The following is a 144,179-nucleotide window of genomic DNA, read 5'->3' as shown; positions in this document are numbered from 1 at the left end:
AGTGTTAGATGAATATTCAATGGGCTGTGATAGAAAGTTGTGCTATTTTTACCTGCAGGTTGTCGATATTCTGACCCAACTCTAATTTTATTCGAGCATAAACTGTCTCTGAAAACTAGTTACCTGTTTATGAGGATCTAACTCTAGCCTACACGAGTGCAAACGCTGTACAATCTGACAAAGATCCTTTTGAGACTACTAAACCAAGCTTAATTCAATTAATGCACTCACAGCTGTTTTAATTCTCCATCATCAACAAGGGACACAATTTTGCTGTCAAAATAACAATGAGAATAATGGCACTTATTGATATTAATGTGTAGATATTACAGGAGCTTAAAGCAAGGGTCAGATGTGCAGTTCACATAAATATACAAATGTTGCTGTCCAAGTCGTGCTGCTCTGCACCGCTCTGCTGTTAGCTTTGTGAAAATGGAATTGTGCTCCATCACTGAAATGTTGTGAGATTGTTGTATTTGTAAGCTAGATCTGACAGAGAGATAGGGGCTAGTAATTACAAGTGTAAGCAATTTTAATGATGTTAGCAATTGCCAATGAGCCACTGTGGTGCCAAAACTTAACTATTACAAGTGTGGAGCCTCATTCTTTCAGGTTCTAAAATTTTCAGGGTGAATTTTTAATTTATTTAAAAAGTTCTTCTTTCTGTCTCTTGTTTAATCCAATGGGGTGGCATGGTGGCACAGTGGTTAGTACTGCTGCCTCACAGCACAAGGGACCCGGGTTTGATTCCCGGCTTGTGTCACTGTCTGTGTGGAGTTTGTACGTTCTTCCTGTGTCTGCATGGGTTTCCTCCCGGTGCTCCGGTTTCCTCCCACATTCTGAAAGATGTGCTGGTTAGGTGTATTGACCCAAACAGGTGCTAGACTGTGATGACTAGGGGAATTTCATGATAACCTCATTGCAGTGTTAATGTAAGCCTTACTTGTGACTAATAAATAAACTTTACTTTTTGATTCCCAGCTTGGACGACTGTGTGGAGTTTGTATGTTCTCCCCGTGTCTGCAGGGTTTCCTTTGGATGCTCCGATTTCCTCCCATAGTCCAAAAGACATGCTGGCTAGGTGCATTTGCCATGCTAAATTCTTCCTCAGTGTACCTGAACAGGCACTGGAATGTGATGACTGGGGGATTTTCGCAGTAACTTCATTGCTATGTTAATGTAAGCCTACTTGTGATAATAAATAAACTTATAAACGTGCATTTCTTTCCCTCCTTTTATTTATTTTGATCTACCTCATTAAACATTGAATTTATCTCCTTTAATTCAGTCTCTTTCCCACCCCCCCCCCCGCCTTTAATCCTTCAATTGTTTGTTCTCCTATCTTTAAATCTCATTGATTAAGGAGATTGGCACTGTTCATTCGGATTTTATCAGTATATTTTTTGAACTGCTATGTGCAGAGAAGTCTAAATAATGGCAGATTATTATACATCCTCCTACAATGGACTTGGTTGTTCAAAATATTTTGAAGTCATTTTGTTTTATTATTAGCAGAAAATCACAATAAGGCAAAGTAACTGGCACAGGGAATCCAATAGTGAACAATTGCAATTCTTTAAAACTGATGAAAAAAAAAATAAATGAAATCCATTAGATTTTCTGTCCCAGAAACTGATTTTCAATTTAGGAGGACATCAGGCAGGATTATCTCTTTAGGGTCCCCGCGCCAGGCACCATTATATTGGGAATAAACAATATCCTCTAAGTCTTCTGATGTTACTGTTCTTGAATCGATCACTGGCAGACATGTGAAAGCGTCATAGAGTGACTCACCCTATAATTTTTTCTCCTTCTCTGTCAGAAACCCTTAGTCTCCACTCAGCATGTCCTCAGATAACACAGCTGACATCTGGTCTAATATTGCAATTCTGCCATTAACATTTTGACAAATTATAATATAAACGCATTACAAACTATTGACCTTTTGTACAATATATTAACTGATGCAATGCTCCTAACATGATTCAATCACTACTTTGCACATGGGTTGAGTAAAAGAACTGCAGTTACACATTTTTAGCTTCTAGCCATCAGTTCCAGTTTCCCCAGTAACCCGTAGCACAGGGCCAGACGTGTTAGATCAATGCCATATCCATCACTCAATCAGATCTGTGGACGTGACAGAGTTAATCTGAGCTGTTGAGTTAATGTATGCGTGTGTAACAACTTAAAAAATAATTAAATCCTCAGGAGGGATAAGGATGTAAATAAAAAAAGCAGTTGCTTCAAATTATTTCCACGCCAGTGGCTCCAATTTCTCTTTGATTGGTGAGTGAACTTTTGACTCTGCCCCATTGCTGTAACCATGGTGAAGCAGGGCCTCCATTTGTCCATTGGAATTTCAGAAATCAGGCATATAGTGTGGGTGGGCGCACATGCCAGTGTTGCTGCAGCTGGAACATTTTCTCAGCCAGGGCAGTGGAGCAGTAATTTGAGGTGGAGGGAAACCACTGGGTGTCCAATGCCAACAGGCTTATTGGAAGGTGGAGATGATGCGCAAGCATTGGCCAGAGTTACTTTCACCCTATTTAGTTCCAAATAACAACGTATTCCTATAGGGATCAGTTCTTACACCAGCTCCAGGATGGCATGCTGGCACAGTGGTTAACACTGCTGCCTCACCGCGCCAGGGACCTGGGTTCGATTCCCAGCTTGGGTAACTGTCTGTCTGCTGCATGTTCTCCCTATGTCTGTATGTGCTTCCTTTGGGTATTCAGGTTTCCTCTCACAATCTGAAAGATATGCTGGTTAGGTGCATTGACCATGCTAAATTCTCCCTGAACGGGTGCTGGAGTAAGGCAACTAGGGAATTTTCACAGTAACTTCATTGCAGTGTTAATGTAAGCCTACTTATGATGCTAATGATTAAACTTTTAAAAACATATATACCAGTGACCTCTCTCCTAGAAAGTCACAGCTAATGACTTGGCCCTGGCTTCCCAGGTTAAAGGAACTTCAGGACATTGAGAAAACAATCACCTAAGGTCAATGTTCTCCAGAAGCCTACTTCTAAAAATGGAGATTTCAACCAAACACTTGCAAAACTATTGTTTTAGACTTCCACTGAAAAACCTGAAAGCCAGAGAAGAACTTCATGTCCAATTCCGTGGCCAACCACTCACCTATGACCCAATAACAAAATATGTTGGCATCACTCTTGGCTTTACAAGGACCTACCAGCAGCACGTCCAAGCACACTCGAGCCAAGGTCAAGGCAAGTGTGAATCTGTTGGGTGCCACCTGGGACAACAAATCCAATTCCCTGTTTAATGCTTCACTCGCTCTGGTCGGTCCAACAGTAGAGTATTGCTGTTCAACCTGGCTCTGCAGCCACCACAGAAAAATGGTGGTTATCCACATCCAGAAAGTCATAACGAATATCTCTGGGAAGTTGAGGACAACACAGCTTGAGTGGCTTCCTGTGGTAGCACAAATGGAATCTTCTGAAAGACATGCCGGTTAGATGCATTGATCCAAACAGGCACCGAGCTGTGGCGACTAAGGGAATTTCACAGTAATTTCATTGCAGTGTTAATGTAGGCCTTACTTATGACTATTAAATATACTTTACTTTTACTTTATTACTGATGTCTACAGTGAAAGCAGTCCCCTCAAAGAATAGCAAGCCTCACAACTCCAGGTTAAAATCCAACAAGTTTATTTGGAATCATGAGCTTTCGGAGTGCTGCTTCTTCCTTGACTCACCTGAGGAAGCATTCCATTGAGATAGGACCTCAAAATAAAACCCATGCACTGGCCTCAAATCTGAAAGCTCCTACTGGAATGTACTGTCCACCCTACAAATTGATAACAGCCCCACCTCTTGTTGGCACATCTCCCTAATTGACTGCAAGCATCACTAATGGCAAACTGGTAAGTGACCCAAGAAGTGAAGTCCCAGGCTTCAATGTTCCCTGGAAAATTTGGACAACCTTGAAGTGTTTGAGGGGGAGCTCCACAAGTGGAGCATGAGAATGAGTTCAAATTGTGACTGTAGCCATCCAAGTCAAAGCATCACCCAAAATTCTGCTCTGAGAGATTCATTCCTGCTGGCGTTGAAAACATCCGACTGTCAGCTGAAGCATTGAATGGATTGTTAAGTTCAACATCAAAGTATAACTGCTTCCCCAGCCATAAAAATAGGGCTCGTTTGACAGCTGGATAGAACTATCAACTTTATTTGATTGACATATTTTAAGTGTTTATAAAAAGTTGGTCTTTCTTTGGTCTCTTTTGTCAATGTCTCAATATTTATTTGCACAAGTTTAAGAGGTGTAAGGTATTTGAAGCCTCTGTTATTGATGTTTTAATGATCTGTTTAACAAACACTCTAATGGGGTTGTAGTGGCAACAGTTTGTGTTTCAATGGAAGGTTTGTGAATTTTTTTTCTGAACAGTTCCATAGATACCATTTTTACTATAGGTGAATTGATGAAGTCTGTACAGTGTATACTGGGTGTATAGGCATGTAGCCTTTGAGTTGGCATGGTGGCTGTAAAAGTATTGAGGTGGGTGGGAGGGGGGCATGTGTTGGTATGAAAGCTATCAGGAGCTCTGGGTTTGGATGGAGGCTGTGAGTTAGCAAAGAGGGTATGAAGAACTGTGGCAAAGTCTGCAGTAGACTCCTCCACTCTTATCTCAGGAAAATGTTGTCTACAGTCAGACCCACAGCATAAAGAGATGAATTGACAGAGCTGCAATCCTGAAACCATCAGACACCGGAGGAAGTGTTCCCTACAAATCTTCCAGCTCTCTGTGGACCCTTAAAATCTTCAATCTGGAGGAAGCCAGCGACGTTCCAGTTTGCCACCTCTTTCTGAACTCTGTGGCTTGCTCAATAACTCTGGTGTATTTTTTTACACTGATATCTCTATTGCTGCCACTATTTTCTGAGATGATCCTTCTCATCTATAGACTCTAGGTACGTGGTTAGGAGAAAGACTGTAGAGATACACTGATATTTGTCTAACACTTTTTCATCAGCACTACTTCTAAGAAGATTACATTATTGACATGGGGAGGGGAATTTTCCTGCCCTATCCTCCATGGGGGATTGTAGTGAGTGGGGACAGACCATGCAAAGGTCTGTTGGACTCAGGCAGGATTTGCCAATTTTGGAATAAGGGTGGCCGAAAAATCCCACCCATGGTGTTTCAACCTCTCTCTTCCACTAACACATGACTGATTGATGCCAGTACAACATCATCATTTACACCATGCATTAGCACATCCCATCTGTTAACCCTTTATACGACATACTGGATGTGTAGACAGAGTCAATGGATGGGAAGTTGGTTTGCATGATGGACTGGGCTTCGTTCACAATCCTTTGTAGATTCTTGCAGTCTTGGACAGAGCAGGAACCATACCGAGCTGTGGTACAACCAGAAAGAATGCTTTCTCTATGGTACATCTGTAATAGTGAGCGTCATAGTGGACATGCCAAATTTCCTTAGCCTCCTGAGAAAGTCAAAGTGTTGGTGGGCTCTGTTAACTATGGTGTCAGTATGGGGTTACCGGGACAGGTTGTTAGTGATCTGGACATCTAGAAACCTGAAGCTCTTAATCATTGCCACTTCATCCCCATTGATGTAGACAGGGGCACATCCTCCAAAACGCTTCCTGAAGCCGATGACTATCTCTTTTTATTTTGTTGACATTGAGGGAGAGATTATTGTTGTCACACCAGTTCACCAGATTCTCTGTCTCTTTCCTGTCATCTGTCTCATTGTTTGAGATCCAACCCACGACAGTGGTGTCATCAGCAAACTTAAAGATTGAGTTGGAGGGGAATTTGGCTACACCGCCACAAGTGTATAAAAAATATAGTAGTGGGCTGAGAACATAGCCTTGTGGGGTACTGGTGTTGAGGATGATCATGGAGGAGGTGTTGTTGCCTATCCTTACTGATTGTTGTCTGTGTGTTAGGAAGTTCACGCGTCGCTGGATTCCGGGGAAGTGCCGGAAGATTGGAAAACGGCTAATGTTACGCCGTTGTTTAAGAAGGGTGGCAGGCAAAAGGCGGGGAATTATAGGCCTGTTAGTTTAACGTCTGTTGTAGGTAAAATGTTAGAATCCGTCATCAAGGAGAAAATAGCGAGGCATCTTGAAGGGAATTGCTTGATAGAGCAGACGCAGCACGGTTTCGTTAAAGGGAAGTCGTGTCTGACAAATTTACTGGAGTTCTATGAGGATGTGTCTAGGGCGGTGGATAGAGGAGAGCCGGTGGATGTGGTCTTTCTTGATTTTCAGAAGGCGTTTGACAAGGTACCTCACAAGAGGTTATTGCAGAAGGTAAGGGGGCATGGAGTTGGGGTAGGGTGTTAGCGTGGATAGAGAACTGGTTGTCAAATAGGAGGCAGAGAGTGGGGGTCAATGGGTGCTATTCGGATTGGCGGATGGTGACTAGTGGCGTGCCCCAGGGGTCGGTGCTGGGGCCTCAGCTATTTACCATTTATATAGATGATCTGGAGGAGGTAACCGAGTGTAGGCTGTCGAAATTTGCTGATGACACCAAAATTGGTGGAAAGGCAAATTGTGCGGAGGGTGGGGAGAGTCTACAGAAGGATCTAGATAGGCTGGGCGAATGGGCCAGGAAATGGCAAATGGAATTTAATGTTGGCAAGTGCGAGGTGGTCCACTTTGGTAGGAATAATGGTAGGAAGGATTATTACTTACGTGGAGAAAAACTGCAGCAGGTGATGGTGCAGAGGGACCTCGGGGTCCTTGTGCATGAATCGCAAAAACCCAGCTTGCAGGTGCAGCAGGTGGTCAGGAAGGCGAATGGGATGCTGGCCTTCATCGCGAGGGGGATTGAATATAAAAGTAGGGAGGTCTTGCTGTGGCTGTATAGGGCATTGGTGAGGCCGCAGCTGGAGTACTGTGCGCAGTTTTGGGCGCCGTACTTACGCAAGGATATTTTGGCCTTGGAGGGAGTGCAGAGGAGGTTTACTAGGCTGATGCTGGAGTTGAGGGGGTTGAGCTATGAGGAGAGGCTGAATAAATTAGGCTTGTACTCGTTAGAGTTTAGAAGAATGAGGGGAGATCTCATTGAGACGTATAAGATGATGAATGGGATGGATAGGATAGAGGTGGAGAGACTCTTCCCGCTCAGAAAGGATAGTAGGACTAGGGGGCACAGCCTCAAGATAAAGGGGGGGCGGTTTAGAACAGAGTTGAGGAGGAACTTCTTCACTCGAAGGGTGGTGAATCTCTGGAATTCTCTGCCCATTGAAGTGGTGGAGGCTACCTCGCTAAATATTTTTAAGACGCGGGTTGATGGGTTTTTGATAAGAGAGGGGATTAAGGGTTATGGGGGGAGGGCGGGAATGTGGAACTGAGCCAAGACAGATCAGCCATGATCTTATTGAATGGCGGGGCAGGCTCGAAGGGCTAGTTGGCCTACTCCTGCTCCTATTTCTTATGTTTTTATGTTCTTATGATCCAGTCACAAAGAGAGGAGCCGAACCCATGGCCATGGAGTTTGAAGATCATTTTCATAGGAATAATGATGTTGAAGGCTGAGCTATAATTAATAAATAAGAGTCTGACATTGGTGTCTTTGTTATCTAGGTGTTCCACGGTTGGGTGCAGGGCTAGGGTGATGGCGTCTACTGTGGACCTGTTGTGGAGTTAGGTAAACTGTAGTGGATCCAGGCAATCTGGGAGGCCAGAATTGATCCATGCCATTATTAAACTTTCGAAGCACTTCATAAAAATGGATGTCAGAGCCACCATACGATAGTCATTAAGGCATGCTACGTGGCTTTTCTTTGGTACTGGGATGATGGTCATCTTCTTGAAGCAGGTAGGGACCTCAGATTGGTGTAACGAGAGGTCGAAGATGTCTGTGAATACCCCCGCCAGTGGTCTGTGCAGGATCTGAGTGCTCATCCAGGCACCCCATCCGGGTCAATCGCTTTCTGTGGGTTGACTTTTGAGAAGGCAGCTCTGATGTCTACGATGGTGACCTCGGACACAGGAGTGAATATTGAAGATGGTGGATGGAGTGCCAATCAAGCAGTCTGCTTTATCCTGGATGGTGTCAAACTTCTTGACCATCAATGGAACGACATTCATTCAAGTGGAGAGTATTCCATCACAATCCTGACTTGTGCTTTCCAGTTGATGGACTGGCTGTGGAGAGTCAGGATGTTGATATAACTCTCTGCAGAATTCCCAGCCTCTGACCTGCTCTTGCAGCCACAATATTTATATGGTTAACCCAGTTCAGTTTTTCATCTCCAAATATTGGCACTAGACCCCAGATTTTAGTAAGGAGGACTTTGCAGAGTCAACAGGGCTGGGTGTGCAGTTGTCATTTCTGGTGCCTGGGTTGATGCTGTGTGGTCCGTCTGGATTTATTCCTTTTAGACTTTCTAGCAATTTGATACAACTCAGTGGCCTCCTAGGTATTTCAAAGGGCATTTAAGATTCAAAAATTATGGGTCAGGAGTCACATTCAGAATCACATTTCCTTCCCTCAAGGGCATTAGTGAACCAGCTAGGCTTTTATGATAACCAACAGAGATTTTGTAGTCGTCATTAAACTAGCCTCTAAACCGCGTTTATTAAGTGAATTTAAATTCCACCATCGGCTATGTGAACATGTGTTCCCTGAACATTACCCTGGGCTTTTGGATTACTCACCCAGTGACGTTACCACTTTGCCACCAACTCCTCATTACGGTTCAAAATGCAGTTGATGTTTCCTTTCTCAATGCAATTGGTAGTATTTTTTTCATTTGTAAATTGGTTATGTTTGGTTATAATATTTTGTGAAGTAACTTTATGTCAGAGGCTGGAATTATTATCTCTTTGTTAGTCCTGACTCTTAGAAAGGGATTCCTCCATTCTCTTTCATTTGGACAGCCAGAAATATGGATATCAGAAAGAATGGGAAATCATAGATTTCCTTGACAAATCAGGTTTTCCTCAAAGAAATATTCATGATTAAATTGCTCTAAAATAAAACAGTCTTTGACGCAATGACTAAAATTGCAATTAAGCAGAGATTTGTTATGCACACATTTAGTGGGAGCTGGAAAATGTTTGTGTTCAAATGGTATGAAAGATGATGAGAATATATATATATATGCATGAAAATATTGTTTATAAAGGCAATGTACAATAACTCAACAAAGCAAATTCAAATTTAAAAAGTGAACAGGGGCATTTAAAAAAAATTGTGATATTGGTCTCAACATTAACACTCTAACAGCAGGTGGGAGAGAGCCAGGTGGCGTGTGTGGGAAGTATAGTTAAATTGTCAAATCTATGAAATTCTAACCTGCTACGCAAACATCCATTGTTGTTTTATGTTGGCAAGTTTCATAACATTCAAGTGCTGGAGAAGCTGGATACATATTTAAATCCAACACCCACAGTTCAACTGGGAGTCTGATTTAAAGTTAACACTTGCTGCATAGATTCTCAGGGCTTGAGAAACTCTGCAGTGAAAGGTGTAACTGCAGGCTTGAGAAGATAAGTGCCTTCTTCAACACTTCTTGTGGGCTAGAAGGAGCAGGACTGCTCGCCACAGATCCGTCACTGAAGCCTTTGAGTCATCCTAGCCCAAACACCAATTTCCCCTCACCCTGATGTCCCCTCTTCCTCTCACCTGCCAGAAAGTTTGACCTTCTATAATCCCAACAGCTGGGCTCTGATTTCCTATTGTTGATTTTTTTCTCCCAGCCATTGGCCAACCTGACAACCAAGCCCACAGCCTTCTACGAAACAGATCCAGGAAGCGATCATGAGATCCTGCTGTTAAATTTGGCAAGACACCTGAATCCCCAACCTTGCTGAGCTCTTGTACCCTCTCCCTTTATAAATATTGGGGCTGCTATGACAGAACAAAGTGTCAATATAGTGGATGTTAAAAAGTAGACCATTGTACTTTCCAGCTATAGCTTGCATTGTACATCAGAGACATTAAACATTAAGAGCAGGAGTTACTTCATCCCCAATGTGAACAGCAATGTTGTTACACGAAAGAGGCAAAAGCTACTTTGGACTTGGGCTGGAAATGTAACACTGCCATCACATTTGCAAATGAAAAGGATGCACAAAACCCTGTACTAGTGGGCATTTGAACATTGAACATAGCAATTTCTGAAACAGTATATAGGCAAACAGCCACATGTACAGACTCAATGCATAGATAGGACTTCCTATGAATTCTTTCATGGGATGTGGACATCGCTGGCTGGACCAGCATTTATTGTCCATGCCTATTTGCCCTTGAACTGAATGATTTGTTAAAGGTACAAGAGTAGATATTCTGAGAATCTGGAGAACAGAACTCAGACATGATTCTGACAAGGGAACCGAGGAATCAATCATTTTAAGGAAATTGTGTACTGAGAGGAAACCCTGAGAGGAATCAAGACAAATTTAGAGTCAAATGTCTTCAGTTGGTCTGGATTTAGGTGCTGCTTTGAGTTCACCTGCTCAGGAGGGTATGTGCCTCAGTTGTGCTACTTACAAGCCTGGAGAAATACTTTGAATATTCAAATGACTTCATCCCCAGGATTTGGGACAGGATCAAACCTAGTTCTCTCAAAGAGCAGAACTCCCTCCTGCATTCTTCTGTTTCCTACAGAAACTCAGCACACATGGAGCAGTTGAACCAGGAGCACTCCTCGTCATAATGGATGTCTTGGCACTCTACACCAGCATCCCCCACGACGATGGCATTGCTGCAACTGCCTCAGTACTCAACGCCAACAACTGCTAGTTTCCAGATGCAATTTTATAACTCATCCGCTTCATCCTGGACCACAATGTCTTCACCTTCAACAACCAGTTCTTTATCCAGACACACAGAACAGCTATGCGGACCAAACAAGCATCTCAATATGTCAACATCTTCATGCACAGGCTTGAACAAGATGTCTTCACTGCACAGGACCTTCAACTGATGCTATACACTAGATACATCGATGTCATTTTCTTCCTTTGGACTCATGGGGAACAATCATTGAAACAACTATATGACGACATCAACAAGTTCCATCCCATCATCAGACTCACCATGGACTATTCCCCAGAATCAGTTGCATTCTTGGACACACGCATCTCCATTAAGGACGGTCACCTCAGCACCTCACTGTACCGCAAGCCCACAGACAATCTCACAATGCTCCACTTCTCCAACTTCCACCCTAAACACATTAAAGAAGCCATCCCCTATGGACAAGCCCATTGGGGAGACCATGCAGATGCTACGACAACAGATGAATGAACACTGTTCAACAATCACCAGGCAAGACTGTTCCATTCCTGTTGGCGAACACTTCAGTGGTCACGGGCATTCAGCCTCTGATCTTCGGACCTTCAAGCCCTCATATGAGGAGGATCGCAACAGACATCTCCAGATGCTGAAAGATGTCCTCATAAGAACAGGATATGGCGCTTGACTCATCAATCAACAATTCCGATGCGCCACAGCGAGAAACCACACCGACCTCCTCAGAAGACAAACACGGGACACTGTGTGCAGAGTACCCTTTGTCGTCCAGTAATTCCCTGGAGCGGAGACGCTATGACATCTTCTCCGGAGTCTCCAACATATCATTGATGAAGACGACCATCTTGCCAAGGCCATCCCCACACCCCCACTTCTTGCCTTCAAACAGCCACACAATCTCAAACAGACCGTTGTCCACAGCAAACTGCCCAGCCTTCAGGAGAACAGTGACCTCAACACCACACAACCCTGCCACAGCAATCTCTGCAAGACATGCCGGATCGTTGTCATGGATGCCATCATCTCACGTGATAACATCATCCACCAGCTACACAGCACATACTCTTGCAACTCGGCCAATATTTTCTACCTAATACGCTGAAGGAAAGGATGTCCCGAGGCATGGGACATTGGGGAGACCGTGCAGACGCTAAGACAATGGATGAATAAACACCACTCAACAATTACCAGGCAAGACTATTCCCTTCCTGTTGGCGAACACTTCAGTGGTCACGGACATTCGGCCTCTGATCTTTGGGCAAACGTTCTCCAAGGCGGCCTTCATGACACACGACAGCGCAGAGTCACTGAGCAGAAACTGATAGCCAAGTTCCACACACATGAGGACGGTCTCAACAGGGATCTTGGATTCATGTCACACTATCTGTAATCCCCATGACGTGCCTGGGCTTGTAATATCTCACTTACTGTCCTGTCTGGAGACAATACACATGTCTTTAACCTAGGCTTAATGCTATCCCCATTCACATTGTCTGCACCTTTAAGACTTGATTAGCTGTAAAGACTCACATTCTAATCAGTATTCTGTAAACTGTGTGCGCCTTTATATGCTCTGTTTGTGATCAAAACTCCCACTCACCTGACGAAGGGGCAGACCCTGAAAGCTAGTGGCGTTTACTACCAAATAAACCTGGTGGACTTTAACCTGGTGTTGTGAGACTTCTTACTGTTATAATATTGTCCCTGGGGAACACCATTTCTTTACAACCTTTCCCAGTCTGAGAAACAATCATTCACCACAACTCTGTTTCCTGTCATTCAGCCAACTTCATGCCCATGCTGCTACTTGAACTCTGCTAACACACCTACAATGTGATGCTTCAACATAGACCTTGTGGAAGTCCATTTACACCACATCAGCTGCAATATCCCTATTAACCCTTCCTGTTGCCTCATCAAAAACTCAGTCAAATTACTTAAACATAATTTTCCCTTGACAAATCCATGCTAGTTTTTCTTAATTAATCCATTTTTGTCCAGATGACCATAATTTTGTCCCAGATTATCATTTAAAAAAAATTCCACCACTGAATTTATGCTGATTTGCTTGTTGCTGGACTTACCCTTGCACCAGTTTGAACAAGAATGTAACATGTGCCATTTTCCAGGCCTCTGGCCATATACCTGTGCCACTGCAATTTCCACTCTTTCTTCCCTCAGTATTCTGCAATTCATTTGTCCTGCTGCTTTTAGCTGATCCACTGTTTCAAAATACTTCCCATTTCACTATAACTTTGGTACCATTTTCTTCCTTAGCAAACACAGATTCAAAGTATTAATTTCGTACCTTAGTCATGCCTTCTGCCTCATGCATTGATCTTGATTTTTGTCCCTAATTGGCCTCAGCTTTCCAATTACTAGCCTTTTACTAGGTATATATCTGCAGAATACTCTTGGATTCCTTTCTATGTTAGCTGCCAGGCTTTTCTCATACTCACCGTTTGCCACTTTGATTTTTTTAAAATTTCTCCTTTTAAACTTCTATATTCAACCTTTAATTACCAACCTGATATCTATCCTATATGATGTGCATTTAAGAGGGACCTGGATAAGCACAAGAGAGAGAAAGAAGTATGCTGATGGAGTTATATGGAGGGGTTTGGATTGAATATCCAATTGATTTGTTATAGGTTATCTGAGGGAAAAGAAAAATTTGTAACATGGCTTAATATGATGCGGCAGGAATGATTTGATCTTCCCTTTACTATCACCACGATGCGGAGACCAGTAGTAGTAAGCAGCCTCACCCTATCAAAGATCAGTAAAGACAACACAGATTGAGGAACAATCTAGATTGTTTTAACACTTTAAGGTTCAGCCAATGGGAGAACTGAATTGTTTAGGTCTGATTATGTTTATCTTATTTTTCTTAATATAAGAACATAAGAAATAGGAGCAGGAGTAGGCCATCTAGCCCTTCGAGCCTGCCCCGCCATTCAATAAGATCATGGCTGATCTGTCGTGGCTCAGTTCCACTTTCCCGCCCTCTCCCCATAACCCTTAATCCCCTCTCTTATCAAAAACCCATCAACCCGCGTCTTAAAAATATTTAGCGAGGCAGCCTCCACCACTTCAACGGGCAGAGAATTCCAGAGATTCACCACCCTTTGAGTGAAGAAGTTCCTCCTCAACTCCGTTCTAAACCGCCCCCCTTTTATCTTGAGGCTGTGCCCCCTAGTCCTATTGTCTTTTTTGAGCGGGAAGAGTCTCTCCACCTCTATCCTATCCATCCCATTCATCATCTTATACGTCTCAATGAGATCGCCCCTCATTCTTCTAAACTCTAACGAGTACAAGCCTAGTTTATTCAGCCTCTCCTCATAGCTCAACCCCCTCAACTCCGGTATCAGCCTAGTAAACCTCCTCTGCACTCCCTCCAAGGCCAAAATATCTTTGCGCAGGTGCGGCGCCCAAAAATGCACACAGTACTCCAGTTGCGGCCTCACCAATGCCCTATACAGCTGCAGCAAGACTTCCCTACTTTTATATTCAATCCCCCTCGCTATGAAGGCCAGCATCCCATTCACCTTCCTGACCACCTGCTGCACCTGCAGGCTGGGTTTTTGCGACTCATGCACAAGGACCCCAAGGTCCCTCTGCACCGTCGCCTGCTGCAGTTTTTCGCCCTGTAAGTAATAGTCCTTCCTACCATTCTTCCTACCAAAGTGGACCACCTCACACTTGCCAACATTAAATTCCATTTGCCATTTCCTGGCCCATTCGCCCAGCCTATCTAGATCCTTCTGCAGACTCTCCACACCCTCCGCACAATTTGCCGTTCCCCCAATCTTGGTGTCATCAGCAAATTTCGACACTCTACACTCGGTTCCCTCCTCCAGATCATCTATATAAATGGTAAAAAGCTGAGGCCCCAGCACCGACCCCTGGGGCACTCCGCTAGTCACCATCCGCCAATCCGAATAGCACCCGTTGACCCCCACTCTCTGCCTCCTATTTGACAACCAATCCTCTATCCACGCTAACACCCTACCCCCAACTCCATGTCCCTCGACCTTCTGCAATAACCTCTTGTGAGGCACTTTGTCAAACGCCTTCTGAAAATCTAGAAAGACCACATCCACCGGCTCTCCTCTATCCACCGCCCTAGACACATCCTCATAGAACTCCAGTAAATTTGTCAGACACGACTTCCCTTTAATGAAACCGTGCTGCGTCTGCTCTATCAAGCAATTCCCTTCAAGATGCCTCGCAATTCCTTGATCCTTCAGTTTTTGCTAAGTGGCAAGTACTTTGATTATAAAACAAAAACCTAACGCTGCAACTCAAATTAAAAACTGGCTGTTGTAATTACACTATCACACTCCTTCACACTCCTGACTTGTGCCTTGTAGATGGTGGACAGGCTTTTGCAGTGTCAGGTTTGAGTAAGTTGTCACAGAATCTCCAGCCTCTGATCTTTTCTTGTAGCTGTAGTATTTAGATGGCCAGTCCAGGTACATTTCTGATCAATAACAATCCCCAGAATGTTGATAGTGGGGAATTCAGCCTTAAATGTCAAGGAAAGATAGTTGGGTTCTCTCTTATTGAAAATGGTCACTGCCTGGCATTTATGTAGTATGACTGTTGCGTGTCACTTCTCACTTCTCAGCCTAAGCCTGAATGTTGTCCTTGTCTTGCTGCATTTGGACATATACTGCTTCGTATCTGAGGAGTTGTGAATGCTACTGACCATTGTGCAATCAGCAATGAACATCCTGACTTCTAATGCTGGGGAGATAATTGATGAAGCAGCTGAAGACAGTTGGGCCTAAGACAACCTCCTACAGCAATGTCTTGGGTGAAATGTTCAAGGATATCATATAAAAATGTTTCCTCAGATTTATTCAACCTCTAAATAAATTGAACATATGTCACTTTTTAAGCTTGAATTAGTTTATTGCATTAAGTTGTTTTGTTTGGTGTTCATTATAACAAATTCAATAATCAAATGCATTGGGCCATACTTTCTGGTCGCTGGATTGTCAGAGGCCTTCCCTCAGCCTAAGGCTCAAACCAATTATTCCAGGTAAAATCGTCCTTATCTTGTACTTTTCCAACTTGGTGCATTGTATTCGCAAAATGGAAACAGATTTGGTGATTGTTTTGTTGAACACCAAAATTCAGTCCACAGATGTAATCCACAGCTACCTGTATCTAGTCATTTTAATTTTTTGCCTCACTCCCACCCTAATCTCTCTACCCTGGAACTCTGACACTGTTCCAGTGAAGTTCAAAGTAATCCTCAAAACTCGAAACTGAGTTCAACAATTTCCAATCAGAACCTTTGCCTCCATTTCTATTCCTTTGGTTACTGAATGGCAGATGTTGATGATTCTGCTTTTTACCATTTACACCTGTTCTGGACCCATCTTCTGTTCCCTTACCTGAACCATTGCTGTCTCTATTTGCTTTGCACCTTCATCATTTTTGCCATTTACTCTTGGCTGCCACCTGCCCATCACAAGCCTTCTATTTTGTTCTCCCCATCCTTTTCTGCTTCTGCACTTGGATAAAAGCTGTTGCTTCTTGATCCTTTCTCCAGTTCTAACGAGAGGTCATTGAACTGGGTGGCATCTTTTATGTCCTTCAGCAGTGTTTAAAGGCTGGCCCAGACACTAAGTAGGGCATGGGCTGGTGGGCCCATGTGTTACTGTTCTGGGTGATCTTACCAGAAGCAGATGAATGGTACATGCAGCTACCCACTCAGTAATCAATCAAGGGTTTAATAACTGGGACAATGAGGATTCTGCTGACACTTTCCCGATATTGGAGTGCACTCTGGCTGAGTGCTGAGTCCAGCAGCTCTGCCCTCCTGGCAGCTGGCTGGGTGGTGACTGGGGCCAAAAGCACCATGTCCCAATAATGGGGAAAGGCCTTAAACAAACCCTTCAGAAGGGTTTCCTCTCTAAGCTTACTGGCTTTATCCCTCCTCATTTTTGAAATATTTTTTGAAAACAGTTCTGAAGCTGCCTTCATGTTAAAGCACCCTCACATTCTCTGTTCTGCCTGATGCGGAGTGCCCAGCTCTCCCAGTGAGGCTGTTAGCCTCCCAGAGTCTGCAGCCCTTCCAACTGGCCTCAGCCTCAGGAGCCAACCTTATCTGGGTGGTGGCATGGAGGTAATCGATTAGAAAACTACCTGTTAGAAGATCAGTCTGGAGGGGGCACTGTAGATATGTGCAGGATGGGGACCCAGATATGGTCCTGAATCCTAAAAAAAATGAACAATCACTGGAAGATTTCTCTCATAAACTCTGCCCCTCTGCACAGAGCAGTATTTCCTCCACTATTATTTTTATTTCAGATTCAGCAAGGGCTTGCTGACGCTGCTAGTTCCACACTAGGGGGCACTGGTGAGCACAGTTCCAATATAACCGCTGGGATAGTGTCCTGTGGATTTTGAAGACTAATTTTAATTCTTATTCAAATGTTTACCTCCAAAAATCAGCAGTGATACTTTTGTACAACATTGTGCTACGCTGCCAAAATTGAGCATATGCTTCTTTCCAAGAGCAGGTTCACTGTCTCCACTTACCTTCACTAAGTCCTGCAGATATTAATAACAACTTTATGTTAGTTGCTTGAAAAATAGGGCCTGTAGTTGACTAATAGTCCTGAAGTGAAAACTTCAATCTGCCCAAGAAAAGAAAATTCAGAGCCAAGGCAATGATTTTGCATTCTGTAAACCTCCTATGGTAACAGTTCATGTATACTCTGCTAATCTTTATCACACAGGAACTGAATTTGTGCATTTGCTTCACTGGATGGTACGGTGCTTTTTGAAATTAAATGCTGTTAATGCTAAGTTAAGCACTAGGTGGCGGTATATTTCAATATAACAAGTGTACATTATGTAAAACATTAGACAAGTTTGATTTAGTCAGGGGTGTTTTATTCTGTGGATAGATGCTTAGCAGATTAGGTGGGTTGGCATTCTGAGGTGCGACAGGAGGAACTAATCATTTAATGCGAGTGTTGGCTACCATTCTTTTTGCAAATTGAATATGGGGGAGAAATTGGTTAGCCCTGCTGTTTTAGGGATTACATTTGGTGAGCTGCTCACAACCATTTCAGATTGATATGGACAACACAGTGTTGGCCTGAGCAGTTTGCACATTTCTGAACGCTGCGTGTGCCACCAGTGCACTGCCTGCAGAGCACATGGAATTGCCAGCTTTCTCTCCTTAAAGAGCATCATCTGTATCCTGGAGGACATTGCACAGAAATATTGCTGCGATGTAAATGATTGCAAAATGAACATGAGTTGAAAGGGTTCCATAATAATGGACTTGGTACTGGAATTATCAGTGGTACAAATGGCCTGAAGGAGAAATACAAAGGATTTTGATTTGATTTAATTTGATTTGATTTATTATTGTCACATGTATTGGTATACAGTGAAAAGTCTTGTTTCTTGCACGCTGTACTGATAAAGCATACTGTTCATGGAGAAGTAAAGGAGAGAGTGCAGAATGTAGTGTTACAGTCATAGTTAGGGTGTGGAGAAAGATCTACATAATGCAAGGTAGGTCCATTCAGAAGTCTGATGGCAGCAGGGAAGAAGCTGATCTTGAGTTGGTTGGAATGTGACCTCAGACTTTTGTATCTTTTCCCCAATGGGAGAAGGTAGAAGAGAGAATGTCTGGGGTGCATAGGTTCATGTTAATGTTTTGTCTCTTTTAATCCACAGGTGTCGGTCCACCTTGTCAAATGAGGGGCATGCACACGGTGGGTCGTGCGTGGGCTGCTCTTGGAGGTTCCGGGAGTGGCCTAGTACTTCGTGTCGTTGTGTGTGCTTAATCCTGGACCAGCAGACGGGCACCACAACAGCTCAGTGACTATCACTGCTGGCTGTGCAGATACATGGATTTGGGCCTGTGCCTGTGGGAGTTTGTGCATTCTCCCTGTGGTTGCGTGGGTTTCCTCCGGGTGCTCCGGTTTCCTCCCACACCCCAAAGATGTGCTTTTAGGCTGATTGGTGTACCAAATTGACCCTACACTATTCTCCCCTGAATCTGGCTACAATAGGGGTACCATTCGCATACACACGGGGCAGGGTAGGTGTAGGAAAATGCTTTGTTGAAATGGCGGCGTGGGCTCTTTGGGCCGAAGGGCCTGTTTCCCGTGCTGGGTTGTTCTTTGTTCTTTGTTCCTCAATTATACTGGTTGCTTTACTGAGGCAGTGCGAAGTGTATACAGAGTCAATGGTTGGGAGGCTGCATTGTGCAATGGACTGGGCTATATTGACAACCCTTCGTAGTTTTTTTTGCAGTCTTGGGCAGAGCAGGAACCATACCCAGCTATGATACAACCAGGAAGAATGCTTTCTGTGGTGCATCTGTAAAAGTTGGTCAGAGTCATAGCTGACATGCCAAATTTCCTTAGCCTTCTGAGAAAGAGGCATTAGTGGGTTTTCTTAACTATAGTGTCGGCATGGGGGAACCAGGACAGGGACCTGGAGGCCCTAAAGGACCACCTTTTGAAGGGATTGGGATGAGGTGATCAGGAAGGTCGAACTACAGAGACAGGCTTTGAGGATCTGGTAGCAGTGTAACAAGAAGTCTAATAATCTCATGTGGATGGTGAATGGATCCTCGCATGACATGTCCTATCCACAACACCAGCTTCTTATGCTGCTTAATGCAACACACTCTCATCACTCACTGAACAGCAGCTCCCTGGAGCTCAGGGTTAACACCCAACATCCAGATGTTCCACCGCAGCCCCACAGACAATCCGATGACGCCAACCTCACAACCACCTCTTACTGCCTCCACATACCTCCAACTGTTCAACTATGGCAGGCACATCACCTGACATTCTCCCTCCTGTTTCGAAGGATATAGTTCTCTGTATAATGGGACTGGCTGTAATGCCACTGAGAACATTCAGAATAATATTATGTTCCTGCAGTCTGCGCCTTCTCAACTATCAGCTTATCCTTATCCTGCTGAGGGGCATAATGAGTAAGCTGCTGACGATGTGACCTTGGACTTCCTTCTTCCCACCCAAATCCTCTTTCCTCACACCAACAATTCCCTTCCTGATTTTCAGTCATCCAAGAACTGCCACCTGCTTCACAACAATGCCAGGAGGCGGAAAGAGAACAACAGCTCAGCACTGATCAAGTGGCCCCATCACTTGATATGACTGCTTGAAGCCAGCTCCACAAGTATTCAGGCAAAACTCCTGCAAAATCATCTGTGATGTTTTCTGAAGTGGTCCTTTTGTCTTGGATTTTAGGCTTGGGACAGACTGTCGGCAAACTCTAGTATCTGTTTATCACTTGTTCATTCGTACCAATTCTAAACATTTTACAGAGTAGGAATGTTGCTCCTAGGCATGGGTTCCAATCTCTCTCCCTCAAGACGAGGACATGAATGACTGATGTTAGTGATGCATCATCATCTGCATTAGCATATCCTATCCTGTTAACTTTTTACACTACTTGATAGATTGCACATGGGTAGGGCTGGCGAGGCAGCATCTCTCTCTCTCCCCCCACCCCCCCATTCCATCCCCCACCCCCTCACCCCCTGGCCCTGTTTTTTCAAGTGGCCCATGCTTCAGAGGATAATCTAAAGTTCTCCTTGGAGAATGGCAGCATTGACCTCAATAACTGGGAGGAGCTTCCTACCAATTGTTCAAAATGGTGACAAGTTGTCCATTAAACTGCATCATGCTTTGAGTCTTAACCGCCTTCATGACGAGTCAAAGCAGCAGAAGCAAAGGAACGAAAAGGAAGGAAATCCTGCACTCTGGATCCCACTGCTACCCCATGGGATTTCCTGCATCACTTGCCAAAAGATTTGTGGGTGGAGAATTGTTCTGTTCAGTCACGTGATCCATGGTAGAAATCTATGAGCCTGAGTTGATCGCATTTTTGAATTGAGGGACAGCCACCAATAACCTGATATGATACTTGCACTCATCAGTGTAGACACTGACATTACACTTAGCTTGGAGATCAGTGAAGAGATGGAATCACATGTAGCGAGTCATCTGAGTATGAGCGGGCTATAGCCACACCAAGCTGACTGGAGGATAGCAGACAGACACTACTGCAGAGGACTCAATGGATACTGGAGTGTATTGATGGCCATGCTTTCCCTATTGCTGGGCACATTGGCTGGCCTGTAATGCAACTTCCTGTCATCACTGGGGATCATGGAGAATACTATTTCAATTTGGCAAAGCAAATAATTCAGAGCTTGCCTTCTCCTTAGCCTCTGCTCCATCTCCCTGTCATACTACAGCACAATGCAATCGCAGCCTCATACCTTTTCCAGACTTTTTTATGAACAGGTCACTGACTGATTTGCAATTATCCCCTCCTGTTCATACTACCATAAAGATGTGACAATACTCTCTGGAAAATGCTGGAACTCCCCACAAAATCTCCAGAATATTCTAGTCACTTCACAACTGACCTTGTTCAAAATTTCATAGAATCCTATAGTGCAGAAGGAGGTCATTTGGCCCATCGAGTCTGCATTAATCACAATCCCACCCAGGCCCTATCCTCACAACCCCATGTGTTTACCCTAGTTCTCTAGCTAGCTCCCCTGACTCGAAGGGGCAAGTTAGCATGGCCAACCTACCTAACCCACACATCTTTGGAACATGGGAGGAAACTGGAGCACCCGGAGGAAACCCATGCAGATGTGGGGAGAATGTGCAAACTCCACACAGACAGTGACCCAAGCCAGTCACTTGTCTGCAATCACAGAACTTGACCCTTTTAATAAGATGATTAGGACCTATCTTGAAACTTCACTTTTTTTTTATTGTTGAGTAAATAATGCAGATGTAGTCTGTACATTCATTGCCCAGATTTGGCATCCTTGGCCAGGATTCTCCCAAAAAATTCCAAGTGTCAAATTTATGTAAAAACCTGAGTAAATCCCGCTGCTTTTTTCAGTGAATTTTCAAAATCAATCTCCCACACTGCTCTATAGAGCGCCTCAACATGAATCATGCTGAAAGGTGGTGGGCGGGCCTATTCCCACTAAAGAGGCTGAAATCAACCATGTATGTGCTGATCTCTGGGAGATCACTAAACAAATCCTCCCAGCATTGACATTGCTGGCTGCTCACTCCCCCACAGACATCGCTGGCCTTCCCATCTGCCACTTACCTGGACATCACTGGCCTCCTGGCTTCCCCATCCCCCACTTACCCGGACATCGCTGGCCTCCTCTCTTCCCCTTCACTGGCACCCCGCCACCACCTTCCCCTCTCCCCTTCACACACACAGTGCTGGCCTCACTGCTGCCTTTCACACACAGAGCGCTGTGCTGCCATGCACACCCCCTGCCTGGCAGCATTCCCCCTTGTTGAGTGAGAGCCTTGAGCATCCCGAACCTCCCCTCCCTGGGACTCAGTACCTTGTTGAGTTCACACTTTGGAGATGTCTCACCCACTATTGAAACCAGCTTGCCTGTACATTATTCACAATGAAATTTAACTAACGGGCCCATGAGTGGCCCAAACTGACTGCATCTGGACTCCCTTAACAATGATGTGGAAATGCCGGCATTGGACTGGGGTAAGCACAGTAAGAAGTCTCACAACACCAGGTTAAATTCCAACAGGTTTATTTGGTAGCAAAATCCACTAGCTTTCAGAATGCTGTTCCTTCATCAGGTAAGTGGGAGTTCTATTCAAAAACAGGGCATATAAAGACACAACCTCAACTTACAAAATAATGGTTGGAATGTGAATCTTTATAGGTAATCAAGTCTTAAAAGTATAGGCAATGTGAATGGAGAGAGCATTAAGCGCAAGTTAAAGATGAATGTATTGTCTCCAGATAAGACAGTTAGTGAGAGTTTGCAAGCCCAGGCAAGTCGGGGGGGGAAGGTTACAGATAATGTGACATGAACCCAGGATCCTGGTTGAGGCCATGGATCTTGAGGTCTTTGAACAAGATTTCTTCACTGTGCAGGACCTTCAACTGATGCTATACACTAGATACATCGATGACATTTTCTTCCTTTGGACTCATGGTGAACAATCACTGAAACAACTATACAATTTCCATCCCACCATCAGACTCACCATAGAGTATTCTTCAGAATCAATTGCATTCTTGGACACGCTCATCTCCATTAAGGATGGTCACCTCAGCACTTCACTGTACAGCAAGCCCACAGATAACCTCACGATGCCCCACTTCTCCAACTTCCACCATAAGCACGTGAAAGAAGCCATCCGCTATGGACAAGCCCTCACAGGATTTGCTCAGATGAGGAAGATCGTGACAGACACCTCCACACGCTGAAAGATGCCCTCATAAGAACAGGATATGGCACTCGACTCATCGATCGACAGTTCCAACGCACCACAACGAAAAACTGCACCAACCTCCTCAGAAGACAAACATGGGACATGGCAGACAGAGTACCCTTCATTGTCAGTACTTCCTCAGAGTGGAGAAGCTACGACATCTTCTCTGGAGCCTTCAACGCGTCATTGATGAAGACGAACATCTCACCAAGGCCATCCCCACACCCCCACTTCTTGCCTTCAAACAATCACGCAACCTCAAACAGACCATCGTTCGCAGCAAACTACCCAGCCTTCAGGAGAACAGTGACCACAATACCACACAGCCCTGCCACAGCAACCTCTTCAAGACATGCTGGATCATCAACATGGATGACATCATCTCACATGAGAACACCATCCACTAGGTACACAGTACATACTCTTGCAACTCGGCCAACGTTGTCTACCTGATACAAAGAACAAAGAACAAAGAACAACACAGCATGGGAAACAGGCCCTTCAGCCCAACGAGCCCGTGCCGTCATTTCAACATTGTGAGTCCCCTCTCCGCCCATGACCCTTGCCTATGCTTATGGCACTCCACATTGGAAACCAGATTGAGGGAAGATTAATTTAGGGACAATTTGTTACACCAATCAGCTTAAGAGCACATCTTTGAGGTTTGGGAGGAAACTGGAGCACCTGGAGAAAACCCACGCAAGCACAGGGAGAATGCACAAACTCCCACAGACACTGGCCCAAATCCATGATACGCTGCAGAACAGGATGCCTCGAGGTACAGTACCTTTGGGGGGGACCATGCAGAAGCTACGACAACGGATGAAGGAACACTGCTCGACAGTCACCAGGCAAGAGTGTTCCCTTCCTGTTGGGGAACACTTTAGCGATCACGGGCATTTGGCCTCTGATTTTTGTGTAAGTGTTCTCCAAGTGTTGTCCACGGCACGTGACAAAGTGGAGTTGCTGAGCAGAGACTGATAGCCAAGTTCCGCACACATGACGACAGCCTCAACAGGGATCTTGGATTCATGTCACACTATCTGTAACCCCCATGACTTGTCTGGGCTTGCAAAATCTCACTAACTGTCCTGGCTGGAGACAATACACATCTCTTTAACCTGTGCTTAACCCTCTCTCCACTCATAATGTCTGTACTTTTAAGCCTTGATTACCTGTAAAGATTCATATTCCAACCATTACTTTATAAACTGAGTTTGTGTCTTTATATGCCCTGTTTGTGAACAGAACTTCCACTTACCTGATGAAGGAGCAGTGCTCCGCAAGCTAGTGGATATTGCTACCAAATAAACCTGTTGGACTTTAACCTGGTGTTGTGAAACTTCTTACTGTGTTCTCCCTTAACAAGCCAGAGCAATATATAAGCTGTGAATGTGGACACATAGGCAGTCACATCAGGAAGATGGCAGCCATGAAAAGTGGTCCCAGATTAGGGTGAGTAGGCCTACCAGCTGGATGCAGTGGAAGGAAGGTGTGAGCTGCTCTTCTCCACTGAAGATCATCACCCAATGGGTCGTGCCGCTCATGCCATCTGGGAGGCTGTGGCTGCAGCTGTAAGTGCAGAAGAAAAAGATGAATGGCCTTCTTTGGGCAACAAAGGTGAGTCTTTATCCCATTCTGAAACCAGTACATGTGCTGCGCTTACTATGTGAAACCATCCCCTCAAGGGCAGCCACCAACCGACTTCCCCCAGCACTGCCTCCAACTCCCATGAGCAGCCCAAACTGACAGTACCTGGACTCCTTTTTTTGAGTTTTTATAATGGGGTAACCAAGAATGTAGATGAGGGCAGTGCAGTTGATGTTGTCAACATGGACTTTAGCAAGGCCTTTGACAAGGTACTGCATGATAGGTTGTTGCATAAAGTTAAACCTCACGGGATCCAGGATGAGGTAGGCAATTGGATACAAAATTAGCTTGATGACAGAAGGCAGAGGGTGGTTGTAGAAGGTTGTTTTCAGAAATGGAGGCCTGTGACCAGTGGTGTGCTCAGGGATTGGTGCTGGGTCCACTGTTAATTGTCATTTATATTAATGATTTGACTGAGAATCTGAAAGTGCAGAAGAGGTTTACCAGGATGCTGCCTAGTATGGAAGGACTGGGTTATGAGGAAAGATTGGGCAAATTGGGGCTGTTTTCCCTTGAAAGATGGCGACTGAGGGGAGATCTAATAGAGGTATATAAGATTATGAAGGGTATAGATCGAGTAAACAGTGGTAAGCTTTTTCCTAGATTGGAAACGCACATTACAAGGGGCCACGGGCTTGGGGGCGGGGGAGGTATCATTCAGATGTAAGAGGGAGGTTTTTCACACAGAGGGTAGTGGGGGTATGGAATGCTCTGCCAAGCAAAGTGGTGGAGGCAGGCACGCTAGAGTTGTTTAAGAATTACTTAGATAGGCACATGAGCGGGATGGAGATGGAGGGATATAGGAGACTGTTTTAAATAAGGGTCAGGAGCCTTGGGACGTCCCTGGGAATCAATTGATTCCTATGGACCTTCCAACATATTTTCTGGCTCACTTGTTTTACTTTTGAGCTTCTGGGGATTCCCTTAAATGTTTGTATAAGGATGTGCATGGTATTGATATTTTTGTTGTCCAACAAGGGGCATACACGCGATGGGTCATACGAGGGCTGCTCTTGGATGTTTCGAGAGTAGCCTAGTACTTCACGTCGTTAGTGTACGCTTAAACTGGACCAGATGCTGGGCAACACGACAGCTCAGTGACTATCACTGTTTGTTGTGCAGATACATGGATTTGGGCCAGTGTCTGCAGGAGTTTGCGCATTCTCCCCGTGCTTGCTTGGGTTTTCTCCGGGAGCTCCAGTTTCCTCCCACACCCCAAAGATGTGCTGTTAGGCTGATTGGTGTAACAAGTTGTCCCTAAATTAGTCTTCCCTCAATGTGGAATGCCATAAGCATAGACAAGGGTCATGGGTGGAGAGGGGACTCATAATGTTAAAATGGCGACTCAGGCTCGTAGGGCCAAAGGGCCTGTTTCCTGTGCTGTGTTGTTCTTTGTTCTTTGAGAATTCACAAGGCATGGTTAGTAAGTTTGCAGATTATACCAAGATCAGGGGCATAGTGGATAGTGAAGAAGGTTGTCTCGGATTGCAATGGGATCTTGGTCAATTGGGCCAGTGGGCTGATGAATGGGAGATGGAGTTTAATTTGGATAAATGCAAGGTGATGCATTTTGGTAGATCAAACTAAGGCAGGACTTATTCAGTTAATGGTTGGGCTCTGGGGAGAATTATAGAACTACCACACACTCACCATTTACCACGTGGAAGATGATACCAAGCCTTACCTTGAATCAGTCAGCCATCCATCACTGCGGATGACTCCCCTTTCCTGCAGGATTGAGCTGGAGCAGGGAATGTTCTCTGCTTGGGTTGCCTTGAGCCATGTTAGCAGAGCTTTTTCAACTTTGGAATAGTTGGCTGTTCTCATTCTCTTCCTTGCCAGAGATAATTCCTGCTTGCTGAAATATTCCAAGATGTATGCCTTGTGTTTCATGATGATGGACAAACTCAATAATGGAATCGTACATTCTTTCACAATGTCTGCTTTCCAGCATAGTTTTCCAGATTCTTTATCAACTTCACCTCCTCACTGATCGGCAATACTTGAATCTTCTCACAGATTTAGCCATACTTGCAGGCTTTATATGTTCTCTCACCAGGAGATCCCAATGTCAAATGATGGTGATTCCAGCAGTCCATGATTTCATGCTCTTATGTGATCTAATTCCTCTCTGGCTGGCACAGTCATATGACAAGTTTGGCTAATCTAGAGTTACCAGTATGGAATTTTGGCTTCTAAGGGCATAATTCTATGGGATTTACTATTCTGTCAGCAGGAATGGCTGATGACTTCAACATAGGAAATGAGAAGAATTTGTTTCTCTCAGAGGGTTGTGAGCCTTTGGAACTCTCTTCCCCAGAGAGTGATAGGGGCAGGGTCATTGAATATTTTGAAGACAGAGGAAGATAGATTCTTGACAGACAAGGGAGTCAAAGGTTATTGGGGGTAGGTGGAGTTGAGGCAACAATCAGATCAGCCACGACCCTATTAAATGGTGAAGCAATTGAGGGGCTGAATGGCCCACTCCTGCTCTGAATTCATATCTTCATATGTATAGCTGCACGTTTGTGTCATCTGATTCTGATTCATCATGGTTTTACAGTACCAAGTACTGGTTTGGTCAAACTCGAGTAGTGTGTTTAGTTTTGGACATCACACGTGAAGAAAGATATATTGGCTTTGGAGAGAGCACAGTGTAAATTTACTAGAATGATAAGTGGACTCCAAGGATTAAATTACATTAATTAAAGCTGCAATCCCTCAAACTTTGAAGCTGAAGGGGTGATTTGATCATAATTTTCGAGATATGAAGGAGAACTGCAAGGGTAAAGAGAGAAATGATTTTTGCTAGTTGATTAAGACTTAGGAACATAGCCTAAATATTAGATCCAGATCATTCAGCACTGAAACATTTCTAAACTCAGAGCAGGTGTTGGGAAGCCATCTCTCTAATTGACAGTTGATGCTGAGTTAATTGTTATTTTAAGCCTATGAGTTGTGGCTGAGTTGGGAGCACTCTTACCTCTGAGTCACTCATTTTCAGGTTAAAGTTCCACTCAAGGAGTTGAGTACACAATTCAAGACTGATACTCCAGTAGTGAAGAGTGCTTAACTGTGGAGGGGTCTTGATTTGGATGAGATCCCATTGAATCCCTATCTGCCTGTTTGAGTGGATGTAAAGGAGGCAGGCACTATTTGACAAAAAGCAGGGGAGTTATCCCTGGTCTCCTGGTCAATGTTTATCCTTAGGAATCATACAAAAGCAGACAATCTGGTCATTATCACATTGCTGCTTGTGGGAGTTTGCAGTTTGAAAATTGCCCGCTGCTATTCCTACAGTGATTGTGAACTGGATTTTATGTTGAGGGCAGGCTCTCTGAACCCTAGAATAAATTTTGGGTGTGAGCCATCCTTCGCTTACTGGGTTTGTCCCAACCTTTAATTTTTTGGGTGATGGCCCTTTAATTAGTCTGTGGTGAGACTTCCCTCTGTTCCAGCAAGAAGCCATGCCTCTCAGAACTACTAGTTCTGTACCCTTTGTGGTGCCAAGTTGGAGCAGTGATCACTCCTGGTGCTGTAGGTGGGGCAGGAAAAGGCATTCAATGATGGACCTGGGCATTGAGCTAAGTCCAAGATCTTCCCATAGGAAAAGAGACTGGTCTCAGCCATAGATAGTGGGGGCATGTTGGTCATGGAAAGTGGGGAGGGTGAATATAGAGAGGCAAACTTTGGGGATGGACTTCTGTTTGGCATAGCGGACCTGGGAAACAGGAACCTCGACTACCCCACTTTCACTGACCAGCAGCCCACTGGATAAAGCCTGCTGGGCTCAACATTGGGCCATGGCCTCTCCTGTTGCCCATTTTATTGAAGCAGCGGCAGAAGACAGGCCATAATTGGGATTTAATTAAGATCCTCAGTTAGGCTAGTGGTTGGCACCCCTGCCCCAGACCCCTCCCCCATATAATTGTGGTAGGGCGGGAGTAGATGGACAGGCAGTGGTTATGTTGCCAATGGCATGGCACCCTAACTTATGGAGACACCCATTGTGTTATATAATTGTAAGTCATTCTTTTTATTGACGTTTTTGTTAAGCAAAAGTAATAAGGATTAGGCAGCCAAGCCAGGTATATACTGTGGCCCAAAATTCACTGCCCAAAGTCTTTCATAACCTGCAGGCAGACACAGAATACTTTCACCTTTTCCAGGCTGCAGCATAGCCAGAGGACTGAGATAAAGGACAAAGTGATAAACTACTGCACCACTTTGTCCCATTGTGGAAACAAAACTAATGCTCACCGCTGAGATTGTCAGGTTATTCATGCTACAGTTAATTGTATGAGAATCAATATTAATCATAATTTCTTATGAAACAAGCAAACTGAAACATTTCTGAACATTTTAATAGTAATTACTTTATTATCTTAACACTGCCCATAAATAACAGAGGGAGAAGTCACTAAGATCTGAGAATGTGATGACATTAGATTAGGAAAGAACATTTCCAGCATTGGGTTGAGGTAAGATTTTCACTGATGTTAATGTGAATAATGCCATTCACCATTTGCTACATCATTGTGAAAAAGATCTTTAGGTTTAATCCACAATGCTTCACTCGATTGTTCAATAATCACACTGCATCATGCTACAGCCAACGCCACATTTGGTACAGTGTGAACTTTCCCAATGTTATAATTTAAACACAGGCTTGAATTGAATCTGTCCAAACATAGACCTTGATAGTGCAAAATCTTTTCATCTGTGCAGAGGCAGCTTTGGATAGGAAGTGTTGGAGCCACTTTGCCAGTGGTGGTGTAAGAATGACAACAGTTACCAACAGCAGAGAGTAGATAATCGCCAACACACATAGGGATAAATTTCCTCTGGGATCTCACTGGCAGCAGATGCCCTTCACACCATCACACCCCAACCCTGCCCCTGACTGAGGCTGAAGCCTGGCAGAAGGCGGGAGAACACCGCCCTGTGGCAGGCTGGAAGGCCAGTGGGGCTAAGTCTAATTCACTCACTTCAGCCTCCAGAACAGCAGTCTCCAAAGGACCACAACTACATCTACAGGCCATCCAGTGGAGCATCTACCATCCTGGCAGCCAAGGCTGCAGTTTACTTTGATCTTTTTTTCCAGTCTTCGGAGGGCACCCCCATCTTGTGATGCTCTCTTGATCTTCTAATCCCACACCTCCAGGGGCAGGGCTCACCTCTCCCTGTGGGGTTGCCAGCTGCACCCAGCCTTTGGTGCTCCATGTCAGCTTTTCACCTGCACAGTCTGTCAGCCACCCTTAACTGGCCAAGGTACCCAGGGGCAGCCAATAAAAAGGCCTCCTTGGGGAGGAATGCACAAGTGGGCATATCTTAGAAACAATTGTGGTTGGGCCTTGGAAGTGGCCCTGATGAAGGAAGAAGATCCAAGGCAGTAAGGTCCCATGCTGTGTCTTTTTAATGGAATGTGTATATTAGTAATATATTATCTTGACACCTCCATAGTTGTTTTTGTACAATTAGCACATTATCAAATGAAGAAAGTTACACTGCACTTGCCAATAGCATCAATGCTATCAAATAGGCCTTCAACCTATTGACCCCTTGGAAATCATTAACTAACTGGTGAATCAAAAACTGGGGAGCTCTTCTCTAATAGATCACTCAAACATCACACTCCCACCACCTGAATTTCAATGTATGAGCACTTGACAACACGAGTTCTCAACCAGAGGCAGATGACCCACTTGGGGTTCATGACAAGATTTTAAGAGGTTCACCAATGGCACCTCGTGGCTTCCCCCAATACCAGCAATCCAGCCCCCGGGTTTGGTCTAGTTCTTAGTAAGAAGTCTCACAACACCAGGTTAAAGTCCAACAGGTTTATTTCATAACAAACGACACTAACTTTCGGAGAGCTGCTCCTTCGTCAGGTGAGTGGGAGTTCTGATCACAAACAGAGCATATAAAGGCAAACACACAGCTTACAGAATACTGATTAGAATGCGAGTCTTTACAGCTAGTCAAGTCTATCTGTAAACTTGAGCTAGTTTACAGCTCAAGTAAACTAGAGCAGACAATGTGAGTGGAGATAGCACTAAGCATAGGTTAAAGAGATGTGCATTGTCTCCAGACAGGACAATCAGTGAGATGTTGCAAGCCCAGGCAACTCTTGGGGGTTACAAATAGTGTGACATGAATCCAAGATCCCGGTCGAGGCTATCCTCATGTGTGCGGAACTTGGCTATCAGTTTCTGCTCAGCGACTCTGCGCTGTTATGTGCTGTGAAGGCTGCCTTGGAGAATGGTTACCCGAAGATCAGAGGCCGAATGCCCGTGACCACTGAAATGTTCGCCAACAGGAGAAGAGTCTTGCCTGGTGATTGTTGAGCGGTGTTCATTCACCTGTTGTCATAAACTATGTTCATTCATCCGTTGTCGTAAATTGTGTTTACCCCAGTCCATTGCTGGCATCTCCACATCATGGTCTGCACATCATGGTCATCTTACCAACCACTGATCAACAGCCATCCCTGTCACACCATAACAGGCATGTGGCTCATCTGACCTTTCACATCTCTCTCTCCTGAACAAGCATTTTGTTTGCAAGGACAGCAGGAGCTCTGTCTGGGCATCGGAAGCAGCGAGGGCACTGTATGGGCATTGGAGAACACAGCACTGTTTCTTCTGCAGAGGAGAAATTGCTTGTCCCATTTAGCACAATCTATAAACGCAAAGCTGGATTTTCAGCAATGACATCAATGAAAACAATGTACCAAATCAGGATGAATGTTGGCCGTTAAGAAAAACAAAAATAATAAATACATATGCTTGTTTTTGTAACTAATTTTTGGGTTACCGACCTCGCCGCGGACCCCTGGCGCCCGTTTCGTAGCTCTCGTCGGCTCGGCGGCGTGAAGCGGTCGTGGTGCACTGAGGACAGTGCACCCTCGTCGACAATCACTCCGGGAGCTCGGTGAGCACGTCCCCCCGCCCGCGGACGGGCTCAGGGGGAAGGCGCGGCAGCGGGTGCTTTCCTCGGCCCCAGGAAGCGGCGAAGGCTCCTGCCGGGGGGCTGTAACACTCGACGCCGGAGCGACGAGCCACCTTCCCCTCGACCGTCCCAGCCGACCCAGAGCCGGTCGCGGCGCACCACCGGCGGAAGGAAATGCGCCCGGCCACAGCCGCGCCCGCGCGGGAGGCGGTCCCCACCGCTGGGGATCCGAACCAGCCCCGACGCGACCGACACGTGCGGCCGAGTTGAATCCCCCGGGCGGACTGCGCGGACCCCACCCGTTTACCACTTAACGGTTTCACGTCCTCTTGAACTCTCTCTTCAAAGTTCTTTTCAACTTTCCCTTACGGTACTTGTTGACTATCGGTCTCGTGCCAGTATTTAGCCTTAGATGGAGTTTACCACCCACTTTGGGCTGCATTCATAAAAACTACTTGTGTTGTGCATGGGGGGGGGGGGGGACATGGAATTTTTATATACGAGGGGGACTGAGAAGCAAAAATGGTTGTGAATTCCTGCTTTACGAGATCAAACAAACAACACTTTTCCCTGAACTATTCACAGCATGCAACATCACCAACTGCTGGTTGAGATACAACATTGTAAAATGCCTGTCTCAATCATGGAATGAGTGAGGAGTCGGGGTGGTGAGAGACACAAAATACATTTACTCCTGTTCAGGCTCCAGACTCCTTTCTCATTTGGGACTCTATGAACTCATTCCGTCTTAAAATGATCCTTAAAAAAAATCCTTGTTTTTAACATTGTTATACAAATTAAGCCAAGCTACAGTAAAATGCCAAAGTATAAACATTTCTTGGTAGATGTGTATTGAAGCTGTAGCAGTCGCTGCATATGTAACAAGGATAAATTTCAAGTGTGCCTATGCCACTGAGCATCTGGACAGCGAGTGAATTTTAGCAGAAGCCAGAGTGATATTATGAGTTTCTTCAAAGTCAGGATTCATTGAGTATCTGTGCTTAAACACACAGGGCTGGAACTCGCTGAAAAAGTAACAGTGAGAATGACACATAGTATCGTGATGTGTACACTTATCAGCAAGTTCAAAGATTAAGATGATGCTATGATATGTGAATCTCCAGAAGTCGCTGCTTGTTTTGTAGCTCTCTGCTGTTTGCTTTGTGCAAAATGACGTCTTGTCCTTAGCTTCCCATTATCTTTAAAATGTTCTGGGCTTTCAGATTAATTGCCCATTAAAGTTGATAATAAGACCTTATGTATCCTTTTAACAATGTGGTCATTGTTAATGATTACCAACAAGCCACTCTGGCCAAGAGAGTGAATAATTTAGTGTGGACTCTCATTCATTCAGATTGTGAATTATTATTGGAGATTTTATAAAGGTCAAATTTTCCTTCCTTTTTTTTCCCTCTTCCTCTTAATCCAAACTTCAATTCCCTTTTATATTCCTCTTTTTGTAACTGAATTGATTTGAAGTTATCCACTCTTCCTTCTCAGTTGTCCCACTGTTTATACTTCACTGCTTAAATCTCATTGGTTAAACAAAAACACTGTTGGTTCCATTTGTTCCCTCAGGTCTCAGAAGCCCTGTTGCCCTCACTATGTCTTTATCATCTCTCATTTCCAATTAGTTAGGGCGCAAAACATTTTTGAAATGGAGGTGCGGGGAAACATTCAGCTAACAATGCATGACGCGAGATTCCTTATTCCAGCAAGTTCTGGCTGATTAATTCCACCAGAAATCTGGTCTCCTGTTGTATCTGCAGCAAGAGATGTGTACAGCCCTCCCCCCAAAAAATGTAAATGGTTGGCTCTTTAATCATCTGTACTGTTTTCCTGTGATTTCAGCTGGTCTCCCCACTTTATCTCTGGCAGGAGACCAGGAGAAAGTACAGAATTTCAAGACCACTAATGCTATATACAGACTTTACGAAATATGTTTTATTTATCTTACTTCACAAATACTTTTGGTACTATTTTGACAACGGCTTTCCATATCAAAGGAAGTTTTACCAACATCAGTCATAAAAATAACTAAAATCCTATTAAAGTTAGCTGCTTTAAACTGCTTACAATGGCACATATTCATAACACAGTTTTCATTGAACTCTTCTCAAGAAAAAGGATGTGACAAACCACAAAAATATTAGACAAGTATTTCTATTTCTGGTTGGCCAATGGCATTAGAGCAGGTTAGAGGGCAGCATGGTGGCACAGTGGTTAGCATTGCTGTCTCACAATGCCATGGGCCTGGGTTCAATTCCTGCCTTGGGTCACAGTCTGTGTGGAGTTTGCACATTCTCCCCACATCTGCCTGGGTTTCCTCCAGGTATTCTGGTTGACCAAAGATGTGTGCGTTAGGTGGATTGGCCATGCTAAATTGACCCTAGTGTTAGAGGGATTAATAGGGCAAATGCACGGAGTTACAGGAATAGGGCCTGGGTGGGATTATGGTCGGTACAGACTCAATGGGCCAAATGGCCTCCTTCTGTACTGTAGAGAGTCTGCGATTCTATAATATGGGTTAGTATTACTTGATCCCAGCACAGTTGGAAGGGTATTAGGTTTTCCACCTTCGCTACTCTCTAGAAACACTGGTTCTGGAAAATAGTTGGCATCTAACATTTAAGAAGTGTGATAAAAGATTTTCCACACTTTCCATCACTTTGACAATACTGATTGCTGGGAGTCCACACATTCAATAGGCACCCAGGATTACTCAGAGAGGCACAGCAGTACAAGTAATTTGTCAACTCAAGTTATGTCCAGCAATCTTTTAAGTAGAATGAAGTGACAATTCTAATTGGCAGATTTTGTCACTTTATTAGATCAAAGACATTGTTTTTTTAATGTTCACACTGACTGCCTCTAAGTTGCTACAGCAATATGTCTCATGTAGCAGCGAACATTTCCTACACTTCCCAGTGGCAAGCTCCCAAAAATGTGTCACAACCTGGCCAAAATAAATTTAAATAGTTCAATTTCTGATATTTTGCCAGGGTCAGTGGCAGGTTAGTCCAATGGGTGCAAAGCCCACCCTGCCACACATCCGCCTGAGGAAGGTCCTAATCATTCAATTACAAAATAACTCGAAACATCTCTGCTTTGACAGTTTGGCACAGAAAAGTGCATTAAAAGTAATTGTCATAATCTGACAGAAATTGATAAAATTCTGTCCTGCTTAGTTTAAGCAAACACTAGTGCTTGTTTCTTAGTTTGTTGACTGCCCAGTGCTGCTGCTGAAGTTTCCTGGATAATGCAACAGAGCTTCTGGATTGCATACCATGCAAGGTCTGATCAAGCCCATTGTTTCTTTCTCATCTGAAAGTAACCCAGCTTGTTTATGACCTCTTGCGTTGAATTTTCAAGTAAACCATGTCCATGATTTCACAAGAGACCTCTCACATAGCACATTAGTTGTGTCACTTTGTCACAGTTGTTGCGACCACAGTTCCCCGTAGTATCTTTCAACATCAGTAATCTTATGGGCAAATGGAGCTTTGGTTAAGTTCTTGGCTCAAGTCTGTGAGAAAGCTGAAATAAGGTCTGTTGGTTGTCAATAACGTGCAAGTGGTGGACATAAGACTTCACATCCTGGTGGTCTTTCTGAGTATCATCTGCAGCTGTAATCAGAGGAGAAAATGCTGTAATGACTGTCACATCGAAGTTTGCTTATTTGTCAACAAGGTGTCTCAAATGCATGGAACTTCAGCATTAAAGGTAGAAAATGTTACAAGAGAAAAGTTCAACAGAAACGTTGCAGTAACTTTGTCTGCGTGTGTAAATGGTGTTTCTGTTACACATCTGGTGACATTATGGTTGCAGACTAGGAGCAGCTGTAAGGAAATCCATTTATATTTAGGACTCTCCAAAATAAGCCAGTAGAAAGTCCAATAAACCCATCTTGAGTGTTTACTGAAACCACTGTGTTAGCTGAGTTTCACAGTGCCAACTGATGAGTTAGACAGAAGGTGGCACTGAAGGCTTGACTTACAGCAAACTGCCTACTTTACAGCAAAACTACTTGCTCAGCAGTGCCATCCACTTAAACAGTGGACAACAGCAAACAGTCTTTTTAAAAAGGATCTCCACGATCTACAGTGAATTGAAATCATGTCACAAACTACAGAAATGTCTCCTAAGGGTAGCAGGTGATTTCTCCAGTAAAAGCGGAGGGTACTTAAAATACAAATCAATTAATTCCACTGAAACATTTAGTGAGTGAAGGATAATTATGTCAAAATTCTGTGCATAAAATCAATCAGACAGAGCAAACCTACAGTTTGAAGATTGAAAGTGCTCACCTCTAAATATATTCCCAACAAAAGTTAACTTATCGGGTGACTTTTTTTCACCAAGTGATCCATTTTTACAAAATTAAAATGCTAGATAATTAATTTTCTCCTCTATATATTGTGCATGTGTCAAGAAGGAGCTGCATTAATGGCCAGTTGAGAGGGAGCATCCTTTTTTTTGTAAATTTTGTTTATAGTTTTAAATTTTAAAAAATTATTCCATCCAAAAAACCAAATTCAAATTGAATTCAATTTGTGATCCTCACAAGAGAGACAAGCAACACCCAAGTGGATAAGATGAGGCACTGCACCCCATCCTGGGCATGATCCGATGCTTCATCTTTGCCAAAAGGCCAAGATGGCTTTGAAAAATTGCATCAGGCGATGCCTCGGTTGAACCTCATTGGCTACCTTGATGATTGACTCTACCCTAGCCCAGGAGATCCACTTGCATGATTATGGTTTCACCCCTGCCAGATAAATGAAGATTGAGAGGTAGGTTCTTTACTCAGAGGGTAGTAAGGGTGTGGAATGCCTTGCCTGCAGCAGTTGTGGACTCGCCAACTTTAAGGGCGTTCAAATGGTCAGTGGATAGACATATGGATAATATTGGAATAGTTTAGGTTAGAGGGTCATTAGATTGATTCCACTGGTTGGCGCAGCATTGAGGGCCGAAGGGCCTGTACTGTGCTGTAATGTTCTATGTTCTAAATATCTGCTTCCAGATCCTACTGCTGCTCTCTACCCCCTCCCACCCATTCCCTAGTCCATCATCTGCCTAAGGCTGATACTTACTGATCTGATTACTTCTGCAGTGCCTCAGCAGCCTGATGGAGTCAGCAATCATGTGCTATAAACAGAGATAAATGATTAAAATACAAACAGAAACTGCTCAAAAAGCCAAAAGTGAAACAAGAATTCATTTCTTTTTCTTTGTGGTACATTTGATTGGATTTGTTTCTGCAGCAAAACCATTCCATTTGAGAGTTGATAAAATGTTGAGATTGCCAATAGAACATCAACAAGTAAGATACATCTAACATAAAAGATGCATCTGTTGCTACAAATGCAAACTACTTATATTTCCCTAGATATTGTCTTCATCTCCTGCCATAACATTGGTGAGAGATTAACAGAATCCCTGGAAAAATAGCATCAGCAGTATTAAGCGCATTATGTTGTTCACCCAGGCTTTCTACTGATTCTCCACCAAAGTTACAATGGCAGATCAGGCCAAGCCTGCCAAAATTCAAGGAGAGAATGGTTTGAATAAGGTCTAAACTTCTGAATGCAGCAGCAACTCTCCCTTCAAGTAAATAAGACAAAGCCCCATGTTGCTGATAAACAGGGTGGCACAGTGGTTAGCAGTGTTGCCTCACAGTGCCAGGGACCTAGGTTCAATGCCGGCCTTGGGTCACTGTGCAGAGTTTGCACATTCTCCCTGGTTTGCATGGGTTTCCTCCGGGTGCTCCAGTTTCCTCCCACAGTCCAAAGATGTGTGGGTTAGGTTGATTGGCCATGCTAAATTGACCTAGTGTCAGGGGAATTACCAGGGTAAATATGTGGGGTTACAGAAATGGAGCCTGGGTGGGATTGTAGTCAGTGCAGGCTTGATGGGCCGAATGGTTTCCTTCTGCATGGTAGGGATTCTATAACCAGAAATTACTTAGCACTTAGTACTGTAGAATAATCCTTCAGCATATAAATGTACCTGCTTCAGTCCTCTAATCCAGTTGTTAATTGGCCTATTAGTGGGGTAAAGTGCAGATATTCTGCTCGTCTGAGAATTTAATACACTGCCGGAGCTTATTGGAAATGTGGTTGACTGCAGTGTACAATTTATTGATGATCTAATTAGGTGGAAAATCATGTGCCAAGTGTCCCTGCATTTCCAATATATGTGATCAGTTGGAAAGGATTCCCACAAAGTCGGAAACTTATTTCTTTAATTTAAACCTATAGTCAACCCTGAACAAACATTGAATATTAGACAATTCCACAAGTCTAGTTTTAGCTTTTATTCTACAGGTTGTGCAGAGACTGCAAAGAGCAGAAACTCCCACTTTGTAGCATTATTTTTGTTACTAAATTTGAACCATTAGATATTTTCTTAAAAACTGCAGGTAAAGATGACTTTGAATTATGAACAGACAACCCTTGATTGATAAAACTTAAATCCAATTGTCTTCAGATTTACTGTGAACTTACGCACATCAAATACCTAAGCGCATGGAAACTGACCTTGAAACAGCAATCATTCAAGAAAATATTAAATATATACAGATTACACATACCAGCTTTTCAAAGTTGACAAGATTGTCCAGAAAGGTTTTGTTTCCTTCATGGATAAATGTTACGTCTAATAGAGAAAAGGATGACAAAGTCACAAAAACAGTTAAATGTGGGTATAAGCTACAGGCTCAATAACATAGCAGAGGCATCAATTTGGACTGTAGTGTTGACTAGGGAAACCATAATATCTCCATTCATTTGGTGAATTATCGTTATCATTTAATTGAACTATTTGAGCAATGTGCTTAAGACACAATGAGGTAAAACTGTGTATTCCTAAAGTACTTCTAATGTTTGGACTAATCTCACTATGTAACGCACATGTACAGCGCTAGTGCAAACAGTCATTTTCATTGCCTGGGTGATAATCTAATGGAGCAGATTATTCAGCTTCTGCAGAATCTGCCAGATTTACATTCTATTGCATTCATTGCAATAAATGGGATAAACACTGGGTTTGTTATCTAGATTCATGCTGTACTCAGGAGAGATATTAAGCCTTGCCAGTGTTTGTGCAATTGTAATCCAACAAGGAAACAATCCCAATAGCAGAAGAAGGGAATGGTGGGGGGCTTGGGTGAGAGTTGAGTGGTAGAGAGGGAAATAGTGAGAAAAAGGACATTTAACAAGAAATACATAGGTTGACATCTTCCAATCCCACCTGGGTAGGCAGGATGGAAAATTCAGAAAGATGGTCAAACACCCATTGAATTTGGCTGGGGATCTGAAGATCCTGGCCATAAGTTTAGGTTTTTCAGAAATTTTTTGACAAGGTTCCTTTTTTTAAAAATTATTGGGAGTTGAGTGTTGCTGGCAAGGTCTGCATTTATTGCCCATTTTTAATTGCCCTTGAGAAGGTGGTGGTGAGTTGCCTTTTTGGGGCATTGCAGTCCATGTGGTGTCAGTACACCCACAGTGCTGTCAGGGAGGCAGTTCCAGGATTTATTTTCTGTGACAGTGAAGGAATGCCAATATATTTCCAAGTCAGGCTGGTGAGTGGCTTGGAAAGGATCTTGAACTGGTCATATTCCATGCATCTGTTGCTCTTGTTTCTCTTGGTGCTAGAGGTTGAAGGTTTGGAATATGTTGAGGAAGGAATTTCTGTTATGGTTGCAGTGCATTTTGTAGGTGGTACACACTGCTGCCACTGTGCATTGGTGATGGAGTGGATGTTTAATGTGGCAGATAGGGTGTGAATCAAGGGGGTGTTGTGCTTCTTGAGTGTTGTTAGAACTGAGCTCGACAGACAGGAAAAAGAATTGGGGTTTCCTAGGGATTGTTTCTTGTACATTGGTTTCCTTGATATCATTATATATATGCAAAAGCTGGACACTGATGGCCAGGGCACAATTTTAAAATTGGCATATGACGCAAAATTGCCAGGGACCTGGGTTTGCTTCCTGGCCTTGGGTCACTGTCTGAGTGGAGTTTGCACGTTCTCCCTGTGTTTGCATGAGTTTCCTCCAGTTGCTATAGTTTCCTCCCACAGTCCGAAAGACACGCTGGTTAGGGGCATTGGCCATTCTAAATTCTCCCTCTGTATACCTGAACAGGCGGCGGATTGTGGCGACTGGGGAATTTTCAAAGTAATTTCATTGCAGTATTAATGTAAGCCTACTTGTGACATTAATAAATAAACTTTAAAAAAAATCTGTGAATATTGTGAACTGTGAGGAATATACCAGTAGATTTCAAGTGGATGAAAAGGCTGATGGAATGGTCGGACACATGACAGATGAAATTCAATGAAAAGAAATGTGAAATAATACATTTTGTTAGGAACAATAAGGAGATGCAATATGAAATAATATATTAAAAATATAAAATAATTCTAAAGAAAGTGTAAGAAGAGAGCTGGGTATTTGTGTACAAATCATTAAAGGTTGCAGGATAGGTTGAGAAAGTGGTTCAAAATGGATCCTGGTTTTTCTGGGGAGGGGGTGGTGCAGTGATATTGTCACAGGACTAGTAATCCAGAGACCCAGGGTAATGTCCTGGTTCAAATCCCATCATAGCAGATAGTGAGATCTGATTTCAATAAATATCTGGAATTAAAAGTCTAATGATGACCGTGAAATCATTGTCGATTGTTGTAAAAACCCATCTGGTTTACTAATATTTAGGAAAGGAAATGTGCCGTCCTTACCTGGTCTGGCCCTACCTATGACACCAGATCCAAAGCAATGTGGTTGACTCTTAAATGTTCTCCGAAATGGCCTAGCAAGCCACTCAGTCCAAGGGCAATTAGGGATGGGCAACGCATGCAGTCTCAGTCAGCACTGTACACCCTCTGAATGAATTTTGAAAAACAGAGACATAGGACAAGATTTTCCGGCTACACTCTCCCTAAAGCCTGAAAATCTTGCCTGAGATCAACGGATCTTTGCATGGTCCACCCCCTGCCCGTGAAGAATGCTGTGGCAGGTGGGACAGGAAAATTCTATCCATAAAGTATAAAAACAATGCTGTTATGATGATCATTCATAAAACCTAGTTCAGCCCCATTTGGAATATTGTGTCCAATTCTGGACACTGCAATAAAGGAAGGATATGGAAAAGGTAAATGCGGATGATTCCAGAGATGGAGTCTTCCTGGGGAGGTGGAGGTATTGTCATTGGTCTAGTAATCCAGGGACCCAGGTTCGAATCCCACAGTTATGTGGATGGTTTGGAGAAGCTGAGGTGAACATCGAGAGAACATTTGATTGAGGTGTTCCAGATAATGAGAGTCTAGACAGAGTAGACAAGGAGCAAATATACCTAACGGTGGAAGGATTGAGAACCATTGGACACCAACATAAGGTGAATGGCAAAAGAACTGATGGCGACAGAGATAAACTTCTTCATGCAGTGACTGATTAGAATCTGGAATGCATGGATTGAAAGTTGGTGGAGGCAGGTTCAATCACAGCATTAAAGAAAAAAATCACTGGATATGCAGCTGAAAAGATTAAAAGTGCAGGTTAAAGGGGGAAAGGCGGGTGTGGACCAGCTGAGTTGCTCTTGCAGGGAATCGGCATAAGAGGCTGTATGATCTTCAGTCCTCCAACCATTCTGTGATAAATAATGAAGAGTTAGAAGTTTGTAATTTGATTTGAAATTTGCTAATAGATAGGAAAGAAAATTATAGAGGTAATATTAAAAGTAGGTGCAAATTCAACACAACAAATGGGTCAAAGGTGGTTAGGAGAATTAGCCAAAGCATATTTATACAATGTCTACACAATTCCTCATGAACCTCTTTAGTCTGGTACTACCTCAGATGGATTGAAGAGAAGAATTGCCCTCATTGTGTGTTAATTAAATAGTTGCATGGTGTGCTAATTAGAGGGGAAAAAAGATCTCTGGAGCTCATAGTAGAAAATAACATGACACTATTGGCATATTATTTAGCTGCAATAAAGATACTTAATAAGGGAAGCGGTGGCATTAGCAGAGGCTTAGAGATTGCACTGTTTCTGCAGAAGGTGTTGTTCATCCTATCTGGACTGTGTAGTTCCGTGATGTATGTAATTCTGATTACCCAGTCATACAGAGGATTTTGTTGTTCTTGTGACAGTATGGAGACAAATACTGAGAACGATTCGTGGTATCAGGAATTTAATTTATGAGAAAAGGTTAAAGAAATTCTTTGACATAAAAGAGGCTTTGAGTTGATCATAATTATGAAAAAAAACATAATTTTAGCTGTACAAATTTGTTCATAAGGGCTTTAGGTTCAAATAACAAGAGATGCATGTTAAAATTAGAAAAGCGCAAAACCAATACTTTCTCACTCAAAGGAGAATAGAATTTGAGTAAATTAGCAATATAAATGGCTAATAGAACCACAGGCAATGTCTTGGGAGAGAAAGGGGTAAGTTATAAGTGAGAAGGTGGGTAGGTAGGCAGAATAGTCTTTTTCTGTTCTGTGGATATTCTTAGAGTTTAACTTTCAAGCTTTCCCCTATTTAATGCAGCCGAACAGATATTTAAGCACCAATGTTGACAGAGGTGGGATTGGCAAGCAGATCATTTTAGTCAGGAAACCTGAAAGCTGCTTCCGTTATATCTGGAAATAGTCGAGTAGTTGGTGGATTGGAGTCACAGTTGGGATTTTTAAAATTTTATGCACTTCATGACTGAATCGTATGTTCCTCTGTTAACAAAATGGTAACGATATTCATTTTTAAAATATTGTTAGAGACAAATGCTGCCATTAGTGGACTCACAGATTTAAAAGAAAACTTACTCATATCAGAAAATAGCTTAGATTTAATCTTGATGCTAGCCCACTTATTTAGAGCTCTATAATCATCAGTGACACTGAGTTGTTCTGCAACTTGCTTCAATCTCTCACGTTTTCCAATCATAGGATTATGTTTCCATAGAACCCAAGCAAGTGGCATTAAATCGATCTATTTTCTAATCTAACACAACAGTTATCCCTCAGAAAGAACCCAGTCTGGGTGTTACCTTTCAGCAGAAGAGGCATGAATGGAATCTTTGGTGGCTGCATCTCTTTGAAAGCATCTCTGTATGCTTTATGATTCAGAGATGGATCCTGTGAAATGGTGAAAAATGTGCTTAATACAAAAAAAATGCGCTGATAAAAACTATGCAGCTTTAATAAACCATTGGCGTTTTCTGCCATTCAGCTTTCATAAAAACAGAATAACCTTCCTGCTCATGTATTCTTTGCCTTGGCTAATAGAGGAAGAAATTCCATACACCTTCTTATAAATCACTATCTTCTCACGAGTAAAAGAGCTTACATTTGTCTAGCACCTTTCCTGACCTGAGGATATATCACAGCATTTCACAGCCAAGACAAGAGCAAAATAATGCAGGTGCTGGAATCTGAAACAAAGACAGAAAATGCTGGAAAATCTCAGCAGGTCTGACTCCACCTGTGGGAAGAGAATAGAGGCAATGTTTCAAATCTAAATGACCATTCGTCACAACAGCTCTGACAAAAGGTCATCTAGACTCGAAAAGTTGGCTCTACTCTATCCCCACAGGTGCTGTCAGACCTGCTGAGATTTTCCAGTATTTTCTGTTTTTATTTCACAGCCAATGATGTGCTTTTAAACTATAGTTATTGTTTTAATGTAGGAAACACAGCAGCCAATTTGCACAAGTAAGATCCCATAAAAAGAAATGAAATAATCGATCATATCATTGGTTGGATGGAGGAAAGATAATGGCTCGGCCGCTGGGAGAACTGCCCCACCTTTCCTCACGTGGTGCCATAGAATCCTTTGCGTCTAACTGAGGCTATAATCAGGACCTAAGTTTCATTTGAAAGATGGTAACTCCAACACTGCATCACTCCCTCAGTATTGAACTGAAGTGTCAGCAGATTATACGCTCATATCTCTGAAGTGCATATTGTGTCTTATGACCTTCTACGACAGAGATGAACATATCATCATCAAGTCAAACAGGACTTATATTTCATCATGGAACTACACCCATCAATGCATATTAGGAATTTGAGCATGGAGGATAGAAAACCCTGAATGATTTATCTTCCATTCATTTTCTTGGCATCTGAAATCCCAACATGTGAAACTTTACATTGGAAATGTAAATTCATGAAATGACTCCAAAAATGGTGTTCCTGAAAACTGTAAATATTACCAAGTGTACTGGCACTTACTGTTAAATGCTCAAGTTCAGAGAAGAGCTTCTTAAATTTCCCAGGCACCTTCTAAGGAAGAAACAAAGCAATGTGAATAAGAATACTCTCTTTCAATAATATCTCATAAGTACAATGTCTACATAAATAACAAGCAGTTGTTCTCCCCCCAAGGAATATTTTCCAAATGGTGAAAAGGTAGAATCAGAAGAGGTTCAAAAAAACCTGAAAGTTCATGTATAAAAATCATTCAAGTGCCAATAGCTGATATAGAAATAATCAAAAAGACAAATGGAATGCTGGCCTTTATGTTGCAAAACCAGAATACAAGGACTCAGAAATCATGCGTCAGCTATACAAAGATCTGCTTAGACCATACCTGGAGTACAGTGAGAAGTTATGTGCTCTACACTTCAAGAGGGTGTCTGCCCCTTGGAAGGGATTTACTACAATGAGACTTGCAGGGCCAGATTTTTGTCTCCAATTGAAGGTGGGAATCAGTGTTTTTGTTTGGAGGCGGACCAATTTTTCTCTGTCTTCCCAACACTGCACTATTCTTGTGTGGCTTTTGCAGAGGTCAGGAAGGCCTAGTGTGAAAAATGTAAATGCATCTCTTCTGAGCATGGGGTTGCCATTGCGAGGACCATAAGAAAAATTACATTTTTTCTGACACACTTTTATATAGTGGTGTGTGGTTTTGAAAGCCCTAAAAACATGTTTCCTTAGAGAGGTGATGACCGCTGGAGGAAGCCTGCTGCAGAGTCAGAAACATTCTGACAATTAAGCATAAAATATTTTGACATCTTTACTTATCACTAATAGGTGTTGTATTGTAATATAAGTGCATTTCTAATGGAATGATTAGTCACAGGGACCTGACCTGCAAGGTAAGTTGACTCTTACGTTGACCAGTATTGCATATTTGTTGTTATACATTGTAGTAATATTCCAGTTGTCAAAAGTGCCATGATGCATTCAAAATGTAAAAAAAAGTTTTCTGCTATAATTTAAATTGGCTGACAACACTGCCATAAAAAAAACTTTTGAAAGTCGAAACAAATCTCTGCATCTACTCCCATCCATTGATTGAAAAGTACTTTGTTTTGAAATGGAAATGGGACACTATTCTGTTCGGTCAATTTCAGGAAATGTAAGCAAGTTTTTCTTATGATAGCTGCAACCAATATTAATGCTTGGCTGGGTTTCAAAATGTGTCAACGGCTTCAGCTCAAAGTGATCTATTGATCCAAGAGTGATTGATAATTTTAAGAGGCTGCAATAACAAATACGCCTTTGATGTGGTTTCTTGTTTGTTTACAAACCTAATGGGCACTTAAAGCATTACAATTTATTTTACAATGGAATAGTTTATTTTTCTTTTCAGTATCAATTGTAATGTGTTTAAATTTAGGGTTTTATTAGAGCGTTAAAGATTTTTCCCCAATGATTTAAAAATAATTCCCATTGTTACTACATGCCTCATGAGAACTTTATATAGTGGATGTAACTCTGGAATATACATGACGGCTTGGAGATGCCATGTCGTATCTGAGAGGGCCTAGGTTGACATGGGAGTGGGTAGGGTTAAGTGGGCATGGGATTGCCATAGGTTATCTGAATGGAATGGGGCATTTTAAACAATGTTGGGAACCGGTTGCTGTATTACTAAACCAGAATGGATCTACTAACTGGTCTGCCTCCACATTTACACTCTTCATGCACTCCATTGTGGCTTGCAAAATACACTGTGAACCCAACCCATGTGCAAAGACAAAAATCCCTGGCAAAGTCACAAGCAGGTTTACATTTTGGAAGATGCAGTTTTGCACAGGTTAGGTTTTCCCAAGCTCAAGGTTTTCCTGGACTGCAATTGTTAAATTATGGGGAGAGATTATATGATCTGAAATTTAGAAGGTTAAGGGTGATAGGATTGAAGGCTCCATGATATTAAAGGGAATATGTAGGGTAAAGTGGAAGAAGATATTTCCCCTTTTTAGGGAGCCTAGAAGTCTAAAAATTAGAGCTTGACCTGTTAGGAGTGAAATTAGGGAATGTATTTAAAGGGAGATAGAAACTGGGTAGTCTCTTTCCACAAAAGGCAGTTGATGCTGCATAAATTATAAATTCAAAATCTAAAACTGACAGTAAAATATAGGGCAAAGGTGAGTATATGGAGTTGCGGTACAAATCAGGCATGGTCTCATTATAGAATCATAGAATCCTATAGTACAGAAGAAGGTCATTCAGCCCATTGAGAGCCTGCAATGACCTGACCCTATCCCCATAACTCCATGCATTTACCCTAGCTAACCGCCCGACACTAAGGGGCAATCTAGCATGGCTAATCCACCTAACCCAGCACATCTTCAGACTGTGGGACACAACCGGAGGACCTGGAGGAAACCCATGCAGACATGGGGAGAATGTGCAACACAGTGACCCAAGCCCAGAATTGAACCTGGGTCCCTGGCATTGTGAGGCTGCTGTGCTAACTGCTGTGTCACTGTGCCATCCCAATCAGGGAGTTTCTGCTGATATTAGTGACAAGATCACATTCACATTTTACCTTCCATTTCTCAACAGAACTTTGGAAGTGTGATTTCTGCCTCAATCAAGCCAGATTATTATCGCTGATTACTTCATCCATCAGATTCAAGATATTTAAGTGTGGAATACCGACATGCTACAGGCAATTCTGACTATCTTTGTGCTTGCAGGGGAAATATTTTTTATTCTGTTCTTTGATGCTTTCTATTATAATGGCCATGTTGTGCATGGAACAGGGAGGTTCTGGGTGAACGTGGTAACAAGTCTGTAATTTCGAAAGCCCGGGTAGTTTCTGCCAATATTAGTGACAGGATCACATTCACGTTTTACCTTCCATTTTGCAACAAAAGTGTGATTTCAACTGATATTGAAGCATACAACCTTGCCAAGACTGGTCACAGGCACACCTCTTGACTCAGACCTGAAGAATGTAAGCAGGCATTTGTGCAGTGTGATGGGCTGCATTCCCTGATTTTAAATATTAACGAGTGGAGAAAGCATCAATTTAACATCAAAGCTGAAACTGGAACTGTGAAATTGAAATCAAATTGCGATTCTTCCTCACAGGAGTCCAAAAGACTTTTCCCCAAATCATCTTGACATCATGTCAAACTTATTTTTATGAAAAAGCCAGGTTAAATTGCTAAGATATAAAAGTTATCCAAAGAATAGCGAATTGATTCCATGGAAATAATGAAAACTTGTAGTGTTTAGACAGCAAGCAGAAGTCCAAAAGTGATTGAAAATTTGGACAGAGCATTTTGCGCTTTCATCAGTTAAAGGCATACAATTAATCTGTGTAACTGACTGCTGCCTGTCTGTGCCCCTCCAAAGCTTTCTACCATAAAGCAATAGGTCAGGTATAATTGCGCTCCCACTGCTGGTATATCTTTACATGTAAATAAGGTTAGATACTGACACCACTCTATGACTCATCCTAATTTCCCATAATGTTACATTGATTTCTATTTTCTTATGTTTGCACAAGGTCTCACATTCCTGATGACAATAATTTAAGTATTTTAATTCAATTCTCTCCTTACCTCCCATGTCTGAGAGAGACGGCAAATGGCAGCACTGTTGAGACCCATGATAATGGCGAAGAAAGAGTTAAGGTTCCTCAATGCTCTGCAGCTGGGAATTAGAAGAGATTTCAGTTTAAACTGTAGTAGAATTAAAAAGTTCATATCATGCACAAAGACCAATATATACTGCAAACTGCTTACAGAATAAGGACGTGTTGTCTGCTGTCCATTACCTTACCGTCACACACAACTGGCATGTTAAAATTAGTGCAGACATTTTTTCCTATCTTAACTTTCTCTCTCTCACCCATTACAATAGGTTCCTCATGTGGCAAGAGTAAAAAATGTTTTTTGTTCCTGATTCTTTGAAATGGGATCTCAAATTCTCTTTATAGCTTACTATTCAATTTTGTTTCTATGTCACATGCAAAGCATCAGGTCATACACTGATCTGGAGTTACTTCAGAATTATGTTTCAGTACATAATAGGCACATACTTATTTAAACTCATCACCATCTTGATATAACGAAGACTGCTCTCATTAGATGTTATTATAATAGAATCAAAGAATTCCCTACAGTGCAGAAGGATGCTATTCAGCCCATTAAGTCTGCACCGAGTCTTCATCAGAGCATCTTACCCAAGCCCTATTCCCGTACCACATATTTATCCCGCTAATCCACCTAACCTACACATCTTTGGACACTCAGGGCAATTCAGCATGGCCAATCCACCTAACCTACATACCTTTGGACATTCAGGGACAATTTAGCATGGCTAATCCACCTAACCTGCACATGTTTGGACTGATGGAAGAAACTGGAGCACCCAGAGAAAACCCATGCAGACACATGGAGAACGTGCAAACTCCACACAGAAAATACCGAGGCTGGAATTGAATCCAGGTCCTTGACACTGTGAGGCAGCAGTATAAGAACATAAGAACATAAGAAATAGGAGCAGGAGTAGGCCATCTGGCCCTTCGAGCCTGCCCCGCCATTCAATAAGATCATGGCTGATCTGTTGTGTCACAGTTCCACATTCCCGCCCTCTCCCCATAACCCTTAATCCCCTCTCTTATCAAAAACCCATCAACCCGCGTCTTAAAAATATTTAGCGAGGCAGCCTCCACCACCTCAACGGGCAGAGAATTCCAGAGATTCACCACCCTTTGAGTGAAGAAGTTCCTCCTCAACTCAGTTCTAAACCGCCCCCCCTTTATCTTGAGGCTGTGCCCCCTAGTCCTACTGTCCTTTCTGAGCGGGAAGAGTCTCTCCACCTCTATCCTATCCATCCCATTCATCATCTTATACGTCTCAATGAGATCTCCCCTCATTCTTCTAAACTCTAACGAGTACAAGCCTAGTTTATTCATCCTCTCCTCATAGCTCAACCCCCTCAACTCCGGCATCAGCCTAGTAAACCTCCTCTGCACTCCCTCCAAGGCCAAAATATCCTTGCGTAAGTACGGCGCCCAAAACTGCACACAGTACTCCAGCTGCGGTCTCACCAATGCCCTATACAGCCGCAGCAAGACCTCCCTACTTTTATATTCAATCCCCCTCGCTATGAAGGCCAGCATCCCATTTGCCTTCCTGACCACCTGCTGCACCTGCAAGCTGGGTTTTTGCGACTCATGCACAAGAACCCCGAGGTCCCTCTGCAGTATTAACCACTGTGCCACCGTGCCATCCACCAACAAAGTATTGTAAATAACAAAGTCTATGTAAATACACAAAATGTACTAACTGTTGCAAAATAATGTGAGTAAAAGTTTCAGTTCGAAACAAAAAACTAAAATTGCTAAATCTACTAGTGTTTGGTGCATTACAAAAATGCTGTTAGTTGCATGTGAAAGTTAAATGTAATATAACACCTGGTAAATGTACCTGCTAAATTTTTTGGAGTGCACAGGCTTAAGCATATATAAAACTCATGTATGGTTTGCACAGCCAAACAACCGTGCAGCTTAAAGGGAACATTGCTACCTCGCATCAATAATAAAGACCATAACTAGACTCACATACAGAAACCAGCTAGTTATAGATTGCTGAGGATCTTCTTCCTTAGACTAATTCTGCTCAATTTAAATCAGACCAGCTGGAAAATTATGTAAGTGTAAAACAGGTTTTGCTAAACATGCAATTTAGAATGGCCAATCCACCTAACCTGCACACTTTTGGACTGTGGGAAGAAACCAGAACACCTGGAGGAAACCCCCAATGAGAAAGTGCAAACTTCACACAGACAGTTACCCAGGGCTGGAATTAAACCTGGATCCCTGGTGCTAACCACTGTGCCACTGGGTCATTCTATGCTGAATACTGAAGAAGGCTTTCTGCTGGATTTATCTCAGAGTATTTGGGAAAAGGGGTGCTTCTCAGAGTTCAGGAAACATAGATAGTTAGGAAAAAGGGTTAATTTCATGAGATACTGTGGGTGAACAGCAATTAGTGTAGTTAAGTGCACTACTGTAGTGTACTATAAAGTCTTTCTTCCTGTATATTTTCTTTTAAATTAATACATATTCTTAATTAATTGATCACAAAACAATTGGACTGTTCCTCCCTGGTTTGCATATCTTTTCTCACAGTATACTAAATTGAAAATATACACCACTAACAATCGGTATTCCAAGTTAGCTTTCTGGCTTTGGGATACCCTCACATGCAACATCGGGGGGGTTCATAACAGTACAACATCAGAAGCCAAATATTTTTACGACTGCACCATCAAAATTAATCAACATTTAATCTCTTGGATCTCCATGGTACCTTTCGCTTTTGCACCTTTGTGAATATGGTTCTAATATATTGGATCTCAACAACATTTTTCTTCTGGAGATTTTGATATTCTGTAAGTGAGCAATTCGATTAAAAAGAAACAAGCCTTTTGTTTTTTTTAAACAGAATTCTGAGTAAATGAGAAAAAACCTGTGGAAGTAAGCAATAAATTAATTCCCCTCTTGGGTGGTAATTCATGCCAGTGAAATATAAAACAATAATCTATCCATGTAATGAATTATCACTTGAGGAGTTAGTATAATGTTCCAGTAATAAATCAAACACCCCCTTAGTATCCCAGGACTCATTTCCATTCATGGTATAAGCAAAATTGTTCTCTAGTGACCGTGAGTTTCTTTCACTTGTGTTAAAGACTCCATTATAAGTCTCTCAGAATGCTCCTCCAAGGGCTAATAAACAAGCTGCAGAAAGAGCCTCATCATCAGTATAGCTCTCAAGGCTCAAAGTATTCAGAGAAACATTCACTAAATTTACTGCACTCCTTTTTTCTGTTTAGTTCATGGGTGCTGGCAATGTCATTGGTGAGGCTGGCTTGTTAGGGTGGCTATCCCAACAGAAGACGGGATCTGAATTTGCATTGCAGATATTATTAATAAACACAACATCTTCCAGCAACTATCAGTTCAGCTGCATGCATGTTAGTTACATTTGCTTGTGCTACACGGCTCAATAAGTCTCTTGAGACAAATATCCTATTTAGAACAGCACTCCCTCTTTGTATGCAAATAGAAAGATAATTATGTTACAGTTCATTATTTTACAGCTGTATTTTTAAAATAATGCTTCTGGATGGCTCCATCATTATTGCAAAAGGTGTCATAAATCTTCATAAGTTTCTCCACTATTAAGAAAATCATAATTTTAAAAATTCTTTCACAGGACGTGGGTGTCACTGGTTAGGTCAGCATTTATTACTCATTCCTAATTACCCTTGCAAAGGTGGTAGTGAGCTGTTTTTTTGAACTGCTGCACTCCATGTGAAGTAGAGAGGGACTTTCAGAACTTTGACCCAGTGACAGTGAAGGAACAACATTTCGCAAACTCAACTATGCAAATTTTATCAAAATGTGTGGTTAGGTACTTTGTGTGTGGTGTAATGAAAATGGTGAAAAGTTCTTGCTCCCTAGCCAAAGAAAAGCTTTCTGAACACAGACCTCAAGGACAGTGTTCCTTTGAGTGCTGCAGATGTGTCCTGGAAACGCTGTGACCTTGGGATTGCTATTGTTTTTCAATCCCTCCATGACCTATTTATACAAAGTGTCATTTTCACTTACTGAGCAGCAACCTTGATGAATTTTTTGACAAGCTGCACCCGTTTGGACAGCTGGTTGCAGAGGAGGATTTCAGTAGCAACCCACAGTTGAACCTCATTGCACCGCTGAAGCAGAAAGTCAAGGTTGGCAGTGGTGTTCCCTCTGCGGAATGTGTAATATATCAGTTCCTGCTGTGAAGGAAACACAAACAAAGGAAGTCTGTGCATGCCCTTATGTTAACAATGTACGTACTGATCAGAACTTTCTGCTATTTAATGTAAGAAACCAACAGAGGTGAGAGGTATCTGCATATTCATTCTCCTTTAACCCAGATCAAAGAATCTCCATCGTGCAAGAGGCCATTTGGCTCATTGAGTTTTCACCAACTCTTAAGCAAGCCCCATCCCTGTAACCACACTGATTTTACCTGGCTAATCCCCCTAACATATATATATCTTGGGACACTAAGAGGCAATTTAGCATGGCCAACCCACCTAATCTTTGTTACAAATTTTGCCACTCCGCCTGTCACACCCATCGATCACTGCCTCAAACACTCTTGTGAACCTTTCTCGATCCTGACAGCACCACCCTCCCACATGTTACAAGCGAATCATGCTCACAGATTGAGCGGAAGTGTGCCACAAAGTGATGATCCAATCTACGTTCAGTCTCCTGAGTGTAGAGGAGACCACATTGTGAACAGTGAATGTATTAGGATAAACAGAAAGCTGTACAAGTAAATCACTGCTTCACCTGGAAGGAGTGTTTCAGGCCTAGGACTGTGAGGAGGTAAAGAGGCAGGCATTACCTCTGAAAGCTACTTTGGGAAGGGAGTGAGGTGTTGGAGGTGTTAGAGGATTGGACCAGTGCGTCGCAGAAGGAATAATTCTTTCAGAACGCTGATGGGAGGGGAATATTTGTTTGTTGGTGAAATCATGCTGGAGGTGATGTAAATGGTGAGAATGATTATTTGAATGCAGAGGCTGATGAGCGGAAAGTGAGGACAAGGGAAGAATATTGTGCTAATATAAAGGCAATATACTGCAGATGCTGGAATCTGAAACAAAAACAGAAACTGCTGCAATATCTCAGCGGTTCTGACAGCATCTGTGGAGAGAGCATAGAGTTAATGTTTTGAGTCAGGATGACCCTTTATCAGAGCTGTTTGACATTTTTCTAGGAAGGAGGGGAAAGGGTGAGAGATAGAAGTGCAGCAATGCATCGGGCACATTTGAGGGCCCTGACAGCCACACTGTTCGGGGGAATCCTTGGTTCAAGTAAAAGGAAGACATCTCAGAAATTCAAGGTGGAAGGTAACATCATCAGAATAGAAACAAGGGAGACAGAGAAACAGATAGGATCAAACAGAGTCTTTGCAGGAAGCAAAGTGTGAGGAGGTGTGGTCAAGGTAGTTGTTGGATTGGTGGGCTTGTAGTGAATGTTAGTAGACAGTCTAACCTCAGAAATAAAGGCAAGTTGTCAAAGGAGGAAAGTGTTGGAGCTGAACCATGTGAAGGTGAGAGGAGGGTAAAGATTGGAAGCAAAATTGTTTATTTTTTCCAATTTTTCAAGTTAGCAGAAAGCGGCACCCATACAATCATCATTGAGTTGGAGAGAGAGTTATGGAAGGAGATCTGAGTTGCATTGGAATAAGCAATGTTCCACATACACTACAAAAAGAAATTGGCATATCTAGAAGTATGCCATGTTATTGGCATAACATGTGGATACCCATAGCCACATCTTTTAGTTGTGACAATTGGGACAGGTTAAAGGAGAAATTGTTCAATGAGAGAAAAGGTTTATTCACGTGGGGGAGGGTAGTGGTAGATGGGGACTGTTTATTAGACTGTTTATTAGATGGTTCTGGTGGGGGAATGGAGGGATTGGCCATCCATGGTGAAACAGGAAGTGGTTATGGCCAGGATAATGGACCTTGTTGGAATGACACTGGATGCCAAAAGAATCAAAAATGTAGATGGGAAGCAAGCAGATTTATTCTGAACCTGGTTCAGCCAGATGAAGCTGTCCTATTTCAAACTCACACCTGAACATCCACTCTCCGCAACAATTGTGTCACAGTACTTTTCTATTAATTTGAATGACAATTCCAATAATGACAATTTGGATTTAAATAAAAGCAAATTACTGCAGATATTGCAATCTGAAACCAAAAGCAAAAATGCTGGAAAATCTCAGCAGGTCTGACAACATCTGTAAGGAGAGAAAAGAGCTGACGTTGAGTCCAGATGATCTTTGTCAAAGCTCTGACAAAGGGTTGTCGGGACTTGAAATGTCAGCTCTTTTCTCTCCTTACAGATGCTGCAAGACCTGCTGAGATTTGGATTTAAATACTGCCTTTAAAGTAGAAAAATAAGGCAAGGGAGGAGTTGTTACAAGTGTTGACAAAAATGTGTTTAAGGGTTTCAAAGGAGGAGAAAGAAGTGGAGATGTCCAAGGATTTTGGGTGAGGGAAGGGTGTGGAGGTATGTTGGGGGGGGCAGAGGAATAGAGCATGGGGTCCAGATGGCTGAAGACATGGAAATGTTTGCAGAAAATACTGGAATCAGACAGAGGTGCAGGGGCTGGGGAGTTTGTGTGCCAAACAAACATTTCTGCAAGGACATATCCAATGGCTCTGCATTTTATTCAAATACAGAATAGTTTTGAATAGTCAACTGACAGAATTAGCTTTAGTTAAATATTACATGATTAGAAGTAATGCAGTACACATTGATTTATATCAGCCACCAAATGAAAATGTGTGTTTAGGCAAACTGCTTACTGTGTCACTAGTGCACGTTTGTTTAGTACGAATAGCAGTCTAAAGGAAACAAACAGCTTAGTGTTTCCTTCAGATACCTGTGCATTGGATGTACTTACTTCAGAAGTTGTTTGAATGTTCAACTGTTACTCAAAATGCTCACTTAGCAACAGTGAAGTTCCTGAACAGAATGAATAAAAGCTTTGACGTGTGCCAATAAGCTACTCTGTAACATGTTTAATGTATAAAACTTACTTCACAGATACAGTTAAACAAATCCCAGTCAAAATCAGTTAATTTGTTGGCCAATTGCCAGGTGTTCATTCCAAGCATTTGGATAGTTCGTGGTGGTATTTCATCGATTTCCGCAGTAAGAGTCTGGAACAGAAACAGGAATATCAAATCAATAACTGCATGTGTGTCCTCTCCTGGATAAGCTATGAATACCTACGGCCCTGGAATGAAGCTGCTGAGTAATCAATAGAAAAACTGATGCATTTGTCTGAAATTTCACTCTTTGCTGTCATAGGTGAAGCATTAACCCATTTAAAATGAGGAACTCATATCCCACTGAAGCATCAAAGAATGGAATTTCAAATTAATCTTGCTGGTATTATAATGCTGATGTGATGCCATACTGGTATAAGCAGGACAAGGAGAGGGCTGGATAAACTTGGCAAAAATAATACTAATTTCGAGATGGAATGAAACATCTGTTATCTTTAGAAATTGGACATGATTTAGTGTTCAGTATTCTTCCTGCTTGTCCTTGATTGTGTAAGGCAGTCCAGTGCTCAGGCTATCTTTGGCTTCTAGTACAGCCACATTAACCTCTGTTATTGCATAAGTTATCATCATACAGCAGAGATCAGAGAGCAGACAGAGAAATCAGAAATATTGGGGCATGGTTTACTGTGCAAAAGTCAGAAAATTGCTTCTTACCAAGAAATCAGTGGGATCTTTTTTACAAACAAAGAGACGAGTGGTGGGATCCAGAGATTTAAAAATGGATATGTCATCAGGTTGAAGAATTTGCTTTTCTAGAAACAGGAAATAAAACTTGAATTAGAAATTGGGCAAAATGACCATTTCAAATCTACAAATGTCAAAAGCAGCAATGGGTAAAATCACTCTTCAACCTGCATTGAAACAATCAACAGTTCCTAAAATTAGGAACCTAAACTTAAATAGTAATTGAAGCATCATTTTGTGTTAAAAACTTCAGTTTGAAACAGGAAGAGGAAACTCACCCTCAGTGGAAGTGACGATAGTAAGCAATAAGTCCTCTTCACATTGCTGGAGCTTTTCAGCCACGATGTGGAGAACCTGCCGTGCTGATGTTGACACTTTGGTTCGAAAGCTGACATATGAATGGTCTGCCACATAGACACGGCAGAAAACTGCAGGGAAAGTAAAAACAAAAGCTTCAGAATTATTCAATTCCCAACATTCAGGATTATATATACAAAGCCTGCAGACAATAAGAGAACATGGAATATGTTTCAGAAAGTGATAAACTTGACCATTTTCTGAGCGGTATCAAGCTACAGCTATTAATACTTTTCATATACAAACACTAATACGATACTAGAAAATGGAAATTAAATTTTCAGAACTATACCTTTCTGTAAGTTTCTGTTCTTTTTGATGTGTGGACAAAGGTCACAGTGAACCAATGGTACATCTTACCTCTGACTGTTCTAAGGATGGGGTATGTATGAAGGGCAATGGGGGTGGGAAGAGGGACACCTGGGGATTATGATCAATCATGGGCAATTGGTGGACATCATAACACTGACAGAGCAGCTTTATAAAAAAATTGGAATTTGTGAAGGTTCTGCTTTTTTTTTTAAAGACTTTCAGGTTTGAAATTTTTCCTCTGGATGCCGAGGCACAGACAAACAACAAGAAACTCATTTTAGAGCAACAAAGTCCCCTCCCCATGCCCCCATACCAGCTAACCCCAGGCCCTGGTGTTTGGCACTCCCGTCTCACTGGGACCCTATGCTGGGTATATGAGGCTGCGGTGTGAGGGCTGGAGGGATATTGATATTATTCTATTTTCACCTAGCTCGCTTCCGATCCAGCGGCCTCAAAACTGTTTCAGGGATTGGCGGGGGGTGAGATTTGGTGGTGGAAGAGTCATAAAGTTTATAAAGTTTATTTATTTACTAGTCACAAGGAGGCTTACATTAAAACTTCAAATGAAGGAACTGAAAATTCCCTATTCGCCACACTCTGTCCTGTTTGGGGACACTGAGGTAAAATTTAGCATGGCCAATGCGCGTCTTTCAGACTGTGGGAGAAAACTGGAGCACCCAGAGGAAACCCACACTGGCGCAGGGAGAACATGCGGACTCAAAACTTGTCCTCCATAGATTGAAAATCTGAGTTTTCAGGGCATTTCTTCAGGAGTCAGGTTCTGGAGCCGGGAGTACTCTGACTCTGTACACCCAAATCAAGAGCAAAAAAATTCAGGCCTTTGCAACAGGTAAAACTTCCCAGTGGGCTCATCCGCCAAGGGGATCACAGCTGGGGGGACACGGACTATGCAATAGGTACCCAAACGGGCTGGAGTGTGGCGAATAGGGCATTTTCAGTTGCTTCATTTGTCCTCAGATATCTCCTTCCAAACCAACCTTCTCCAGCTTCAAATTCTTTAGGTTGTAACCACTTCTCCCTGCAACTGAGTTGATGGAAAATTGTTGTGTTCTGTAACCAAATAAAGGTGGAGTGTAAGGACAGAGAAATGATGCCATTGATTTCAAGATACAATTATTCAGATTAACATTATTGAAGTAAGCAGTTTTACACGTGTGTTACGAAAAGATTTTTCTTTCAATTTTGGCGTGTATGCACATATTGTAGGATTTTATTCATTGTTATCTTATAGATGCACTGGCAAGGCTGTAAGTGATAGGCCAGCATTCCTCTTGAGGATGTGGACCAGAAAAACATTGTTGCACTGCAATAAGACTGGTGACACATTTTTTGAAATCAATCTTTCTTACAGTTACCAAATTAAATGTCAAATCTAAACACCAAAGTTAGTTTATTATAATACATTGTACATGCTTGTAACCGCAAGATGTGAATTTAATTTCACAGGCCTGAATAAGATATATATCATTTCCCAGAGAGCAACTGAGCAGGATTGTGGCAATGTGGGGGGAATTGTCAGTTACTGGCTGGCTCTGGCTAAGATCCAGTGAAAGTTTGGGGATAAGGAAAGCTAACTCTTCCTCATAAAGCCAGAGGTGTAAACTTAATTGAAGATTTCTCAGAGAAATAAATGGGGGAATTCATCGTTGAATCCAGAATTCAGCCAGAAATCGGGATTCACCTGATCCATTCCATCGGCCCCAATCAAGTTCCCACCCATAGCAACCCAATTGTTATGCAAACTTTCTAATTGTAATACAAAAAATTATTTACAGCACTGAACCCCAGGCAACCCTACCCAATCTCTTCCTCAATCAGGACAAAATAGTCACTGCTTTCAGAATAAAAATAATGAGAAGTATGTTATAGATACTGTTTTCTTCCCTGAAATGCTTACACATCAGATGAATCATTTCTCAATCCCAGTTCTACTTCTGAGGAATTAGATAATAGTCAATGATTTGATTTTAGAGACTCCTCATATCAGCTGTTTACAAACATTCCATTCTGAGAACACTGAAGTGGTGAAGCATTTGAAATGGAAGGAAAAAAATCCCTGTTGTCAGGGATTGAAGTGGCTAATTAAAATAATGTTAAAATGAGCAGTAAATTATGGTCAAGCAATTGTTAGATGCTCCCCACAATTATGACAAGCAAAGTTTAAATAAGCCCTACCCCCCCCCCTCCAATGATGCAGCAAGTAATACAGTCACAAAACTCTAGGCTCTCATTCAGCAATGAATTCCCATTTTTTTCTGAGAAATCTCCAATTAATTTTATAGCATAACAATTATTTTTTACCCTATCCTTTAGTCCAGAGATGTGCAGGTTGGGTGGATTGGCCATGCTAATTTTCCCCTTAGTGCCCGAAGATGCGTAAGTCATGATAAACGTGTGGGGTTACAGGGGTAAGGCAGGGGAAAGAGGGTCTGGGTTAGACACTCTCTTAGACTCGATGGGCCAAATGGCCTCTTCTGCACTGTAGGGACTCCATGACTCTATCCAAATTAACAATTTAAATAAAGTTAACAAACCACAAAGGAGGCCCTCAACTGCCAAAAACAAACACAACTGACAAAGGATGAGATTTATCCATTCTTAATCCAATTTTTAATGCTTCATTTCCTCTTCAAGGGGAGTCCATGAATTATTTTGTTCAGAAAAAACTTTTCATTATAAATTCAGATCTACAGGTTGACTAAATATAATTTGCAGCTTATTTCTCCCAAGCTAAATATTGAGAAATATTCCACACAAATGAGGTTGGGAAGGAATCACATAAAACAAAAACGGGGAAGAAACTTTGGTTTAACAGAAAATAACAAATCTGAGGCTCTCAGTTTCTCCAAACACACAAACTTGTGGCTCTCCATCTGCTCCCACTCAGTATATCTCAGCTGGTTCTATATAGGTGTGTATTAAGGACTCCAACTATATTGGTGATCACTTTGCCGGTGGCTTTGGAGTTTACATGGCCCCTGTATTCTACACCCACAGTTCTTTTCAGAGGGGGATCTGTGTGGTATCTCACAATCGCTTTTCAATAAGCCACACAGCTAGGTGGTGCTGCAGTAACACACATCACCCATAATGTTCAAGGCACAAATAAATATATATCTAACTGCAAATTGAATGAAAATATCAAGGTAGAAGGTTATTTTAAACTTTTTAAAACTAAGCATCTGCTCTTCCAAAAATGAAAGCCAAGGGGTGGGATTCTATGGCCACCTCGTGGTGTTTTTCTCAAGACGGGAGGTGGCGTGTTATTGGCTGGTGGTGGGATCTTCTGGTCGCACCACGGGATTTTCCATTAACTTCACCCTACGTCGCTGGGAAATCCGCAGCTGGAGTGTGCTGGAGAGCAGCACCAGAGAATCCTGCAGACGTGAACAACCAGAGAATTCTGGCCAAGGTCTGACTAATCCTGGGATGGATTTTGAAAAAAAATTAAGAGTTTCATCATTTTCTGTGCAGGTGTAAAGGTCGATTCAGAATGTTAACTGAGTACTGGCAATTTCACTTTTCCTGCGGAAAAATGGGTCATTGTCTTGCCCAGTGAAGACATGCCCTATTCATAATTTTAAACCTACATGGTGCTCCAGTGGAAGTTTCTGGAACTGCCTTTTATATTTTAAAATGGATAGTTCCAAGCTGGTTAAGATGGCTGCCAAAAGATCAGGTGACCATTGCAGCATACCTCAAACTAGCGGCTGGAATTTTCTGGCCGTTCACACCTTGCCATCGCTGTGAATGAGGACAGAGAATTTAACGCTCAGCCAAATCTCTGTTCACTGCAGCAGAACCAGAAATATCCTTCAACATGAAGGGATGGAAAATTCTGCCCAATAATTCTTGGGCCTTTTCAATCCTGCCTTTTAGCATTTCGGCAATTTCCTGGAAGGATTTGCTGAGGATTAGCGCACATTAACCCTCATTTACAAGGTACTGGTGTTCTGCATCAGATCAATCGGGATAGTATATTCTGCTAATGGAACCTCCTCTGAAGAGAGATGTGGGAGGCAGAAGAGGCTAGGTGTGTGCAGGCAGCATCCCAGGGAGAGACCTTTAAGTGGAGAGTCATGGACTGTGTTGGTGCAGGGCCAGCAGGGAGTCCAAGGCAGGCAGTACACTGCAGATACCATTACGCAGCAGCTAGAGTGTACAGACAGTGCTCTGACTATCTCTAAATGTCTGACCTCTAAATGTCCAGTGCGGCAGGCTACACCTCTCCAGGGCCACAGTGACAGCAATTTATGACATGATAGTCTCAAAATTACCTCCAACTACACCGGTGGTCACTTTGCCGGTGGCTTTGAATTTTACATGACCCCCGTATTCTACACCCCCAGTTCTTTTCAGGGCTCAGAGGGGGATCTGTGCGGTATCTCGCAATCGACTGCACACAGTTGTGTCAGGCTAGTGACTGATGCCATCTTTAGACACAGTTGCATGTTCAGTAACTACCAGATAGATGAGTGCAGCAATGGAGCGAGCACAAGGGTTCACAACATTGGTCGGCTTCCCCACATCCAGGGTGTCATTGATTGAACTCAGCAGGTAAGCTGGGAGCTTTCATAAACAGAAAAGGATTCCACTTGATGTGTAGTTTGTCTGGGACCACAGGGCACAGATTCTTCAAGTTATGTGCCGTTACCCAGGGACCTCATATGATTCTTACATCTTCCAGGACTCACAGATACCAAGGCTGTTCATGAATCCTGCACGATTGGATGGATGGCTGCTGGGTGACAAGGGCCTCCCTTGGAGAGATGATGTGGAGATGTCGGCGCTGGACTGGGGTGGGCACAGTAAGAAGTCTCATAACACCAGGTTAAAGTCCAACAGGTTTATTTGGAATCATGAACTTTCAGAGCACTGGTCCTTCATCAGATGAGTGACAGTGAAGGGGTAGCTGATGACCCCATTCCGTCACCCAAGAACTGAGGCAGAGATGTAGTGGGAGTCATACATCCACAAAGAATGGTGGTGAAGAGGGCCATTGGACCACTGAAGATGCACTTTAGGTGTCTGGACTGACTCAGGGGAGCATTGCAGTAATCTCCAGAGCATGTCCCCATGGCATGCTGCATTCTGCACAAACTAGCGAGGGGGGACCCAGTGGAGGCCAAGGAAAGTGAGGCAGCTCCACAGACCAGGGAGGATGACTAGAGTGATGAGTCTGAGGAAGAGCTGGAACAACATAGGGTGAGGATATCAAGTCAGACAACAGGGACATTCAAGAAGGCAGGGATGATTTGATCCAACAAACTTTCAAATTAGAATCCAAGGCATTGAGGCTTACTCAATCCTCTTTCCTTGGCAAAATGTCATTAAATGAGAGCCCAGCCCAGATCTCCAGGACCTCACAACAGTCACCCTACAGTCACAGGCCTGTGCTGCATCTGGATACTATTCAAAGCATGCAGCCAACTCAGCCTACAGGAATAAACAAAATGTTTATGACACTTCACATGAACAAAAAAAGAACAAAGTTACCAAGTCTTAAGTAAACTTTGAAATATTGAAGACAAATAACACCCCTGTTATGCTCAAGGTGCTTTAAACTTATGCCTGTGGGACTGTGTCTTGATGCATTCTAAAAGGTATACACTGCAAAAAGTATTCCCTCGCCTAACTCATGATAGATTAAGTAATTCTGTCATATTGCTTCTGTTGTTTTAGCATATCTATATGTTGTTTCTCTTCCTACATCTAGTGGTGCACAAGGAAGGCAGACATTCATCCAATTGTGTAGTTGATTTTTCTTGGAACAGGCCACTATCCTGTCTCAGAGGCTTACAGTCTACAGCCAATCTGCATTAAGCATGGCTGACCAGGAGTTTCTCCAGTTCTTACTACCTGCCATTGACATGCATTGAAAGGATATTGCAGGTTAATATTCAACCTTTTGGCCATGTTATAAATGCACTTTCCTAGGCCATCAGGTCCTGGAGTAGAAAACAAATGACGTGGAGACACTGGTGCTGGACTGGGGTAAACACAGTGAGAAACCTCACAACACCAGATTAAAGTCCAACTAATTTATTTGGTAGCACAAGCCGGAACACTTTCGGAATGCTAACCCTTCATTAGGTGAGTGGGAGTTCTGTTCACAAATAGGGCATATAAAGACACAAACTCAATTTACAAAATAATGGTTGGAATGCAAGTCTTTACAGGTAATCGAGTCTTAAAGGTACAGACAATGTGAGTGGAGAGAGGGTTAAGCACAGATTAAAGAGATGTGTATTGTCTCCAGACAGGACAGTTAGTGAGATTTTACAAGCCCAGGCAAGTCGTAGGGCTTACAGATAGTGTGACATGAACCCAAGATCCTGGTTGAGGCCACCCTCATGTGTTGCCTTCATGACATATGACAACACAGAGTCGCTGAGCAGAGAATGAGAGTCAAGTTCTGCACACATGAGGATGGTCTCAACTGGGATCTTGGGTTCATGTCACACTATCTGTAACCTCCACAACTTGCCTGAGCTTGCAAAATCTCACTAACTCTCCTGTCTGGAGACAATACACATCTCTTTAACCTGGGCTTAATCCTCTCTCCACTCACATTGTCTGTACCTTTAAGACTTGATTACCTGTAAAGACACGCATTCCAACCAAAAATTTTGTAAATTACATTTGTGTCTTCATATGCCCTGTTTGTGAACAGAACTCCCACTTACCTGATGTAGGGGCAGTGCTCTGAAAGGTAGTAGCCTTGTGCTACCAAATAAACCTGTTGGACTTTAACCTGATGTTGTGAGACTTCTTCCTGTGCAGAACACTAGTCAGGAAGAAAAGGAAGGTGTACAAGAGGTTCAGGGAATTAGGAGATGTTAAAGATTTTGAGGAGTATAAGGACTGTAGGAGGGAACTTAAAAGGGAAATTAGGAGAGCCAGAAGGGGTCATGAGAAGACCTTGGCGGGTAAGATTAAGGAGAATCCCAAGGCCTTCTATAAATATGTGAAAGGTAAAAGGATAAGAAGAGAAGGGATAGGACCTATAAAAGGTGAGGGGGGAAAGGTTTGTGTGGAACCAGAAGAAATGGCGGAGGTGCTTAACGAGTACTTCGCCTCAGTATTCACGGTGGAAGCCGATCTGGGAGATTTTGTTATGGATTTGCAGCAGATGGAAAGGATTGAGTACGTGAATATTAAGGAGGAGGATGTGTTGGAACTTTTGAATTCTATCAAGGTAGATAAGTCGCCGGGACCAGATGGGATGTACCCCAGGATACTGTGGGAGGCGAGGGAAGAGATTGCAGAGCCCCTGGCGATGATCTTTGCGTCGTCAATGGAGACAGGAGAGGTTCCAGAGGATTGGAGGATTGCGGATGTAGTTCCTATTTTTAAGAAAGGGAACAGAGATAGCCCGGGAAATTACCGACCGGTGAGTCTGACCTCAGTGGTTGGTAAGCTGATGGAGAGGCTTCTGAGGGACAAGATTTACGAACATTTGGAGAGGTTTGACATGATCAGGAATAGTCAGCATGGATTTGTCAAGGGCAGGTCGTGCCTTACAAGCCTAGTTGAGTTCTTCGATAATGTGACTGAACACATTGATGAAGGAAGTGCCGTGGACGTAGTGTACATGGACTTCAGCAAGGCGTTTGATAAGGTCCCCCATGCAAGACTTCTTGAGAAGGTGAGAGGGCATGGGATCCAAGGGCCTTTGGCCTTGTGGATCCAGAACTGGCTTGCCTGCAGAAGGCAGAGAGTGGTTGTGGATGGGGCTTTTTCTGAATGGAGGTCAGTCACCAGCGGAGTGCCTCAAGGATCTGTTCTGGGACCCTTGTTGTTTGTCATTTTCATAAATGACCTGGATGAGGAAGTGGAGGGATGGGTAAGTAAGTTCGCTGATGACACGAAGGTCGGTGGTGTTGTGGATGATCTGGAAGGATGGCAAAAGTTGCAGCAGGACATAGATAGGATGCAGGACTGGGCGGAGAAGTGGCAGATGGACTTCAACGTGGATAAATGTGTAGTCGTCCATTTTGGCAGAACCAACGGGATGTACGAGTACACTATCAAGGGCAGAAGTCTGAGTAGTGTTGAGGAGCAGAGGGATCTTGGGGTCCGGGTCCACAGGACTCTTAAATCGGCCTCGCAGGTGGAGGAGGTGGTCAGGAAGGCGTATGGTGTACTGGCCTTCATTAATCGAGGGATTGAGTTTAGGAGTCGGGAGGTAATGCTGGAACTTTATAAGACCCTTGTCAGGCCTCATTTGGAGTATTGTGCGCAGTTCTGGTCGCCTCACTATAGGAAAGATGTAGAAGCTATTGAGAGGGTGCAGAGGAGATTTACAAGGATGCTGCCTGGACTGGGAGGCATGCCTTATGAAGTTAGGTTGAGGGAGCTGGGACTCTTTTCCCTGGAGAGACGAAGGTTGAGAGGCGACCTGATAGAAGTTTACAAAATGTTAAGAGGAATAGATAGGGTGGACTCTCAGAGGCTATTTCCCCGGTTTGAAATGGTCGCTACGAGAGGACACAGATTTAAGGTGCGGGGAGGGAGGTTCAGAAGTGATGTTAGGGGTAAGTTTTTCACTCAGAGGGTGGTGAGTGAATGGAATTGGCTGCCGTCAGTGGTGGTGGAGGCGAACTCGCTGGGGTCTTTTAAAAGACTTCTGGATGAGTATATGGGGTTTAATGAGATTGAGGGTTATAGATAGGTCTGTAGGTAGGTAGGTGATGTGATCGGCGCAACTTGTGGGCCGAAGGGCCTGTTTGTGCTGTAGTGTTCTATGTTCTAACACAAAACCAGAGCTTCTGGTTCAGAGGCAGGGTCACTACCCAATGCATCATAAAGCCTCCTTTTATATGTGTATAAACAGTCTACGAATCTATCCTTCTCTAATGTTTGATGACCAAGAATTGCACCATTTCCCTTCCTATTTGCATAAAAGCATAAGAAGTAATTCAGTCTATTGTACTGTGCTAGCTCTTTGAAAGTGTTATCCCATTTGTCCCACTCCACACCCTTACCCCAAAACACTGGGGCATTTACCTTTTCAAATATATCTGCAATCTTTCTATATGAAGATACATCCAAATGGATGTCATCTTCATGCAAACCCCCAGAACAGACACAAGATTCCTTTGTTGGTGTCATTGGCAATGCACTGCCAACATGGAGAAGGAACAGCAGCAGATTTACTACATCTAAGAGCACAAACCAATTAGGTCAATGACATGAAGATGGAAAGCTAAACAGCACCACTAACAAGTAAATGGCCAAAAGGCATTTTATTTATAGTCAACACGTGAATTACATGAGTGTACAGCCCAGGAACAGGGCAGTTGGCCTAATTGGTTTAAGCTGGTGTTTATGCTGCACACAAAATTCCACTTAGCCTTCTTCATCTAACCCTATCAGAATAACCTTGTAATACTTTCTTCCTTAAATGTCTTCTCCCCTTGGTCATCCCATTAAATGTACAGTGGAATGTTCTAGAATAATATAAATTATCGAAATATTACTGTAAAACAACAATAACAAAAGAACTGTGCTCCACCTCACTATTGTCAAACTAAAAGATAAGAACACAACCCAAATTGTCTCTGTAGACGAGTGGTCACATGGATGCTGGGGTAACGCTGGTATGAAAGAAGTCATGTGCTGGTAGCATGGGAGTTCTCCCAGGGTACAGACAGACACACGGCATGTAAGAACTTCTCCATTATACCAATAAACTCATTGTGAATCACCGGTTGCCAATCTTTGCAACCCAGCACTCCTACAAGTGTCTGTGACAATAATGGTCAGTGATCATTTCACCCAGATCTTGGGAGAGATTTTAACTCATTTACAATCAACTTAATTGCACAGAGTTAAAATGCAGTCCCAGTTCTCCACACTGCAAACATCTGCTGAGGAAAAGCTCTGGTTTTGTTTATACCTAGTTTTAATTATTTAAGTCTGTAAAATGTGCATTGAAGATTGCCATGTGATCTTCAGTGTACTCTAATGACTCTGAAATATGCATACTGTGCAGTTAACAATGTCACTACTTTGTGCAACAATTACTGCACACACTTGGATTAGCACTAACTAAAGCGCCGATGATCATTGAAACTGTATGCCAAAATAACCTTTGAAATAATAAGCTCCACACGTGAAAAGGTTACAGCAGGGCTGTGAAAATGAATCACGAACTTGCAGACAAGCAATCAACTGGCAAATTAACATCTGGGGACTAACCTGCAATTCACAGGAGCCAAGTTATATGAGAGAAGCATTAATTTGTCCACTGTGCTGAGCATTCTGAATTTCAGTAGACCTGAAATCAGCAGTTTGAAATTTCTGAAGTAATTAACTTTCAAAAACATCAGTTCAGTTGGGTTCTGTATATCCATATCAGTAAGAACAAACCATTACTTGCACAGATTTCTCCATATAGATAATTATATTTGTTGGTTAATCCGTTGATTCACTATTTAAGGTATTGTTTGACAGTGAGTTCCTTGAGGCTGGGTACTTGCTCTGATCTGATTCCTGATCCTCATTGGTCTGAATGCCTCTGCCTCCAGAATATGTTATTAAATGTCGGTACACACTTGTAAATATACAATCACAGGTGCCGGAATTTTACCGCCTCACCCACCTGAGGCTCACAAGATCCCGCTGGCAGTCAATGGAGAATGCCTTCTGTGAGCCTCGCCCACCCAATTCCAGGCCAGGTGTGCCAGTAACATGTCTCTTTGTAGAGTGAACCAGCTCTTTAATTCAATACTTTCCCAGTCTTCACTGTACTGTCAAGTGTAATTATTTCAGAGTATTTAACACTTCTGCTTACTTTAATTGGTAGCTTGACCTAAATTAAGAGATCCAGAAACAAAATCCAGTACAATTTGTTCTCAATTGTGGTGCCACTTAGATGATGTTTGGGCTTTGATGAAACTGATGAAACTTCACAGCGTCCTAATTTAGCAGCATTTATTCATATAACTATGAAACTCACACAGTCACATCAAGTTGATACATGACATGAATTTTAGAGTGCATTCATGCTATAGCAGAAACACGTGCAAGCTTGCCTTATTCTCCTTTGTTCCAAGGTCAGGTTGAGGACTAACTCAGGATCTACTCTGCAAGATTTTGGCACTGGTGCACAGCATCCCAAGGCTAAATTGTAATTTAAAAGCACAAACTCTCAGTGAAGCATCAACACCAAGCTTAGAACAGTGTACTATACTTCAACTGGTGGAACCTTTTACATCTCACATGCAAGCCGTGCTTCAAAGTCCCTTGATGAAGGTGAATTGAGCTGAGACCTATGTTATACATGTCTGTTTTAGTCTGATGCTAGTTTGCCACAAGCTATTTGCGTGCAAGGCTTGCAGGAGCAGAGCAACTCCAAAATTGTCAGTAATCAGGTATAGCTACGTCAGTGCTTTAATTTGTGTGAGGCTACACCATGCTTGAAATGTCACTTATGGCATAAAGCCCACCTGGTATTTTTAGGAGCAAACAAATGTTAGCAGATTTTGACTGGTTGCAGGTATTTCACACTGCAGTAATGACCCTGATTTTGCAGTGAGTGGCAGATTGTTGCTGATCTCTGAGAAAGCTGCCCATATAGATCCTGAGATCCCTGTGATGTGGACTTCTCTTCTTCCAACAGCACTTGAAATCTGACACCAAGTCAAGGGGATTGTCCCAGACATGCTGCGACTGTAACACCAATAAACATCCAATCACATCAAATAACTTTATCTGTCACTTTCAATTGAATTGTTTCAATTTAGCTAGAAGCTAAAATGACAATGTAAACAAACTTTTTAACACATTTTATTTTAAAAATGTGGATTTTTGATTGTACTGAAGAAGTGTTATATTTATTAAATGTACGATCAGGGCCATTGGGATGTTTAGTGAAACTTAGTAATACTTCATTCAACAAAGTGTAACCTTTTTAAGCGTTTATGCATTGAAATTAACAGTGTAAAAGTGATCATTCTAATCAATTCATAAATTTCCTGTTGATTGCTCTCTGGGGTTGTGGGGTAGAAGCTGGAGGAGCCTTATCAGCCATTTCTGGATTTCTGAGTTATTTTGAGCATGTACAAACTCCACAAATTGCTGCCAATTTCAATAGTCTAATGACAACAAATGCTAACAGTTTGTCTCTCATTATCACCACAAATTTATCAATGAACACACCGACTGCGACTAGGAAGGCCTGTATGAGGAGATGCCGGCCAACAAAACATAGTATCTATATGGAGTCAATATACTCAGAGATCACTAATGAAAAACTAAAGCAACATGCAATAGAGATTTAACACTGATACTATTTTCAGCTAGATAGAAACAGTTGCTTTTAAATGTTAAAGGAAAGAGATCCAGTTTGATGCCTTATTAGTGTATTCAAATTGGCAATAGCCTGGGACCAGTGGACATGTTTGACATGAATTCCATCCTGTACCACCTTAATCACTATATAAGACCAACATTTGCTTTGGAATGGAACACTGCAACATTTTCATGTTGTACACAGGAATGTCTTGAATTTATTACAAATTTATTACCTTTTTTTGTGGCGAATATTCATCGATGGTGCTGAAACAAAAAATAAATTAATTCAGACCAATTGCAATTTTGATTATATTTGGCAGGATTCTCCAGCTGTTCAAGCTCAGCGAGAATGGAGAATATGGTGCTCAGCCAAACCTCCATTCACTGCAGTGGGACTGGAGAATCACATCTGCGAGCGAGGTTGGAGGATCCAGCCCATTATCGTTTCCATGCCCTTTTTTCAATAAATTTGCATCAGGCCTCTGAGTGCAAGCAAATAACTTACTCCAAGCTTTCTGCCTTTCTGAAATAATCCACTAGGAAGTGTGTGAAAGTGGCTGAGACTCCTGCACTGTTTATAGATGTCAATGGTGTAATATCTGGACTCTGTCAATCAGGGCAGAATAAGTCAATATTGGAAGCCTATTTTACCATGAATACAGCTTGCATCATCATTGCCACTAACTATCTGCTTTATGCACAGATGATCAGCTTTGCAAGTCTGGCTCACGTTGTCAAAACAGCTGATACGAAGGTAACTGAACATGTCCCATAATGCATAGTACCTTGGCTTTGTGCAATTAAAGGAGCAAGCTGAAAGAAGCAAACAGCCTTTGTGGAGGAGGAGATGAGGAGGCGTTGATGAGGAGGTGGAGATGAAAGAGAAACAAACATCAGGAGGCAAGCTGGACTTAAGGGAAATATGGGCCCCAAGGGGTAAAAAAGAATGGAGGCAAAGGGAGGGGATTTTAGTGATACAAGCCTATGGGTTTACTGGCTTACAGATTGGGAGCCCCATAAGTTTTTGGGTGGCTGTCCTGCCACCCACTGCTTACCCAACTCATCTCCAATTTTATTTAAGGTGGGCAAGACTCAGGACAGACCTCTCAATTTACAAACATTCACTCCCTCCACCATCAATGCACACTGGCAGCAGTGTGTATCATCTGTAAGATGTACTGGAAGAACTCACCCAGGCTCCTTAGACAGCACCTTCCAAAGTCACGACCACTACCATCTAACAGGATTACGGCAGGAAACACATGTGAACACCAGCACCTGGAAGCTCTCTCCCAAGCCATTCACCATCACGATTTGGAACAATATCACCATTCCTTCACTGTCACTGGGTCAAAATCCTGGAATTAATTCTCTTTGAGTGATGGTATGAGAAACCACACCATCCAAAAGACTCTGCCCAAAGATGTTGGTACAGGTTAAAGAAAACAGAGTTTTGATGTGTGATGTTTGCTGGAGCTGAGAGAGAGAGAGCTAAGATTTTACCTGTTAAAAACCTGTTTAAAATAAGTTTAAAGCACTTTACTCTTTGTAGAACTGTTTAAAGCATTTATTTATTGTATTTACTGCTTTAAGAATTCTGAGGGTGTGGTGAAAAGGCATTTGTGGACCAGCCTGCTTTAAATCAGCGCCAGGTTTAAAAGGAGGCCTGGTGTAGACAGCGGGCAGCGTCTGAGCGGGCAGCGGAGTGAGTGGGAAGCAGAGTGAGTTAATAGGGCTTAATATCAAAAAGGGCTGGAAGGAAAAAAGGCCAGGTGAGTTTGTTTGAAAAAAAACAAGGAAAAAAAATTTTTTCATAACTACTACAGCAAGAAACAAGGAAAAAAATTTTTTCCCCATAAAAAATTACAGTGAATAATGGAGGGGCATGTGATGTGTGGTTTCTGTATGATGTGGGAACTGGCGGACCCCAGGGTCCTTCCCAGTGACCATGTCTGCAGTAAGTGCAGGTTGCTGGAGGAGCTCCAGCTCAAGGTGGATGAGCTGGCCTCTGAGCTACAGACACTGAGGCTCATCAGGGGGAGAGAGGGTGCCCCTAGACTGGCTAAATCTAAGGGTCAGGGACAAAAGGGGGCTGCTGGGAGGAGGAGGAGGAAGGGGGGTGAGGAGCGGAGGCCTCAGCCTCTTAATCTGCATAACAGGTTTGAGGTTCTTGCTTCCAGTCTGGAAGAGGACAAGGCAGGTGAGGTTGGTGAGCAAACTGCACACGGTACAGTGATGCAGCAGGACATAGGCAAAGAGAAGGGGAAAAGGAACGTAGTAGTGATTGGAGATAGTGGGGTGAAGAGTATTGACACTGTCCTTTGTCACAATGACAAAGTGCACAGAAGGGTGTGTTGTCTGCCTGGTGCTCGGGTACAGGATGTTGCAGCTGGGCTGCAGAGGAACCTGGAGTGGGAGGGTGAGAACCCGGTCGTTGTAGTACATGTGGGTGCCGGCGACGTAGGCAAAGTGCGGACTGAGGATCTGGGGAGGGAGTATGAGAAGCTGGGAATGGAATTAAAAAGTAGAACCGACAAGGTGGTCTTCTCTGGGCTACTGCCTGAACTGAGTGCAGACGGGCGTAGGGTTGACAGGATAAAGGAAGTGAATGGGTGGCTCAGGGATTGGTGTGGGAGGAATGGGTTCGAATTTATGGGGCATTGGCACCAGTATTGGGGTAGGTGGGACTTGTTCGGGCGGGATGGGGTTGGTCTGAATCGTGCTGGGACCAGAGTGTTGGCGAATCGAGTAAAGAGGACTGTAGACAGGGCTTTAAACTAATTAGGGGGGGGAGGGTGCGAGGGTAGGTGACGCTACGAGGTCTAAAGTTAAGGATAGGGTACAGGTAAGGGAAGAGGCCGAGGATGTCCCAATTGGTGGCGTTACGGCAAATAGGGTCCAGGTGAAGGCTGGGATGAAAGCGCTTTATCTGAATGCACGAAGCATTCGGAATAAAGTGGATGAGCTGGTGGCGCAGATCGACACAAATGGATACGATCTGGTGGCCATTACAGAGACGTGGCTGCAAGGTGACAGGGACTGGGAGATGAATGTACAGGGCTATCAAGTGTTTAGGAAGGATAGGCAGGAGGAAAGAGGGGGTGGCGTAGCTCTGCTGATTAAGGATAGTATCAAGGTGGTAGCAAGGGATGATATCGGAGCCAAAGAGCAGAACGTGGAATCGTTGTGGGTGGAGATTAGGAACAGCAAAGGGAGGAAGACGCTGGTGGGTGTCGTCTATAGGCCCCCGAATAATGATCTGGAGGTGGGGCGGGCTGTTAACACGCAAATAAGTGCGGCGTGCAGGAATGGGACGGCCGTAATTATGGGAGATTTCAATCTGCATATTGATTGGTCGACCCATGTTGGACGAGGTGGGCTCGAGGAGGAGTTCTTGGAATGCTGCCAGGATAATTTCCTTGAACAGTGTGTGTTGGAGCCGACGAGGGAGCGAGCTATCTTGGATCTGGTGCTATGTAATGAGGCGGGTAGAATTAGGGACCTTGCGGTGAAGGATCCTCTTGGAGAGAGTGATCATTGTATGGTGGAGTTTCTGTTGCAGATGGAGGAGGAGAAAGTGGGTTCCCGGACACGCGTCCTTTGTTTGAATAGAGGGGAGTATGGTAGGATGAGAGAAGAATTGGCGAATGTGGACTGGGGGAGTGCGTTGGAAGGTAGGTCTGCTGAGGAGCAGTGGAGGATCTTTAAGGAGATCTTTCTTGGTGCTCAGCAGAAATTTATTCCGATGGTTAAAAAGGACAGTAGGAAGAGAGGTAATAAGCCGTGGATAACGAAGGAGGTGAAGGAAAGTGTTAAATTAAAAGCGGAGGAATTTAGAGTAGCTAAGAGCAGTGGGCGAGAAGAGGATTGGGAAAGGTTTAAATGTCAACAAAGATTGACAAAGAAGTTGATAAAGGAGGGTAGGAGAAGCTATGAGGCTGGGCTAGCACTTAATATAAAAAAGGATAGCAAGAGTTTTTATAAATATATAAAAAGGAAGAGGCTGGCTAGGGTGAACGTTGGTCCTTTAGAGGATGAGAAAGGGGAGCTAGTGGTAGGGGATGGGGATATGGCTGAGGTCTTGAATAACTTTTTTGTTTCTGTCTTCACGGAGGAGGACGTGAATAATTTGCCGGGTGTTAGAGATGGAAAGGTGGTAGGACTGGAGGGTCTTAATGACATTACTGTTACTAGAGAGGTGGTGCTCGACAGACTGGAGGGGCTGATTGTGGACAAGTCCCCAGGACCGGATGGAATGCATCCGAGGGTTCTGAAAGAAATGGCGGAGGTTATAGTGGATGCCTTGGTGGTTATTTTCCAGACGTCGCTGGATTCCGGGGAAGTGCTGGAAGATTGGAAAACGGCTAATGTTACGCTGTTGTTTAAGAAGGGTGCCAGGCAAAAGGCGGGGAATTATAGGCCGGTTAGTTTAACGTCTGTGGTAGGTAAAATGTTAGAATCCGTCATTAAGGAGGAAATTGCGAGGCATCTTGAAGGGAATTGCTTGATAGGGCGGACGCAACACGGTTTCATTAAAGGGAAGTCGTGTCTGACAAATTTACTGGAGTTCTATGAGGATGTGTCTAGGGCAGTGGATAGAGGAGAGCCGGTGGATGTGGTCTTTCTGGATTTTCAGAAGGCGTTTGACAAGGTACCTCACAAGAGGTTATTGCAGAAGGTCAGGGGACATGGAGTTGGGGGTAGGGTGTTAGCGTGGATAGAGGATTGGTTGTCAAATAGGAGGCAGAGAGTGGGGGTCAATGGGTGCTATTCGGATTGGCGGTTGGTGACTAGTGGGGTGCCCCAGGGGTCGGTGCTGGGGCCTCAGCTATTTACCATTTATATAGATGATCTGGAGGAGGGAACCGAGTGCAGGGTGTCAAAATTTGCTGATGACACCAAGATTGGGGGAACGGCAAATTGTGCGGAGGGTGTGGAGAGTCTGCAGAAGGATCTAGATAGGCTGGGCGAATGGGCCAGGAAATGGCAAATGGAATTTAATGTTGGCAAGTGTGAGGTGGTCCACTTTGGTAGGAAGAATGGTAGGAAGGACTATTACTTACGTGGCGAAAAGCTGCAGCAGGCGACGGTGCAGAGGGACCTCGGGGTCCTTGTGCATGAGTCGCAAAAACCCAGCTTGCAGGTGCAGCAGGTGGTCAGGAAGGCGAATGGGATGCTGGCCTTCATAGCGAGGGGGATTGAATATAAAAGTAGGGAGGTCTTGCTGCAGCTGTATAGGGCATTGGTGAGGCCGCAGCTGGAGTACTGTGTGCAGTTTTGGGCGCCGCACCTGCGCAAGGATATTTTGGCCCTGGAGGGAGTGCAGAGGAGGTTTACTAGGCTGATACCGGAGTTGAGGGGATTGAGCTATGAGGAGAGGCTGAATAAATGAGGCTTGTACTCGTTAGAGTTTAGAAGAATGAGGGGAGATCTCATTGAGACGTATAAGATGATGAATGGGATGGATAGGATAGAGGTGGAGAGACTCTTCCCGCTCAAAAAAGACAGTAGGACTAGGGGGCACAGCCTCAAGATAAAGGGGAGGCGGTTTAGAACGGAGTTGAGGAGGAACTTCTTCACTCAAAGGGTGGTGAATCTCTGGAATTCTCTGCCCGTTGAAGTGGTGGAGGCTGCCTCGCTAAATATTTTTAAGAAGCGGGTTGATGGGTTCTTGATAAGAGAGGGGATTAAGGGTTATGGGGAGAGGGCGGGAAAGTGGAACTGAGCTACAACAGATCAGCCATGATATTATTGAATGGCGGGGCAGGCTCGAAGGGCTAGATGGCCTACTCCTGCTCCTATTTCTTATGTTCTTATGTTCTTATGTAAATGGATAGGATGAGGCAAGTATAGAAAATGGAAACCCAAAAGAGCGTGGGGAATAAAATCAAAGATTCTGGGGTAATTCTCACAATTGGATTGGAAACACATGATCACGAGGAGAAACCAGAGAAGGTGAAATGTGAGACAAATTGGACAAAGGGAAATATATTAAAGAAAAAAGAGAACCAGGAATCAGTTCAAGAAAAATCTCCAAAAAAGGATATGACAAAGGTTAAATAAGGCTATGAAATGAAAGGTCAAAGGTCTTAGAATGATCGGAATCACAAAAACATTGGAATAAAATCCTAAATGCATTCCAAATTTAAGACACATTCACATTGTAAGGAGCAGCAAAACCCATTGGGCACAGCAGTATTTTGAGTCTCGATTTTGGACTTCACTGTTAATTTTTCTTTCCATTATTCCATGCTAGGCGTTGCTGGATCTCAGAAACCAGCGATTCTTCAGCTAAAAGGGAACGCCTGACTCTGCAGCATTGGAAATTCAAAATCTGTTATTTTCCAATGCTCTAATAGTGATAAAGAGGCTCTGTTCTGTGTTATATTGGGGCATCAATGAGAATTTCAGCCTGGAATCTAATTGTGGCATCGTTTTCAATCATTCCCTTGTTGAGCAGACAATCAGTTTTTTCAGGCCCTCACATTTGGGCTGTTTGCTCTTGTAGCTGGAACTCAGCTGCTGTATATAATTGACATGCGTGCATGAGATGCATCTGCGTCCAAAACGCTGATCTCATTAACCGCCATTTAAATTAATATAAAGCACGTTACAAAGTGCCATCAGAGGCAGTCCAAGAGGCAACTGCAAATTATCTGCTGCCAAAACCACATGCCAGGGTTCTCACCTTGTCATGTACTCACTTCTGACTTTCACATACTGCCAAAACTGAGTCAAACTTGTGTAGGGTTTGCAGTGCATGCTGGAAGTTGTAGCCTGCTCTGCCATGTTTGATTCTTGCTATGTGGAACTACAATTCCCAAGGGTGTCTTGTTGGTATCATTATCAAAGAGGACAGAAGGTCATTTGGAAGCAAGTTAGATGGTGGAGTTGGGGGCAAAGATTAGAGTTTGGGGCAGTTTTTACTGTAGCAGGGCATCTCATGACATTTGCTATTAGTTAGATTTGCCCCTGCATTCATCAACTCAAAATATTTTGGCCCACAGCATTTCTAAAAGTGGGTGCTGACAGTGACGCAGTGAGGAAAACAAGACATCTGGGACTTGAGTAAACAGGAAAGCCAGCAAAGTGGTTTCCTTTGCCCATCAGATTTAAGAATTAGGGAATAAACAGTGCATGAGATAAATGGAGTGAATTTTATATCTAATCAGGTCCATAAAAATAAAGAGAGGGAAGGAAAAACTGAATTAAAAGAGAGAGAGAAAGATACAAGAAGAAAGGATAAGATTTTTTAAATAATTTGAAACCTCCTAAAACAATTCAAAACCTAAAAGAATGATATTCTACACTTGTACTCATTAATATTTTGGTGCCAGAGAAATTAATTGGCAGTCAATAATACCTATTACATATTTAATTGGGAGTTTACACAGCTACTATTCCTATCTGTTTAGGTTTAGTTCAAATCTACTGTACAAACACTGCAACTTTTCAATTTTCAATACAGTTCAACGGTGAAGGCTGACAGTGAAAAACTATTTTACTGAAGTTACTGGTAATTTATTGGCATTCACATTTAACCTTGCTTCTGTGCCATGTCTGACTGGACTGGACCATTTACACGTAAATAACAATAAAGGCCATTAGCCTTAAGTTGACAATGTTACTTTGACAGAAATGACAGATCAAAAATACTGTTTATTATAACCTGGTGATTGGGTGGATTGGGTTAGCCACTAACAATAAACTGAGTGTGCACAAACAACCAGGACTGCCCATTTACCGACCTTTTCCACATGGAAGCTCTGGATGTTTTATCAGCTTACATAATGTCACTTTACGCAAACATACTACGTAAGATGGACAGCACGCTGGCACAGTGGTTAGCACTGCTGCCTCACAGTGCCAGGGACCTGGGTTTGATTCCTGACTTTGGTCACTGTCTACACATTCTCCCCGTGTCTGCATGGGATTTTTCCAGGTGCTCTGTTTTCTCCTGCAGTCCGAAAGACAGGCTGGTTAGGTACATTGACCATCCTAAATTCTCCCTCAGTGCACCCGTAGAGGCGCTGGAGTGTGACAACTAGGGGATTTTTACAATAACTTTACTGCAGTGTTAATGCAAGGCTACTTGTGACACTAATAAATAAAAATAGAATTAACGGCCACTTTAATAAAACTTTTGCTAGTCAGTGGATGGTAGAATATAGAAGGGAAGTTGTGCCCATTCTTTTGAAATGATGTACCTACGGAAGGGGTTGTTTATAGAGCATCTCAGGCACCATGCTCCTCCCCTTGCTCTGTTGCCACAATGAATAATAAGTGTTGGCATATCCTGTTAATTCGACAAATATTAATAGCACTAACGCACAGCTCCAGGCAAGGAATGTACTCCGTTGTACTCACTGTCTGCGAGGTGTCCAAAACAGGCTCTGGAGTTCTTTCAAACCCTTTTCCAAACTGGGATACTCAAAAATATCATCAAGCACACACCTATAAAGATTCTGGAACACAACAATTAAAAATAATGCATTTGTTTGTGAAGACTTTCTAAAGACTAAAATAACTCTTTTCTTTTCAGTGCTGTACCTTGAAAACCAATTTTGCATTTTCATCTTCTCGTAATAAAGTCCGATAAAGAAATACCCATTGTGACACAATGCGTAGCACTTTGCGCTTTCGGTACAAGCTGTTATCTGAATCTTCTTGCTTTTCTGTATATGTCTTCAGACAATAGGTAACTTTGAGTCAAGGAAAATACCTTTGCAATTAAGAAAAAAATCATATCTCTAATGTAATGTAAATTTTACCTGCTTCTATGCTTATGGAGGTCACAGTTTGTTTTATTTCTGGCTCAAATGGTTGCGAGAAATCTGTTTGGGGAGCAATCCATCTGTGTTCATTATTAGTGGCCAACAGAAATAATGGTGGCTGCCATCGGCTTACAGAGCTGTTCCATTGCCTTTGCCTTGGGGACACTGGGGAAGGGCAGCAATCAATATTCCATTGATTATTTCCAAGCAGCCATATTCAATGTTTTAGGAATGTTGAGTTAGCTCTAACACAAGTTGGCATCGCTGCTGTGGTTCCAAACATTGCTCACTGATGCTCTTTATTCAAGAGTCTGTGCTCCAAGAGTAGAGTTTGAATTTTTCAACCTCTCAATGGAACTCTTCAGTATGAAACGCCTCAAATGCATACCATGTCAGAAACTTTTATCCACCCTGGGATTTATGCTGATCAATCCATACTCGTGGTTTTCTGATTCCTAAAGAAATATTGTTGTTACTTTATTATCCCTCTGAATTGCTGTAATTATGTCTGCTGCATATTAGAATACAATAACACTATTTCCATTCACCAACGTTTACAGGTTAATCGGTTCTTCCAGTTACATTTTCAAATGAAGCATAGGGAATATCAGTGAGCATAAGACCAAAATAAATATTGACATGACCAAAAGAAGATTTGCAATCACATTCTCAATCAATGATGAGCAATATAGTCTTGATAGTGATGCCCAATGCCACATTAAACAAATAGTAGAGCTGCTAAAGAAATAATGTAAGAGGAGAAAAGTTGACAAAATTATCTCAGTGCCCTTTACAAAACTAAATAAACTGAATTATCTCTGCTTGTGTTGCTGAGTCCTCCAAGGTAAAGGGTAAGACCTATATTTTGCCTGCCAAGTGATCCCTAACATTGTCATCCTAAATCAACCATGCCATCTTACTGTAAACCAATTGCAGGAATCTTAGCCAGTTACACCAGACTTGCCATTAAATCAAGTCATTCTCGTTATCTCCTTGAAGACGGCTTGACCTTGCTTGTCCAAAGCAGAACTGATTTAGTAACTGCATTTTTCTGATAGGAGTATCTGAGTATCAAGGAACCATCACATTTCCTGCCAACAAATTTTATTAACTCTGCCTGACGTTCAGAGGACCTTAACCTCTAGAATGCAGTTACACGTTGAATGTGCAGCTATTCTGTAAATAATAGTCATGCAAAAACATAAATTTTGTCTCTGGCAATTCGGGTCCTGAATGCATTTGTTCATCCTATTTGTTACACAGGAATTTTACAGTACTGAGTTTGAGATGTTAAATTATGTATTTAGACATCAGCCAGATGTAGTTCTTCTTATTACTCTGGCCATTGCCTCTCCCCGCTTTCCTCTCTTGAAGGTGCTGAATTTTGGTGGGATAAAGATCCACCAGCACCAGCCACCCTTTGGCATGTATCCTAAATACCCATCTTTCCAAATGAACAATTTGAGTGATAGTTAACCATTGAGAAGCGTTCTAGCAAAGCCCAATTCTGTTCTTATCGACATATAGGCTCAAATTTTCTGGCTGTTCAAGCCCTGCTATCATTAGAAGCGAGGATGGAGAATTTAGTGCTCAGTCAAATCTCCGTTCACTGCAGTGGGACCATAAAATCCTGCCAGTGTGAACGGCTGGAAAATTCCCCCTACACACTCCTTTCTGTGGGAGTCACTTGTGTTCCTGGGGACCAGGAACCTTGATCAATTTTCTTCCTCTTTGGCCTAAAGCACATTTAGGTAAATGGTAACATCTAACATGAAGACTGAGCTAAATACTGACCAGGGATTAAACCTTGTTCAGTTTCACCTTGGGCAGTGTATTTACTATCTAGATGCTTCCCCCGGATCCCCAGCTGAGGTTAGGCAGCCTGCTGACTTCCATGCCCTGTTGCCTGAGATGATCTTGGCAGGCATCCCCTGGGGGGGCCTGTGCCTTAAGGGTCCTGGCCTACTTTTGGGCAGCACGAGTATTGCAATGCAGTCACCATTGGTGTGTTGGGTTGAAGGAGTATTGATTTCAGGGAGGGGGACTCAGATAGGCTGGATACCCCCACGGTCTCCTCAGTGGAAGGCACTGTGTTATGCACTGGTGATCCTCATCCCTTCAGGTGCCCAATGGGCCTGTGATCCTCCAAGAGATAGAGGGGCATCTGGAGTGAGGTCCACTGTCCTCTGGTGCTGACACTCATGGATTCCAATCAATGCCTGTACTATGCAGTTAAAAGCCCTACACCATGGATTTCATGTCTTCTGACATGGAGGTCATGAGGTGAACCATGGTGTGGCTGTCTCCTGCCACTGAGTGAATGTCCCAATCCAAAGTCTCCAGTGCAGTCTTGGCCTCGGTTCGCTGAAGTGACAGCACCATCTCCTTGACATAAGGTGATGGGATTCCTCCAGTCGGCCTTGCATCCTAGGAGGGGTGCTTTCATCTCCTCCTGATGCTCACAACTGCCTTTGCAGCTCCAGCAGCTCTGGTCTAGGGGCACATCATCAGGCAGGGGCCCAGCAGTGTCCTGACCTCTGACATCCTTCCAGGTTCCCTGGGACATCCCTGCTTCCAACTCCTGTGGATTTCCAGCTCTGTGGAGCTCACCAATGAGTGACCAGAAGCCTGCCTACTTAGCCCATCCACTGAGGGGTAATTATCTGTGCTAGTGCTGAGTCTGCGTGACAGTTGTGACACATCTTCAGTGGCAGGGTTTGAGAAGTCTCCATCGTAGTTACTCGATTCCAGTAGGTGCAGGGAGTGGTCCAGCCTGTTCTGCTGCTTTGCCTGCAAGAGAAGGGAGGTTGCATAAATGCATTACAGGGAGTAAAGGAGGGAATATTGATTATTCACTTGAGACATGAGGAATGCAGCGTGACCTGAGGATTCTCACATTTGTCTGCTGCCCCCACCATCATCACAGGCGCAGTCCCTTCTCCTTCATCAACTTGAGGGCCCTCTCCTGAGATGACATAAAGCCATAAGATATAGAAGCGTCATTAGGCCATTCGGCCCATTCAATCTGCTCCACTATTCAATCATGGCTGATAAGTTTTCAACCCCATTCTCCCACATTTTCCCTGTAACCTTCGATCCTCTTACCAATCAAGAACCTACCTATCTCTGTCTAAAATATACTCAATGACCTGGCCTCCACAGCCTTCTGTGGCAATGAATTCCATAGATTCACCACACTCTGGCTGTAGAAATTCCTGCTCATTTTGTCCCTTTATTCTGAGGCTGTGCCCCTGGGTCCTAGTCTTACCTACTAATGGAAACATCTTCCCCACGTCCACTCTAATAACAATAAATAAAACAAACATTATTAGAATTCAATGTCCTGCTCCCACACAGACTGAATGTGTGCTCAGCAGCAGAAAACTAGCAGGAGCTGCCACAGATAATGGAGTTGCCCTTCCAATTAAACTACATTTGTATCATTCAAACACTCTGCTCCACTCCATGGCACTTGATGCATCAGACAACATTCAGGCTCAAGTATCAACAACCATAGTGCTGTACTTGTAGGGCTGTCCGCTCACCCAGAGTGCAAAGGTACTAATCCACCTCCGCTCTGAGACAGATATTGATATATACAGCACCTAATCATTTCACTTCTTTCTACCAGTGGAGAAATAGAAGCACCTACCACAGTGGACCCTGCCACAGTGAACCCAACTGATATTCACTTTAATGTTGTCTGGTACCTGCCACAGTGAACCCAACTGACGTGTGTTTAGTTTGGTGTGTACATATGTAACATACAGGTTCACTGATATTCCATATTACATTGCTACACTTCATTTGGGATGAGACAGGAATATGGTAGTTGTGGAGTAGTACCGTGATAAAGAAAAGGCTGGGAAAAACAAGTAGGTTTTTCTTTTGCCAGGACTTTGACCACATGTTCAGATGTCCTGTTTTGCATAGGATGGTGCAAGCATTAAAATCACTCCTAAAGTGTGGTGTCTACTGTACCTTTCTTTAAGCACCAGTTTGACTCAGTTGACAGGACAATACAGGCTGTGATTTTCCAACCCTGCCTGCCACTGCCATCATCCAGTCCTGCCGAAAGTTGATGGAATTGTATCTGGGTCGCTGCATGCCCTGCAGTTGATCCCATAGTGGCAGGGCTAGAGATTCCAGTCATTGATTGAAAAGTTGTAGATTCAAGCTCCACGTTGCACTCACAGGACATGAGTTTCCTGCATACACATTATTGATCCCATATTGATGTGAAACTTGAGCCCACAATTTCCATTAACACACGCTCAGTGTAACATCAGAGCCAGATAACCTAAAGTCATCATTGCAACAAAATCATCTAGCTTATACCAGAATCGAACACATAAGATTGTATGATCATGAAGACAGAAAAGAGCACTTGAATTACCAGCTCAGAAATGACGTAATTTATAGTTTATGAGCCAAGGTGGTCAGTCTTGAAGTCATTAGTAATATATCGGCATTCTTTTTAACATCACTGTATCCAATGTTTGAAATCATTTTTTTCAAATGTAAATGATGTAGAATATTCAATTATAGGCTGGTTCAATCAATAAAATTGTACAATATAAATTACCTAAAAAAAAGGAACATAAATGGTACATTAGCATTACTTTTAGGGTTCTGACTTCAATGAATACTGCTCATTTGTTTTACTGAAATCAATAGCACTCACCAGCTAAGGTTATCTAACAGAACATTAATACCTGAGGAGTCTGGCCTTATGGAAAGGTATTTGACAAACAGCTTTATAACTAGAATAATCATTTATATGTTAGTTACTTTTCAGCTGATACAGACACCTCAAAGGATATTGCCTCAGTAATGCATGACACAAGTCACTGGTTGACATGAAGACTGTGTAGGTGAGAAGAAAATCATCCAGCAAGATATCTGCAAAACACAACATTGTTAATCTGAAATGCCTGAACATTAAAGATTTGACTGGTGAATTATTCTCTTCACAAAATATATGAACCCCGCTGGCACCAACATTTAAATGATTATTTCCTTCCGCTGCCAAATTCATTATTAACTTCTCACAACTCCATGTGCAATGGCTTCAAGAACAAATGACTAAAACTTCAAGACTAAAACCTGGTGTTGTCAGACTTTTTACTGTGTTCAAGAACAAACCCCAAGGGCTCAGTTTATGCAACTTTCACCTAAAATCATGCATTGCTGCAAAACATTCTCTTGTACCTAAGGACACCTGTAAACTTCATTTTATGCTTGAGACTTCCTTTTAATAAGCATTCAACATTTTTGTTGAAATTACATTAACTCAAACTCATGCTGATGCTATCATTCAGATGTTGGGTAGAAACTGACAGTTCTTACCAGGTGCAATGCTTGCTTCAAAAGACAATTGCTTTCTTTAAGTAATCTTAATAATTGCAAACTACTTCCAATAAATCCCCCCCACTCCCCAGTTAGATTATCCATTGATGTCAGTGTGAGGGTATGCTGGTATGAATTGCAACTAGTCTCCCATGGCCTGCACCTAATGATATGGATGTGCCAGCGTTGGACTGGGGTAAACACAGTAAAAAGTCTGACAACACCAGGTTTTAGTCCAACCGATTTATTTGATAGTAAACGCACAAGCTTTCGGGTTAGTCCCTTCGTCAGGTGAATGGAGAGTTCTGGCCTCAGACAGAGCATATAAAGCACAGACAGTTTAGCGATTACTGATTAAAATGCGAATCCTTACACCTAACCTGCTGTTCAAGCATTCTCCAAGCGTTCTCCAAGGCGGCCTTCACGACACACGACAGCGCAGAGTCGCTGAACAGAGACTGATAGCCAAGTTCCGCACACATGAGGACGGTCTCAACAGGGATCTTGGGTTCATGTCGCACTATCTGTAACCCCCGTGACTTGCCTGGGTTTGCAAAACCTCACTTACTGTACTGTCTGGAGACAATACACATCTCTTTAAACTGTGATCAGTGCTCCTTCCACTCACATTGTCAGCCACTTCAGGTCTTGAACAGCAGGTTAGGTGTAAGGATTCGCATTCTAATCAGTAATCTCTAAACTGTCTGTGCTTTATATGCTCTGTCTGAGGCCAGAACTCTCCATTCACCTGACGAAGAGGCAGTCCCCTCGAAAGCTTGTGAGTATTATCAAATAAACCGGTTGGACTAAAACCTGGTGTTGTCAGACTTTTTACTGTGTTTGCAAGTAATGAGCAGACTTGCTGGGGGAGATCAAGTGAGTTCATTGCTCAGGGGGGAGTGGAACATGCCTGGATGGTTCCTACCCCCGGCACTGTGCATTAAGAAAATCAAGTTGCTGATGGAGTGTCTTAGGACCCATATCTTCCAATTTCTTTTCTATATCACTAGTGATATAGCATTTCCCACCCTGCTGCCACAATGTAAGAAAATGATCAAATTCCGCCTATTGTATTTCTCTAATAGAGAGAGTTTCCTGTGGTTCTCCATGGCTAATTACCTACTTTTTTATAAAAGTCATACAGATGGGAATGATCATTACTTCAAGAAACAGAAGCTGATACAGCTAATGAAGGCATGTCTTTGATTCTCCATGCGGTCAGTGCATGATCCACTGCCAGTATTTGAATTGATGGTAAATTACCAGTTTAACAACACTCTTTGAACAGCATTATGAAAGAGGGTTGTACAGTTTTAAACTGCCGAATTTTACAGGGAGTATGCAGATATGATTTTTATATCAGGGACCACAAATGGATTTTAGATATGCCTACAAGTGAGAATCGGCAAATCACAGAGACAGAATCATAATTCTCAGAGCCAGAAATGAACAACAATTACAATTTGCATGTGTATAGTATCAAACATGATGGATGGAATGAGAAGTAAAGATACCACTATTGTACCTGTATTGGATGCCAGGAGAAATTTAATAGTGAATACTTCTTGAAGTAAATTGACATTCTACCAAAAGATTTACCCAAACAATTTCTGTGCTTGCACAAATAGAATAACACAGTTTTATTATGGTTCCATAATCATATTTGGTTTTGGTTTTGTTTCATTTGAAGGAAACTGTACTTTAATGAGACCTGTGACTAAAATTTTCAAACGTTGGTACTTGAGGTAATGGAAAGAACAGACAATGCATGGCTAAATCTCGAGCTAGGATTTTGTCAACAGCATGTCATTCCCAATGTGTCATTCCCAATGTGGTAAACAGAACTAGGACTCATTTTCACTTTCACTCTTTTTGCCGTTTCCCACATGATAACAATTATAAATCCAAGTGTTTGCGGTGTGTTTGGAAAATGTGTGTGATTGAATGGTGGGGGAAGTTTCTTGTTGGTGTAAGCAGCCATCAGCTGAGAATGCTGCATCTACAGGCAGCCTATTAAAGAGTCTGCTGGTTAGACACACAGGCTCTGCATCAAGGCCACAAATGTTACTGCTCAAATCCATTCCATTAACACAAGACTCCAGAGCATAAAGATGGCAAGGGTGCTCCTCAAAATTAAACTTCACTTGTAAATATTTCACAGTACATTGGTAGATGGTGTTGCACAGTGGGTAGCAACCCTACCTCTTGAGCAGAAGCTCTGGGTTCATGTCCAGCTCCAGGACCCACTGACCACAGAGGGAACCTTCATAATGCAGTTCAATGGGCTGATAATCAGCACAGGAATTCTTTCATTATTTCCCCCACTATTCCCCAAAAGGAAAAAACAACACGAGTATGAAGATATGCTTTAAAAAAGTACATTGGTCACACTCTACTCATGTGTGCATTATTATTATTTGTAGAAACTAGTTTATTTAGAGCTAAACGTATTAGCACGCCTCATGGTTGGTACACATTGATGGTTGCAGAAGAGTTAGGGACATTCTGTTTTTTGTGGAAGAAGCAATTAAGAACAAAGAACAACACAGCATGGGAAACAGGCCCTTTGGCCCAACGAGCCCACGCCGCCATCTTAACAATGTGTTTTTTCTACACCACCCTTGATCCATGTGTTTTTGTTTTCACATTTTAGTGAGTGTTTGTGGTACTGCTGTACACACCACTCTGTGTGGCACAACTGGACTTGTAGGCTCAGTTGGCCCTTCCTTTTGTGGATTACAAAGGACCTTGTCTGAGATCACTCTCAGTGAGATAAATAAAACAAATAAACTCAAAATCCTGTAAGGCCTCTGCCAGCCAACATTCTGAGATGGACTCACATTTGAACAATACTGACACTGCCCTTTAGTCCACTAATGGGCTGAATGGCCTCCTACTACACTGTAGGGATTCTGATTCTAATTCTAATTCTCTTACTTCGACTGACGGTCCCCACCACCCTCCTACCCCACCACACACCACATCCTCCCACCACACACCAGACCTCTCCCTCACCACACACCATCCTCCTTCCCCACCACACACATCCCCCCACCACACACCAGACCACTCCCTCACCACATACCAGCCCCCTCCCCCACCACACACTACCTCCACCCCATCACATCTCTTCCCCTCCCGTCCGCCTCCCCCCATCCCCCACCCACCAAGGCATTAGACACGTTCCTAAATGCCCCTGACCTCAAACTCTATCCTTCACTGGATCTCTGTCCCACTCCTCCAGGCTCCTGATCCCACCCTCCTGCCACTAACTCACCCCTACCAGTCCTGAGCCTCCATGCAAGAGTCCATTCTCATGCTTCCCTCCTTTGTTCCATGGTGTTAAATAAGGACACCACTGAGCTTGCACACAGCTGCATCAAACCGATTGGTGTGCACCAGTGGAAGCAGGGCCTATAATGTTTTGTCTGCTGCTGACTTCATCTTGAAGGTAGAAGGAAATTAGAAAGGTTTTACACTAATGAATACTCATGGGATACAAATGTACCACAATTAGAAACCCACACAAGCCAGTGTAATACTCAATGCACCTCAAACACGTTGCTGACATTACCTCTGCATCTCTACCCGCTGATAGGAAATCCACATTTCCCATCCTCCTTAATTCAGTGACTTTGCACACCATGTTTCCTGCCCGTAACGTCTCCATGAAATCTCATCCCCCCCCATTCCCCCAGCTGGACAGAGGCAGGGTGCAGCACACACTAATGGGGTAGTTTTATCTGGATTGAGACAGGGTGCAGCACACTTAATGGGGTAAGTTTATCCCCAAAAACAAGTGGGTTTGGTTGGGTGAAATGATAAAATTTAAGACTCAAACCCAAATTCAACCCATCTCAAACTGAAAGCAAAATATAGTGGATGCTGGGAATCACCTCAAACCTGTCCACTCCTAGTTTTAATTGCGGCAGAATGGTTGAGTGTAGGGGTTGGAGTGGTGAATTTTGGCAACAAATTCCCAGGAATTGGCTGGTTTATTTAAATATTTTCCTAAGGTTATATGCCTCAGATTTTATCTTTCTTCCAGATCTACTGCTGCCAGCAGGGTTTCCCGGACCTCAGGAAATCTGACAGCTGAAAGGAGGTGAGGACTGTTACATGGAAAAGGTAAGAGTTTTCCAGGGGAGAGGGAGTGCTTCCCCCAATCTTGAAACTAATCTGCTTCCTTCTCCACAATCAGGTTCAGCACACCTTTTTCACTCCCTGCAATCTAATTCCTCTTTTACAATTTGTCCTCATCCTGGAGAGAATCCCTCGTGATCGGATTCCTATGATCACTGTCTCCCCACAGTCAATTCTGTGATTGCCAAACTCTCATCTCTGCTCCCGAACTCTCTCCAACTGCCCACCAGAATCACTAACAACCCTTCTAACCACATTGTACCCACGTCAATCCCCTCTGAAATCTCTATTCTGAAGCACAGGAAGTGGACCTGCTTTATTTCCTGAGTGTTGGTCTCTCCTACATTGTTCCCATGGTACAAAGCATTAATTCTGAACTGAAACAGGTCTCTATTTTCAGTTCTGGCACTATTAAAATCAAAGCTATCTGGCTATTTTGTGGTGTGCTACTGCTATTATGTCTTGCTGAACTGAGTAGTACAGATTCGGGAAGCCTTAAGCATTCAGCTCCAGTCAATATGCATGTAGGCAGGATTAGTCTCAACTCTGATCATAGAATCCCTGGAGTGCAGGAGGAGCCCATCAAATCTAACTCTCCAAAAAGCCATTTCACCCAGGCATACCTCCCACCCTATCCCCGTAACCCCATGCATTTCCCATGGCTAATCCCCCTAACGTACACATCTTTGGACATTAAGGGGCAATTTAGCATGGCTGATCCACCTAACCTGCACATCTTTAGAGTTGGAGGAAACCCATGCAGACACGGGGAGAACATGCAAACTCCACACAGTCACCCAAGGCCAGAATTGAACCTGGTTCCCTGGCGTTGTAACGCAGCAGTGCTAACCACTGTGCCACTGGTTGAATATTATTCCATGGTTGAATATTTTGTTGACACTTATTATCTATCTAGGAGAAAAAAAGATCTGTTTTGATATCACTCCTTTCTTGACCTCGATGCCCAAAGGCATTCTGAAGCTAATGAAAATCCCACAAAAATGTGCAGTTATCTGTTTTAATTTTTGTGATGCTGATTGAAGGATAAATATTGCCCAGTGCATTGGGGATAATCTCCCTGCTCCTCTTTGAAATAATCTGCATCCAGCTGAGAGAACGGACAGAGCTGCGGTCTATTGTTTCATCCAAAAGACAGTGCAGCACTCCCTCAGCATTGCACTGGAGTTATTTGACAGCAGACACTTCCTTCATTGTGCTAGATGTTGGAGCTGGCCTCACAGGGCTCAAATGTTGATTTCATAGAAACCACACAGTGCAGAAGAAGGCTATTCAGCCCATCAAGCCTGAACTGACCACAGTCCCATATTCTTGTAACCCCACACTCCTTGACACTAGGGTCAATTTAGCATGGCCAATCAACCGAGCCTGCACATCTTTTGGACTGTGGGAGGAAACTGGAGCACCCGGAGGAAACCTTTGCAGACACAGGGAGAATGTGCAAACTCCCCACAGACAGTGAACCAAGGGTGAAATTGAACCCAGGTCCCTGGCACTGTGAGGCAGCAGTGACACCACCGTGTCACCATTACACCCATTTCTCTCCTGGCTGAATGTGGCTTCGTGTGCCTGCTTTGTAGCTGAGTGGGAATTTTCAGTGAAGTGGCTAAGGGATGGAGACCACGTTCTTGTATTTTTTTACTTGACTGAGAGAAGCATCTCGTTACAATTCGGAATTTCTCTCTTAAAACCACTTATTTTTCAAATGATCATTAAGTTCTGACATAAGAATGTTTGGTCTATTCCCCCAACCTCATTGCAGCTCACTGCCTGAGAGTGAAAAGCACCAACATGCCCTATGTGTTACACATCATTTCAGCCAGACATGCCATCACTGCTGCTGTGCATGCATCAGGTCTCTTAGGAATGCAATTACTTTTTCCCTACAATTGCAACGTGTTATCACCATCTGCCCAGTGCTGCCTGAAGCAGGCCCGCCCAGTTAGCTGGTCTTGTGGGCAACCAAATGTGAAAATTAGGGCTTCTGCCTCCTCTCTATGATGTGAGTACTTAATTTTTTAAAGACTTTGCAATTATAGTAGACATCGCACAAGCTACAGCAAAATGAACAAACTGAGGGGGCGATCCCCCAGGGCTGCCAACTGCAACTGAAGATTCCCGACGACTTGTTGATTGGGATTCTTGCCAGGCATCAAATCCATTGCGAGTCTCCCAGCCCGCTGCACCTGGCCAGATCAGGTTCTCACCCAGAGCGGCTGAGCAGCTGATCAGGACAAACTTAAATACATCTGAATACAATTAGCAGGCTGGAAGTCTGATTCAACAGCCTGTCTGAATGCTCCCCCTACCCCAAAACGGGAAGTTCCAATGGGTGCCAATTAGTTCTGGTGCAGACAATCGGGAACCAGGCACTGCAGACTTCGAGCGGTGGGGGGGTCATGGAGCTAAGTACTGCCCCCAACTGTGCCCATGGGCTGCTCTGTTGCTGCCAGTCTGCAGAGAGGGGATTGTCAAGGGACCTGGCGCTGGGTGAGGGCACGAGCTGTGGTGGAAGAGACTGATCTCATGTCTCTCCCTCTGAATGGGGCTGTCATGATTTCTCCTTGTTGCCCCAGCAGTTCTGAAACCTCTTAGAACTGCTTTGATTAACAGCTCCAAACAGATCAAAGAGGGGATTAACCAAGGTTTGTTTCCATAAGAAACTCAGGGTCCATTAGCTGCTAAAAACGTTTCTGATTGGCAGCTCTAGGCAGATCAAACAGTTTATTTTTTAACAATCAGTTCACATTCTATTGAGCCTGAAGTGCTTTCTCTTCACCACACTTATTCTGTCTGGCCTCATTTTCTTTAAGGCTGCATTTCTTTCAAATCTCTGATCTTTCTTAGAAAGCAGATATGCTTTCTAATACTGTTTTTTTCACCATTGGCCTTTCTTTTCTTGCCTGCAAAGCTTCTCATAGAACCCATAAGCTTCATATTACCGCTTTTTTCTCTTATTGTTTCTTTTTTTAATTCTGCCAAGCTTCAAGATTGGATAGATTGGGGTTTTTACTTCTGTGAAAAAGGAGGCTGAGGGAAGATTTAATTGAGGGGCATAAAATAATGAGGGGGCTTTGACAGAGGGGAAATGGAAGGACCTATTTCTAAAAGCAGAGGAGTCTCGAGGGGCATAGATTGAGAGTGATGGGCTGAAGGATTAAAGGGGAGTAGAGGCGGAAAGTTTCCAAAACATCCAGCGAATGGTTATCCATTAGATGTACCATGATCGACGAGATCCTGCCAACGGCTGAAAAATTGATCTCTTTTAACTGGCAGACGTCAGATGGGCTGAATAGCCACATTCTCTGCTGTTATTGTCTCTCTGTCTGTTAATAAAATTTCAATGTAGTTCATTGGCACTCTGGGACATTATGAGGACATGATAAGGTGCTATGCAGGTCTTTTCATGATGATTTTCTCATCATTTTTAGCATCTATGCATGAGATGGTGGGCAGCTGGTCACTGTGAGGTATGCAAAGGCTGATATTGAGCTAACTCTCTCTCCCTATATGGAGAGTGCATGCTATCCAATGATTAGATTACATTGGAAACTTGTGAGGCTTTATATCCACTAAGCTCTATCTCTCTGCTTTACTGTACACAAGCTCAAAATCCTAGTGTATTGTGCCACCATGATACTCCTGCCCTAGATACAATTTAAGAACAACATCTCATTCCATTATCATTGGTATGTGTGAAAAATAGAACCATTGAGATGCCATTTTCATGGGGAAAACTGCAGGTTTGAATCAGCTACATATCAGATAGTTTCCATGGACATGGAATATCTAATTAATCTTGTAATGAACTAAACTTTGGGGGAGAAGTTCAGTTACAGGCTTCCATGGTCTTGCTGCAGTAGAAACTGTCAGAGGTGAATCCACAGTTATAACTCCAGAAGATTGGTCTCATAAAAGATCCAACATGAAATGCACTCTGCATCCTCATGACATTGGATTATTCCTCCTTCAGTTATTCTGAGAAAAGGAAAAACACAAAATGTTCTTGAATGTCAGCTGAACAGCTGATCACAGATTTGGGATCATTAAATGCCTGGTTCCTTGCACGCCTGGTACGTTTGGTCCAGTGGGGGGGAGGGGGGCATTTTTTTCAGTTTTAATTTTGTGAATCTCATCCAGTAGTGTTGCCAACACTTTGATTTAATTAGGGAGAGTTGCAACCTGAGTGATTTTAGCTCTGTGATACAGTGATTGCAGCCTGAGTGTTTTTAGCTTTGTAATACACTGATTGCAGCCTGAGTGTTTTTAGCTTTGTAATACACAGATTGCAGCCTGGGTGTTTTTAGCTTTATACTATACTGATTGCAGCCTGAGTGCTTTTAGCTCTGTAATACACTGGTCCAGTACATGGGTATGTGATGAAGATATCAGAAAATGGCTTCTGGTTGTGAAATTGCAATAACTGCCAAAAGGACATCATAATGGCAGAAAAGAGGCAATTCCCTTTTTCAAACATATGAAGATACAGGAATGATGGGCCGGAAACAAGCAGACCATCAAACATGCCCAGCGTCATGAAGTCTGAATCATCATGGCTGAACACTTTTCACCATCCCTTTTCCCACCTCCTTGAAGCCTTCTAATTTCCTGGGAGCAATAAAGGAAAATAAATCCCAGTTCTGTAAGGGGACAAAATATTCTGGAAAATTCCCTTCCCCCAATGCTAGAACCGGCACCTGTTTAAACTCTAGTTTTCTTCTGAACTCAATGATATTGTCAATAGTTCTGCACACCAGAAATTCCAGAGGAAACCAGAAGAATCCCAATGGAAATTTATTTGCATAGTCTGGGAACACCTGGGAGATTTATCACCATTGCTCTAAAGTGTATTTTATTTCTACACTCCTTTTCTGTCAATTATGCCTTCTCTTTTGTCTTAAGGTGCTGACTCATTGCCAGAGTATAATATTACAGCTGCTACTCATTCTCCGACATCTTCCTCATGTGGCCTCAGGTAAGCCTGGATGATGGATGTCTGCAGGTTACCTAACTATAGGTGGAAGAGAAGCTCAGTCTAACCAGAATACTCATTGGATAACTGGTCAGAAATTTTAGCTCATTTTCTCTTCTCTAACCTGGGGGACTGCAGCGACCTGCCCAGAACAACCTGAATGGGATGATTGAATTCCAGGCAAGCTATGGATTCAACTTGGGTAGTCCCTGCTCTGTATGGTTCAGCCTCTCATTGTCTTTGGGGAACCCATGGAGTTTAAAATGTAAGACATCCCCAGCCTGGTAAACATAAGCTAACAATCTGCATTATCAGCACTTACTTTTTGTTAAAATTTATTAAGATTCTTTGTATAATTTTGTTACTTTACGAATTCAATCCGGCTACAATTCCCCCAAAAAACAGATATTTTGCTGCTCCTGTGGGCAACCAAATGTAGAAATTAGGACCAAGAGACACCAGGGGGAGGCATTTCACTGAGCACCAATTGTGAGTCTCCCAGGCACTTTCTTTTAGCATGAACACATTATCACATGGAAATATCCTGCACCCATGGGCATCTCCACCCCATCCAACCCCCCACTCCCCCCTACTGGGTAAACCCTACTGGTAGGGAGAGACGCCCCGCAGGGGGGGGGGGGTTCGGGGCAAGGGGGTACCCCTTCAGCAGTGCCAGCCTGGCACCCTGGTACTGCCCAAGGGGCACACCAGGAAAAGCCAAGGGGGCAGGGACATAAGAGTGAGGCTTACTGGGGTGGGGCCTATTTGGGAGTACACACTGCCATTTGCAAGTGGGATCAGTGGGAGAGGAAAGAAGGAAGCGATCAAGGCTAGCCATCGGGGAGGGCAAGAATGAGTACATCGGGGCTGGCCATAGAGGGGTAGGGGAGATTTGGGCAGGTCCGGGTGGAGGTGGAGGTTCTGGTATGCAAGCAATCGGGAGATGTTGGCGGGGATGAGGGGGGCAGTGGGGGAGGTTGGAAAGGCCGGGGGAGGTCAGGAAGGCCAATCATGGGGGTGACGTCAGGAAGCCAGTGATCGGGGGGTTCCAGGGAAGGCCAGCAATCAGTCTGGGGGTTTGGGGATAAACAGAAGATTAGCAATCAGGAGGCCTACATGAGGCATGGGAGGAAGAGGTACTGTGCATGTGCCAATCCCCACACTGACAGATTGGCGCATGCGCAGTGGCTTGTTCCACATTATGCTGCTGGCCTCAGGTGGGAAAAAGCCCGTCACTTTTCAGAATGGATCACGCTACAACACTCTGCATTGCACAGAGTGTCAGAGATTTGTTCAGGTAAATACTCCCAAAAAATGGGCCAGAAATACTCCCATTTCCAGCCATCGGGCGCTTAGTTTTATTTTGGGAGAATGCCGGCCTAGATCTTCTATTTTTGCTCTGTGAAGCTCAATTCTTTTAAACACTTTGCAATTATAGTAGACATTGCATATACAGCAAAAGCATTGGATAATAGTCAGTAAGAATTATAGAAAATTAACAATGCCGACATGATCAGAACAAATCAGTAAAACAGTTAACAAGAATATTCCAACAAAACACTTTGATGAGGAAGGGGATAAAGCATCAGCCAGGATTTCTACTTCAGCAATTTCTTTTGAAAAGTGTAAATGTGTGGATAAAGGGGATTGAGCTTAATTCTGATGCCCTCCATCTTGAACAATTCATTTCTAGATTCATACAATTGCTGCTGGAAAAATGGTACCAAAAAACTCCTGGTGTTCTGGAACTTAACAACAACAGTGAGTCAGCATCTTCAGGAGAACTGTGGAGGAAAGTTCAGCATAAAAATACACAGCCATGTTCCCTTTGGACCTAGCCATAATATTGTCAAATGTTTGCCTCTTGATGAAATAGGAACTCGAGTGTTAAAAGTTAGAGGATTTATGCATGAAGAAAAAATAGTAACAACCAATAAATAAGACCACAGTATTTTTCTTAATCGTAGCCCACACAGATACAAGAAATTGTCTTGGGTTGGAAAGTCTTAATCAGTTACTTAGAGGCTCTCACAGAGGATGTTACAGAGCACTGTGCAAAGCCCAAAATGCTGTGTGTATCTGGCAGAGATTAAAACTTTTGGAACTTGTCTCCATAAATAAAATCCTGACTATGACAGGATTGTGTCTACAACAGAGGAATTTTTCAGTCATTAAAGATTTCACAAAACCACATTGATTTGTGATGATTTTATCTTAACACTTAATGATCAGTGCAGCCCACTGTTGTGCTGTATTGCAGAATGGAGTGTGAATTGTACTGGCAAACTTGCAGTTGTGCTTCAGTGATTGACAGGAAGTATGCTGGTTGTGCCTTAAGGTATTAACACTTAAATGAAGAGTTTGAACTCAATAATTGGGGCTGCTGGATTATTCCTGCAGTAACTTGCAATATCTCTGAACAATGCATTTTATTACAAGCAAGTAAGAACACATACTAGTGTGTTCTGGGAAAGTAATAATTAGGTTAGATTGGCCACACTAACAGCAAATTAAGATTTGATATTCTGCTGTTATTGTTAAATATTCAAAAAATGTAAAACATGTTTCCATTTAAAACATTTAACATTTTTCAGGGAGGTTTGAAAAGAACAATAGTTCCTTATCAATAGATGACAATTTACACAATGATTTAATTGGGATATTAAATCAAACAATTAGAAATAACAACCTGATTGTCTAATTGGAGACTTGTGCTGAAGGCAGCCTGTGTCTCATCAATTTTCTATCATCTTTATCTGGGGAGGAATGGAGGTAAGCTGTTTGAAGAGGAATGCTGAGAGAGAGCTGCAGAGCAAATGGCATGCAACAGTCACTGTGCAGGACTAGCAACCTAGAGGTTATAAATTCAGATTGGATGATGGCAAAAATTAACTGGCAGTCGGAATAAAGCAGTGAAAACTGCAGTCCCAATTGATTTGCTAATGTCCTTTAAGCCTAACCTACATTTAACACCAGTCCTCCACTACATGAGAAGGTGAAGATTAGTACAAAATAGTGTTAAAAGAACATATATTGCAAGGTATCTGACATAATAGAATAATAAATAGGAATGAATGTGTTATATACATGAATAAGAAAATGATGGAATTGTACATAAGTATGAACTATATATATCTAGAGCATCATATATAGAGATGGAGACAAAAACAGAAGAGCGATATGAAAGATGAGGTGGATTTATAAGTTGTTCTCATTTTGCGCTGCCAACTATGATATCACACAAACAAGGAAATACAAATTATATCATGATTAGGATGGAATGAAAGCAGCTTATAAAAGCATTGGGACTCAGAAATATCACTGTCTTGTATCAATTCATGCGATTACATGTCGGTGCATGTAACAACATTAATTATGTGTGCAGCATTTGAGGACTTTGAGGGATGTAATGAGGCAATATATACATTAAGCTGTTAAAGTCAGATTTTATTGCCAGCAATTCGCTTTTTGGGATGCCTTTCAACGTTTATTTTTACTTTAAAAACTGGGAGCAATCAAGGGAAATCAGTAGATACCAGTAACCATTTTACTTTTAACATTATTGGAGCTCAGAAAACAAGAAATGAGTTGAACTAAATGATAGCCCGTGGCTATTTGCAAATCAGGTGTGAAAATTGAAAAGAAAATTAAATTTAGCGAGAAATGCATATCTTCTATGTGTAACCTAGGCTATTAAATTGCCAACATGGTTTGATTGCTCAGTTGCCAGCAGGGCCCTAAGCTTTGGAATGTTCTCCCAACACCTCACTGTCTCTCTAAAATGGCCAGGATTTCTCCCATGTCTCCTGCCAGTGGATCTGGTGAGACATTTTAAATTCACTTCATAAGGACCATAATCTCCCTCCAGAGGGCAGGAGTGGCTGTAAAATCCTGGCCGTGTCTTGAAATATTTTATGATTTTAAAGATATTGTACAAATATAAGTTGTTGTTACATGTAGCTCATATAATACTTCCTTTTCTCTAAATCTGTTCTTTTATTTGTGTCAAAAGCATCTGTAATTACTTGAAACGCAAAATTCACATGATCAGGGTAGATATATGAAGGGATGGAATTCTCTAGCCTTTCCGGCTGGTGGGTGACCCCTTGCTGCAAGTTCTCCCATGGCGGCAGGCGTGTGAGGAATGTACATTGCCATTGACTTTGGTGGGACCAGAAGATCCCGCTGGAGGCCTCCAGGGAATTGTAAATCCACCCCAACTATGTGCACTAACTACTATCATCGGGGTATTGTTTCCACTTGTTTCAGTTGTTCTTGAACTATGTGGCAACATATTTTGCTTTTACCATGTAAACTAGGAACTAATAGAATTCAGATATCTCCATAATGTATAAAAATGTGTTTTTGACATTGGGAAAACTGGGAAACTTTCAGTCCTTGGTAATGACTTTGAAACAGCAAAATAATTATGTCTCTTTAATGGTATATCCTGCTCAGTCCATTAACATAATTAGACTGAAGGCACAACTGTCATTCAGAAATATGATACAGAAATGCAGTTTGACTTTGCAATCAAGTATTCTGCTAATGAGAATGTGGTACGTATTCACATGTTTTCCTGTACTGAAAGGAGAGGCAGGTCATGGGGTGTTTGTACGTTGGGTTAGTGCCTGAACTCCAAAGGCAAGTGTCACACAAGAGGAACGATAATCACTAATTTTGTTGTCAAAATGTAGGGTGGGATTTCCTGGCCGTGCTCGCCCTAGTCTGGAAATCAACAGTTAACAGACAAGAGGTCAATGGACTTTTGCATAGTCCATGTCCTCCCCGCTACAATTCCCTTGGTGGGCAGGATGCTCTATTTAATGTATGCTTCCCTGAGAAGAAAAAATAGTTCAATCATAACTTCCAATGGAGGGGCAATTGAGGTGGATTGTCACTTTGCTCAATTCCCAAATCCAGCTGATTTTACCTCTCCAGACTTTCCAACTTAGGCAGGGCTGATCTGGGGAGTGCAGCACATCCCTGTGGCCTGGTATCGAAGGGCTGTAGAGTTGAAGTTAAGTAAGCCCATGCTCCCATATTATAGGGCACTAGCTGCTGTAAACTGGGCACTTTGTAAAGTCTAGCCAAATTTAAAGGTCCTTGACAACATAAGTGTAAAAGGTAAGTGGGTAGGATTAACGGGGCCAGGGGCACAATTGGATTGGGTTAAGTCAGGCCAGGCCTTGGGGTGGTGGGAGTAGGGGAGAAATGATCTGGTCTGGACTTGGGGGGAGGGGGCGGGGCGGGGGTGCGGTTGGGGGGGGTGGGGGGGGGGGGGCAGTGGTGGTGAGGGGCAGTCAGGTCTGGCCTTGGAGGTGTGCTGTTGGCTTCGGTTCTGTGTTATGGAGGGTGGGGGTGAGAGTTGGGCCTGGCTGATGGGGCGGGGGGGGAGAGGAGTGTTGAGGGGATGAGATTTATTCCTGGCGAGGGTGGGAGGCAGGGGGGAGGCTTGGCATGACGGTAGAATGAGGGAATAAGATTTATTCCTTGCAAGGTGGAGGGTAGGAAGCTGGTGGATAAAGGGGTGACTGTCAGGCTTGGCAGAGCAGAAGGGGGTAGGAATCATGCCCAGCTGGGGGGTAAGAGACCCTCTGGATGGAGAGAAACCCATGGGTTGGTTTGAAGATATTTGGGGTTGGGGGGCAGTTTGTGGGGTGGGGTGGGGTGGGGTGGGGTGGGGTGGGGTGAGTACTGTGAGGTTGTAGTCCGACAGGTCAAAGGAGTCCCCTGGGGTTTAGAGGGATGTGGGGGAGTCAGTGCAGATCTGTGAAATAGTTAATCAAAGGTTAGAAGAGATTTTAAGTCTTCTAATGCTTTTCTGGGCAACTATTGAGGCTGTTAGGAATGGGTGGATGGAGGTTCCATTCTGCCCTTCTTCAGGCCTCTCTGGGAATCCCAGGGCTAAAAAAGGCAATGTTGTTTATTCAAAAACATACAGGCTTTTGGAAATTTTCCAACATAGTCCAATTAAATCCAGCAAGGATGCTGTCAAGATCCAAAATGATGTGCAACCCATTCTGTTGATTCCTAGGGGTCTGATCATTATACTGGAATTTAGTGTGATTTACAGTCAAACTTTTAGAACAAGCTAGCAGCAACCTGGAAAAATAATGTTTCAAGTGCCTTCACTAAATGTATTAGGCCCACTGCCTGACTCAAAGGAGTGTTTTAATGAGGCTAATAATAAGGCTACTATTATATATGCAGATTATTTTCTGGCATAAAATTCATCATTTAAAATTCAACAGTAATGAATGACTTGAATTAACTTTATTCCCAAACCCCATTCATTTTACTCGCACAGAGATAAACACATAGCACATAGGCACAAAAAGTGAACAGAACATGACTCAGCAGCTGACCCAAGGAACTGTAGTGTCGATGTTAAAGTTTAAAGGTCAGTAATAGTTTGGGTTGTTTACTCTCCTATAATATTAGAACTCCCATTAGGTTTCCATTGCTAGTTTAATTCCTCTCTCTACTTATTGTTAGACAACAATGATGCTTTAACTCATAGTACATGGTGAGGAAATTCTATCTCATGCATTATGTAACTATTGATAATAGAGATAGCTTTTCCATCCTAATGCATGATTCAAAACCATTTTCATTCATTTTGCTATGGATTTACAGTTTGTATCATAGCAAGGGGAAAATTAATGACAAACCATAAAATCATTGCTCTGAATTTAGCTTTCTGCCAACAGAAAAAAAAGCTTCCAACGCTACACATAAAAGGTTAAAAACTTTATAAAAGTCGATAAAGGTCTAGAGAGCTGGTTAGCATTCTTTGTGGTACAGCATTGTGTAAACTATGTTCAGTTAAGCAATTAAGAAAACAAGTTATTTAAAGAAAAATGAAAGTAATAATAAATTGAACTTACGGCACTTTGCAAGATGTAAAGATAAACAGAATATGGGTTATTTAATCATATCAGTGTCTCCATTCGATTCAATGCAGGATGACAGCCCTTACCTGTCTCTTTGCATTCACCTTCCTCCATGTGTATATCATTCAGAAGATGCTCCAGAATTTTCTCAGGAGTTCCAGCCATCACCATGTACCTATTAGTTAAGATAGATTCGACTGAGTCATCTTCTGCTGAAGACTGTGAAGGATTACTCCACTCATCCTCTGAATCCTCGTCAATATATTTAAAGTAAGGTACATCAAAAGCCGGCAAGGTCACATCAGTACTCTTTTCAAAGGTTTTGGAAACTCTTTTGTCCCCCATATAGGGATCAAAAACTCTTGAACTTCCCATACTGCTTCCTTATTGTTTTGTTTCTAACTATAAGAGCTTTACATCGTTTCACTATTGCCTTTTGCTCTTTCTCACTGTTAGGCTCCAGCTGATCGGATCCATCTGGCTGCTGAATGCTCTGCAGAGTATGTGAACCACTTACCTCCAATCATTCCGGGCACTCCCTGCTGTGGGGGTTGGGTTAGATGACGACACTTTTTTCAAGATGAGTACAGATTGGCCTCGTTCTTTCACTCGAACTGTGTTCACTTCATCATTCTGTTACACAAGAAAGGAAGCAAATAATGGACTTGCAAAAATCTTGCACAAGGAGCTGAACTGTGCAGCCTCATCATCTGAAACAGAAATTGCCGTGCTTTACAATATTCACTTAGAAATCTGACATCTGATTTTTCCCTTCAGTGAATGCTGTCAACTCACAGCTACACACCAGTTAATTGCTGACACAGAGGGGACCGGTTTACTCAGTTGGCTAGACGAATAATGTGGTTCAGAATAACAGATACTCGCACAGGGTTCAATCCCCAGTCCAGCTAATGTAGACTGTCTCTGTACCCTGCCCTGTAGTTAAAAACACAGGATTAGTCGAATAATCGAGGATGGTGTTCTCCTGAAGGAGAGTAGTTGATATATGCACGAAAACACTTTTTTTCTGGTAATGTTTTAGCACATTTTTTTGAACACAAAATATATTTTTTGATTCATTTTACTGATACATTCAAATTTAAAAGACGAAGAATAAGAGACAATATTACTCTGGAGTTTTTATGTGAATTTACCACAATAGGAAAAGTGGTCATTTGTACAGTGACTTTTGGATGGTATTAAGAGGAAGTTGTATATTTTGATATGTTCCACGCAACTGAAAATAGTTTCTTCCAATAAGTTAAAATGGCAATTGAGGCAATTCCTGAGGTAGCAGAGCTAATCAAATGAAATGCCACAAATAATAATTTTGTGGGGTGTCAGCCTCGGGTCAGCAGTAGCACACTGAGATTTCAGAAAGTTACTCCAGTGCATCATCCGTGGGGCTGCTCCCTTTGGACTTTGCTGAGTCCACTCACATTGTCGGCCACTTTAGGACTTGAACAGCAGGTTAGGTGTAAAGATTCACATTCTAATCAGTAATCTCTAAACTGCCTGTGCTTTATATGCTCTGTCTGAGGCCAGAACTCTCCATTCACCTGACGAAGAGGGAAACCTTGAAAGCTTGTGCGTTTACTATCAAATAAATCAGTTGGACTAAAACCTGGTGTTGTCAGACTTTTTATTATGAAATGTGCCATGTAAACACACATTTCTCTCTTTGCATGTTGTACCAATATTACAATTCCAATTCAACCAGACATTCAACTGCAGTAATAGGCAAAAGATTTATGTGTTTTTTTTACCACCTTTTGGACAAATTTGACCAGTTAAGTAATATGGGCATTTCAGTACAGTATATTTTTGATTTATTTTTTACAGGATCTGGGTGGCATTTATTATCACCTTGTATATTTTAATGGATATGTTGAGAATGAATACACTGTGCACAACATTCACATGGCGCAAATAATTATTGTAGTATCACAAATTAAGATACCCATATAAATATCGTGCGCATATAAGAGATAGACAGGAAAAAAAATGAATGACCGTTTTAGAAACTGTTAGTCAGCACTATTAAGTTCATCCAAGAACATGCTGGAGAATTGAATATACATTTGAAATTGGATCAATAAATCAATTAAGAATCAGAAGTGAGAAGAAAATGAATACCCCCAGGCTGGAAATTAGTGCCAGCACTGGAGCTCTTCATTGACAGTCTGAAAGTGGCGATAGAGTGAAGGATCAGCCTATTTTGGCAGCCAGTGGGAGCTGGGGCAGCATCTTGGCAGCAACAGGGTGGCCAATTAGAAGGCTGGCAGCTCCTGCAGTGCCCCCAGGAGCCATGGCCACTGCTGGGGCTGTAGAAGAAGGGTGCAGTGATGAACATGTGTCCTCACATCCAGATGGTGGTCAGGTGGGTATGAACAGCAGTTAGGTGAGCAGAGATGCTATGGCAGTTGATGAGGGCAGGCGGCATTCTTGCTGCACAGGTGGCCATTGCCACTGAGGGGGTCATCCATGGACCAATGGATACCCGAAAGGAGGGCCCAGTCACCACCAGCAGAAGTGGAAAGAATCCCCTAAATGGCTATTTAATTGCTTCAGCTGGGCTGTGGATTTGAGGGCTGATAAAATACAGCTCAAGCACTTCAAGAACAAAGACAATAATACAGTAAATTTCCATTTTACTGTAAAATGAAATCATGAATCAATTAACTTATTTTTGCTTAACTTAAAAATATTATGCTTGGAATGTTGGCTACATTGATAAGACTGTATCTTTTGCTCATTCTCAGCTGCCCTAAGATAATGATTTCAGGCCATTTCCTTGAACTGTTGCAGTCCTTAATTGTGGTAATACAGCTTTCACAATGACGTTAAGTTTAGCAATCCACAATATTGATCCACCAATGATGAATGATTGGCAGTATATGTCTGAGTTACAAGCAATTGCAATGTCGACAGGAACTCTGATGGTGTTCCCACAACATTGCTGTCCCTGTTTTTCTTGACGGTATAGGTTGCAGGGAAGGAAGGTGCTGTAAAAGTCATCTTACTGAGTTGCTGCAGTATATCCTCCAGCTCATACATACTGCACCAGTGGTGGAATTTGAGTTCAGTAATAGGGACACTAATCAAACGAACTGCCTTTTCCTGGATGAAATAGAGTTTATTGAGTGTTGTTGCTGCACCAACCCAGGTGAGTGGTGAATATTCAACTATAGCCCTGAGCTGAGCATGACAGATCATGAAGAGGCACTGAGGGTTCAGAAGTGAGCTACTCATTACAAAGTACAGTCTCTTTCCTGCTCTTAGAGCCATGATTATTGATGTGGTTGGTCAAGTTTAGTTCAGTTGTTTGTCAGTGGTGAACCTAGGATGTTAGAACCATAGAAGCATAGAATATAGGATAGGAGAAAGCCATTCAGCTCTTTAAGCCTGCTGAACTTTTCATTGTGATCATGGCTGATCATCCAATTCAGTAACCTGTTTCCGCTTTCTCTCCTTTGATCCCTTTCGTCCCAAGAGTTTGGGTGGCATGGTAGCACAGTGTTTGGCGCTGCTGCCTCACAGTGCCAGGGACCCAAGTTTGATTCCCAGCTTGTGTCATTTTCTATGTGGATCTTGCACATTCTCCCAGTGTCTGCATGGAATTCCTCCGGATGCTCCTGTTTCCTCCCATAGTTCAAAGATGTGCGGGTTAGGTGGATTGGCCATGATAAATTGCCCCTTAGTGTCAAGGGGACTAGCTAGAATAAATGAACGGGGCTGAGGGGATAGGGCCTGGGTGGGATTGTGCTCAAAGCAGATTCAATGGGCCAAATGGCTTCCTTCTGCACTGCAGTATTCTATGATTCGATGAGTTGTATCTAACTCCTTCTTGAAAACATTCAGGAGCGAGACTCTCTGGCCTCCCCGCCATATGTTTCTCAGAGGCAGGAGTTGGTGCAATCTTCCGATCCCACCATGGTTAATGGGATTTCCCATTGAATCCACCCAATACCACCAGAAAACCCACATCAGAAAGATCCCGCCAGTGCGAACAGCTGGTCAATTCCAGCCAAATGTTTTGGCCTCAACTACTTTCTGCGATAGAGAATTTCACAGGCTTACCATTCGCTGGGTGAAAATATTTCACCTCATCTCAGTCCTAAATGGCTTGCCCTGTATTCGTAGATGATGACTCCTGGTTCTGGACTCCCTGCCATCTGGAACATTATTCCTGCAACCAGCCTGTGTAGCCCTGTTAGAACTTTATAGGTTTCTATGAGATCCCTCCTCATTCTTCTAAACTCCAGTGAATATAATCCTGACTGACTCAATCTCTCCTCAATACATCAGTCCTGCCATCCCAGGATTCAGTTTGGTAAACCTTCTCTGTACTCCCTCTATAGCAAGAACATCCTTCCTTGGATAAGGAGACCAAAACTGCACATAATGGCTGGAATCCTCTGGCCGTTCATGGCCTGCCACTGCTGCCAGTGAGAATAGAGAATATGGCACTTAGCCAAATCTCCATTCACTGCAGCGGGACTACAGAATCCCACTGATGTGAGCAGCCTGAGAATCCCGCCCAATAGACTAGGCGTTGTCTCACCAAGGCTCTGTATAACTGCAGCAAGATGTCCCCACTCCTGTACTCAAATCCTCTCACTATGAAGGCCAACATACCATTTGCCTTCTTTACCACCTGCTGCACCTTCATGCTTACCTTCAGCAACTGGTGTACAAGGACACCCAGGTCTCATTGCATATTCCCCTCTCTCAATCTATACCCATTCAAATAATAATCTGCCTTCCTGTTGTTGCTATCAAAGTGGATAACCTCACGTTTATCCACATTATACTGCATCTGTCATTCATTTACCACTCACTCAACTTCAGGGGGCGGCACAATAGCACTGGTGCCTCACAGCATCAGGAACATGCGTTCGATTCCCAGACTGGGTCACTGTCTGTGTAGAGTTTGCACATTATCCCCATATCTGCTTGGGTTTCATCCAGGTGCTCTGGTCTCTTCCCACGTTCTGAAAGACATGCTGGTTAGGTGCATTGACCCAAACAGGCACTGGACTGTGGCGACGAGGGAAATTTCACAGAAACTTCATTGCAATGTTAATGTAAGCCTTAGTTGTGACTAATAAATAAAACTTAAACTTCAACTTGTCTAAATCACACTGAAACACCCCTGCATCCTTCTCACAGCTCATTGTCCCACCAAGCTTTGTGTTATCTGCAAATTTGCAGATATTATGTTTAGTTCCGTCATCTAAATCGCGAACATACATTGTGAATAGCTGGGATCCTCGCATTAATCACAATGGTACCCCACTAATCAGTGACTGCCAATTGAAAAAAGTCCTGTTTATTCCTTCTCTTTGTTTCTTGTCTGCCAATTAGTTTTCTATCATTTCAATAAAGTACCCCAATCCCACGTGTTTTAATTTTACACACTGATCTCTTATGTGGGACTTTGTCAAAAGCCTTCTGAACGTCCAAATATCCACATCTACTGGCTCCCCCTCATCAACTCTATTAGTTACATTCTTGAAGAATTCCAGTGGCATGATTTCCCTTTTGTAAATTGTTTATAATGGACTTCAGCATTTTCCCCACTACTGCTGTCAGGCTGACTAATCTATAATCCCCTGTTTTCTCTCTATCTCACTGTTTAGATAGTGGGGTTACATTAGCTACACTCCAATCATAGGAACTGTTCCAGAGTCTACATAACCTTTGAAGATGACCAGCATTGCATCATTGATGGTGGAGGCCTCAGCAATCAATGATCAAGAGCAAATGGCAGGACTTTCAAAGGCACTATCTGGCAATGTGTGTTGTGAACGTTATTACCATTTGACAGGCCCAAGTCTGGATGTTGTCCAGGCTCTGCTGTAAGCTAACAACAGGCTGCTTCATTATCAGAGAACTTATGAGTAGAGCTGAAAACTGTGAACTCATAGAATCATTGAATCCCTATTGTGCAGAAGTAGGCCATTCGGTCCATCGAGTCTGCACCGACAACAATCCCACCCAGGCCCTATCTCTGTAACCCCACATATCTACCCCGCTAATCCCTCTATCCTATGCATCCCGGAACACTAAGGGGCGATATGCATGGCCATTGCACCTAACCTGAACATCTTTGGACTGTGGGAGGAAACTGGAGCATCCGGAGGAAATCCATGCAGACATGGGGAGAACATGCAAACTCCACACAGACAATGACCCAAGCCAGGAATTGAACCCAGATCCCTGGTGCAGTGAGGCAGCAGTGCTAACTCTTGTGCTACCATGCCGCCTCATCAGAGAACAGCTCCAATTCTGACCAGAGTGAAGGTCATTGATGAAACAGCAGAAGATGATTGGGCTGAGGAAAACTCCATCAATTCAGTTCCATCCTGTGTTTTTGATGACTTGTCTCTAATAATCACAGTGACATTGCTTTGCATCAGGTTATGATTCTAGCCACTGAATCTAAATATTGTGTGGGACACTCACCAGCAACAGGATCTTCTGGTCTCACCGCCATCAATGAGATCTCTCATTGATTATTCCCCATGCCTCCGGGAAGCCTGCGGAGGGGGAGTACACATCAGCGGGGACCAAAATATCTGCTGGTGTAAACAGCAGGTTACACAGCAATTGAATTTTGCTGAGGATCCTTAATGCCATGCTCAGTTGCCTGCTGCTTTAAAGTCAGAGGCAATTACACCCACTTCCATATCTGACTCCAAATTGTAAGTGGAGCAGAATGGTTCGGAAAATCTGAACTGAGTGCTAATGAACAGGGTATACATGAGTGGATGTCACTTGATGAAACTATGGATGATTTCTTTCATCACTTTACTGATTTTTAGGTGGCGTCTGATCCGATTTTGTAAAATTATTTTTGAGCAACTATTACACTCAGTGCAAAACTTTTTCTCATTCTCATCAAGAAGATTGTATGGGCAGTCAAACAAATTAAGTAATTTTTTTTGTAGAACTATTTTTTCCAATTGGACAAAGCAACACACAAAGGAGAAAGGCACTTTACAACCAGAAGCCATACAACAGCAATCATTGCTTTCAAATACTATTTCAAGTTTATTTGCATTTAATTTTGTCTCTTGCCTATTAAATTACTTAACTATTAACATGTCTGTGGCAAAGGGAGGAGTCATGAACTCTTCATGATTATCTGACACAGTGCTGAGTGAACAGAAGGCAGCTTGTGTTAAAAAGTGTAGGGCCCCATGTCACATAGTCTCAAGAATTTCATCTAATGGCTCAAATCGAAACAAACAGAACTGAGAAAAACATTTTGTGCAACAGAGTATGCTTAAGCCAATATGGTGAAATACAATAATTAGAACTGTTACATTTATAGTCTTTCTGGTTCTATCTACGTTAACTAAAATCTGATGAAGAGCAATATTTCTATACTTCAATATGAAGTGGGGGAGGAGGTGGAGTGCAACTATCAGCTGTGCATTCAAGTGCTAAAGATACTCCAGGTGTCCAAGATGGGTTTTGAATTGAAATGTTGATTTTGCCCACCTTTAGTACAAGACACCATCTTGGTAAAGGAGTTTTGGGATTTGTCCTGAGGCTTATTAAGAGGCCAGATGGCAATTTGGTGGCCAGCACTTGTCCAAATCCCTCTTCTGAAAATAACCAGCTATTTGGGATACTTAAAAGGCAACGTACCATGGGAACAATGAATAGGAGCTCTGCAACACATTGGGAGATTTTGTGGAACACTTTGTCAAGACATTACCAACACTTTTAAGATATTTATTCAGCAACTGCTCTGAGGAGTTCACCTGAGAAAAACATGCACTGTGCTTTTTTGTACATCTCACAGAAAAGACCGGGAAAAGGGATCTGGTTAGGGGCTTCTTGCTGGAACCCCTCTCTTTGTCTGATCGAGGAATAGGATGAGGAGATGAAGCCAGGCAGAGCTGCAGCAGCTGCTGTAAAACAGAGGGACAGGAGGGAGAATCTTATCCACAGGCAAGTTAAAATTATGGTAATCAGCAATCAGAATGAATATTGTGAAAGCCCAGACTTTCAAGCAGCAGTGTTCTATTATCACAGCACCTGCTATGTGCCCTTAGCCAACGTAAACTTTCTCAAGCCCTCTGGCTGCCTTCCCCAACATCAGTTACTTTAACATCAATGGTAGGAAAGATTCTAGAACTGTGGGGTAGATTCTGGTGCCTTCCTCTATAGTGATTTTGGTTGTCAGGAGGGCATTTATTCAGGTGGGAAGGCAGTGAATGGGGGACACCCCCAACCTCGCACCTCTACCCTAATTAACTCTGTGGCAGGGAAGTATATGGATTGCTAGCTCCCAGATGTTTGCCATTCAAAAGCACTCAGTGCCTGATTGAGGGACCCATCATCAGAAAGGGAGGCCCGCTAAGGACAAACCCTGGCCCTTATTGCCGATCCTCTCCCGCTATCATTCACCTCTGGTCTGGGATCCAGTGATGATCCTGGGCCCCCGGTGAGTGTCAGACCAGCAGCAGTACTGCCTCCCCAGAGCCACTGCCATTCAGTGCAGCTGCCACCTTGTGATTGGTCAGCAGCTCTCAGTGGGCATGACTTTAGCTCTAAGTTCTTGGATCTCAGGGGACACCTGTAACTGGTGAGTCAAGTGTATGACTGAAACAAGACGCGATGGATTTTCCCGAAAAGAGGTGATGTGGGGCTTTCACCAGCTGTCCAGTGAAACCCTCCCCATTGCCTCCAAAAGATTCGAGCCATTGGGTCAAAGATTAGATAACAAAACATTACAGACTGAGAATACAATCAAAAACCCTCAGCATGGATTTCAAAAAGGACAATCTTAATTGCTTTGAAACTATAGAAAAAGTAGGTAAGGACATTGCAATGGATGTGGTACAAATGAAAGTAGAAAGTAGTTTAGCCCATTTTTGGAGCCCAGACAGCACCCGATGAGCAGTGGGAACCCTAACAGAAAAGCCTAGGCCTGGACAGAAATGAGCCAAGGGCTTCATCTCAGTATAGAGTGGAAACCCAATTGCATATCCATGCTCTTCTCCAGTGTTCTTGGGGTGTGTGGAATCAAAGGCTGGTAACAAAATGGATTGAAGAATGGTAATAAACCAGAAAATCAGCAGAAAGGAAACTTCTCAGATTGACAGAAAGTGGGAAGTAGAGTCCTGCAGTGATTCACAAATGTTCACCACATATAAAAATGGTTTAAACTCAGAAATTTGAGGTAAAGTGTTTAAAATTTGTACGTTATACCAAATTGGATGGTGCAGCTACTGATGTGGAGGAATGCTCCAAAACACTAAAAATATACATAGGCTGGCAAATTGAAGGATATAAATGGCAAGTGTAATTGTATGTAGCAAAGTGTGAGGTGATACATTTTTGAAGATTGAATAAGAAAGCTACTTAATCTTTGAAAAGTAAGAAACTAAGTAAGAAATAGGATTAAGGAAATCTTGGAAAACAAATACATAAATCACTGAAACTATCAACAAAAATTGACAAGTACATGCTCACAAAGTACTGGGGTTAATCTCTGGGAGAGAAGGAAGGTTGTGGGTGGGTGGTGCAATACTCAATTTACATAAAACCTTGGTTCAATCACGTTTATGCGTTCAGTACAGTTCTAGTTCCTAATGTGTATATGCAGGGAAGAAGGGTCAGATGAATAGGGTAAGTGCTTTTATTGCACTGCTTGTGGGTCAAGAGGAGTAGGAATAATTCTCCAAGGTTCAAAAAGGTTACCGCAACATGATGGGACCCCAACATCAGCCAATTCCCAACATTTCTTGTTTGACAGCATCCCTCCTCCTCTTCTGATATCTGATTTCTCTGCACAGTCTGATCTCTGCACTTGCACTAACCAACGACTTTTTGACTGGAGAGATAGGCTGTCCATCTGATGGTGGGTGGGAAATCTGTTGTAAAATATCTGAAAGATGTCCTATAGTTAAATTTGACTGGACTTGTAGGAAACCCTGTTATTGGCTTTTTCATCTGAAAATCTTTCTTCTCAGCCTGGGGAAAATGTCAGGGCCAGACTGTACAGGATGGAGAATGCTCTTTTCAGTGACCCTATCACATTTCAGTAATGAAAGACATTAGCATAACAAGAAATAGCCAGAGATTATCCGAATTGTAATAATTATTTTATCACATAAATATGCATACAGGGTAAAGGCAGGGATATGGGAATTTTCCAGGCCTTACACAGATGGAGCAGATCTTGGGAAAATGTAGGGGGGCGGGGGGATGGGTGGGTGGTGGTGGTGGTTAGGGGGCATGGTTGTCAAGATGATTGCTGGAAACATTCTCTCTTCTGGGGAACTTTCCCACAGGTGGATTGGAAAGCAGGCCAACTGCTCGCTCCATGGAAGTGGACAGCCAATTATTCCAATTAAGGCTCCATTTTAAGAGTTATCTTGCGTTGACATTTTACCGACATCACAGCCCACATCTCCCCATGCCTGCCGTAGGCAGAAGCCCCCAGCTCAATCAGTGCAGATTCCCTGTTGCAGACTATTTTGAGTTATCCTCATGTTTACAATCTGCCTCAGCAGCAGTCAGCTCTCTGAGTAGGGCTGTCATTGCTGCGGGTCCTTGGGAGCTCAACTGTCATCTTTAATGGGATGGCAAATGTTGAAGTGGATCAGGATGCCGCCTCCCAAAAAATTGTGCCAGTGCATGTGCTGATAACATGGGGGAGCATAGGATCCCCATACGGGTCCAACATTGGAGTTTTGATTTCCACTGACAAATCCAGCCCAAAGAGTCAAGTCACAGATCAGCCACTGGCTCACTGGATGGTGGAACGAGAGGTTAAATGGTCCAAATATGTACATTTCTATTGTTAGGAAGTGGAACATCAGTTAGCTCAGTTGGCTGGACAACTGGTTTGTGATGCAGAGTGATGCCAACAGCGTGAGTTCAGTTCCTCCACTGACTGAGTTCCTTCTCAACTTTACCTCTACCCTGAGGTGTGGTGATCCTTGGGTGAAATCCCCACCAGTCAGCCTATAGCCATCTGGAACTCTGATGACTTTTCCCTCTGTTCCTATAATACATTCTCTTATGAATTTGAGTAGCTTCAATTTCAACTGGTAAATTATTACAGTTGCTGAATGCTTGATGTAACATTCAACATTTCTACAGCTAACCACATTCCTTTTGTTGACAATCTTTCAGTAAGTAAGTCAAACATGAACTAAATACATACTCCTTTCATCAGCAAATTATAATTTGATTTCAAAGTTACTTTCCAGACCAAGCAAATCAAGGAAACTGACTTGAAATTAATAGCTTCTCGCTCCCATAATAACAGACCATAGGAGGTCTTGTGACACAGCGGGTAGCATCCCTGTCTTTGAGCCAGAAGTTGAGGTTTGAATCCCACCCCAGGGCTTGATGGTCAAGGAACGTGCCAAACATGCCAATGGCTGGCGGTAAGAGTGGGAGAGACTCCTGGTCAGCCATGCTTGATGTGGAGTGGCAGTCCTCAAGCTACAAGTCTCTGGCAACACACTAGCAACCTGTTCTGGGAATTACTAGTTTGGAAACAGATAAAAGTCTGACTTAGTGCACTACTAGATGCGGGAAGAGAATTGGAATAATAACACACATGAGTAACTTAATACAGTAACAGCTTTGCAGTTAAAATATTGGGGTTCAACTCTCCTCAGTCTTTGGTGATCAATTTGCATTAATTAGTTTTGAGAATATAAAGAATAAAGACCACTGAATGTTTTGAAGCAATCTTCAAGCTTTACCAAATTGGTACATCAGTGACTTGAAACAATTCTAACAAAAAAGATCATCATCAAAGAGTTTAATTATCTCAAAGAGCATTTGACACCTCCACAATTCTATTTCTCAACTACCTATATCATTCAGCTGCACTCAGAAACAAACAGAGCACAAGAATATTTATGGTATTCTTTTGAGTTCCTTTTTGGTTAAAGAAACACAAATTATCTACCATGAAGGAAGGCTCATTAATGCAAACAGAACATGCCACAGGAAGATAAACTTCCCCAACAGACCTAAAAATTGGACTTTCTCCCCAGTTGCATTGAAATATTAATGTCTATATTTCTCCAAAGAGTTTTTAAATTGATTTCCCTTATAATTTATTGACTTTTTTGTTAAAATTTTCAATGTAGAATTTCTATTCAGCAGGGAGTTGTCTCATTCAGTGACGACACATATATAATCATAGAAGCCCTACAGTGCAGAAGGAGGCAACTTAGCCCATCAAGTCTGCACTGACCACAATCCCACCCAGGCCCTATTCCTGTAACCCTACATATTTACTCTGCTAATCCCCTGACACTAGGGTCAATTTAGCATGGTCAATCAACCAAACCCGCACATCTTTGGACTGTGGGAGAAGATCAGAGACTCACAATCCTTCTCACCTTTTGGGTTTTAAGCAAGCGGAAACCCATGTAGACACAGAGAGAATGTGCAGACAGTCACCCAAGGCTGGAATTGAACCTTGATCCCCGGCACTGTCAGGCAGCAGTGCTAATCACTGTGCCGCCAAGTAGTTTGGTAATGTAAGAGCTGTATGTTAACATGGCTGTTTCATTCCATGACAACTTCTTGTTTCTCAGATACAGCCAAATGCAGCATGAGTCTTTGGGGCTGATAGCTCCCTGGATGCCTCTCACCTTGAAAGTTTGCATGATGGCCACAGGAATTGGAACAGGCGAGGAGTGGACCATGGAAAGGTCCGTTAAGCTCGGGCGGGATTTTCTGGTTTCAGGGCGAGTGAGGCCGGAAAATCCTGCACGTGGCCCTGTGCTGTAACTCCCGCTGCTTTCAGCACAAGATTACAAACAGGATTTTCCGGTTTCATGCATGGCTGGATCCATTGCAAGCAAAAATGGAAAATTTGGCCAATACTCCATTCACTTTCAGCAGCATCGGAAATCCCAGCCACGAACCGGGATGGAAGATTTCAACCTATGGGTGGGATTTTGCCATCTTCTGGCAAAGTGCCATGTCAGGTGGGAAAAGTGGAGGCTAGCCCATTGGCAGCATTGGCTGATTTTCCTACCATTCTTTTAAACTGATGGACAACAAAATGTAAGGGGCAGCTCCCACGAAGTAATGCTGGCGGGCAGGCCCAATCAATTCCAGTTTTAAGAAGGGTGCCCTAATGTAAAAGAATGAAAATAGGTACACCGCCCCATTTGGCCCCCCCAGTTACACATAACCCCCCCCAAAAACATTACAAAACACCCCCATCCCACCTCTGAATTCACCCCCCTTACCACACAATGCTCCACCTTCCCCACCACGGGTTTCACCCCCTTGCCATGGAACATTCTCATCAAGGTACAACACACCCCTGCAATTCCCCCCACTACCAACATGGAGCCCCCTCCCCCCACAAAAAAAGGAACAGCCCACCCCCCGCATGCAGCAGTACCCCATGGAACACCCACCTCGGCACTATCCAGGCAGTAACCTGGCACTGCCTCCTGAGATCTGTACTTAGCTGTGTGCCCCCAGCAGGTTCACTTTGCCAGATCCCTATTTGTTAGGACCACTTGACCCAATGCGATGTCACATCAACGAGGGTGGGGGGGGGGGTGGCAAAATCTTAAAGTGGTGGTTCATATATAAGGGGGAATTCATCTAAATGTATTTAAATGAATGCAAATTCGTTCCCAATCTTTCATGAAAGCAAATTATAGTGAATGCTGGAATCTGAAACCAAAACAAAAAATGTTGGAAAATACCAGCAGGTCTGACGGCATCTGTGAAGAGAGAATAGAGCCAATGTTTCACATCTGGATGAGTCGATTGCGTTTGGGAACTCCCTTTGGATTCTCTGTCCTCACCAGTTTTCAGGCCCACTGAAAACAGGGATGAAAACTCCAGGCCTATGTGACAGGCAGCGCACTCCACACCTTCACTGAAAGTGAGTGTGTGAAGGCTACACACACTGCTCCAGGAAAATTGCCACTAACTAGCAGCTTCATTTTAAATGTGCAGGGTTCTGTTATAGCAGCTCCAGGCATTTCTTAAACACGGTAATCAGCAATCAGCCCAAAGATTGCAGGCTAACACCACAGGTGTGTCTTTTTAACACTCAGCACCAGTTTCCATCCTCTCCACAAAGTAATCTCTTTACGTGAAATTTCTTGATTCATGCTATTTGGGAAAATGCAGAAAACTGAGATCATCAACCTAAAATTCAACAAATTTAGTCCTACTGCTTGATTGTTTTATCTCCTTAAGTCTGCTAAGTGAAATATCATGGCCAGAATTCTCCCAGAAAAATTATAAGTGACAAATTTGCATAAAATCTGGAGTAAATCCCATTGGCTTCTTTAGCATGATTTTCAAAATAAGGATACACTCTGTGCACTGCAGAGTTTGGCAGCTGGGCCTATTCATGCTGGAGAGGCTGGCAGCATAGCCCTGAGTAGGCCACTGTGCATGCACTGATCGGTCAGCACTAAGATTGAGGTCAGTGCATGCGTAGTAGCCCCTCACTGCTGGCCTCCTGATCACTAGCCAGCCCCCTGACCCCATGATGCTACCCCGCTGATCACCCACACTCTGATCACTGGCCTCCTGGTCGTCTCTGGGCCAGCTCTGCCCCCCTACCCCCCCGCTGGCTTTGATCACCCCTTCTGGCAGTCCCCATCTCCTGATTTTCTCCCACCCTCCCTCACCCTGATGGCCAGCCTTGATCACCACCTTCCCTCCCTCTGTCATCGATTCTAAGTGCAGATTGGCAGCGGGACCTCTACCGATCTTGGTTTTCCCCCACCATTGGCTCTGAATCTACCCCCTCAGCACTACCCAATGCCCAGTGGGCAGTGCCGAGATGCCCCTTGGCACTGCCACTTTGCCTGTTGGGCAGTGGCAGGGAGTCAGGCTGACAACACCAAAGGGGCACCCCCCCCCTTCCCCCTGACCCCCTGGTGGACCTCCCCCCCACCTTCACTCAAGTGGGGCTGGGCCACCAGATCCCTAATAGCCGGGAGCTGTTGTAAACCCTGCTAGAGTGAAACACCCCTGACGAGAGGTTTGGGGGAGAGGCTAGCAGGCCTGGAGACTTCAGTCCAGGGCCCGCTAATGACACTGAAATTTGAATTTCTATATTTTAATCAGCTGCATGCCCATTTCCAGCGTGGAGTTGACAACGCTGGAATTTCAGCAGCCGGAGACGCGTGGAGGCCATGGTGACCAGCGGGGAGCCTGCTAAATGGCTTATGTCTCCTGGCCTGTTGCGCAGCAGGCTGGGAGAGTCACCCCTAATATTTCTTGCACGCTGAAGCATATATGTTAAACTCCAAACGCAGCTCTCTTCTTGCAAATGTATCGTCAACGTCAAAGAAATGTTTAGCAAAACTGACATATCTTGTTTCGACGGTTTAATTTGCTTAAAAGATTTGTTCAACTTAAAAAACATTTTGAAATTAATGGGTTAAAGTTTGTGACAGGGCATCACACAATGTCTGCTACTAGTTAGATTTACCCTTGCATGTTGATGGTTTTAAATTATAGCCTTACTAGTTGCTGAAAGTGCGGGTTAGCTAACAGGTCATCTGAGACCCGAGCGAACAGGGAAAGCTGTACATCTCTTAACCAAACAGATGCAAAGACTGAGAGGAAAATCTGAATTAGAGTGGGTGAATTCGACATTACTTTAAGAACAAGAAGAGAAATAAGGAGAGGGAACACAAATTGAATTACTAGAGAGAAAAAGATCCAAAGGGAAGATATAAAAAAACTGTTTCCATTCTTTTACAAGCAAGGTGTGCACAAAGACTGTACCAAATGGAAACTGGACTCCTCCATGCTCCTTGACAGTGACACTAGACTTTCTGTGCTTATCCATCAGCCATTTTTTATGCTACCCTTAGCTGAGTGCTCTGCAGGAGAACTCGTGTTCCTTCCCTTCTAGGAGCTGACACCCTTTCCACCCGACCTATTTGCAGCCTGCTCAGTAACCCAGCACGGGCACATCATATCAGGCTATTCTTTACATTTTGCACACTGCCAGCACCTGAGTTGGTGCTGGGTATCTATGTGAGGGCCAAATCACATGCTGATGGTTCCTCCTCCATTAGCTTGTTCTCCCCCGAGGCTTTCAGCCTCCCACATCACTGGCAGACCAGTTGGCTTCATAGAGGTATTATAATACAAAATATGTATTATAATGCCGAACAAAATCAGGAGATGTTGGTGCAGATGACCAAAATTTGGTCACAGCTAAGTTCAAAGTGTCTTTAATGGAGGAAAACAAGTTAGAGAGAGGAAGAGGTTTGGAGAGGAAATAGCAGGACTTCAGGCCTGGGCACGTGAAGACAACTATCAATGGTGGAGTGATAAAATTGAGAATGCTGAAAAAAAACAAAATCAGATGAGTGCAGAATCTTGGAGAGTAGCAGGAAGAGAGGAGATTATAGAAATAAGGAAGGATGAGGACCGTGGAGAAATTTGAAAACAAGTTTGAGAATTTTAAAATTGAGGCATTATTTAATCAGAAGCTCTGAGCTTGCTAACAGTCAGGATCAGCCCCAGACAGTTGCAAACAAGAGGGAAAGTATAAGCAGTTAGGGCGTGTAGTCTATGGCAGGGAGCCAAGACAAGAGCTGGATTCAGTGCTGGCAGTGGAGTGCCTGCTTCTGGGCACAAAAGCAGGGTGGAGGAGGTAGAAGTGACCCCACAATGGTGTTCAGTAGGACCTGGGGCTGCATTTTGTCATGATGGCTGCCTGCCCCCAGATACGCCACTCTATGCCCGCTACGATTCTCATCAACTTCTACTGATGCACCATTGAAAGCATTCTTCCCAGTTGCCTCACAGCTTGGGAAGGCTGAAAGCCTAGGGGTAGAACAAGCTAATGTAGGAGGAACCACCAGCACGTGATTTGGCCCTCACATAGCTACCCACCACCAGCTCAGATGCTGGTATTGTGCAAATGTAAAGAATAGCCTGATGCGATGTGCCCTTGCTGGGTTACTGAGTGGGCTGCAAACAGATCAGAAGGAAAGGGTGTCAGCTACTAGGAGGGAAGGAACATGAGTTCTCCTGCAGAGCACTCAGTTAAGGGTGGCATAAAAAATGGCTGATGGATAAGCACAGAAAGTCCTACTCTGCCCAAGGCTGGAAGAAACTACAAAGGGTTGTGAACGTAGCCCAATCCATCACGCAAACCACCTTCCCATTCATTGACTCTGTCTACACTTCCTGCTGCTTTGGAAAAGCAGCCAGCATAATCAAAGACCTCACGCACCCCAGACATTCTCTCTTCCACCTTCTTCCATTGGGAAAAAAATACAAAAGTCTGAGGTCATGTACCAACTGACTCAAGAACAGCTTCTTCGCTGCTGCCATCAGGCTTTTGAATAGACTTACCTTGTATTAAGTTGAACTTTCTCTACAGTCTGGCTATTACTGTAAAATTACATTCTGCACTCTGTCCTTTCCTTCTCTATGAACGGTATGCTCTGTCTGCATTGTGCACATGAAACAATACTTTTCACTGTATACAAATACACGTGACAATAATAAATCAAATCAAATCTTGCCTTCTGATGCTATTTTATGATCCCCCGAACCCTGCCCGCCCCCCACCACCATCCGCTCTAAATGGTCCAATAAAATTCCAGCCAATTACTTTAGACTTCCCAATATTTAATCAGGGGAACTTCTGTTCATCCAGCACTGGATGTTGGTCAAACATTCTGATGATTGAGAGACATTTGAGAGGTTGTCCAAGATGGTGGTGAATTAAAGCTTGGCATCATCAGCACACACCTGGAATAACTGAGAAGCAGAATATAAATGAGAAACACGAGTGAGGGTCAATTGATAAATTTTTGGGATCACACAAGGTGGATTGTTGGGATTATCAAATGTAAGAGAGTGGAAGTGAGAAGTGGGAAGAGAAGCCATTGATAAATCTCTTGGTCCCAAACACATAGGATGTCATTTGTGATTCTCATAAGAGATTTTCCAGGGATGGAAACTTAATTGATGGATTCAAACATGGAGTTCTGGGAAAGATGGGCTTGAATTTGGGAGTGAGAAATAAATTCAGAAACTTTGGAGAGGAAAGGGAGTTTGAAGATGGTTTGCAATGACGGAGGGATCAAGGGCTTGTTTTGAATAGAGGGGTAATGACATTAGATTTGCAAGAGGGATAGAACCTGAGGAAATGGAATCATTAATGGTATCAGTTACAATGGGAACCAGGAAGGGAAGTTGATTGGTCTGTAGTTTAATGGGAATCAGGTTAAGATAGCATGACATGTGTCTCATAGACAAGGTGAACTTAAAGAGGGCTAAGTGGAGATGGGAGAGAAACTGAGGAGAGATCTGAGTTCACAGTTAAGGCTGGATGGGGGAGCAGTAGAGGAAATTAGGTACAACAGGAAAGGGATAGGGAGGGTCAGCAGAGACAGCTGATTGGATAGTCTCAAACTTGTGACAAAAAACCCATGAGCTCTTTGCACTTGTTGCATAGAAACTTAAATAGAAAATTAAAACAGGAGTAGGTCATTTGGCCTTTCAAGCCTGCTCCACCATTCATTATGACTATAGCTGATCTTCAAATTCAATACCCTGATGACACCTTTCCTCTCATATCCCTTGATCCCTTTAGCCCCAAGAGCCATATGTAATTCTTTATTGGAAGTGAGAGTGGAGGAGAGAGTGAAGAGGAGTTTAAGCAGGTAACTTGCAGTAGAGGAAAGAAGCCAGGGGTTATCTTTGGATTCATTAGATGAGAACAGATCCTGATGGTGCTTTTTGTGGTCCAGCCAGATCTGATAGTGTATGATTAAACCAGTTGTCCACCAAATTGGCATCCCTTAAGCTTCTGTCAGTAGTGCACCCAGATTCTTGATGGTAGACTACTGCTATTGATGGCTGTTGTAATCTGCTCCCTCAGCCTTCTGAACACTTGCCTGGAGAGTCCAGACTTCCTGAGGCAACAGAAACACTTTCCTCCTGCATATTCACCTCATGCATCAGGGCCTCCACTTTGGCATTGAGGCTTTCTGACAAATTGGACAATTTCTATTGCTTCTTCCAGGTCTCCCACTCTTTTATCAGCTTCAGCACCACACACGTTAGGGGCATAGTCTGCCTGTGTGTAATACAGGTTAGCTTCAGGTTGTAGCCTCACACAAACCTGAACCTCATTGAGGCATGCTGCCACTCAAATGTATACAGGCTGATGCCATGATTATTAAAATCTGGCAGCGCAAAGTGTGGGTACAGTTTACATCACTTTGAATGGGAACAGGGTAATTGCACAATTTTAGGGCTATTCAGCTTAACCCCCAATATGTCTGTAATATTTATTTATTTATCTTTAATGCCATACAATGCAACACATATAAGCACAATATTGAAAACAAGATATACGTACAAATTACAAATTTCTGAAAAGTCTTCTAAAAAGTGTTACATTTTCAGCATCAACAACAAAATCAGGCAAGACATTCCAGTATCTACAATTCTATGTGATTTTCTTTATATAAATGTCAAGATGCGAACCAAATTTCTGTAGTTTATACTGATGACCATGCAAAATACTGCAATTGTGAGTAAAGAACTTTACAGACTTAGAGGTAGTAATGCCATGTATCAATTTATAAACACGAATTAAATCAAGAATCAGTCTTCTCTGAAGATTGTAGTGCAGGAATTCTTAAACACTCCTCATAAAGTACTCTCCTCATGTCTTTCATTTTCCTGGTAATACATATTTGTACTCTCTCCATAAGCTGTATATCTCTCAAAGTGTGTATTCTAAACTGTGCGTGCATTCTCCAGATGTAGGCCTAAGATAAACACTGACATCCCAACTCAAAAAGAACGCATTCAGCACTCGTACATTTTCTGTCTACTGTACTTCCTGAGCCACATGATTCATAAACTTCAGATTACTTGTAACAGTCAAATCTGCATCCTTTTCAATAGTTGAATGTGCTAACTGCTGGCAATCGATATGACACTGTGAATTAGGACCTTTGTGGTCAAAATGGAACTGAACACTGCCACATTAAAGGAAAGTTTTTTCAGTGGGATTTTCAAAATGAATCTCCCACACTCAGTGCACTAGCATGAATAACATTAAAAATCCGTGGGCAGGGCTTATTCCCGCCGGAGAGGCTGGCAGCATTGCACTGAATGGGCCACTGCACATGCGTCGATCAGTCAGTGTCGAGATCAGCGCATGCACAGTCGGCCCGCACTTTCGGCCTCCCGCTTGCTGGCCAGCCTCATGATCCTGCATTGCTATCCTTCTGACCCTCCCCCAGCCCCTGATCACTAGTGCTCCTGAATGTGTCCGGGCCAGCCTCGACCCCCCCCACACCCCATCCTGAACTCCACACCCCCCCAGTCCGGTGGCCAGCCCCGATCGCTGGCTTCTCTCCCTCCCTCTGTCATTGCTGAGTGCAGGGTGGCAATGGGACCCACACCCCTACCGATCTTCCCACCCTGCCCCTTTGGCACTGGCAAATGCTCAGTGGGCAGTGCCAGTGTGCCTCCTGAGATTTGTCACTTTGCTCCTTGAGTGCCATAGGGCCAGGCTGGCACTGTCAAGCTAGCAATGCCTAGGAGGTACCCCCCTTACCCCTGACTTCCTGGGGGGCCTCCACTGTCCCCTTTCATTCCAGCAGGATTGGGCCGCAGGCTGCCTGCTAGTGGGGAGCTATTGTAAACTCTGCTGGAATGAAACACTCCTGATGGTGCCGAAAATCCCGCAGCCAGAGATGCACAGAGGCCGTGGCACCCAACAAGGAGCCTGCTACATGGCCTCTGCTGAGTTGCGGTGGGAGAATCACCCTCTGCATATGTGGCACTTGATTAAATGTGTTTGCAATATTCAAAAACCGTTCATAGAGTACATAGAGGAGAAGGAAAGGAGAGGGTGCAGAATATAATGTTACACTCATAGCCGGTATGAAGGGAAAGATCAAATTAATATAAGGTCAGTCCATTCAAACGTCTGATGGCAGGAGGGACGAAACTGTTCTTGAGTCGGTTGGTATGTGATCTCAGACTTTTGTACTTTTCTCATGACTGAAGAAGGTGAAAGAGTATGCCCAGGGTGCATGGGGTCCTTAATTATGCTGGCTGCTTTTTTGAGGCATTGGGAAGTTTAGACAGTATCAATGGCTGGGAGGCTGGTTTGCGTGATGGATTGGGCTACGTTCACAAGGAAACACTGAAGGGATTCAAACATGAGAATGCCATAAATGGTAATACTAAGTTCTGACAAATATGAGTTGTTTTAAATTGTGTGATCTGTGTTAGTCACCCCACAGACTCATCTGATATTTTGAGAAAGGCATTTTTCAATGCCTTTCTGGACCAAGGATGTCAAAAATAGCAGCAGCAGATTGATTCAGTTATTTTGCTGTAGCAGTGTTCTCAGTTCTCTACATTGTATGGAGAAGTACCAGATCAAGCTATAACTTGAATCAGACCATGACACAATCATCTTAGGTCTTGACACTGTTCTAAATAAGTAAGCATGAGGTTATATTAAATGAGAATATGTCCTTTTGAGAGCGGCACCTCGAGACCAAGACTAATTAAGCTAAATTACATACTTTGAATTTTTCAGGGGCCCAATGATTCTGGCTGGAAATTGAAATCAAGGAAATTAAAGATTGATATAGACTAAGGTGTTTGTATTTCTTTTAACATTGGCTGAAAAAAAACCTAGAACAAGATATCAGATTTGAGAATCAGTGTGAGGTTTGTACGAACCTTGCAGATATTTAATGGACCAGACCTGAGTAAGGTTGGTTCCAATGCCACTGGAGGTGGGCACTGAAATCTTCAAAATGTCCATCTTTAAAATTATGATTCTTTCTTAAGATTTTTTATGTTAACAAAATCAAGAAATTCTTAGGGCTGTTTTATTACACAAATAGTAGGGAATCAGATTAAAATCTTGATGATGTGCCAGATACAGAGCTGTCTTGATCAATGTGTTCCATTTCTAGTTGAGACAAACTATGCAAAATTTTTCTGGATCGGCCAACATAAATCTAATGGCGAGTGCATAGGAAAATATCTATAATCATATACTCACTCACCCTGTAATGTTATATAATCGATAATAACCAGTCTCATTAGACTAACCAGTGAGTCAAAGTTAACCAGAGGAGGAAGCTCCAAAAATATCCTCATCCTAAATAAGATCACTGCAAAAGACAAGGCTGAAGCATTTGTTTCTTCAGCCAGATGTGCTAAGTGGATGATCCATCCCAGCTTCCTCCAGAGGTCCCAGTATCACAGATGCCAGTCTTTAGCTAATTCAATTCACTCTATGTGATATCAAGAAGTGGCTGAAGGCACTGGGCATTGCAAAGGCTGACAATATTCCAGAAATAGTACTGAAGTCTTGTGCTCCAGAACTAGCTGCACCCTGGCCTAGATGTTTTACTACAGCTACAACATTGGACTCTACCTGGCAACATGGAAAATTTCCAAAGTATGCCTTGTCCACAAAAAGCAGGACAAATCCAACCGGGCCAATTACCACATCATCTGTCTGTCCATGTTCACCAGCAAAATGATGAATGCGGTCATTGATACTGCCGTCAAGCAGTTCTTAGTCAGCAATAACCTGCTCACTGACACTCAGTTTGAGTTCCGCAAGGACCACTCAGCTCCTGAACTCACTACAGCTTTGTTCCAAATATGGACAAAAGAGCTGAATTCCAGAGGTGAGGAGAGGTGTGGCTACAACAGCAGGTCAGAAGCTAAGAACTCTGAGCCGAGTAACTCACCTCATGACTCCCCAAAGTGTCCACCATCTATAAGGCATGAATTTGGAGTGTGATGGAACATCCTCCATTTGCTTTGATGACTGTAGCTCCAACAACACTCAGTTTCATCAAGCCTTCTGTTGTCGTCAAACTTACATGGTGAACAAGTGTCTTGGACTCTACTTACAAGTGTGCTGATAAAGCCTATCTTATAACATGTGAAAATACAAGACTCCCAATGCATACTGGCCAGTGAAAGGGAGATTTCAGTAGCTCAAAACCATCCAGGACAAAGCAGCCTGTTTATAAGGCACCCATCCACCATTTTAAATATTCACTCCCTCCATCACTAATGTATAATTGCAACCGTGTGTACCATATACAAGATGTACTGCTGGAACTCACCAAGGTTCCTTCAGCAGCATCTTCCAAACCTGTGACCTCTACTAGCTAGAAGGACAAACAGAGGAGATAGATGGGAACACCATTGACTGGAAGGTCCCCTCCAACCCACACAATATCCTGACTTGGAAATACGTTACCGTTTCTTTACTTTCGCTGGGTCAAGGTCTTGGAGCTCTCTCCCTAACAGCATTGAGGGTGTAGCTACACCACATGGACTGCAGTGGTTCAAGAAGACACTCAACACCACCTTTTCAAGGGGCAATTAGGTGGGCAATAAATGGTGGCCGAGCTAGCTACCCCCTCATCCTGTGAAATAGTAAGGAAAATGATAATTTCTAGGATATAATTAGATACAATAGCTCCAGGAAAAATGCCTTTTAAGTTATCTTAACCTTCCTGTAATTAAGTTCCACTTTCAGGATCTGATAGACAATTCTGTTTTCTGCCTGGAGGATTGACTGTTCGTAATTGATTATATTAATTGAAGGAAGATGTTTTCAAAAACTAAGACAACACAATCCTCTGCCTCAGAGTCATGATTGCAAGCAGATCTATCAGAATGAGTGCTCATATGAAGCCTTCCCTCTGCCTGCCTTTGAAAATATACTGCAAAATAACTTACAGAAATCTCATAAACACTTTTAATGGCATCGTACTTATGGTGGTGTAACCTTTATTTACACAAGGAAGGTTGCACTGATCTTTCAGTAAGCTCAGCTAGTTACAATGCTCTTTCACTGACATAAATCAAACACTGTTAAAAGCCTTGCTGCTATTTTAAAAGCATCAACTCTCAAAGGGGAACCAGAAATGACTGTCAGTCAGCTCAAGATCACTCCACGCACAACATTTATATGATAATTAGTAAGTACTGAGTGGTCCTGAATAATCATGGCTGTGATTGTGGTAATTGTGCCTGCATTGTGACCAAATGTCTCCCCCAGCAATGACCCTGCCTGCATTAATTTGCAGGATCATTGGGAAGGTATCAATTAACACAGAGCTGGAAGGCACGCATGTCCATACAAAAATATCTGTGGCATCTGCTTGATGTGTTGCTGCACCTGGCTGCAATGTCAGCGTGTGTGGTTTGCAGGCTTGGGGAGGGGCCTAAGATACCAGACTAAGTTCCTTCCTGCCTATAAGGAAGAGAAATCAATTTTTTAAAAAAATAAAAATAAATTCCTTATCTTGTCATTGGGGTTCCGGCATACTTCCCTCTTCTGGAAAACCAACCAACTCTTCTGGCAGTCAGTGCTTCTCATTGCTCTTGGAATATTGGCCTCCAGTCTTATGCCTGGTGCCTTTTCTGAGTTTGGGAAGCTGGAAGTCCCCGCCAAAAACCATTTGCCTTCTTTACTGCCTGCTATACCTGCACGCTTAATTTCAGTGACTGATGCACAAGGACTCAGAGGTCTCGCTGAGTTTCCACCTCTCACAATTTACACTCACTCAAATAATAATCTGCCTTCCTATTTTTACTACCGAAGTGGATAACATCACATTCATCCACTTTATACAGCATCTGCCATGAATATGCCCATATACAACTACCACAATCACAGCCATGATTATTCAGGACCGTTCAGTATTTACTAATTATCATATAAATGTTGTGCGTGGAGTCATCTCAAGCTGACTGACAGTCATTTCTGGTTCCCCTTTGAGAGCTGATGCTTTTAAAACAGCGGCAGGGGTTTTAACAGTGTTTGATTTATGTCAGTGAAAGGGCATTGTAACTAGCTGAACTTACTGAAAGATCAGTGCAATTTTTCTGATATAAATATAGGTTAGACTATCGGGTATGATGCTATTAAAAAAAGTGTTTATGAGATTTCTATATGTTACTTACTTTGTAGTATATTTTAAAAGGCAGGCAGAGGGAAGGCTCCATATGAGCATCCGCTGTTCTGACAGAACTGCTTCAAAATGTATCCTTTCAAACATGGCTAATGATGGCAGGGGGCCACTGGTGGGGAATTCACATGCAGGACTTCCACCCCTCATGAATTTGACCACTAAACTCTGGGAGTCAGCAGGGGCCTGCTGTATCTGGGTGTCTGTTTTATTTCTACCTGAGGCAACTCTGTGTAAAACTGTTGAGGTTCAACTAACATAAATCTAGTGCACAGATCAAGAATGTCTATAATTATGCGTTATTCACACCATAATGTTGTATGACTGATAGTCTGCCAGACTCTGACACACCCCACAGAAGATTCATGCATGTTTAAAGTTGATTCTATGATTCCATTCTCTCGGTGGGCAGCTGTGCTCTCAAAGAAATGATGTGGAGATGTTGGTGTTGAACTGGAGTAAACACAATTAAGGAGTCTCACCACACCAGGTTAAATTCCAACAGGTTTACTTGGTGGTAAATGCCACTAGCTTTCGGAATTGGCTGTTCCTTCATCAGGTGGGTGGGAGTTCTGATCACAAACATATAAAGAGAAGAGCTTCTCTGGAGCCTTCAACATGTCATTGATGAAGACAAACATCTCGCCAAGGCCATCCCCACACCCCCACTTCTTGCTTTCAAACAACCACTCAACCTCAAACAGACCATTGTTCGCAGCAAACTACCCAGCCTTCAGGAGAACAGTGACCACGACACCACACATCCCTGCCACAGCAACCTCTGCAAGACATGCCGGATCATCAACATGGATGCCATCACCTTACATGAGAACACCATCTACCAGGTACACAGTACATACTCTTGCAACTTGGCCAATGTTGTCTAGCTGATACGCTGCAGGAAAGGATGTCCTGAAGCATGGTACATTGGGGAGGCCATGCAGACGCTACGACAATGAATGAATGAACACCGCTTGACAATCACCAGACAAGACTTTGCTCTTCCTGTTGGGGAACACTTCAGCGGTCACGAGCATTTGGCCTCTGATCTTCGGGTAAGCATTCTCCAAGGCAGCTTTCATGACATACGACAGCGCAGAGTCACTGAGCAGAGACTGATAGCCAAGTTCCGCACACATGAGGACGGCCTCAACCGGGATCTTGGGTTCATGACACACTATCTGTAACCTCCACAATTTGCTTGGACTTGCAAAATCTCAGTAACTTTCCCATTTGGAAACAACACAGATCTTTTTAAACCGTGCTTAATGCTCTTTCCACTCACATTGTCTGTACCTTTAAGACTTGATCAGCTGTAAAGATTCACATTCCAATCATTATTCATGTAAATTGTGTTTGTGTCTTTATATGACGTTTGTGAACAGAACTCCCACCCACCTGACGGAGGAACAGCCAGTTCTGAAAGCTAGTGGATTTTGCTACAAATAAACCTGTTGGACTTTAACCTGGTGTTGTGAGACTTCTTACTGTATTTACCCCAGTCCAACGCCAGCATCTTCACAGAAAAACACAGGTCTAGGGTCATGGTGTTATTCCAACATCTCCACCCACACAGCTTTCCAGCAGCGCTTCCCTGCTTTCACAATGGAATAGTGAATTTAGCCTCGATACATCACATTTAGCAAGGAAATTAGAAACAGTGACTCAATCTCTGTTCATACATTTTTGAACACCTTGCACTAACTTGTTTATAAAATGCAGCTCAATAAGGTGATGCTGGCTAAAGGAAAGAATATTTTTCTCATTGAGCATCAGCCTCACACACATCCCAGTCAATGGATGAAGCAGATGCAGAGTGAAACTCATATGGTTCTGTCCCTGTTATAAATCACAAACTCAAAAGAACCCTTCCTACTACGAAAAGAGAGATTCTTTTTAATAGCATGTCAGAGACCCGGATGACCTAATAGTTTAGCATAGAATAGTCATTGTTGATGGCTAGTTTTTTGCTGCATGTCACCATGGCAATGAATCCAGTTGTGTTGAGTCTATCCCCACCATTATTCAAAGGAGGATTCCATCGGTCTGTCTGGGCTGGATTCAAACTCAGGTTTCACACTGCACTGGGAATGGTTTTAACTTTGGGGGTTTCTTTCCACTGATGTCTATTGAAAGAATGGCCATCTGTGGTGCATACGGACAAATACCACCTCTGTTACACCATCACCCAATGTCAAAATCATTCCTCACAAAATTAGCAAAATACTGCGAAGTTTTGATGAAAGCCCACTGGTTTAAACCTTCCATGCATTGCAGTCAGATTCACATTGCCATGCTGCTCTTTGTTACTTACCTAGAAATGGAGCAGCTCAGTTCGCGTCTGACCTCCTGACTTACCCAATGTGTTATTGACAGGAGAGAGATGGATAAACTGCATTGATTTCCTCCCAACAGCTGTCCCTAAGCAGAAGGTGTTTTGAATTATTTTTAAAGTATGCACTGGTGTGTTTCCCAAAGCCTTGATTTGTGTGATTCAATTTACTCTTAACCTGCAGCAAATGCATGTCATGATTAACTCAAGGTTAGTATATATCACATTGTAAACCCAAGGAGGAGTGTTCACAACTTTTCACTCCACTAAACACACACATGTATGCACGCACATACACATATAAACACATGCATGCATATAAACACACACACACACACACACACACACACACACACACAATGTAAAAATATGGCCAACAGGTCAAGCTAGCCATTTCACACAGCTACTGTGCAGTAGCAACATGACTAGTATTCTTCACTAACAGGATGTTGCTGTCAAGCCAAAAAGTCTTTCTGCCCACACACAAATGTATAATGTAGTACATGAATTTCAGTGTCAGTGTGATGCCAGATATACAGGCTAACAAATCATCCCAACAAATGGTGAAGCAGCAGTATGTATTATTTACAAGATGCACTGTAGTAATTCAACAAAGATCCTTAAAAAGCACCTTCCAAACTCACAATCACTTCCATCTAGAAGGACCAGGGCAACAGATACATGGGAACACCACTACCCGCAAGTTTCCCTCCAGGCCATTCACCATCCTGAGTTGGAAATATATTGCTGTTCCTTTGCGGTCACTGAGTCAAAATCCTGGAATTCCCTCCCTATCAGCATTGTGGGTCAGCCCACAGAACATGGACTGCAGCGATTCAAGAAGGCAGCTCACCACCACCTTCTCAAGGTCTACTAGAGATGGGCAATAAATGTGGGCCAGCCAGCAACGCCTATGAATTAAAAAAAACTGGTACATTGTATCAAACAGCTGATCCCTTCGACAGTTTGCAGCAGGTAAAGTACAGACGTACTCAACCAGCCCATGCTTACAAAATTCAGAACGTGGGCTGGAACTTTCCGGCTGTTCATGCCAGCAGGGTCTTCTGGTCCTGCCTACGACGCACACCCACCACGGGGTACATTCCATGGGAAATCCATTGACAATGATGGAAACAGAAAATCCCACTGCTGGCCACTGGAGGGCCACCACCACAAAACGCGTGGTGGGTTGCACGGAGAATCTTGCCCAGGGTGTCCAATGTTAGGTATGATTCTGAGATCGACAGCATTATTAAGTATTGTGTGTTAAGGATTATACTAACAGTCAAGTTAAGATGATCAGTCAGGCTTAATTTTGTGTGCTTGAAAATATATTCTCACAAATGGCCCTGACTTTTGTAAACAATAAAAACATGTCCACAATTTTACCTTTTTCAATTGAACAAAACCTTGAGGCTTTCCCTGGTTCATTCCCAAGACAATGCCTTGACCAATCAGTCAACCTGCTTAGTTTGAATTTAAACAAAAGTTTGGCAGTTAATTGTTTCCTGATATATTTTGCATGACAATGCCTCTATCAGTCAGGGTCCAATCAGCACTGTTAAATCCTTGGCAAGACGCCAGCGACCAATAATATTTTGTTTCAACCAGATAAAAGTTGAAATTCACAACAATTACTGGGTCGATTTTGAGCAAACAAAAATAAATGTTACGATAAAAATTCAGGAATATAATACAATTTGCAATATCTTATCTCATGTATGAGATGTATATCAATTAACAGGTAAACTGTGGTTGGACACACCATACTACACAATAGATGACAGGTGTAACCAAAGAAGATTCTGTGGATTTTTCACCAAACTATCGAGACATTTATCACATTATGAATGAACCAATCTCATTGAAACTTTTGGTGGAATTTTCCTGTCCCTCCTCCTACCACAGGAATGGTAGTGGGAGGCACAGGGCCATGTAAAGGTTTGTTGATCTTGGGTGGGATTTTCTGGTCTAGTGGTGAGCTCGGCCGGACAATCCTGCCCTTTGTCTTTCTAATAAGGATTTCCAATCTCCACACTTGAAGATCTCTCCTTGGAATTTTCTCCAAAATTTGCTCCCTCTTGGATAACTTCAACAATGGTCCACTTTGCAGCATTTCAATTGCACCTTCTGAGATTTCTTTCCCCTGGATCTCCCGGTACACTCAAACTTAATCTTCCAAACATAATTTCAGATGCATGGCTGTGCCAAGCAGAATGCCCCTGTTCCTGCTCCAAGAGGACCTTTGCCCCAATGGCTCTCTTTACTTAAAATCTGTTCCCCCAGTCCCTTCCCTAACTTGGAGCCTGTTTCTTTGCTCTTTTGTTTTAACTTAACTGGGACCTCTGCCTCTCTCCCTCTCTCTCTCTCTCTCTGTGACTCATATTGGCTGACTCCCAAGAACAGATTGCCTTGGGACTCCTGTTCACCGACCCTTGAACTGATCTAGTTCCGGGCCTACACTTCAGAGAAGATGCCAAGACCTTGGAGACAGTGCAGAGGAGACTTACGAAAATGGTACCAGGAATGTGAACATACGAATTAGGAGTAGAAATAGGGCATTCGACCCCTCAAGCCTGTTCTGCCTTTCAATAAGATCATGGCTGATTTGTTTGTGTTTCAAATTCCACATTCCCTGGTAACTGATGATTCCCCTGCTCAACAAGAGTTTATTTACCTCCACCTTAAAAATATTCAATGACTCCCCCCCGCCTCCACCACCTTCTGAGGCAGACAGTTCAAAAGAAGCTCAACTATCTGAGAGAAAAAAATCTCCTCATCTATGTCCTAAAAGAGCAACCCCTAAATTAAAAACAGTGCCCTAGTTCTGGGCTCATCTGCAAGAGAAAACATCCTGACCAAATCGACCTTGTCAAAACCAGTTAGGATTTTGTACACTTCAATCAAGTCACCTCTTATTCTTTTTTAACCTCCAGTGAAAATAAGCCCAAGCTTTCCAACCTTTTTTCATAAGACAACCCATTCATTCCAGGTATCAACCTAGTAAACCTCCTCTGAACCGCCTCCAATGTATTTATATCCTTCCTTAAATAAGGAGACCAAAATTTCACACAATATTCAACATGTGGGGCCAGATTCTCCAACCTCACTCACAGCTGGGATTCTCCAGTCCCGCTGCAGTGAATGGAAATTTGGCTGAGCACCAAGTTCTCCATTCTTGCTGGCAGTGGTGGCGGGGCATGAACGGTGGGGCGTGAACAACCAGAGAATCCTAGCTGTGGTCTCACCAGTACCCTGTATAACTGAAGTACCATGTCCTTACTTTTATGTTCAGGGACTTCAATTTCTTAGGAGCAAGTTTGTTCGTTTAGAGCGAAGGTTATTTAATACAGATGTGCAAAACTTTGAAGGGTTTTTTTCGCATAAATAAAATAAAACTTTTAAACTGACAGAAGGATTGATAAACCAGTGGAAACAGATTCACTAACTTTCAGAATGGATATTTGATTTTACATTAAAAAAATTGAGTATTTACGAGGATAAAATGGGGTAGCAAAACTAATTTATCAGCTCTTTCAAAAAGATGGCACATATATGATGGGCCAAATGGCCCTCTTCAGTGCTATATGATTCAATGATTCTAGAATTAAGATGATATTCATGAACACCCCATGTCTTTACTGACACTTCATATTTCAGCTCTGAGCTGTTTTGCATTATACTTTGTCCTTTATTCAGCTTTTCTGCATGTTCGACATCCAAGCTGTAATATGTGGCATTGAAGGGTATCAAGGAAATCTAGTTCTTGAATTCCTTTGACAGAATTCTAAAGTAGACAAGAAAGCAATTGTTCACTTAATGTGATGAGTCAAGAAGTTCCTTCTTGTACCTGTGCATTCCTTTCAGCAAGGCAGATGTATTAAAAAATACTCTCAAGTTCTGCTTCCAGTACAAAGAAGTAAGATGTTTTGATGTTAAACACAGTTGTGATCATTGTAAAAATCTGTAGCCTATCTGAACTACAACTCCACAAGTTTCTACATCCTGGCTCAAGCTTTATCCAAATTTTCTGCTTTGTTCTTTTAAGCACATTAATCCAGAAATTCAAATCAGTGATGTGGGAGGGGCACGGATTTAGGAAAAACCCTTTTCTACTGTTTTCTGGATTTAAAGACCAATTCTGACAAGGATGAATGGCTTTTGTGTGCATTTTGAGGGGCAGAATTTTCTGTTTCTCTGACACCCCTTCAATCTCACCTGTTCTACTTTCTGCTCAGCCAGTACTAAGTGCTCAGAGTAGATGATCTTGCTCTCCAGAACAGGAAAACAGGGCCTACAAGGCTATATTCAAATCATCAGTCCGAGGGAGATTCTTTTCCCTTTGGAAATCAGCAAACTATCAAGGGAGCAGCACAGAATGAAGACCAGTACCTGTAGACATAGAGCTGGATTTTATGGAATATACCATTCTCGACTGAAAATTGGCCAATTAAGGCCCTCAGTAGGCCAAGGGTGGGTGGGCCACCTAAAACATCCCCCACTGCTTGTAAAATTCCACACACTTCAGGGCGGGTGAGTAGTCAGCGGGAAGGCCACTGGCTGAATTTTACAGATCTACTTGCCTTCAAACTTGCCAGCAGAAGAGCATAAAATCCCAGGCCATGGGCAAGACCAAAGCTCCACAGGAACTTTCTGTCCTCCCTGAGCTCACCTTAGGACACCTACAACACAGTGTAATGGATGTACTGCCCCAGTCAAATTCCCCACCTTCCACTGGCCCTAGAATAGGTTGCGCAGCCCAATGGAATAAAATGGCAAGATGCCTCACCAGAATTTGGCTCACTTCATGAAACAGGCTCCCCAATAGCTTTGTTAATTACATAACATTTGCAATGATTTCTCTTCCTGTTCGTACACCATTATTTCTGAATTCTGCAGAAGATCAATCCTCAGCCTGTCCTCATCCACATACTGCCCCTCAGTGAAATCAGCTGAAGACACAGCATTATTTTTCACATGTATGCCAATGATAGCCAACAATTCTTGATCACTACCTCCTCTGAATCCACAATTGTTTTCCAAATTATTAGACTGTTTATCCAACATCTAATACTCCAAGTAGGTATCGAGAAGGTGGAAACTATTGTTGTTGGTCCTGCTCCAAACTCTATCTCCGAGCTGCCAATTCAATCTCTCTCAGACAGCCTGTTTGCAATCTGGTGTCACATTTATTCCTGAGATGAGCTTCTGACCACATATTCGTGGCATCACTAAGACCATACCCATTTCCACCTCCATAATATCGCCCAACATCATCCATGTCTCAGTTCACCTGCTGCTGAGATTCTCATCCAGGCCTTTGTTACATCTAGATTCAAATACCCCAATGCACTCCTGACTCCACACTGTCCTTTGTAAACTTGAGGTTATCCAAACTGCCTGTGTAGTGTCACATTGCCCCTATCTACAGTGTCACGTCGCCCCTATCTGCAGTGTCACGTCACCCCTATCTGCAGTGTCATGTTGCCCCTATCTGTCCTGTCACATCCCTCTATTACCTCTGTGCTCACTGATTTATATTGGCTGTCAATCAAATAATAGTTGATTTTAAAATTCTCATCCTTGTTTTCAGGTCCCTCTATGGTTTGGGCCCTGCCTATGTCTGTAAACTCCAGTCCTAAAACCCACTGATTAATCTGTGCATCTTTAATTCTGGTCTCTTAAGCATTTCTAATTTGTCATTGGTGGCTGTGTCTTCAGTTGTCTCAACCCTAAGCTCTAGGATAACCTCCCTCTCCCTAGGCCCCTCTGGGCCCTATTTTACCATTTTGATTCTAAGTGCTGGGCGAACATGAAACTGGGAGTGTTTCAGGTCTGACTTTTAGACCCATTCTCAGGCACCTCTATATGCACTCTGCCTATCAAAATATCAGCGAGTCCAAATTGCACTGCACAAGCCTGCGGGCGGGGCTTAACACGCCCAAAATCCTGCAGCTCCGATTGGCGCCTCCAACTGCTCATGTGCAGAAAAAAAAGATAGAATGTGGCTCCCCTGTCACATCCCTCCCAGGCTGGATAATGCCTCCCCCTGGCCCCCACAGACATTGCCCCACCCCCACAACATTATTGACCCCTTATGCCCTCATCCCTCCACCACCCAGACCGATCGCAGGCCCCTCTCTTCTCCTTCCCCTCCACTGATCTCAGGCAGTGTGGCAGCGGACCCCCCCCTTCCCTCTCACTGATCTCAAGCAGAGTGGCAGCGGACCCCCCTTCCCTCTCACTGATCTCAAGCAGCGAGCCATCACACCTCCCACCTTCTTATCCCCCCAATCTCAATCAGAGAGCCGTTGGATGCTTGGCACTTATCTCCTCACGAACTGGAGCGCACAAATCGGACTTTTGTAGAGCATGTCTGTTTCGTGTTGACTCTTATTTCGGCGAACACAATGGTAAACGGGGAAGTGCCAGTAAGGTTGGGCACGCAGTCCATTTAAATGCATGCCCATTTTGGGCACAGTTCTGATTGTGGCCATTTTTGGGCCTTGGTAAAGGGGAACTGGTGCAGAGGCGGGCATGGATCACACTACTCGCCTCACGCCTGACTTTACCAAGTTTTCACACCCGAAAACAGGTGTAACTTGATGGTAAAATTGAGCCCTCTGCCTCTCTATCTCATTTTCTTCCTCCTAGATACTCCTTAAAAGGGAGCCCTTTCCTAGGTTTTGGTCATCTGACATAGGTTCAAATTTTTTGCAGGGGTTGTGGAGACTCCATCAACCTTTAGAAAGGGTGAAAGCAGGGGATTGTGGAAAAACATTCAATACTTAGTGTATTTTCACCCAGTAATTCAGCTCCTTTAAGTCAGAAAAATCTGAACACTAAAACAAATCAAATGAGTTTGGATTCATTGATACAGAACAGATACTTTAAACATCCATATGAAGCTGGCCTGTTGCAGTCTGAAAGTTACTGAGGCAAATGCATAACATCAACAGTGCCATGACCCCATTCATGAACAAACGATTTTCATAAAGTTTAAGCATGGGTCACAGAAAATATCTGGCCACACTTAAGAAAAATTACGACTAAAAGCTTCCCCTATAACAGATCAGAGTAATTACAGTTTTGCAATAGTTCTTCATGCTCGTACACATGAGTCATGTTCTTAGACATAAATCATTTTTTCAAACGTAGAACAAAGGTAACATGGTCCCATACAGGAGTGATATGGTGTACATCTGCACTGCTGGTCCCCTAGACACTAAGGGCAATTTAGGATGGCCAATCCGCCTAACCCACAATCTTTGGACTGTGGAGGGAAACCGGAGCACCTGGACAAAACACACGCAGACACAGGGAGAACATGCAAATTCCACGCAGACAGTAATCCAAGCCAGGTAATCAAACCCAGGTCTCTGGCACTGTGAAACAGCAGCATTAACTACTGCGCCAGTGTGCTGCCCCTTTCACATCAATCCTACTGTTGGTACCCAACTGGCACAGTCTACTGGAAGCTCAGCATGCCTGAGTCTTTCCTGACTTGGGCCATTTGCAAAATCTGGGCACAGTGTAGGGACAGCCACAGGCAAAGCCTTACATTGAGGTTTTGGGTGGGTGTGGTGATAGGGGGAAGGGGTGAATATCTGAAAGCCCAACAACAACTGTAGAAAAGGCCTGAGGCCCAGAGATTACCCTGGAGCAAGGGAGAAATCATAAAACAAAAGCAAAATGCTGCGGTTGCTGAAAATCTGAGATAAACAAATTGCTGGAAATACTCAGCAAGTCAGACATCATCTGTGGAGAGAGAAACCAAGTGAATGTTTCAAGTTGCTGACCTTTCATCGGAACGGGGAAAAGTTAGAAATGTAATAGGATTTAAGAACAGATGCCTGTGGAGTGTAAAATCCTAATGGGCTGATTTACCATCACCACCCTGGAGCTTCCACTAATCTTTCTTGCACTGACCTCAGCATTAGAAACTTGGACTATACACTTATGACTTACTCTAGATTTGTTATGTAATTTAATATCCACTGTAACTCAGTGATTAACAGTGTAACACCTCCCCCCACACATAACCCTGCACACACCTGACCATATCTCAATCTGACCCAACTACCATTCAACTAAACACAACTCTCCTCCAATCTAAATTGCCTACTCTCCCGATCTAACCCCCCCACTACCAAATATCCCCTAACCTGATCTGACTATCCCCCGAACTGATCCAACTACCCCCCCCTACACGATTTGACTAACCCCCCCATCCAACACAACCAAGCTCCTCAAATCAACTATCCCTGTGATCCAAACTGACTACCCACATCCTGACCACAGCAGCATAGGACACTGACGATGCAGACCTGGTGGACTCAAGAGGTGGGATTTTCTGGTTGCACTTGCCCCAAAACCTGAAAATCTCATCCGAGGGCAACAGACCTTTGCATGGTCCATGTCCCGCCTGCAATGCTTCCCGTGGCAGGCGGGATGGGAAAATTTAGCTCCTAGTTTGGTGTTCTCAGTTTGGTTGCTGTTGTTCCACATTGTCTTATTCAACTTGGACGTAACAGCTGAAACAATTGTGACGTGTGTTGATTTCAGCATCAAGTGACAGATTACTGCTGATTAAGGAGCTGAGAAAGAGAACGAAACCCAATCCATCACGCAAACCCGCCTCCCATCCATTGACTCTGACCACACTTCCTGCTGCCTCGGCAAAGCAGCCAGCATAATTAAGGACCCCATCCGCCCCGGACATTCTCTCTTCCACTTGCTTCCTTCAGGAAAAAGATATAGAAGTCTGAGGTCACATAATAACCGACTCAAAAACAGCTTCTTCCCTACTGCTATCAGAATTTTGAATGGACCAACCTTGCATTAAATTGATCTTTCTCTACACCCTAGCTATGACTGTAACACTATATTCTGCACTTTCTCATTTCCTTCTCCATGAATGGTATGCTTTGTCTATATAGCATGAAAGAAACAATACTTTTCACTGCACATATGACAACAATAATTCAAATCAAATTGAGATATGTGAAGCTATTGTGAACCTGCACCTCCACGTTATCAATACTGATAGATGGAGCTATAGTATCATTCTGAACCATTATACTTATTGTTACTGATTATAAAAAGACAGTAAATTATTGTATTACTGGTGGTGATGAGGTCTTTTTGATTGTTACCAGTATTGTTATTAGTTAACAGTGTAATTCATGAATTACTGGTGGGATCAAACCCCCCAATTCCATGTAAGTGCTACCCTTCTCCACCTCAGTTTCCCCTCTTTGCCTCCTCATGGTGCTTAGAATACCTTGCACAACAGCTGTTGACACAAAACCAAGAATAAAAAGATTGAACTACAGCCTCAAAGGGGTTAAAATTTTTAAGCACAGCACTGTTCCCTGGGAAGTTGCTGTGAAGATATTTCTGAGCAGTTCCCACACTTACAGACGGACAGCACAAACAAACTGAACAAGGGAAAGGAGGCTGGGAACTCTGATATCCACAACATAGTAGCCATAACAGCAAGTGTGGATGTTTGGATGCTGTAACCATGTGGGCGTACATTTTAATAATTAATCATAGGGCAGCATGGTGGCACAGTGGTTAGCACTGCTGCCTCACAGCCCCAGGGATCCAGTTTAATTCCAGCCTTGGGTGACTGTGTGGAGTTTGCACGTTCTCCCCATGTCTGTGTGGGTTTCCTCCGGGTGCTCCGGTTTCTTCCCACAGTTCAAAGGTGTGTGGGTTTGATGGATTGGCCAAGCTAAATTACCCCTTTAGGTTTTTAAGTATCCAGGTCACCAATAACCTGTCCTGGTCCGCCTCTGCCAACACTGTAGTTAAGAAAGCCGATCAATGCCTCTACTTTCTCAGAAGACTCAGGAAATTTGGCTTGCCAGCTATGACTCTCATCAACTTTTACAGATGTACCATACAAAGCATTCTTTCTGGTTGGATCACAGCTTGGTATTGCTCCTGCTCTGGCCAAGACTGCAAGGAACTACAAAAGGTCGTGAATGTAGCCCAATCCATTCTCCCATGCATTGAATCTGTCTATACTTCCTGCTGCCTCGGCAAGGCAGCCAGCATAATTAAGGACCCCACGCATCCTGGACATTCTGTCTTCCACCTTCTTCCTCTGGGAAAAATATACAAAAGTCTGAGGTCACTTACCAACCGACTCAAGAACAGCTTCTTCCTTGCTGCTGTCAGACTTTTGAATGCACTTACCTTGCATTAAGTTGACCTATCTCTACACCCTAGTTATGACTGTAACACTACATTCTGCACTCTCTCGTTTCCTCCTCTATGAATGGCATGTTTTGTCTGTATAATGTGCAGGAAACAATACTTTTCACTGCATGTTAATACATGTGAAATAATAAATCAAATCAAAAGTAGTGCCCCAAGATGATCTGGTTAGGTGGATTGGCCATGGGAAATGTGTGGGGTCACGGGGATAGGGTGGGGGAGAGGATCTGGATAAGATACTCAGAGTCGGTGCAGACTCAATGGGCTGAAAGGTCTCTTCCGCACAGTAGGCATTTTATGATTCTTCAATGATTCTATGACTATAATTAGATAAGCATATTGAGGTTATAATTGGTTAACTGTATTCACCTGACATAAATCAAGTAATGAGAACTATTAGTTTGAATTGGATATCAATGCTTTCAGAACAAATGCATACTTGGATTGGCATAAGCAAATTACTTGTAAGCCAACTGACCATATAATTGCTGATGCCATGTATCACTCAGGATGTCTGTACGCTACCTAGTGGAAGGTAGGATTTCTTGCTAAAGTTTGAATAATGGTCAATTTAAAACTCCAACATCTCCATCTGGCCACTTGGTAGAATGAGGGTCAGAGATAGCTGTGTTGCTATTATCTGCCCCTAACAATGCTAACAAGCCTTTATAAGATAAAAGCATTGTTATTTGTAGAAATTCTGCGATCTCTTGTCACATGACCAGGTGGCACATGGTGAGATGTCATGGTGTCACAACATCATGTGACCACATCTCCAGGAATAGTGTAACATGAGTTGACAACCCTATTCAGTCTCCACTCTCTCAGGAAGTGGTTGAGTCATCCCGGGTGGCATAACTGGTTTGACTGAGGGAATTCTGAAAATATCAAATGTTCCCTTCATCTGCTCACTATGCATCACATGACCACCCTGCTGCATCACATGGGATAAGTTAACAAGCTTCTTTAATCCTGACTGGAAAGTTAAAAGAAGTTTATAAAATTATGAGAGGTCTAGAAAGGATGAACAGTTGGAAATTTTTTCCCAGGGCAGAAAGGACAATTACAAGGGGCACAAGTTCAAGATAAGGGTGGAAAGGTTCAGTGGAGATGTGCGGGGGGAGCTTTTTACACACAGTGGTGGGGGCTTGGAATACACTGCCAAATGAGGTGCTTGAGGCAGTTACCTTAGCCACATTTAAGACTTATCTTGATAGGCATATGAACAAACGGGAATGGAACGATATAAGTGGTTTGTTTAGATAGGTAAATGTGATCAGCGCAGGATTGGAGAGCTGAAGGGCCTGTTCCTGCACTGTACTGTTCCTTGGTCTTTGTTGTTTGTTTGGAACAAGTTGCCTCATCGAATTATTCAACATTCAACTTCAAAGCATGAAATCAAAGGTAAAAGGTAATACAATTTCTCAGAGGTCGGACTATTGCTTTTTTATGTATTGAGTTTGTAGAGCTTGTGTGCACTATTCAATCACCTCAGCTTTAATGGAATCGTGTCTAAAATGATTGCGGAAAAGAGAACAAAATAAGTTGACCAAAAAAGACTATACTGGGTGGAAACTGAAAAAAAGCAAAAACTTCCATACCATATCCCAATACAGTTACTATTAGCAAGTCTGTGATGATTATAGGATCAAAACCCCAAAACAGTCAAAAAAGAGCAATATGTTGCTATGAACCAATCGCTTGAAAGGTTAGTGCTGAAACTCCCTCTGCATACCTGCTTTACATGCTACTTTGCTGTTTTTTGCTATTTTATTTAATGCAGATGTTTCCATTCCATCCATCTATACTTCCTTAACCAAAAGATGTTTATCCCAGGCAGACTTGCAATTCCACGAATGTTATTCTTTGAACTCCATCTGAATTTGAAATTAATGTTACTGGTGATTTATATTTTCCATCGAAAGTGGTTTCTCCAGCAGGAACAGGCAACTTGAGCTGACTAAGGTATTCAATGTCCGTGTTCCCTTCGACTTAACAATCACATCTCAGAGTCCAAACTGTTGGATGCTCCACTGAAACCATGCAAGGAAATGGTTTGTAGGTTTATCTCTTTGACTGGTCAGTGTATCATAATATACAATAAAGTCTCCTGCAGTGCGCACCTGAAGCTATGAAAGAGTGATTTGTCTGAAACCTTTGATAAGATGTACAAGGTTAATTCTTTTGTCATTTACATTGTATAGGGCATACTGGGTGGCTTTAACCTGGCTGGTATTCTGATGCTGCCAAGAACACAGGAAATAGAAGGAAAAGCAGGCTATTTGGCCCGTGGGTTCATTCTGCCAATCAATGAGACCATGGCTGAACTTAACTTCACTTTGTTGCTTGCCCCCTTGACCGATGACTCCCTTCATTATCCAAGCTTTTTCCTCACTAAGGTTATTTGGATTTTGGCCATGTTGCTGACTTTGCAAGCCAATTCCTTATTTAATGGGAGGCTTCAAACAGATTGCCATGTATTTGTCCCTCGGAGGGGTTTGGAGTATACGTATAAAAACACACGAGCTGCAGAACAAGCGCCCACATTCAACTATGATGTTGTGGCAATAACAGATACCTGCATCAAAGGGGAGGATTAGGAATTTGATATTCTTAGCCACAGGGTATTCAGGAGAGGCAAATGATGTAGTTGAGGGATCAAAGATATTTGGTTCCGATTAAGGAATAAAGGAGCTATTATGTTAATAAATACATATTATTAACCAGCAAAGAGTGGGAAGGGGATAGAGGAGCACATTTTCAGGTGAATCATTAAACAATGCAAGGTATTTCAATGATCCCGATATAGACTAGAAGAATAATAATGCAACGCACAGAGAGAGGGGAAATTCCTTAAATGTATATAAGAGGACTTTCTTGATCGTTTGCTTCTAGCCCAACAACGAGAGAAGATGTATTAGATCTTGATCTGGGAAATGAACTGGAGCAAGTAGAGTTTGATTTATGGGCGGCACAGTGGCACAAAGGTAAACCAGGGACCTGGGTCCACTTCCAGCCTTGGGTGACTATGTGGAGTTTGCACATTCTCTCCATGTCTGCATGGGTTTCCTCTGGGCGCTCCAGTTTCATCCCACAGATGTACAGGTTAGGTGGTTTGGCCATGCTAAATTGCCCCTTAGTGTCCCAAGATGTGTTGGTCAGCGGGATCAGCCATGGTAAATGCATGGGGATATTGGGATAGGGTGGAGGGGAAGGCCAGGGTGGGGTACTCTTTCCGAGAGTCAGTGCAAATTCCACACAGTCACCCAACACCAGAATCAAACTTGGGATGCATGTGCTGTGAGACAGCAATGCTAACCAATGTGCCATCGTGGTGATCAAGAAGGCACATGGCATAATTGACATCAAATATAAAAGCTGAGAGGTTATGCTGGAGGTTATGACAGCCATGGTTCAGTTGGTAGCACTCAACTGTAAATGGCAAGGTTCCAGGTTCAAGTCCCACTCCGGTGCTTGAGCACAAAAATCAAGGCTGACTCTCCAGTGACAAACGAGCGATCACTGAACTGTCAGAGACGCTGTTTTTCAGATGAGGCGTAACTGAGATCCCATCTGCCTGCTTGGGTGAATATAAAATATCCTGTGGCATTATTTCCGAAGAAGAGCAGAGGAGTTATTCCCGGATCAAGACTTCCCGACTCTGTTGTGGGGAGACCCACTGCAGGAGATTCAGCAGCCCAGCCAAAAGACCACCGACATTCAAGTGGACCAGACGATCCCGGTGGCAGACGAGGCTGGAAAATCCCACCCCTAGTGTTCCAGCCAATTTTTAACCCTCAATCAACAACGCAATAAATAGATTGGCTGGTGATCATCACATTGCTTTTTGTGCGAATTTGCTTAGCACACATTGACTGCTGCATTTTATACATTACGACAGTGACCTCAAATGCACTTCATTAGCTGTTGAGTGGTCATGAAGAGCTTGGCATAGATTCATGTCTTTCATTACTCAGTACAGAAAACATAGGTTAGGTTACAACTGGAGTGCTGCATGCAGTTCTGATCACAACACTATAGGAAAGATGTGTTTAATATTGGACACGGTTCAGAGGCGGTTCACTAGATTGATTCCAGAAATGAGGGCCGCAATTCATCAGCGGAGGCCATTTCTCAGGCTTCCCACTGGGTGCCATGGCTTCCACGCATCTCCCAGCCAATGATTTCCAGCATCATCAGCTCCACGCTGCAAATCAGTGCGGAGCTGATTACAGTGTGGAAATTTTCATTTTTATGTCATTAGTGGGCCCAGGATTGAATTTTCCAGGCCCACTAGCATCTCTTTCCACCCCACCCCCTCCCCTTCATCCCCACTGCTAGGAGTGGTTCACTCCAGCGGAGTTTACTACTGCTCCCACTAACGGAGAACAGGCAGCCAACCCCGCTGGAGGGAACAGAGGCCATTGAGGCCCCTGCAGGAGGTCGAAAGTAAGTGGGATGCCCCTTGGGCAGTGCCAGCCAAACTGGAGGGGGGGCTCACTGCCACTCTGCCTGCTTTCAGTGGGGGAGGGAGGGGAGCCACGATCGGTCTGGACAGCAGGGGGGTGGCAGGGTTGCATCTTGGGCCATGGGCCTTTGCGATTGAAGGAGGGGTTGATCTTTGAGTCTGCCTGCAGTAGCAGGGGCCAGATAACTCTCGCCCAGTCTGTCAGACCCCTGCTACTGTTAAAGTGCATGTGCAGCTACAGGCTGTCTGGCAGGTTAAGCCCAGCCCAGTAGCCTCTCTGGCTAGAAACTGACCAGCCCATCTCTTTAGAGACAGGATGCATAAGATGGGGCGTGAAAACCCACCAAAAAAACGGATTTGGAACTCTCCCATTTTCAGACTAGCTGGACATTTAGAAAAAAATCTTGTAAAATTCCACCTGCTGTTTCCTCATGTAGGGCAATCTAGAACAAGGGGTCATCATTTTAGGATAAGGGTTAGCAAATTTAAAACAGAAATTACTTCTCTCAAAGGGTTGTGAGTCTGGAATTCACTCCCCAGAGTGTGGAGCGTGACAGGATTTTGAGTAAATTTAAGGAAGAAGCGGACAGATTTTTAATTATGGTTTGAAGGGTTATGGTGAATGGGCAGGAAAGTAGAGTTGAGTCTGAGATGGGATCAGCCATGATTGTATTAAATGGCAGAGCAGGCTCGAGTTGTTAAACTGCCTACTCCTGCTCCTAATTCTTAGGATTCTTATGATTCTAAAAATGTTGCCTGGACTGGAGAATTTTGTTATGGGAAAGATTCGATAGGCTAGCTAGAGATGTTTCTTTGGACTAGACGGGTCTGAAAGGAGACCTGGTTGAAATGCATAACATTAAGAAGATTCCATTCCTTTTGATTGAGAAGTCCATATTGAGGGATATAAATTTAAGTAAGTTCTGAGGCAATTGTTTTCAAACTAAAGGTGGAGGAGATCTGGAACTCACTGCCTGAAAAACATACATACTTCAAGTACCACAACCTACAAAGCTACAGACCAAGAGCCAGGAAGTGGGATTAGGCTTATGATACTTATGATGGGTTGAATGGCTGCCCTCCTTGTTGTAAATCTCTATGATATGCACAAATGGAAATGGTAGCAGAGGGCAATCAGTTTGACTTGATAGTACCCCAACAGAAATCAGTGCCTTCTGTAAAGTAAGGGAGAAAATGGCAAACAAATAGAATCCATAAAAAGATGGAGAGACTAGCACATGAAAGTTATTTTACCTATTCATCACATATCTGTTCAAGGCCCTGTCTTTGTCTTTATTATTCAGATACCTGTACACTGTATATTTATGCAGATGGAAGTAAAAAACATTACTTCCAATTTTCTAAACATACAATTTACCAGAAGCAATTTACTAAATTCGCTAAAAGCAGCCAAACCGATCATTACCATGTTTTGGAGATTAAAGTTTTTTCAGTTGGGACGGATGTTGGAATTCTCTCCTTTGCTGTCTCTATAAATTTGAACCACCACATCGCTCATACACCAATTAAACAGCTGCAAATCCTTTTGAGGCCAAACAAAGGTGAGTCAGCTTCAAAACAGTTCCACCAGCACCTCTTCTAAACGCAAACACACCCTTCTTCAGCCTGTGCTACATTCCACCATGAATCAGGTTTCTCATGTGGTTTTAATAATCATAGGATTTGCTCAGATATGTGCACATTCCTCTGAAAAATCACGGATATCAGATACTCAGATGGACAATTGAGGTTATGTTTTTGTACATCAATGTCTTCATTTCTGGAATAAGGAGTTAGCGCTTTGTATTAAAAAATGATTCCAAGGTGAGATTCAATGTTTTGCGTGTAATAATTTGCTGGCCAGAACATGATTTCGGATCTTCCCTGTCTCCTCGCTGATAATGGCACTTAATGGCGTGAATCTGCTTCTATGAATTTGGATGTATTTAAATGTTATTAACCCACCCCCTCGCCAGATATTGAACCCTCTCGCCATATATTGATAAAATGCTAACGTGATGACACATTGGCACGGTTTACAAAATGTTCACCTACTTGTGAACCTGTGGTGAGGGTTTCCTGGTAAGTATAGCCTGCAGGGGAGAAGGACAAGGCCAGCCAGTGCCAACCTGTGTCAAGGGGTGGGTCCCAGTGGGAGCCTCATAGAGCAGGGATTCATTTAGATGTAGTGGTGGCTGGAAGTGGACGGAAGGGCTGGCCATTGTGTGTGTGTATCGATTCCGATCGGGGGAAGGTAGCCCCTGAACCCTTGGTGGTGGATTGAGGGGAGGTTTGGTCAGCTCCTGACTAGGACACTCTTTAAAGATGGCACTCCAATTTCTGTGTAGTCAGGCTTTGCCACTGAGTTTAGTCCCTGCTCCCTGCATAACGGTGTTAAACACCAACCCCCTCGCCCCGATTTGTTTTGGCAGAGTGTCATAAGACCTCACCAGGAACAACATTCTGCCATTTTTTTGGTAAGATTCAGCCACTTTGGTCCTGAAAAGAATAGAACATAAAAGATACTTTTAAAATGGTGAAAAGCTAGAAATAGTGAAGGTCCAAAGTCACTTGGGGGTGCAATACATAAATCATTAAAATATCAAGAATAGGTACAGAAAATAATTGAAAAGGCTAATGGAATGCTGGCCTTTCAACCTTGAGGTTTAGTGTACTAAGGGGAAGGATATGCGACAGCTTGTCAAGGCTCTAGTTAGACCATATCAGAGGTAATGTCATTAGTCTGGGGATCATACCTCAAGAAGAAAATATTGGCTTTGGAGTGATTGCTGTATAGATTAATCAGAATGATAACTGGACTTTATGATTAAATTACAAGGAGTAATTGCCCGGAATTGGAAGGATCGTTGGAATGAGCAAAGATATCAACGTATTGAGGGGATCAGATAGGGTAGAAAGGAACTATTTTCACTGGCTGGAAGTCTCGGCCTTGGGGGCAAAGTCTTAATATTAGAGCGAGACTCGTGGGAGTGAAATTAAGAAACACTTCAACATGCAAAGGGTGGTAAAAATTTGAAACTCACAGAAACTGACGCTAAATCAATTATTAATTATTAAACTGAGATTGATAGACTTTTGCTTCCCAAAGTTATTAAGAGCAAGGTGACTATATTGAGTTGTCAGCTATAATTTCATTGAATGGTGAAACAAACTCGAAGGGCTAAATGGCTGACTCTTGTGTCAGTGTTCCATTTATCACATGCCCTGCACTGAACTATGATTAAACCTACCTCCCTCCGGAGCCCAATCCACTGCCTAATTCTATCCATTGTTTCATTTTTGCCTCCCAGCTGCTGGAAACAGCCTTCATGTTACACTATCTGTTATGAGGTTTCTGCTCCATTCTCATACCCAACTTTAAACTCATTGGCCTCAAATCTAATCCTCCAATGATGGACAGGGAGAAGCTGGGATGGTAAGTCCCCAATGATGTGAAACATCACTCTGATTCCGTATGTACTGCTACCACTTTTGGTAATGAAGCATGCAATGAATTGGAGAGGTGGGACACTGGTTAATATATTCAAATCAGGTTTCCAAAGTGTAAATTGGAAACTGATTTAAATTATAGCGTTGATGGCTAGATTTGCCAAGGCTCAGGAAACCTGGCCATGTGGGAGCTGCTGGCTCAGTTCCTTTTTGTAGCAGTCCTTCTGGACCAGGAGAAGCAGCAGTATATTGTCTATCATAACCACCATTGTAATCACAGATCTCCCTCCAACCTCCAAG

At 43.1% G+C, this 144,179-nt stretch overlaps 1 protein-coding gene across 1 annotated transcript; it reads right to left on the bottom strand.

Annotated features, from left to right (window-relative positions):
* Positions 1–32,200: 32,200 nt before the first annotated feature.
* rapgef5a (Rap guanine nucleotide exchange factor (GEF) 5a) lies at positions 32,201–98,883 on the bottom strand. The gene is made up of 16 exons (XM_080207101.1): positions 98,488–98,883; positions 81,847–81,925; positions 76,800–76,947; positions 76,617–76,714; positions 68,483–68,513; positions 56,927–56,999; positions 55,538–55,687; positions 55,230–55,327; positions 54,543–54,665; positions 51,542–51,711; positions 47,481–47,571; positions 43,912–43,962; positions 42,726–42,813; positions 38,273–38,337; positions 36,774–36,828; positions 32,201–35,306 (listed from the first exon to the last, which is right to left on the bottom strand). Exons 1-16 carry the CDS (start codon positions 98,774–98,776, stop codon positions 35,188–35,190), a joined length of 1,728 nt encoding a protein of 575 aa, XP_080063227.1. The 5' UTR covers positions 98,777–98,883; the 3' UTR covers positions 32,201–35,187.
* Between the last annotated feature and the right edge of the window lie 45,296 nt (positions 98,884–144,179).

This window comes from Carcharhinus amblyrhynchos, chromosome 2 (genome assembly GCF_965287045.1).
Source record: "Carcharhinus amblyrhynchos chromosome 2, sCarAmb.v2.hapA, whole genome shotgun sequence".
Classification (NCBI taxonomy): domain Eukaryota; kingdom Metazoa; phylum Chordata; class Chondrichthyes; order Carcharhiniformes; family Carcharhinidae; genus Carcharhinus; species Carcharhinus amblyrhynchos.
The sequence above is the reverse complement of the archived record's forward strand: the minus strand, read 5'-3'. Positions and strand labels throughout refer to the sequence as shown.

Coding starts and splice junctions, on each gene's coding strand:
- rapgef5a (XM_080207101.1), bottom strand. CDS start 98,776: ATGGGAAGTTCAAGAGTTTTTGATCCCTATATGGGGGACAAAAGAGTT. Junction 68,514..76,616: donor TTTTGGACACCTCGCAGACA/GTGAGTACAACG, acceptor TTTTTGTTTCAG/CACCATCGATGAATATTCGC. Junction 51,712..54,542: donor TGTTTAACTGTATCTGTGAA/GTAAGTTTTATA, acceptor TTTCCTTCACAG/CAGGAACTGATATATTACAC.